This window comes from Lotus japonicus, chromosome 4, assembly GCF_012489685.1.
Source record: "Lotus japonicus ecotype B-129 chromosome 4, LjGifu_v1.2".
NCBI classification, from domain to species: domain Eukaryota; kingdom Viridiplantae; phylum Streptophyta; class Magnoliopsida; order Fabales; family Fabaceae; genus Lotus; species Lotus japonicus.
The window spans coordinates 68,266,113-68,409,525 of record NC_080044.1 but is presented as its reverse complement, the minus strand read 5'-3'; the positions used below and the strand labels follow the sequence as shown (position 1 = coordinate 68,409,525).

General features: G+C 36.4%; 9 protein-coding genes and 2 pseudogenes across 16 annotated transcripts; 7 read left to right on the top strand and 4 right to left on the bottom strand.

Moving 5' to 3' along the window:
- The first annotated feature begins 367 nt into the window (after positions 1 to 367).
- LOC130713226 (serpin-ZX-like) lies at positions 368 to 2,508 on the top strand (annotated as a pseudogene).
- Positions 2,509 to 4,028: 1,520 nt separating this feature from the next.
- On the top strand, positions 4,029 to 7,547 carry LOC130712056 (probable serine/threonine-protein kinase PIX13). The gene is made up of 7 exons (XM_057561886.1): positions 4,029 to 4,116; positions 4,263 to 4,394; positions 5,036 to 5,463; positions 5,617 to 5,752; positions 5,877 to 6,019; positions 6,282 to 6,405; positions 6,613 to 7,547. Exons 2-7 carry the CDS (start codon positions 4,310 to 4,312, stop codon positions 6,996 to 6,998), a joined length of 1,302 nt encoding a protein of 433 aa, XP_057417869.1. The 5' UTR covers positions 4,029 to 4,116; positions 4,263 to 4,309; the 3' UTR covers positions 6,999 to 7,547.
- A 4,885-nt stretch (positions 7,548 to 12,432) lies between these two features.
- Positions 12,433 to 19,302, top strand: LOC130713225 (probable serine/threonine-protein kinase PIX13). The gene is made up of 7 exons (XM_057563013.1): positions 12,433 to 12,506; positions 13,632 to 13,948; positions 16,430 to 16,800; positions 17,584 to 17,719; positions 17,861 to 18,003; positions 18,154 to 18,577; positions 18,731 to 19,302. Exons 1-6 carry the CDS (start codon positions 12,433 to 12,435, stop codon positions 18,196 to 18,198), a joined length of 1,086 nt encoding a protein of 361 aa, XP_057418996.1. The 3' UTR covers positions 18,199 to 18,577; positions 18,731 to 19,302.
- Positions 19,303 to 40,376: 21,074 nt separating this feature from the next.
- Positions 40,377 to 41,776, bottom strand: LOC130714140 (WRKY transcription factor WRKY51-like). Its single transcript, XM_057564032.1, has 3 exons — positions 41,068 to 41,776; positions 40,848 to 40,973; positions 40,377 to 40,725 (listed from the first exon to the last, which is right to left on the bottom strand). Exons 1-3 carry the CDS (start codon positions 41,712 to 41,714, stop codon positions 40,575 to 40,577), a joined length of 924 nt encoding a protein of 307 aa, XP_057420015.1. The 5' UTR covers positions 41,715 to 41,776; the 3' UTR covers positions 40,377 to 40,574.
- A 22,516-nt stretch (positions 41,777 to 64,292) lies between these two features.
- On the top strand, positions 64,293 to 65,102 carry LOC130713224 (glycerophosphodiester phosphodiesterase GDPD1, chloroplastic-like; annotated as a pseudogene).
- A 15,887-nt stretch (positions 65,103 to 80,989) lies between these two features.
- On the top strand, positions 80,990 to 84,828 carry LOC130714226 (auxin efflux carrier component 2). Its single transcript, XM_057564123.1, has 6 exons — positions 80,990 to 82,398; positions 82,831 to 83,113; positions 83,454 to 83,539; positions 83,721 to 83,878; positions 84,294 to 84,370; positions 84,487 to 84,828. Exons 1-6 carry the CDS (start codon positions 81,141 to 81,143, stop codon positions 84,551 to 84,553), a joined length of 1,929 nt encoding a protein of 642 aa, XP_057420106.1. The 5' UTR covers positions 80,990 to 81,140; the 3' UTR covers positions 84,554 to 84,828.
- A 4,116-nt stretch (positions 84,829 to 88,944) lies between these two features.
- On the bottom strand, positions 88,945 to 94,472 carry LOC130711101 (nucleotide-sugar uncharacterized transporter 1-like). The gene is made up of 7 exons (XM_057560565.1): positions 94,125 to 94,472; positions 93,152 to 93,303; positions 92,830 to 93,035; positions 92,649 to 92,742; positions 91,557 to 91,723; positions 91,125 to 91,295; positions 88,945 to 89,736 (listed from the first exon to the last, which is right to left on the bottom strand). Exons 1-7 carry the CDS (start codon positions 94,195 to 94,197, stop codon positions 89,463 to 89,465), a joined length of 1,137 nt encoding a protein of 378 aa, XP_057416548.1. The 5' UTR covers positions 94,198 to 94,472; the 3' UTR covers positions 88,945 to 89,462.
- A 433-nt stretch (positions 94,473 to 94,905) lies between these two features.
- Positions 94,906 to 97,496, top strand: LOC130711102 (aldehyde dehydrogenase family 7 member A1-like). Of its 4 annotated transcripts, none has more exons than XM_057560567.1 (7): positions 94,906 to 95,056; positions 95,169 to 95,263; positions 95,412 to 95,491; positions 95,917 to 96,147; positions 96,646 to 96,732; positions 96,898 to 97,027; positions 97,144 to 97,496. In XM_057560567.1, the coding sequence occupies exons 4-7, from the start codon at positions 96,122 to 96,124 to the stop codon at positions 97,285 to 97,287; spliced, it is 387 nt and encodes a 128-aa protein (XP_057416550.1). In that variant the 5' UTR covers positions 94,906 to 95,056; positions 95,169 to 95,263; positions 95,412 to 95,491; positions 95,917 to 96,121; the 3' UTR covers positions 97,288 to 97,496. The 4 variants fall into 4 exon arrangements, with proteins under 4 accessions (XP_057416550.1, XP_057416551.1, XP_057416552.1 ...); XM_057560568.1 differs by having other exon boundaries at positions 94,932 to 95,056; positions 95,172 to 95,263; XM_057560569.1 differs by lacking the exon at positions 94,906 to 95,056 and having other exon boundaries at positions 95,090 to 95,263; positions 97,144 to 97,216; positions 97,306 to 97,496.
- A 15,800-nt stretch (positions 97,497 to 113,296) lies between these two features.
- LOC130714409 (plant intracellular Ras-group-related LRR protein 6-like) lies at positions 113,297 to 118,537 on the bottom strand. Its single transcript, XM_057564309.1, has 3 exons — positions 118,128 to 118,537; positions 115,955 to 116,124; positions 113,297 to 114,324 (listed from the first exon to the last, which is right to left on the bottom strand). Exons 1-3 carry the CDS (start codon positions 118,326 to 118,328, stop codon positions 113,643 to 113,645), a joined length of 1,053 nt encoding a protein of 350 aa, XP_057420292.1. The 5' UTR covers positions 118,329 to 118,537; the 3' UTR covers positions 113,297 to 113,642.
- A 5,496-nt stretch (positions 118,538 to 124,033) lies between these two features.
- LOC130716225 (choline monooxygenase, chloroplastic) lies at positions 124,034 to 127,837 on the top strand. 3 transcript variants are annotated; one of them, XM_057566429.1, is made up of 10 exons: positions 124,034 to 124,390; positions 124,939 to 124,984; positions 125,220 to 125,355; positions 125,492 to 125,566; positions 125,651 to 125,863; positions 126,369 to 126,464; positions 126,640 to 126,761; positions 126,903 to 126,996; positions 127,344 to 127,397; positions 127,489 to 127,837. In XM_057566429.1, the coding sequence occupies exons 1-10, from the start codon at positions 124,123 to 124,125 to the stop codon at positions 127,624 to 127,626; spliced, it is 1,242 nt and encodes a 413-aa protein (XP_057422412.1). In that variant the 5' UTR covers positions 124,034 to 124,122; the 3' UTR covers positions 127,627 to 127,837. The 3 variants fall into 3 exon arrangements, with proteins under 3 accessions (XP_057422412.1, XP_057422414.1, XP_057422413.1); XM_057566430.1 differs by having other exon boundaries at positions 124,035 to 124,390; positions 127,347 to 127,397; XM_057566431.1 differs by lacking the exon at positions 126,369 to 126,464.
- Positions 127,838 to 127,885: 48 nt separating this feature from the next.
- Positions 127,886 to 142,935, bottom strand: LOC130716224 (calcium-transporting ATPase 10, plasma membrane-type-like). Of its 3 annotated transcripts, none has more exons than XM_057566426.1 (34): positions 142,756 to 142,935; positions 140,032 to 140,153; positions 139,228 to 139,344; positions 139,106 to 139,145; positions 138,466 to 138,581; positions 138,245 to 138,376; positions 138,067 to 138,156; positions 137,646 to 137,715; positions 137,350 to 137,420; positions 137,166 to 137,249; positions 136,997 to 137,074; positions 136,654 to 136,725; positions 136,205 to 136,288; positions 135,746 to 135,828; positions 135,237 to 135,345; positions 135,056 to 135,111; positions 134,625 to 134,667; positions 134,461 to 134,544; positions 134,025 to 134,159; positions 133,866 to 133,931; positions 133,680 to 133,778; positions 133,415 to 133,525; positions 132,972 to 133,142; positions 132,623 to 132,682; positions 131,430 to 131,594; positions 131,223 to 131,339; positions 130,823 to 130,921; positions 130,437 to 130,574; positions 130,242 to 130,342; positions 129,900 to 129,945; positions 129,609 to 129,737; positions 128,824 to 128,931; positions 128,637 to 128,728; positions 127,886 to 128,322 (listed from the first exon to the last, which is right to left on the bottom strand). In XM_057566426.1, exons 2-34 carry the CDS (start codon positions 140,149 to 140,151, stop codon positions 128,202 to 128,204), a joined length of 3,207 nt encoding a protein of 1,068 aa, XP_057422409.1. In that variant the 5' UTR covers positions 140,152 to 140,153; positions 142,756 to 142,935; the 3' UTR covers positions 127,886 to 128,201. The 3 variants fall into 3 exon arrangements, with proteins under 3 accessions (XP_057422409.1, XP_057422411.1, XP_057422410.1); XM_057566428.1 differs by lacking the exon at positions 142,756 to 142,935 and adding an exon at positions 142,629 to 142,742; XM_057566427.1 differs by lacking the exon at positions 142,756 to 142,935 and adding an exon at positions 140,316 to 140,464.
- Between the last annotated feature and the right edge of the window lie 478 nt (positions 142,936 to 143,413).

Genomic DNA, 143,413 nt, shown 5'->3' with positions numbered 1-143,413 from the left:
TTAAGTAAATATGACACTTTTTATATGTTAAATTTTATTTTATCTCATCTCTTCAAGTGTGATTACTCAATTAGTCCATAACATAATCCATACACTCTAGAGTAAAAAAGGGTTTCTCATAATTTGAATTTATGAATTAAATCGTGAATGTGATATGTCAAAATATTTTTCAACTAATTGACTTTTAGGATTAGATCGTACAAGTTAAAAATCTTAATTTTTTTGGTGTAACAAAAAGAAATCTATTCTTCTTTTAAATTATTTTCAGGTAATAAAAAACATTAACATCCACTTATTTTCTCTCTCTTTTTTTTTATACATCGGAAAAGATTTTCTCTTATTTTATAACTTACATAGTTATTTTTTAAATAATTTTTTTTTTAAAATGTTTGTTACAATAAACAAATTTTAATTTTAATTCATTTATAAATATGAATATTTACCTTTTATTTAAGTTTGGATTTTAATTTGATATCACAAAAGTAAAATATTAAGAAGATTTGGAAGTTGGTTACGCTAAGATTTGTTTCGCGCCTCATCTCTGCCCTACTAATTGTTTATTGTTTAGGATTTTGAATCATTGAATTGAAGTAAATGGACCTCAGAAAATCAATGAGGTGCCAAACAGATGTTGCCCTCACCATCACAAAGCATTTATTCTCAAAACAAGAATATCAGGACAAGAACCTCATGTTTTCACCTTTGTCCCTCCATGCTGTTCTTAGCATCATGGCCGCTGGTTCCGCAGGCAGCACACTCGATGAGCTTCTTTCCTTCCTCCGATCTGACTCCATCGACCATCTCACCACCTTCTTCTCTCATCTTGTCTCCGCTGCTGCTCCTTCTTCACATCTCCTGTCTTTTGTTAATGGAATGTGGGTTGATAAATCGGTTTCGCTTTCCCATTCTTTTAAACAACTTCTGGCCACTCATTACAAGGCATCTCTGTCTTCAGTTGATTTTCAAACCAAGGTACTATACCCTTAATTTTCAGGAACTTCTTAACTTTTTTTTTAACTTCTATTAAAATGTTAATGAAAAAAAATATTAAGTTTGATTTTGGTGTGGATTTAAAGGGTGGTCAAGTGTGCCATGAGGTGAATTCATGGGTTGAAAGAGAAACCAAGGGCCTTATCACAGAGCTTTTTCCTCCCAAAGCAGTAGATAAGTTAACCAGGCTTGTCTATGCAAATGCACTCTCCTTCAAGGGTGTGTGGAAATACAAGTTTGATACTTCACGTACATTCGATTATGATTTTCACCTCCTTAATGGTATACCTCAATCAAGGTTCCCTTCATGAGCAGTGAGAAGGAGACGCAGTATATTAGAACTTTTGATGGTTTTAAAGTCCTCCGTCTTTCGTATAATCAAGGTAGGGATAAAAAGCGCCGATTCTCTATGTGCATTTTTCTTCCCAATGCAAAAGATGGACTGCCAGCTTTAGTTGAAAAGTTGGCTTCAGAATCTGGTTTCTTGAAAGGCAAGCTTCCTCGCAGAAAAGTGCGAGTATGTAGGTTCAACATTCCAAAATTCAAGATTTCTCTTACACTTGAAGCTTCTAATTTGCTGAAAGAGCTTGGAGTGGTTTGGCCTTTCTCTCAATGGGATGCAGATTTTACAAAAATGGTGGAATCTCCTTCGAAACGAGTATACGTTAAAAGCATGTTTCACAAAGCTTCCATTGAGGTAGATGAACAAGGCACTAAAGCTACAGCAGCGTCCGATTCACGATTTGAGGAAACACTTTGTTTTCCAACTGGTATAGATTTTGTAGCAGACCACCCTTTCCTCTTCTTGATCCGAGAAGATTTGAGTGGAACAATCCTTTTTGTTGGGCAGGTGCTCAATCCTCTTGATGGAGCAGCCCCGCCGGAGAAGAAGGTTAGCAATTTCAATATCTGATTGAATTTTATGATTAGGATTGTTCTTGTTGTCCTATTAATGCCAACCATAATATGGGGAAAAGTTACAATTCTTTTTACTTGGGATGTGCATTATATAATAGACCAGGTCCTTCATTGGCATAGTATCTGTTACTTGAATTTTCAGCGATTCAGGCTTATGATGTGTGGAGTACTGGAGTTTTTGAATCAATAGCACACAATCAAGTTTAAAGTTTCCTCTAAAAGAATTCAATAATATGTCTTACATTACATAGTACCTTCTTTAAGTGAGAATGAAAATAAAGACAGTTGCCATTAAATTTTAGTCATCTACACCTAGTGTGATGTTGCATTGTTGTATCGTCAAAGTATACTGCAAGTATAATTTCATTTTGTTATGTTTTAAGCATTTGAGTTACTCTTATACATGAAATGTTTTAGGAGGATTTGAGAAAATACTGTTTCATTTCTGAGGAGGAGCTTGAGTACTGCCTTTTTGAGGAGGAGGAAGAATCTGGTGATTTTGGACGGGAGGCGAGTGGGGAGGAGGAACATGAAGGTAACCACGGCGATGATGATTTGCTTGAGGTTCCACCAAAGAGGAAGAGGTCAAGAAAGGATTAGTAGCTCCATTAAATTGTTTCATGCTGTCATGTATTATTATGTTGCAACATTATTAGGTTTACTAATTTTGTCTTGTTGGTGCATACTGCATAGTCAATATTAGTGGATTAAAACCTGTGATAAACAAATATCTTATGCATTATTACTATTTCTGATGCCCTTAAATTGTTGGTAGATTTCTTCTGGTTATATAAATGGTTTTTTTATAATAATCTGGCTCATTTATTGTAATTACATGTTGATTGGGTTATATGCTAGATTCTGTCTAGCAACAGAGTTAACTAAATGTTGGGGAACAATTATTAAGTTGAAAGGTCAATCTAGTGGATGATGAATGTTTTTCAACTAGTATGGATTCTGGATCTTTACTTCTAAGTGCTGATTCATTCTTTTCCATTATCAAAACTTGAACCTCAGGTCAAGAAGAAAATTTAACCGTTCAATTCAACAAGAATGAACTAAAAAATTAAGTTCATATTTTCTGTCAAACCTGATTTGATAGACCATTCGTTTCATACAATATCAATATCTGAGTCTCTCCATGTCCTGGAAAATATAGGGTGAAGAATTTAATATTTTAAAAGGAATAGAATGAGCCAAGTTTATACAGCAAGTGCGAAATCGAAAGAGGAAAATGATAGTAAGATTTTACAACTGTATTTATATATATAGTTCTATGGTCTAATGTAAAAGAAGCACCAATAATCCTAAAGTAAAATCGACTATAAGAACAATGGATTCTCAGCTAATAAATAGAGCATAGTTTCAGCTGGATCATTCTGTACCATGTGTGTAAAAAGAATTTTGAAATGTGTAATTCATGTATACGATATAGGGTGAATGAATCCATATCTCATATTTCAATGGAAGTTTTTCTTGAAAAGTATTCCAAATGGAAGTTAATAATAAGAATGACAGATTATTTACAGTTAATAAGCTGTCTTTGTTGCTAAGATTAATAATTAATGGCTGATTGCAGATGATTTTAATTTTATCTAGAAGAGTGATGCATGGATAATATAATTGACAAAATGAATCAAGCTACCGTAAGATATGATGTAATGCAACTCACATACGTGAACATTTTTACTTCATTTTGCTAATTATCAATTCCATTCATTTTCTGTGAACTTGCTATCATGCACCAGAACTTAGCAGTCAGCATCATGCCATCTCAATTTTTTTCCACACCCTATTTTTTAATCACATCTTACATATTAAAATAATAGGTAATTTTTTAAGTCCTGTGGTGTTTCTGCATTTTCAATTTTCCATCATCAGGTTATCTAATTGATAATGATACTTATAATAATAATGATTAATTGATAAATGGAACAGTCACCACCAAAAGAAAATTTTCTTTAACATAATAGTATTTAAATGTTGGATTTACCTCTTTGAAATTTCCAATTACTATTGTTAATTACTTCCTTACTCGTTTTTTTCTGGTTTACTTTCCCTTTGGCTTAGCCATTAACCTTTTGTAATTATTGTTAAATTCTCCAATTTAATGTTTGAGGGCCCCTATATGTAGAATTGTATTAATCAATAAGCGGCCAAAGTCATTGGCCTAATCTTGGAAGCTTCCTTTGTCACAGGGACATACATGTACGTGTTGATAGCCATTTTTTGTGTTCCCACTGTGTCCACTTCAATATTGTACATACAGAAAGTACTTTTCTTTTTTTGTAGCTACTTTGTTCACTGTCATTAGCATCTCAAAGCTTTCTTTCTCTGTTTTCTTTTTCTGCTAGTCTATGTTGCTAGCTTTGTTTAAGGAAAGAGCAGAAGAAACAGCTCAATGGGGAACTGTTGGAGTCTTCAGTCAGGTTCTCCAAGTGGTATTCCCAATTCCAATAATGCCCATGACCCCAACAATCAATCAGGTAAACCAACATGTCAACAACTTTTTTTTTGTTTTTTCATCTATAGAATGATAGAAACTCTTCATGATGATATGTTATGTGTTGTGCTTTAGAAATCACATATGGTAGTTGTTTCTTTGATTGCTATGCATAACCATTTTCTTCTTTTTTTTCTTTCTGCTTAGATCTTGATCTTCCATGTGGTATAGAATCAAGTAATTGACTTTGTGAATTTGACTTTCTTTATTTCATCAATTTTTATATAACTCAACCAGTCAAACAAACAAGCCAAAGGAATTGTTTGCAGACGCAAGTGTGAACGAATCAAACCGGTTAAAGATCATCAGATCACAGCAAAGAATACCCAATTTCTTCGCCGGGTAATTTAGAACATAGAACACACTCCTTGCTATTTGCAAGAGTTCATCCTGAAATGTTTGGTCCTGTAAAATCTGTATTTAAGACTTTAGCATCATTTGATGATTAAACTGAACATGACAAATAGCATGTTTGGATAACCTTATTTTTCGTCAGAATCAACTCTGGCACCCAGATACTACTCATAGAAGCTTCTCATTGGAATTTTTGGCTCTAGAATCAATTGTACAATGATTTTCATGCATGCTAATAGTCTTTCTTTTTTTCCTGTTGCAATGTCTCAGGGAGCATTCAGTTTTCTTCTGGTTTCAGCAACGCGAAATTGATACAGAATGGCAATTCGACTTCTCTTGGACGTAGCAGCCACTCTGGAGGAACAAGCAGACTCTTTAGTAATAAGTTCTCAACAGGGAACAATACAAGTTCATCCCTTTGGAGCTCTGATAATAGCCAAGCCTCTAGATTAAGAGATGAAGAAGAGTTTCCTAATGGACAGATCTTGGATGCTGCAAACTTGAGAGTTTTTACTTTTGCAGAACTGAGAGCAGCCACTAAAAATTTCAGAACTGACAGTGTGTTGGGAGAGGGAGGGTTTGGTACAGTATTCCAGGGTTTGATTAAGGACACAGCAGCATCTGCAAGAGGTAAGGAGTTGACTATTGCCATCAAGAAATTGAATTCTGAAAGCAAGCAAGGAATTGCAGAATGGCAGGTATTGTCTTCACTGCATTAGTAACATTTTAGCACTATATCACTCACATTTTATACTGGTGTGCGGCTTCTATTTCTGTTTTATGCTTTTCTTGTCCAGAGTAGCCGACCTCACTTGGCGGAATAAAGCTTTTGTTGTTGTTGTTTTGTGCAGTCAGAGGTGAATTTCTTAGGAAGGCTTTCTCATCCCAACCTTGTAAAGCTTTTGGGATTCGGGCGAGAGGATAGTGAGCTATTTCTTGTGTATGAATTTATGCACCGGGGAAGCTTGGATAACCACTTATTTGGAAGTGAGAACTGATAACACTTGAATCCAAGAGCTTAAAACTAAAAAATTTACCTGTATTTGTACCAATTTGGAGAAGTTGATTTATCATTTTCCCTGATCTGTGTTACATGTTTTTTCTGATGTAGGAGGTTCAACTGTTAGGCCACTTTCATGGGACACAAGGCTAAAGGTTATGATTGGAGCAGCTAGGGGACTGAATTTCCTTCACTCCTTGGAAAAGAAAATTATATACAGAGACTTCAAGCCGTCAAATATATTACTTGACGAGGTAAATTTCATTTTTTGCCCATTGAATTTCCCTGGCCAGTTTCACGTTGGCTGCGGAAGGCCTGCCTAACACAACCTTTCTCATTTACCCGGGCATAAGACCGGCTATGCAAGTATAGGCAGAGCATACCCGGGCATTGAATTTCCCATGATCACATTTTCCTTATTAAAAAATGAAAGACACGTCATTGATCAATTTATGGCTATTGAAGAACTCATTAGAATGCAAGATAAACTCACTCAAATTGTGTGCTTGTCCACAGGCATATACAGCCAAGTTATCAGACTTTGGCTTAGCCAAGACTGGGCCTTCTTATGATCACTCTCACGTATCAACACAGGTTGTTGGAACACATGGCTATGCTGCTCCTGAGTACATTGCCACAGGTAATGTCTGCAGGTTTCCTCTTCATCCTTTCTTAAACCTGTCATGAAAACGTGGCAGAAACACTAATGCAAATGAACCTTAACACTCACTTCGAGTTAAAAAGTGGACGGAACTCTTCTTATCGAATGGGATGAAAGTCCATTAACATTTCACTCAACTGGTATCCAAACTTACACTGAATATTTAATCTTATGACATTCAAACAGGTCATTTGTATGTGAAAAGTGATGTGTATGGATTTGGGATTGTTTTGATGGAGATGCTAACCGGGAAGCGGATAGGTGATATAAAGCACCTTTGTGAGAAAAAGTCCCTACAGGATTGGCTTAAATTAAATCTACTGAATAGAGGGAAAATGAGAATGAACATGGATGTAAAGTTGGAAGGGAAATATCCACCCAACTTAGCTTCAAAAGTAGCTCAACTCACTCTCAAATGCATCCAGGTAGAACCCAAAGTTAGGCCATCAATGAAAGAAGTTGTTGAAACACTGGAACAGATTGAAGCAGCTAATGAAAAACCAGCTGATAACAGAAAAAAGACTAATCATTCCAGGGCAGTTCAACTACATGGCCAGCCAGATGGTGGCTAATTCAACTTTGAACCGTCAACATTATATTCTCTAGCAGCTGATGATTGTGGACTCAGAGCTCATGGCTAAAAAGGCGCCTCCACCAGTGGCCTAATGATATTGAGCTTGTACAATATATATATGATCCACATATATTCCAACAGGACCTGAGAACATGTTTGGATCAGCTTATTTTTCCTCATAATCATTTCCAACACAGGAAGCTACTCACTGAAGCTTCTCCCTATAATTGATTTTGGCTTTAGAATCAATTGTAGAAGGATTACCAAACATACCATGAGGGTGAGGATGACATTTAGCTTTAAGTACACCCAAATGCAGGATTAAGATATAGAATTCTCCCATCATTTAAGCAAGCAGGTCCCTTGTTCATCTCCAATTTCCCAATTATTTTCCCACTTATTCTTGGATTTTGTACTGTATCAATCTTTGAAAATAGATGTTCTTTACATTTTTTTATGTAAAAAATAAAAATAGAATACTGATTGATCATGTGCTCAAGTTGTGTCATCTAAACTACGAGGATAGTAATGTATTGTTTTTCAAGTAGCAGCAGGCAAGTAAATTTACTATTTCTACAAGCCTCCTGGATGTTACTTCTATGATATGATGTGGTGATCTTCAATAGCCAGTGGAGAATTCAATAACTACCCTCCAACTCTAAGACTATAAAAATAGCACTCATGCTTTGTTTGACCAGTTTGGAGTGACACATTGGCAAATTTCAGTTTTGATTTCTAACAAAAAAAAGTATGCCGCAAAAGAGAAAAATCAGGGGAAGGAAATTGGAGTTAATGCAATGTTTTTGTATAAATTTGGGTTGTATGTCAATGTAATAGGGATTGATATCTCTCAACAAATTATTTTCCTTACACAACTAAAGTTCGAATCCTTAATTATAAACATATTTAAGGGACCGTACTATCTATTAACTGTGTCAAACTTTATTTTGTTTGGTTTTTCCCATTTGATTTGCATACTTAATTGATTCATTTAAGGAAGTGGACCAGCATTTCTACCTTCTCTTACCCCAAACACTCTTAGACCTTCCAAAGAATTTCCTGGAAGTAGGAAAGATCCTGCCCACCAGCTCTTCCTTTTGAAAAACCAAATTAAGTAACTGGTTTTAATAATTGTGGAATAGAAACTAACATATTCCACAACCAAAAACTAAGTGCACGGATGGGCAACTGTTGGAGTTTTCTATCATCTTCTTCATTCAACTCCAACACTGCCGGCAGCAAGCAACTTGGTAAACTAACAATGCTTACTTTATTCTCTCTTTCTCTCTCTAATTTTGCCACAGAAACACTTCAACCTGAATCTTGTGACATATCATGCATTTGAAGTCAAATACTTTTTGTTATAATTTTAGATGAACATATATAGTGTACGACTGTATCATGCCATGGATTTTTAGTTTTTGCCCGTTCATCTTGCTATGTTTATTTTAATAAACAAATAGATAAGATTTTAGTCCCTGAAATATTTAGCATGTTTATGTATATCCTTCTAACATTGTTATGTAAGTGTTCTTACACGGTCATCAACCCCTCTGATCTACGGATTTGAGTCTCAGATCTAGGGATTTAAGCCTCAGATCTAGGGTTATGTGTCAAAGTGTTTCTAGCTGTCAAGACAATAAATGTAAGAGTAAATGAGAATGTCTTATTCAATGAGGGGTCTTGTCTTTTATAGTAGGGCTAAACCCTAAACCTAAAATTATTACATTTGAGCCTCATCTAGGCGTCTTGGGCCCTTGCTCTCTATAGGCTCAATCCGCTTTCGGCTTTAAGCTGCTAGAATCAATGCGCCAGAGTTTCGAAGTCTTGACTAGAGGTCGAGTCGCCCTAAAGGGGCGAGACCAGTCCAATAAGAATGGTAGAAAATTGCATGAGAGTTCCATTTTGAATGCCTTTTATTTTTCATAACGGTCCTTAATTATAATCGTCACTTGCCACTTGCTAAAGTAGAAATCTTGACTAAAACACAAATAAATAAAAGAAAAAAAATTTGATATACAATTAGAAAAGCTACAAGAGAAAAATTCAATTTAATAAAACAAATTGGGATCAAATTCTTATTTAAAACTCCCCCCTTGATTTTCTATCTTCTTAGTGTAGAATATGTATATACTAGAAATTAAACCCGTGCGGTGCATGTGTTTGTTTTTAAGTTATTATGTGTTTATTTTTTGTAGAAATAATATATGTCATATGAAAAGTTATTGAATGGTAGATAATTAAGAATATGATAAACATATATAGTGTGATTACATTAATAAAGTCCAACAAAAATCTACTGTAAAATAATTTTTTTACTATATTAAAGCACATATTTTATGTTTCTTTAATAGTAAAAATTATTTTCAATTCATTTGGTGACCATATGTTTTAATAGTAATGCACTCTTAATGTTAAGTAAAACAATGAAAATATATAACTAGAGCTGAATAATTTAGTATGTGTTTGTGTAAAATCTTGTATGAAAGTAAAAAAAATTTTATAAAGTGGTATTTATCTCTTGCTTTCATGTTTTGGCCATGAAGGTTGTGTTTTCAGTTGAAACTTTATGGAAAGTGTGCTAATTAAAGTTTAATGTCGAAACATTTTCTTAGTGACACATATAAAAATTATATTATTAATTGCATAATGAGTATTGAGATTCGGTCTTTAAGGACTCCACTTTATAATATACCTTTAACTTTCACTACACTTGAGTAGAACATGGTTCACTCAGTAAAGGATACATATGGTTAACACAAGTAAATTATAAGGGCTTAGTTAAAAAAATCATTACACTCGTGTACCATGATTATAGCGATAATAATGTGCAAAAGTTGAAGTTGGTCAAGAATGATTGTTAGCTTTTATCAATGAAGAAACATTGTAGCTATATAAATATAATTGCATTTAGGAAGTTTATTAAATACTTTATTGTATACTACATTTTTGATCTATTATATGTGAGTGGAACAATGATAAATCTCATCGGAGGTTATAAACTCATATTAAATATTATTAAAAAGCATATTTTAAATCAAAATTGTAACTATTATCAGCCAAATTTTTTTCAATTAAGCTATTTTGACAAATAAATTTAATTAAATTATTCCATTAATTTTTTATCATTAACATGATGTAAATAACATATTTTATATATATCTCTTAATTTTTTTTTGAACTTATATATCACTTAATTTAATTGACTTAGTTTTTAATCTATTTAATTTATTTATCATCATATATGTATTTAAATAGAAAAATATTCTATGATATTTTTAACTATCAATAATTATTTAATAACAAATATTGATTAATTTTAAACCTAAGTTATTCATTAGTAAATATTATTTATAATTAATTAATTTTACTTCTCAATATTTATCAACTCAAGTTAATTTTTTAAAATTATAAATATTATTATTTAATATAAATTTTTGTGTGAATATTTAATGCTGAGAGTTGAATAGCTTTTGACAATACAATTTTTTTTTCAGTTTTTTTATTTTTTATTTAATATATTTATTACAAAGATAATTTGTTATTACTTAATATATTTTAATACCAAGGTATTTAAGTTTTTATGTTAATGTATTTAATGCATTTAATGTAAAGGAGTGCAACAAAACTCAAGTCTCCTTTATATATATACTAGAAATTAAACCCGTGCGTTGCACGGGTTTTTTTTAAAGTTATATATTAAATTTATCTTTGTATATGTAATAATATAGTAAATGTATTGTGTAGTAGATAATTAAAAATAAGATAAATATATGAAATGTAATTACATTGATAAAGTTTCATAAAATATTTATTGTAAACTAATTTTTTAGTATATTAAAAAAAATTTATGTTGCTTACTAAAATTAATTTTCAATTCATTTCGTGATCATATGTTTTTATAATAGTACACTCACTATAATAAGTAAAAGGAGGGAAATATATAATTAGAGTTGAATAACTTAGTTTGTGTTTTGTGCAAAATGATGTTTCTCTCTTACTTTTATGCATGTTTTCACCTTGAAAGCAATGTTTGCAATTGAATTTTTATGGGAACAATGGTATAGAAAATTTTTAATTATGAAAAATATTTTTAGTGATGCATATAAAAAGTTATATTATTTATTGTTTAATAAGAATTTAATTAGTTAATATGTAGTTTGTAAGAAATTATATTTTTTAATTTAATTAGTTGATAAATGAATTAAGATAATAGTTTATCTATTTGGTACATCAGAAAGATATATTGCACCCTTTATGGATTGATATTTTGACCTCCCACACCCTACCCACATGTCCTCTAGCTCTTGCCACTTGAGCTATCATTCGATGACAGATAATAATTTATCTTATTCAATATAAACTTTTTACAATTTTGAAGATATATAGTAAAAAATTGAAAAAACTTTATAAGTGCAATTTACAAACACAAATCGTTCTATCTGATGTATATCTATCATAGTGGTTAAAATTAACTCTTTAATCCCTAAGGTTCGATCATTAAGAACTGTACTCTATGGGAGACCTTTGACTTTAATCACGCTCGAGTAGAACATGGTTTCCTCAGTAGATGATACATGTGGCTAAAAAACTAACAAAAATTGTAAAGACTTAGTTAAAAAACTTCATAAGCTCGTCTACTATGAATATAAAGATAAAAATAAGTGGAAGTTGGTTAAGAATAATTTTTATTTTTTATCAATTAAGAAAATTGTTAAGTATACCAAATATAATTGCATTTAGGAAGTTCATTAAACACTTTATTGTGTACTACTTTTTTTTTCCTATTATAGGTGAGTACAATAATAATAAACCTCAGGGAAAGTTAGTGCAATATGTCCATATTTATTTATGTAAAAATCATATTAAATATTATTACCAAAAACATATTTTTAATATAAATTATAATTATTATCAACCAAAAATTTCAAAATTAAAATATTTTGAAAAATGAATTTATTTGAGTTATTCTTTTTTTTATATTAAATATGATATGCATAATATTTTAAATATACCTTCTAATTTTATTAATTTATTTTTAATATATTTAATTTATTTATTATCATATATGTATTTAATTAGGAAAATTACTCTATTATAATCAATAATTACTTGATAAAAAAATATAAAAGTAGCAATATTAAGAAGAATCATTAAATGATAACCACAATATGTAATTAATGTAAAAACTCAAGTGAGTTTTATATATATATATATATATATAGATAAATAAGGCTCCAACTCATTGTTTAGTGCTTTTTCCACCTCTTCATGTCAGGGAAGTTTCATTTCATCAGTTCCTAATATATACAATTCATTTTAAAAATATATATATATATACAATTCAATGAGTAAAAAAAAGGAAGATAAACAGAATTGCTTGCAGAAGGAAGAGAGTGAACCAATCAAACTGATTTGCAGCCAATCTTAGGATGATAGCAGCTTTAAGTTTGGTATCCCCTGCATTTCTTGTTCCTCGTGAAGTTATTAGGAAATGTTATGTGCTGTCATTTCCATTCAGATACAGTAAAAATTTAACATCTTAGGAATGCTAGGAAAAATTCCTTAAATACTCCCCTCATTCATTTTGTATAAGAATCAAATTAGAAGTGTTTTTAGTTATTTTTATACTTTTTATAAGAACCAACTTGAAACTTGTTAAGCATTAATCATTTTTGGATAAGAATGCCCTTATTTCATTGGGCTTTCTCTCTCTCTTTCCACTCTTCATAGAATTAATGATGCATAGAAATTAAGAATAATGGATTAACGGTAATTTTGGAAAGTTGATATAAATTATGAACAAATTTAATGCAATTTCCTAAATTTACGAAATTTCTTAAGGGATGTAAAATAGTGACTTGGTTCTTATAATTAAGGAACGAAAGGAGTACAATTTAAATGTTGAGTGCTATATATAGCACTATGCTCTTTAGGCATCACCACTCATGATTTGTTATTTAATATTTATACATTGTTATGTTCCTGCGGGTTAGTTCAAGTGGTAAGAGTTAGAGGACATAAGGGTTGGGGAGAATGAAGGGTCAAGGGTCAAGGGTTCGAACACTTAGAAGTGACTAATTTACTAACAACTAACATTTGCCTAAAAAAAATAAAATAAAAATACATTATTCCCTCTTTCAAAATAGCTAATCACACATTTAATTAATACTCCCTTTGTTCCTATATATAAGTCATTTTTACCTAATTCTTTTAGATTAAGAAAAATAGTTAAAAGTAATAAATTTGTAAAAAAAAATTATTTAACTTTCATAGACTACCCTTATTTAATTTTCTATGAATTTCTCTTTCCAAGTTAATATTTTATCATCTCACAATCTCTTTCGTATTAAATAAAGGCTTAATACATCAGAAGGCCCCTATAATTGTAAAGGGAATCAGTTCCAGGACCTGTAAAAATTTTGCATCAAATTGGGTCCCTAAGAATTTTTTTTTAATTCAATTAAGGCCAAAGTGTGCCAGCCGCTGATGTGTCTTAATTTTTTTTTCCACATGGCTTTTATAATTTTTTTTAAATAACAATTAATATTTTCATTTTATTTTATTTCCAACTCATTTCCTAAAAAATAAAACCTAAATCTAATTACCCTTCAATTCACCAAAATTGTAGAAAACCTGCAACCCAGTTTCAACCTCTGCCTGGTTCAACCCTTCCATTCTCCTCTCCAGAACCTTCATTGCTTCGCTCCTCAACCCGTCGCCGCTCTCCCTCACCCACCGAGCTCCTCGTCTACGGCGTCGATGCCAGCGAGGTCGTACTCGTCGCAGAGGCTCAGGATCTCGGAGTGGAACTGCGCGGCCTTGGCGAGGTCGAGCTTATCCGGATCGGCGGCTGCCATGAGGTCTTGGAGCTTCTTGGAGAGGCGGAGGGCGCGGACGAAGTGCTGGAGAAGCTCAGTGGTTCGGTGGAGGTTGGAGAGCTGGGAGGTTTTTGTAGTGATTGAGCGGTGAGGCTCGGAGAGTTCGGATCTGAGGAGGCGGAGGGGGGATTGGAGGGAGGAGATGTAGGATCGGAGGGTGGAGAGCGCTGCAAGATCGAGTTGTTTTTGTGTGGAGGGCGCTGCAAGATCGAGTCCAAACGCGAATGAATCTGCTCATAAGACAGGTGATCAGGTCTGTGGAGGATAGCGTCTGTCCCCTTTGTTCTCAAGCAGAGGAATCGGGTACTCACCTATTTTTCTCCTGCTCCTTTGCGTGGCACATCTGGATGGCAATTTATCAATGGCTGGGAGTGTCAATTGCAATACCAGAGGATGCAAAAATGCATTTTCTCCAACATATTCTTCCTTGCTGGACCAAGAATCAGAGGAAGGGGATGCGGGCCGTGTGGGCAGCAACTATTTGGACAGTTAGGAATGCATGTATCTTCAAAGGGGAGACTCCAATGGCTGATAACGTGTTGGACCTGATTCAATTTAGAGCATGGTGTTGGTTAAAGGAAAAGATGAAAAGGGTTTCAGTGTTCAATGTATGAATGGCAGCTCCACCCTTCAATTTTCATATCCCTCCTCTAGCTGGTATGAGCCTGGGATCTGCAAAGGAACCTTGAGGACACGGTTTTTTTCGAGGCATTGGATGTGTTAACCAGTGATATCTCACTTTTTGGTGGTTTGGGGCTGAAGATGATGGGTGATGTTGAATTTGTGGTTGTTTCTGGGTTTATTTCTAGATTTTTTTAGTTTTTTTTTGTGGGGTTGATTTCTTGGTAAAGGGAATAGATTTTTGGTGGTTTGAGGATGAAGATGAAGATGGTGGTTGATGTTAGATTTGTTGTTGATTCTTAGTATTTTTTCTTTCTGAATTTGTTGTTGTTGATTCCATGGAGATGGAGGGAGATAAGGATTAAGGATATAATTAGGATCAAAGTTAAATAAATTGTAATTTTTTAATATTTTTATTTTTTATTTTTCTCCTTAAATAAATGAGATGAGTTGGAATTAAAAAATATTTTTTTAATTAAAAAAAATTATATAAGCCACGTGTAATTGATGACTAGGACAAAATTGAGGTCTGACAGTATTTGACCTTAATTGAATTAAAAAAAATATTCTTAGGGACCCAATTTGATGAAAAATTTTTTCAGGCCCTAGAACTCATTCCCTTTACAATTTCAGAGGCCTTATGATGTATTAAGCCTTAAATAAATGAGGGTAAATTTGAAAAATATCATTTAATACTTCATCGGTATTCCTTAGAAAGTGACTTTTATTTAGGAACAATTTTTTTCTTATAATAAGGAATAGAGGGAGCCCTCTAGGGATGCACTTGTCGTGCCGGTCATGCGTCAAAATGGGTCGTTCCACATAACATTATCCTTAAATGATGTAAACCTTTAAAATACTATTGATATTGTTTAATACTACCTTCGTTCCAGTAAGGTTGTTGTTTAAGGTTGTAGTACAAAAAGTAAGATGATAATTATTGATATTCCCTCCGTTTCTATTTAACTGTCCATTTTGGTAGAGACACACATATTAAGGGTGTAATTAATTTTATTGATTTTTAGAAAAAGTGGGGATTGTTTTCCTAGTTTACCCTTTAAAGTGTGTTATCTCTCCTCATTTATTGTTTTGTTAAGGGCATTATATGTAAAAACATCATTTAATGCTCTATTGAAATGTTAAGTGAACAGTTAAATAGGAACAAAAAAATTTCTTAAAGTTGGACAATTAAATAAGAACGAAGGGAGTAGTATAATATTACTAAAACACCTCTATTTAATTTTACTAGTAACATGTGCAACTATTAAATTCTACCTTTGATAGAGAAGAATGTAGTTGATAGAAAAGAATTATGATTGGTTTATATAAAAGGTAGTAAGTGGGAGAAAATTCAATAAATAGATAGAAGGAAAAATATAGGAACAATGCATCAGCATTCTAAAACAATAAGTATTTTGGAATATGCGAACAGTACCAAAAACTACAATCTTTCTTGAATGAGGGAGTATGTGTTAAATTTTCCCTCTCTTAGAGCATCTCCAATGCAAGGTTCTTAGTTCTTATTTTGGAGTTAAGAACTAAGAACTAGGAACTTTACCATTGGAGGTGCTGACATGGACTTCTTAGTTCTTAAAAATAAGAACTCAGTTCTTATATAAGAAGTTTTGCTTTTTGAGTTCTTAGCTTAAAATATTAATTATTTCTCTCTCATCGAAATTACTTTATGAGTTTTGTTTTATTACTTTATGAAAATAAAAAGTATAAATAATGTGGTTAGTGGGAAAATGAATAGTGGTAAGAACTAAGAACTAAGAACTCATGGTTGGAGCAAAATTGATTGAGAGTTGCTTAAACACATGTGGCAATACGGACTCACATGAATAATGCTAAGAACTAAGAAATAAGAATTAGCATTGGAGATGCTCTTAGAGAGTTTTTCCTGATCAATCATTACTTGACAAGACAGGTCAGTCCTGCCATATCAATGCCTCAGGGAGCAATCAGTTTCGTTCTGATCTCAGCAACACTACAACAAGCAACAATACTAATACCAGCTCATCCCTTTGGGACTCTGAGAATAGCCAGATTATAAGAGATCAAGATGAGTTTCCTTGTGGGCGGATATTGGATGTTGCAAACTTGAGAGTGTTTACCTTGGCAGAAATGAAGGCAGCCACTAAGAATTTCAGTTCTAACACTGTGTTAGGAGAGGGAGGTTTTGGTACAGTGTACAAGGGTTATATTAAGGACAAAACAACTACAAACAGAGGTCATGGATTGACTATTGCTGTCAAGAAATTGAATCCTAAAAGTTCTCAAGGACTTAAAGAATGGCAGGTATTTGCATCAATTCACTACTTCTATTGGTATAGCATCCAACATTCAGCATTCAAAGTTTTTTTCCACTATGTGAGGTCAGATATATGAATCTCATATTAAAGATATCGGCCAATTTTACATTGGGCCGCCGGAGGCCTAAATGTATATCGCTTCTATTTATGTTGATGCTTTTTTGTGCAGTCAGAGGTGAATTTCTAAGGAAGATGGTGGTATATACTATATAGTCAACTGGTTAACTAATAAATTCATGAAAATTTTGTGCAACTAAATATGCTGAAGTAAAAATAATATTCACATTGATATCAGAAACACAATTCATATGTATGTATGTATCTATGCAGGAGAAATATATCTCTCTTCTTGCAATTGTAAACTTCCAAGCCCTCTTTTGGCTTTAAATCTTGAATGCTTTGAACTTCAAAATCAAAACTATTGTTTATCAAAATCCACTTATTTTCTAGTAAGGTAGTCGAGATTTATGTTATTTTTAGTAGTTTATGATAGTCTTCTTAGAGATTTGATCAAGGTTCATCATCAGTCCAGATTCTATGATTCTTAAAATGTTTTCAATTTTGATAGAATAGAATATTCTTGTATTTATTCTTATGTAATTATGCCTATAATTAGGGTTTAGATTTTATTATTAGTCCATGATGTATTTGTATAAATAGGGTGTTTACCCATTAATATCATTCACTGAATTAATTTCCTTCAAATTTCATAAAAATATTTGAAATATCCAATCTTGTGCAAATTATGATATTGATTTTTCTGATGCAGACAGAGGTGAATTTCTTAGGAAGGCTTTCTCATCCCTACCTTGTGAAGTTGTTGGGTTTCGGGGGAGAGGACAGTGAGTTGTTCCTGGTGTATGAATTCTTGCACCGGGGTAGCTTGGATAACCACCTATTTGGAAGTAAGAGTTGATCATATTGTTGAATCAAACCACAATCTCATAACATAATTGCATAAAACTTTTTCAGCATGTATACCATTTTGGAGAAATTAGTTTGTGATTTTCCCTCATTCAAACGACATGAGTTTGCTTCTATTATAGGAAGTGCAAATGTTCGTCAACTTTCATGGGACACAAGGCTAAAAGTTATGCTTGAAGCAGCCAGAGGTCTTGCTTTTCTGCACTCCTTAGAGAAGAATATTATACACAGAGACCTCAAGACTTCAAATATATTACTTGATAAGGTAAGTTTCATTTAGTATGAGTTGAGAGATACTAGCTATAGGAAAAGTTTCATTTATATTGTGTCGAAGTGAGAACTAACCTCTCTGTATACATTGGTGCCAACTGAGGAATTACATGAAAACTCAATCTCATTTTCATTTTTGCCACAGAAATATACTGTTAGAAGTCCCACATTGGCTAGAGATAGAGCATAGATAGCCTTTATAAGGGTTGTGCAAACCTCAACTCTTGAGCTAGCTTTTGTGGTTGAGTATAGGCCTCCCAATTTCTAATATGGTATCAGAGCCTATCCTAGATCCATTTGTTGTTTGTTGTGGAGACCTCCCGTATATGGGGCACCAGTTGTTGTTGATCCCACGTTTCAGGTTGTTCAGTCCTGGACGTGAGGGGGTGTGTTAGAAGTCTCACATTGGCAACTCTTGAGCTAGCTATAGGCCTCCCAATTTCTAATATATACAGCCAAGTTATCAGACTTTGGCTTAGCCAAATACGGTCCTCCTTCAGATCAAAGTCACGTAACAACCCAGGTTACGGGAACACAAGGCCGTGCTGCTCCAGAGTACATTGCAACAGGTAATACAAACAAGTTTCCTCCTTCAACTTGATCGATCCTTTCTTAACTCTTAAGCCTTTTTTGTGAAAACAAGGCGTGACACTAATCATGATCTCATGACAATCAAATTAAACAAGTCACTTGTATGTAAAATCTGATGTTTATGCATTTAGGATTCTTTTGACGGAGAATCGGAGATGCTAACTAGTGAGCGGATACGTGACATATTGCACCTTTGTCAGCATAAGTCCTTATTGGATTGGCTCAAACCAAATCTACTAAATAGAAGGAAAATGAGAATCACTATGGATGCAACGTTGAGAGGTAAGTATCCACCCAACATAGCTTCACAAGTAGCCCAATTAACTCTCAAGTGCATCCAAACAGACCCCAAAATCAGACCATCAATGAAAGAAGTTGTTGAAACATTGGAAAAAATTGAAGGAGGCAATGAGAAACCAGCTGATAACAGAAACCATGCCACTCATTCTCAGGCTAAAGCTGCTTGTTCTAGTGCACTAGTTGATTACAGTACCACGGAACATGTTTAGAGTGATATCTGCCTGTATCATATGTCTGATATCTGAACCTGTGACATGCAACTTTTATATACAGCACATTCTTAAATAATGTGGATTTGGATTGGTAATATAATAGCAAAAATTGTTTGCTTGGATCACACCTAAAAGAGCAGTATAAATTGAAATTACGGCTGCATTGCGAGATTGCAGACAATGCAGGTTGATGTGAGTTGTGATATACTCACACCTCTCTTTCTCTTACATATTATTTCCACTCCGCTTTCTTCATTTCTCTCTCTGCATTTTATGTCACATCACCTGTCATATCACTCATTTATCTCTCTTTTTCTTCATAATTTGGTAAGGTGGAGGTGGAATTGGTATGTGAAAATATTATTATTCGGTTGATGTGGTCGTAATGCCGTTGCAGAGACTAAAAAATCCTTTGCATTGAGGCCACAGTTGTGGATACGCATCGCAATTAAAATACTGCTAGACAGGGACGGATCTAGGTTATAGACTATGAGGGCAAGTGCCCTCACTTGATTTTGAGAACAATCTTTAGTAAAAAAATTGAGTGGTAAAAGTATGTGGTTTTTTATGGTCCCTTTGGTAAAAAATGCCCTCACTTATGTTCCACATTACTAAATGTCCTCACTTAGCAGTAAAAGTATGTGGTTTTTGATGAACCCTTTGGTAAAAAATGTCATCATTTGTGTCTTCTTTGGTAAAAAAAAATGCCCTCACTTCTAATTGTATATATTAATTCTTTTTTATGAATTTATATGTATATATTGCCCTCACAACAATAAATTTCTGGATCCGTCACTGCTGCTAGATACATTTTTTCTTCCATTTTTCTTCTCCTGAAAATTACACGTAAAGGATGATGAAATATATGAAATAAAAGTCCCACAAGTAAGCTGAACAGTTGCATTTACAACAGCCTTAAGGCATTTTCGGCTATATTTCTCCTCCTCCAGCACCTATAAGCTACTATTCTAGACCATCAACGATATTTTGGGCCCGTGCACATTCAGCCCAACAAATGGTATCAAAGTCCACTTGCCTAAACGGCCCTATAGCAAGTCAAAAAAAGAAAAAAAAAATAGGAGCCCAAAAAAGAGTGTTATGAAAAAATAAATGGACTAAATAACGGGCTCAATAAAAAAGTCAACTAATAGCATGGGACATCTGGCTTGAGTACAAGTCAAACTCAACTACTCTACTTAGACTTCAGGGGAGTTATGAAATATATGAAACAAAAGTCTCACATGTGTGGGTTGAATAGAGAGTCTAGTGCATATAAGATGGAGAGTTATAATTTCAATATAGTACACACGTGAACCATGAAAAAGTATCAGGACACTCAGCGGTTCACAAAGTGCAAAGTTTGATACAACACATTTTGTGGTGATTTAAAACCGTCTCAAACATAAGTGTCGCGAGTGATTTACACTTTAAAGGGGTTCATGCAACATTTTTGTTCTCAATAGCCTCAAGACACTTTGGGCTAGGCTTCTCTTCTAACACCTTCAAACCACATGGCACAACCAGCTACATTTGAGCAACATATTCCAATTTATTAACACGGCCGATAGTTAAATCCGATTTATCCGAGCATAACAAAATGAACATACTAAATTGGTTTAATTGCAATTTTAGTTCTTATCTAATATGATTGTGCAAGAGTAGTCCTACATTTTTAAAACGAGCAGTCAAGGTCTGGATCGTTTGTTCCGTGAGCTAAACAGGTCCTTCTGTCTCATTAATTGGGGTGCTTAGTGACAATGGTATGCAGATAGAAGACATTGAAAGTGAGTACTGCAATGAAAAGGAAAGAAAAAACACCGGTGGCACTGGTGATCAAAGAAATCAACACCGGTAGAAGGTAGTTAAAGAATCCATCGACAGCAGTGGTTTCAGAAACATCAATGACAAACAGTAATCACAGGTCACATTTGTGACAGTAGTTGAAGGTGAGTGCCAACAACTTTGGTTGCAAGTGTGCAACATTTCTTAAGTACGTATGCCAGTGATAATGGTTTCCAAAGTATGTAAGTGACAATAATAACAAAGAATAAAACATAAACATTAATTTCGCTTTTGATTTTTGGTATCTAAATTAATACTTGAATATGACGCATGACATTTTTTTTGAAATTGACGCATGAGGGAAAGAATAAGAGAGAGATATCATTGAAAAAAGAAGAGTTGAAAAAGGAAATTCGATATATAGATACACAGTGAGTATGTTTCGTTGTAGAAGAGAGAATATAAGATGAGAGAAATAAATGATAAAAAGAATAGTTTATAAAATTGTTTAGTTAGAGAAAAATGAAAAGAAAAATAAAAGAAGTATGAAAGATAATTACTATCTTACCCTTATACATAAATTTGTTTACAATTAATTTATATTTGACTTTTAAAATATATGATAATTATGATAGTTACACCCTCCGGTCACTATTATGAGCAAAAAACAACATTTTAGATTCATTGAATAAATGATGTATCTAGTCATTAATTATTATAGACTAGATGCATCATTTATTGAATGAATTTAAAAATTTATTTTTTGCTAATAATAGTGACCGGAGGGTATATGTCCGTAAAGAATAGCTCACGTGATAAGAGATGAAGGACACATAAGTTAGGGATGGAAATGTGCAATGATCAATCCTTGGAAATTAAAATTTTGGGTGGGACTCACAAATAGTTTTCTTTCTCACCACTTCTCTCACACAATTGCAAGAGAAATTTCTTCGCTTTTTGTGTTTTCTCTTTACATAGATTTTTTCTCCTCCTTTTCTCCACAACCAAACAAACCCAAAGTGTAGGGGACAACATAATGTCAAGAGATTGGACACTACATTATATTGAGTGTTGTTCTTTGGGTGTTTTAATATTTTGGGTTTAAGGTATCATTTTTTGGGTTTTTGTTTGATAAAGATGAAGGTGAGCATGAGGATGAAGATAAAGATTCAAAGACTTATGGCTTTATGGGTTTTGAGGAAATTAAAGAGGTCATGTCAAATCCGTTAGTCAACTAAACGAGATGAACCCAAGGCCTGAAACACTCACGACAACAAGATCTAGCTAGGGTACTGACTGCTTGTTTTGAATATTAAGGACCACTTGTGTTAGATTAAGGACCAATAGTGCAATTAAGCATAAAATAAAATATGATAATTATTTTTAATATTTTCTAGTATTTTTATAATTATTTTATAAACTATAAATTGAGGGGTTATTTTGGTTAGATCAAACAAAATACCCCTCTTCTCATAATTTCTCATCATATCACAGGATAAAATATTTTATAACTATTCTATTTTCTCTACGTTTTCTCTTGAACCAAAATAGGGGGTGGGGACATTGGAATTTGTGTTTTCTCTAATACATTTTATTTTCTCTTCTTTATCATGTGTTTCTAGCAAAGTGCATATCATTATCTAAAACCTAAAGATACTGGATTTATGAGTTTCCTTTTTTAGTTTTGACATAACTCATTCTTAACCAATGTGAGACTCTAACTCAAAATATTCAACATTCTCTTCCTCACGAGACATGCACCTAGTGCATAACCACACGACCAGGAAGACTTTTGATTCATGAGTCGTCACCATAGTTATACCAATTATCGGCTTTGATACCACTTGTTGGGGAGTCGGCGGAGCCCAAAGTATGTACATCAATGAACCAACTCCGAAGACTATCAAAAGATTTAGACAACACATGTTTATCCAAAATCGTAAGGTATCGCTATATGAATTACAGTTCTTATGAAGTCGTCACATAATTCATTCTTAACCAATACGAGATTCAAACTCATACTTAGATTCTCAATAGAGAGAGTAACAACATTTGATATACACTCAATTTTTACCATGATTATCCTAGGAGATGTATGTGTGGTTTGACCACTACTTATCACATCATATATCATATTTGTTGTTACTTTTGGTTGTCTTGCATTTTGTCCAAAACAACCTGATGTCGAAGCAGATGTTGTGACATCTGCATTCGTGTAGCACAGGACATCAGTCCTTGACTTCGAGTGCTTATGTGTTCCCTGGAAATCTGCTGAAGAGTTTATTATGATTACTTACGTCTTAAAAAACTATTTATGGGCTGGTTTTATTGTTGGAATAATCTCTGATTAAGGGATTGATTCCTATTGTGTTTATGATGATTGACTTGTGAATGCAATCAACATTTATGGAAGACTGCGTTTTGATTTACTGTTGTTGGACTGCTTGCTTCAGCCTCTGGAAACCCTAGTGTGGCTGCTGAAGCATATAAATATGAAGACCTAAAACGTGAAGACTTACTGAAGAACAAAGAGAAAAGATCAAGTATTTTAGGGTTGTTATTTGTCTCAGTCCTTGTGTTTGTTGTGAACAAACCTTGCTCACTGATTCTATAAAGCAAGGTTGTGTTCTGTGTTTGTTGAGTGTTAAAACTCTGATTGTTGTTGTTTTTACCTATCACTGTGGCAGTGATTGAGAGAAAGTGAGAGGGACTCTCATACTTAGGGGAAAATACTAAGTAGAAATACACTAGGGTAGATTAGGAAGAGAAATATGAGTTGTGGTGTTCATGAGTGTTTGCAGTTCCTATATCTTGAGATAGTGAATTTCCTTTCTTTGGGTGAAAAACCTCCAGACGTAGGTGAAGGTTGATGAACTCATTGGGTCTCTACAAACATTTGAGATGTCTCTCAATGACAGATCTGATAAGAAGAAGAAGTGTGTAGCGTTTGTGTCCAGCACTGAAGAGAAATCTAGCAAAGACAGAGAGGTCCAGTGTTTTGAATGTGAAGGGTATAGTCATATCAAAGCAGAATATCCAACATTTTTGAAGAAACAAAGAAAGGGGATGATGATCGCTTGGTCTGATGAAGATTCTGAAGAAGAATAAACAGGAAACCATGTAATGTGATTAACTGGAAGATGTAAATCTGATAGTGAGTCTAGCAATGAAGACATCTCAGATGAAGAGATAGTTGAAACATACAAGCTGATGTATATCAAGTGGGAAAAAGCATGCAAGCATGAGGTAAAGCTGAAGAAAACTGTCAATGAGTTGCTGGTTGATAAAGAGAAACTTCAGATCACTAATGTCAAGCTGCAGGAGGAGGTAACTTTTCTGAACTCAAAGCTAGAAGGTATGACAAAATCTATTCGTATGTTAAATAATAGCTCTAATGTGTTGGATGAGATTCTGGAAGTGGGAAAGACATCTAAGGATATGAAAGGAATAGGATTTGATTATGGAACTACAACAAAAGAAATCAAAGCTGCCACACAAAAATTTGTTCCTCCAAAAAGGCAAACTGAATTTCAGATGTCGAACCACAAGTCCCAACATGTTAATCAACATGTGTGCCCCCAATTCAGAAACTCCAAGAACTCAACCTGGAGATGTCATTATTGTGGGAAATATGGTCATATAAGGCCCTACTGTTACAGACTGTATGGATTTCCTCAACAACATGATCAACCAAGAATCAATTCACAGGTTGTTCAAGCAAGGAAAGAGTGGAAACCAAAAGGGCTTAAAGAGAAAAAGAAGAAAAAGAATGTGAAGACTCCTTGTCATTTCTCCAAGACCAACAAGGAAGTTGCTGCTGTAGTGGATTAGAGGAAAGAAAAGAAGGAGAGTCTGTGTACCAAGACAAGATCTCTGAAATGGAAGAAAGTTCATGTTAGTGATTCAGAGACGAATGTCGAAAATGATGTCCAGGACATTGTGCCCTCTGCTAGAAAGAAGGTAGATGGCAAGAGAGTTCCTGTGAATGTTCCCCCTGCTCCTCTGGACAATGTGTCATTCCATCCTGAAGCAAGTGTTCAGAAGTGGAAATGTGTTTGCCAGGGAAATATTGGTTGCGAGAGAGAGTGTAGTCAAGAAGCTCTGGAGTGCAAGGAGATCATGGACTTTCTTGCTGATGTTGGGCTGCAATAACTCTATGATCATCTGTTCTGTGTACTGTTCTAAGTACTGATTTTGCTACTGTTTTGGGCTATCTTCTGGGTTTGTCTTCTTCATGTGTTCTTCTATGCACACTTTGCCAAATTTGTGTTAAAAAGGGGGAGTAGTAGTAGCATTTGTGTGTTTGTTGTTGTTGTGATTTGTGTGTAGTACTCCAAGTTGCTACTGGTTCCCAAGTCTTAGTTAACTTGGTGTTAACTTGGTGTTTGTTGTTGGTCACATTGATGTGACATGTGTGCATCAGAAAGCTGTTAAGGATGTGCTATTTGTTTATGTGTTGTGGGCTGCACTATTTGAGGGGGAGTTCCGCTGCTAAGGGGGAGGTATGTGCATCTTCTCAGTACTCAAGTTGTTTTAGACAAAATTTGACAAAGGGGGAGATTGTTGTTACTTTTAGTTGTCTTGCATTTTGTCCAAAACAACCTGATGTCTGTAAGGCCCAAGTTTTTAAGCTTAGAATAAGTGGAAGAGATTTCCATTTACAATCAGGCTTGACGTATCGCGAAGGAAAAACCTGAACAAGAGTTTATCGGATGAAATAAATTTATGAAGGAGAAAGTTCAGGAAAAGTCTAAGGATTGTATCATAATCGATAAAAGTTATAGCACGATCGATATTCGCATCAAACCTAGGACAAGAACCTTAGGAAAAGATTTAAAGTTCCACCCTTGGAACACTATAGGAATAAGTTTCAAAAATCTTCTAGAGGAATATAAGACTTTCTCTTATTCCTTTCCGTAACAAGCGTTTCAAGACGAAACCCTAGGATCTACGAACGTCCGATTCCAATCATCGGAAGTTTGCCGAAACTAAAACCCTGATAGTTCAAGAACCCTAGAATCAACCGACGATGAAGACTTTTTCTATTCGGAGCTTCAAATGAAGATTCCACACGCGTACACCCATTTCTCTTGATGATTTCAATCTTTCTTCAGAAGGAAGTTTTCTCTTCCGACATTCGATGCAAAAAGTAATTTATCGGGTAAAATAGTTTTACACCGACTTTGCATTAGTCGCCAAAAATACAAGGAAACCTCTTTTTAGTTTTGGAATTCTTTCGCCAAAACCTATCTTAGAATTCACGGAGAATGAAGTCGGAAAAATCAGATTCGCGAAACTTTCATTTTCCCGCGTTTTTCTAACCTCTATATATAGCCAAGAAATGAGAAAAAACACAAAAATCTTACCCATTTTCTTCACCAAGGCCGCGAGTTTCACAAGAGGAGGAGGAGAAGAGATTTTCTTCATTTCTTGCTTGATCGTTGATTCGACAGTTGCTGCTTGAAGGTATCGAGGTATAGTCGCTAATCCTTACCTCTGATCGTCTTTTCCATAGCTTTTCTCTATGTCTTTATGTGCTCATAGTTTTGAGGTTTTTGCAAAACTATCCTGATAATTCCATTTTTTATTCTAAACATCTTCCCTACGTTCTCCTGAGTATGTTTAGCTAATAATACTGCGCCGATTCTCGAAAAACTACCGTCGAGTTTCAATTCTGCTTAAAATACCCATTTTGGGGCAAAGCTTCGTCCTTTGGACTGAAAACTATCGCCTTAGCTTAGTGCTAGTAGGATTAGTCGTCATAAACGTCGTTTGTGACGTCTCCATCCAATTTGCTTTTCGAAATTCCAATTTTGAATTTCTGAGCTAAAAATATTGACCAAAATACCCCTGCGACAGTTTTTGATCCGATAATTTTTCCGAGTTTAGAATCCTCTTAGTTACGACTAATGATAACCTAGGAACCAAGTTTGATCGAAGAAAAATCGACCCTCCTATTTGTGAATAGTGGCCGAGAGCTATAGAGGGGGAGGAGGAAAATTTCTTTTTCAAAAACTTGTCCTTTCGCGCTAGATTATCGTACCTCGGAGTATGTATTACTTCGGGTAACCTTAGTGAGCATTGATAGCTTAGTTTCCGATAGATTCTGATGGAGTTCTGTGGTTTTACTCAAAAGGTGCTTTTGAGGAATTTCCTGAAGAGCAAGGCATTGATTGTGAAGGAACGCTAGACGGGAACCCTGGAGAATCTTCAGGTGAGGGCTTCTCACTGAATCCTTAGTTAATGCTTTCGACATTGATTTACTGATTATGCACTTGTTTGTGTTTGATTGAAAAAATGTTTTCTGAGGCTTCAGCTGACAATGTAGATGATTCATCTACTGAATGTTTTTGAGATTGAATTTCATGGTACGTGCTAAGTGGGTAATCTAGGATGTGTGATGCATGCTTTATATGCTAAGTGCTACGTGGTTATTTTAGAATATGTTGATATATGACATGTTGGTTGATTGTACTGATTTAATTATGCCTTTTCAATGATATCTGTGATTCTGAGTAGTGAGAATAGCGGGCAGGTCATGCCGATTTTATTTTGAGATTTTGGGGAAAGTTTGATAGGACGAATGAGATTCGGGCCTTGTTATGGTTATGATGGATCGAGACATTCTCGGGGAATTAATTGGGATTTTTGGATGTTGAAAACTCATAAGATTTGCGATAAGACTAAAAGGATATTATTTTGTAAAGAAAATTCATAAGACATTAAACAACCTCTAATTCTTCAAATAATGATAATAAACTCGAAAGGAAGCTTAGAAGTCAAATCTTAGTTTTGGAAAACGAGAAGTGTCGTCGGATCCAAGTGTTGAGAAGAATTGTAAGTTCTGAGTATGTTGATACTCCTTCGCTCTTTGAGCAGTTTGTTTAGCCATCCAAGGGATGAGCCGAGAAGCTTCACTGAGGCGTGAGACCTTGTGAATGCGTGATACTTCACTGATGCGTGAGACCTTGTGGAAAGCATGGATCTTCACTGAGGCGTGAGACCTCGTGAACAGCATGAAACTTCACTGAAGCGTGAGACTTCGTGCAAGTGTGTAAATTCACTGAGGCGTGAGACCTCGTGAAAGCATAAAACTTCACTGGAGCGTGAGACTTCGTGATTGCATAAGACTCCACTGAAGCGTGAGACTTCGTGAGAGCATTGATGACTCGAAGAGTTATCGTGAGTGATTGCACTCATTTTACGATTAATTGTATTTTGTCGCAGAATCGACTTTTACCTTAGGGTATTCTTTTTAGAGACAAATAAGTTAGTTAGAACACGTGGCGACGTGTCGAGTGAGGTCGGAGACGTTGTTTGGCTAATCACTTTGCATTCATGCACTCATTTTGAGGTATTAACACGAGACGGACTTCGGACCTCGGTGGATTCCAAAATAGTCATAAGACCCGGATTTCCATATAAGAACACTGCGGTGATTCTTAGTAGCAGACGGAAATGGCAGACCTTCGGGTTCACTGCTGATCTGACTACACTTTGTGTGGTGTAAGAGACACCCGAGTGGAAATGGTCCCACCGTTGCTGGTGCTAGGATTGACTCGTTGATGCCCATCCGTTCCGGAATGCATTTGTTAACCGGCATTGCATTTCATGCAACATGCATACTGACTTAGTTGTTAAGTGTGATTGATAATTGTTAATCTTATCTGATGCATGCTATTTGTTATTACTGTCTTTTATATTCATTGTGGTATATGCAACCCTAGGATGTTATCCCTAACTTATAAGCCTAAGTAGCTATCACTTAACCTGTATCTATTGAAGTGTATTACTTATGTAATTCCTTGGAGTTGACCCTCGCGTCTTCTGTGTGTGCTTTGGCGGACTACGCCCTTGTCAGATGTCCATGGCGGACTGATCCACGATGGTTCACCCTTCGGGGGGAACTAGGTTTGAGATGCCGGAACAGGAGCGCATCGCGGTTGCGAGAGGAGGACGGGTAGTGTACATAGACTTGGTCGTTCTGGATTCTGATTCAGACGACGATCACGCTAGCATGTAGGTTTTAGTGCTGGTGTGAGCTCCTCGAGATAGGATTAGTGTAGGAGTAGAGTCTTAGCTCTGAACATCATTTGTTTCTTTGGGGACAGGGTAGTTTCCCACCGATAGCTTTTTGTGTGATTTCTTTACGGGAATCACAGAGAGTTGGTTGGACTTAGGAGGTCTTGTTTTTAGGCCGATGGGCCAGCTTATTCTCAGTTTTGAAGGTTTGTGTTGCGGACACTTTACCTTTTTATTTTGTCTGTACATTTTGCCTACGGGCGTTACACTTTTCTTTCCGTCACTGGAGGTTACTCGTGACGAGGTTGCTACTTACAGCGGGGGCTGTATTTTATATTGTATATTAGCTCTGTTTATCTTTTATTGTTGAGTTTCTTTTCTTTCAGTTTATGATTCTATTATCAAAAAAAAATATTCATGTTTTTCCGCATTAGTTTTTTTTGGTTACTAAAGTGACGTCACCGAAATCGGGGTGTTACAATGTCGAAGCAGATGTTGTGACATCTGCATTCGTGTAGCACAGGACATCAGTTCTTGACTTCGAGTGCTTATGTGTGCCCTGGAAATCTGCTGCATAGTTTATTGTGATTACTTACGTCTTAAGTAGCTATTTATGGGTTGGTTTTATTGTTGGAATAATCTCTGATTAAGGGATTGATTCCTATTGTGTTTATGATGATTGACTTGTGAATGCAATCAACATTTATGGAAGATTGCATTTTGATTAGCTGTTGTTGGACTGCTTGCTTCAGCCTCTGGAAACCTTAGTGTGGCTGCTGAAGCATATAAATATGAAGACCTAGAACGTGAAGACTTACTGAAGAACAGAGAGAAAAGATCAAGTTTTTTAGGGTTGTTATTTGTCTCAGTCCTTGTGTTTGTTGTGTACAAACCTTGCTCACTGATTCTATAAAGCAAGGTTGTGTTCTGTGTTTGTTGAGTGTTAAAACTCTGATTGTTGTTGTTTTTACCAATCACTGTGGCAGTGATTGAGAGAAAGTGAGAGAGGCTCTCATACTTAAGGGAAAATACTAAGTAGAAATACACTGGGTAGATTAGGAAGAGAAATATGAGTTGTGGTGTTCATGAGTGTTTGTAGTTCCTATATCTTGAGATAGTGGATTTCCTTTCTTTGGGTGAAAACCCTCCAGACGTATGTGAAGTTTCACCGAACTGGATTAACAACTTTTGTGTTGAGTTTTGTTTCTTTATGCTTTTGTTGTTTACTGTTGTGCATTTGTCGAAGCTATTGTTCCAGCATCGCGTAGAACATCTGCCATACGGGAACCAGAATTTCAATATTCATTAAAAAAAATTCTGCTCTCTTCCTTCTTCCTTTAGATATCTAACACCTTGGTGATCTACCAAAAAAATTTCCTTGTATGCAATTATTATTTTTATTGAAAAGGAGATCTAGGAGAAGACATCAAACCTTACTAGGAAAACTACCTAATACACATCTTAGGAAAACTACCTAATACACATCTTATAAGTGGTCAAATCACACATACATCTCTTTTTATCATAATTCATTAACACTTCACTTTTTACTTCTCTATCATTTTCACTCGCTTTTCATTCATTTTTTTTCTCAAGTAGCACTCACTTTTTCTTCATATTTTCTTCTTTTCACATCAGACCAACTATCATATTTTTAATTTTCTTTCCTTGTACGGAATACATGCCATAATTCTCTCAACAAATCAACATGGAAATCAGCTTCCTTTTGTTTCTTTCGACGTTGTATCCTATGAGCGGAAGGTTAAGCTAGATTAGAAAAACAGCTACGGAGTATAAAGTAGTAACAGGTAATGCTGTTAGAAACTTGGGATATATAGCAAAAGGCCAAAGCACAGCCTTTTGGAGCGATTGATGTAGGTCCCAATCACTTTCACTGTGATGGAGTTATCTTAAATGGACAAAACTGGACATCGGATCCATCACTATTCACTCACACCATCACCCATCCACCGCTCCATAAATGGCAAAACCTCTAATAACTCTGAATTAAAGTTTCTTGATGCATGATCCTAGCTAACCCATTCAATTCAGGCAACCTCTAGATCCATCTACCATACATTTATCCTTGTCATGAAAGAAGGAGAGTATTAACAGAACAATTGATGGTTCAATGCATGATTGGAAATTCTGTACGTTGTACAGCTGATTGTTGTAAAATCAAAATCAATTTTAGTTAGAAGTTGAGTAACTTTCTTAATTAGTGTTAAAATTGATTCTAAGAAATGCAGAAACTTAGAATCCAAAATGTTATATTTTTTTCATGCTCTAGATCCATGCATCTACCATATATATGTTCTTCTTATGAAGAGAGTGAATTAACACAATAATTAATCAATGATGTAGTACATGTTTGGAAATTTTTCAAAGTTTATTTGATTATAAAACTAAAATTAATTCTGGAAAGAAGTTGAGAAGTTTCTGAATGTCAAAATTGATTCTGATTTTGGAAAATTAAAAAAACTGACACAAGCATTCTATTAATCCCTTCATATATTCTATAGTCATCAACTTGAGAATAAGATAGGTACATGAATTCATGATTAAACCAGCAAGGCCTATAATGTAACATGCACCATTTACCAGAACTACTCAATTAAGTTCTACACTTAAACATTAAAACTAACATAACAGTTTATATATTGGAGGTAGCTATAGCTAGGGCTTTGATTGATTTATGTAACATTGAGATATATACCAGCAGCATTGAAATGAATCCTCTTCTCTTGTGATCAAGAAGAGAATGTGGGGTGCAGAGAGGCTCCAGTGCTGATGTTGGTGGAAGCAGGTGGGGTGACGCGCAGCAGAAAGACAGAAGCGACATCATCAGGAACAAGAATGAAGGGATGAGCAGCAGAGATGTTTGTCCTTCTGGGACCTCGAGGTTTCTTGGGAGCTGGTGGACAAACCAAGGGTGTCTTCAGAATCTGAGATGGTGATGTTGGTGTGTGGCACTCCTTTGGATCTGCAGATACAGCTTCTTCTGGATTTTGTTGGGTGGTGCAGGTAATTCTCAAAGTGAGTGGAGGCGTAATTGGACGAAATTCGTCTGCGATTTCAAGACCCATTTCGCAGAGATAGAGAGAATGAGAGAGGAACAGAGAGGGAAGAGAGAATGAATGATTGTGTTTGGTTCAGAGAAAGAGAAATGGTGTTTTTGTGTGAGAGACAGGGGAATTGGGAGGCGTGCTGAGAGAAACTGAGAGAGTGATGATGGCTACGAGTGCTGAATGAGAGACAGATATATGACAGACAAACTGAAATTGAGGGAAGGTGGGGTACAGTAACAGATCCATCCATCACAGATAAACTACTATTTGTAATAAATATAAATAAAATAGTATAATATAATTTTATTTTATTTTTGCTACTTGGGAGGGCAAACGCCCCTTATATTTTTTCAATATATAAATTACTTTTGATCATATATATATATTATAATCGGCTGCAATGAGTTATCGAATAATAGTTTAAGTGGTAAGACTACTGATAATATTATTATATACATCATTTTTTTTATATCTTTTCATTTAATTTCAGATATATACAACAACCCCATAAAGAAAAGTTTGTGGAAATTAATATATTTTCGATACATAGCATCAGCGTGTGGTGGCAGTGGTACGTGTGTGAAAGGGAAAGTGACAAAAGTTAGAAACACATGCACATACATACAGCAGCACAGCTTCATCTGACACACGGATCAACATCTTGTGTTCTGCGCCCAAACTTGTTCCAACTTTCTGAGAGGACGGGCGGGAAGTCGGGTTTTACTCTCTAGCTCCATCTATATGTTGGTTACTGTTTGTTTAATTTGATGGAAAAGAAAAAGAGAGAAGAGATGATGAACAAAGAAAAATGAGGTGAAAATTAAAAAGAGATGATGCACTCCCATTTCATAGCTGCAACGAGGGGACATAGAAAACTTCTCTATGTTGTAGCAACCAAATGCGAATGACCTGATGACCATATTTCCTCCTTGCAACTCTCTCACAGCTTGTTCGATCTTTCTTCGGTAGCTTGTCACGAATAATAATATAATAATACTAAGGCTTTGTTTGGTTTTAGAGAAATCGATATTTTCATTCCTTTCTTGTTAGGTAACTAAACAAGGAAATACATATCGATTTTCATGTCAATGTGTAGGCTATTTTAGTAAACTTGAAATACATGTTGGGTTTGGATTCCGGTTAATTAGGAGTCGCGCAGGTATGAGAGTTCGAATTTAAATTTTGATTTAGGGAAGGCAAAACCCGAACTCATCAACACAACTCGCAGGGGCGTAGCCAGCATTTTGATATAAGGGGGACCGATATTAAACGGTGTGTGTTTTGATATGTTGGAACAAAAAATCATTGTAAACAAAAGCAAAATTTAAGGAAAATTAATTACTTCTATTCACTATAATTTTGTCTTATTATGACTTCCTTCTAGTGTGTATCAAACATGCATTATGATTTATAAGAAAAAAAAATTCACAAATACTACGTATACCAAAGAAATGTGTAAGTGTTATTTTATGAACTAATTGAGTGCATTTTGGTTTTTGTATCATGGTAGTAGGTTGAATGCTCTAATTGCATTTGAGATGACTACAACAGAGCACCACAAGGAATGACAATGTATACTTGCAAAAGGCATTGTGATGCTCTAGTTAGTTTCGACCTAGATCAGAGAGAGAACTTCATTATCTAAAAAGAATTAAGAATAAACAAGGAGAATTTGAGTATGTACGTACACTCAACTGTAATATTTATCGACACTATGATTATAATTCATGTGACTTTGTGATCTTGGCAATACTGATGAAGGTTTTTCAAGACAATAATTATATTTTAGATAACGTTGTAATGTTTCATCAAATTTTTCAGCCACTATTGGTGGGAATGTATCAGACTGTTTGTAGGGGTTTATTGCCTAGCCAACGTTAGGCTCAAACCAAGCCAAAATAATAAACAAACAAGGATTGTGTCTTTTTAAAAAGTTTATTTAGTTAAAATGACTAGACTCAGGTCATTCAAAAAAGACTTTAAAGCTTAAAATTAACAATTTATTTTTAACTAGGCCAGACCATATATTTTACACAAAGTTTCTAGCTTGGTCCAATCTATTACTAGTCTTATCGACTGCATTTGTTCGTCGGTATTTGGACGAGATGTTCCTTAATATAATAACTTACTCTGTGCTCACTTAATTGTAGGGCATTTGAACTTACTAAGATGTTATTATATTGGTTCATATGACCATTTGGACCCCTGAAAGTCTGAAACACACAAAAAGTCGATGATTAATTATGCATGTATAAATAGTCAAATAAGGCATTGATGTCTTCTTCATTTTTCTTCTGGAATCAAAGAAAGCACATTAAGAAAACCATATTGTTTGACTTGTTTCTAACTCTCGTTGACATCTATCAACAACCCATTTAAACTTCTTTGGTAGCTAGGTAGCACCACCATCGTGCATGAAACTCTTCTCAGGACGACACGTAAATTCCATACATGAACAAATGAATCCAAAAGTGGTATACATGGCGGTTTTCAAGTCCATGTCGTTGGTGCGTCACGGATTAGCATCCTATGTGAGGAAGAATATATAGACCAGATATTAGTCACTCTAGTGTCTATACTGTTACTGTACTGGTAGGCCACACATCGTAGTCTATCAAACTCATAATTAACAGAGTCCTGAGCCTCTAATTAATCAACAAGATAGATGGATGAGGAATTGGTTAAGTTGAAAAAGATGATAATTTATAAGAGGAACAAGTCTAAGGAACAAGGTATCCAATGACATTTGTCGTTACGTGCATGCTATTAATATTAAATAAATATGCTTTCATTTGCTTGGATATTAGATTCTTGTGTGTGTGTGATTCAATTCGTCGTGTATTTAAACACATCACATGCATTTCACACTTATGAGTTCCTTTAATCTATAATCAAATAGTATAAATAACATTCATTTTGGTGGGCCACAAGGCACGGCCACCTTCTTCTAAGTGCCTGTTTGGGATTCCGTTGAAAACGTGGTGTTTGAATTAACGTGATTTCAGACAACGTGATTTTAGTATAATTGTGTTTGACTAAACGTGATTTATGTTTGGATGATTTGTAACAAACGTGATTGTAAAAAAATGAATATTGTTTGGGTGATATTGATCAAACTCAAGTTTTGGTGATATTCTATAATTTTTTAAGAAAGAATGCAATTTGGTGAGGAAAATAAATAAAAAAAAAATCTAAAACTCATGTTTTTTTTTATAAGTCATATTAATTATATTAAGGGTGCCACCTAGCAAAAGTTAAACAGATACAAAGAAGAAAAACGAAAACAACGAGAAACAGTGGAACAAGGAAAGAATATACATAGGAGAAGAAAAACAGTGGATAAAGACACAAAACAGTAGACGCACAAAATAAGATGAAAAATGAACAAAGAAAAAGGGCAAGCGAACAGATCTGCAACCGTCTAACGCAAACGTCAAACGCCACCGCTCCAAATTCAACGCCGTTTTGGAGTCAAAATGCGTTGATGCGTTTTAAAAAACGCCAAACCAAACACGAAAAAAGCAGAGGTGAATCACGTTAAGGCAAAAGCAACGCGCGTTTTCAGTCTTCAACGCTATGCCAAACAGAGCCTAAGATAATGCTTTCAGACATTGATTTTCATGTTTCAAAAGAAATCAATATGTTAGATGTTAAATTTAACGCCACAGAAGTAGAAATTTTAGTTTAATAATGAAGTTATATATAGTATGTTTTCTGTTTTTCTAAACCGAAGTTATATATGTTGATCATAAAGAAAATTACATACTTTTTAATATAAGAATCAAGCAACCACTTCACACCCTTAAGAAATTTAGCTAATTTAGATAATTGCATTAAATTTGTTTTCAATTTATATCAACTTTTCAAAGTTACCCTCCACCCATTATTCTTAATTTTTATGGGTGGGTACTAGGGTGGGGAACTTTCAAACTGGTCCACCTGTGGACCAGAGGGCAATTTTGACTTTTCCCCTTCCTTTACCTTTACCTTTACCTTTTCCTCTTCCTCTCACTTCTTCCCATCACCATTGCTACTGTTGGAGATAACATGTAATTTTCCATGGTTCTCAACCACCATTTCTTGACCAAAATCTTCAGTATCAAATCCACACTCAACATTCAATTTTTTCAAAGAATGACAAACCCCCCCCCAATAATGAATAACCAACGGACCCTAAATGGAAATGGGATGAATTCGAAAACTCTACATTCAATTCATTCATCAGGCATTGGCGGGTTTGGGGATGAGGGGAACGGAAGCACAGGGAGGGTTTGTTTGGATTGTTCGCGGATCTTCTTCATCTGAAGCATCCTAGGGTTCCCTAGCTCTGTCACGGTGTGAAGAAGTATGGTAAAGGGGATTGGAGAAACATCTCTAGGAATTTTGTGACCACAAGAACACCCACTCAGGTTGCGAGTCATGCTCGAAAGTATTTCATCAGGCAGCTTATAGGAGGAAAGGATAAGAGAAGATCCAGTATCCATGATATCACAGTGGTCAATCTCCCCGAAACAAAATCCCCTCCGTCGTCTACCAGATCTCTCAGTGAAGGTTTCAAATCCACAACAGAATCGGAGTATGGGCTGAGCTCCGGTGGAAGGTGGTGGTTGTGGCGGAGAGAAGAACCAGTGAGAAAGGGAGAAGAAGAGGGAGAGGTGTCTATTTACTCTATTGCCCTTTTATCATCTATCAAATCCTAACCATTCAATAAAAGAATATTCCAAGATTCTGAGATCCAACGACATATGATGATGGTCCACCGGTGGACCAGTTTGAAAGTTCTCCACCCTAGTCCCCACCATTTTTATGCATCATTAATGCTATAGCAAGTGGAAAGAGAGAAATTCAAATAAATAAAGGCATTATTGTCCAAAAATAATTAATTCTCCACAAACTCCAAGTTGGTTCTTATAAAATAAAAAGGACCAATGAGACTTTTTATTTGGTTCTTATAAATAGGAACGGAGGGAGTAATAAGTAAATTATTATGGAACCCCCATGCTATGCAGTGATTTAATGTTATAGTTTTGTTCTTGTTTTGTTCTGTTACTTTTCCTGATGTAACAAAAAAAAATTATTATGGGAACCCGGAAGGACGGTAAACCACCCCTTCAGACCGAACTGTCACCTACTAAGGACGACCATGCACCTTGGTAGAACGTCCTTCCCGACCAGACAACCTGTACGGGTAGGCACTAGCTTCGCTTGGGAGAAATGGGGGCCAGTTAATGAAAAGATGCTTTTCACCTCCACCATCTTATCGCTGACCCTATGACACTTACTGCTTAAGGCTAGGACCGATACTCGAGGAATAGCCACGAGTTACTAGGAGTCCTACACCGTGAGACGACTTAAACTCATAGAGACGTCAGAGATCCAACGGTGGAGACGATCCTAGGACCTAGGCACTCGTAGCCCCGCTAGGAGATAACTCTAGCCTTTAGACAGGTATAAAAGGGGAGACTCCCTCCCATATAACAGGTAACTTAACTCTTCTCTCACTCTTACAACACTTACTCTTCTTCTCTCATTTGAACCTCCTCTGAATTTGGCATCAGAGTACTTCTGCAGAACCCACTCCTAGGACCTCGATGATGAGACGAACACCCTTCTTTCACTGTGTCTCCTCCCTCTTCCTTTCTTGTTGATCCCCCGATCATAAATGTATTTATTAAGGGGGTGACAACTAAAAAGTTTGGAAGGAGAGAGTTCTTCTCCATTTGAACCGGGTTAACTGTACTTAATTAATACTAAAACCAACACTTCAGACATGCATGGTCAGGGCCGGCCCTGGGTCTGTGCAGGCAGGCCCACAACCCAGGGCCTCCAAAAAGAAGGGGACCCAATTTATTTTTTGTTTGGCACTTTGGCAGACCCACAAACGAATTTTTTTTTTGTTTGGCACTTTGGCCCAATATCTCAAGAGTTTATTTTTGGACCACTAATTTTTTTTAGTCACATATTTTTTAAGTTGTTGATACTATTTACAATTTAAATAGATAATGTTTTTTTAAAAAATTATTAGGGGTTCGCTTTTATTATTTGCCCAGGGCCTCCAAAATGTCGGGACCGGCCTGCGCATGGTTAACCTGTGTGAATAAATTGATTGTATTATTTTTGTGTAAGTGTGGACAGGGCTCAGATCAGCGTAGCCACCCTAACCAAAATCCGCAGCCCAAATAATAGAATTCAGCCAAACAAATACATTTGGTCGGCAATGGGTTTGGCCCGAAAATAAAACCGAGTTTCACAGTTTTGCCTTAACCCAGATTTAATTTTCATAGTAAAAGGGGCTAGGGAGTGATTGACTTGACCCATTAATTATGAATGTGCTGAATACTTCAAACTTGGAGCTGCGGCAGCGTCAAGTGAATAATGTTGATGTTCCACACGATGATAAGATTCATTGACGTCATTATTAGACTAACGAATGTATTTATAATTAGTCAAACACAATTTCCATCAAAAGTTAATGTTTCAATGACTGCATTTAAAAACAGAAAGGAGTAAAAATAAGATAAAAGAAAAATTAGTATGAATGAATGTCAACTCTGTATTAGACAAGTAGTAAAAATGCTTGATGTGTTTGACTAAGTACATCAATGCCTTTATAATTATCTTGTGATAAATTTGTATTTTTTTTTTGTTAAAGGTCATATTAGTTCCTATGTTTGTAAACGTGTTTAAATTTGGTCCCTTAGTCAAAAAATGACGTTTAGTTGCGGTTTTCTTTACAGTTACTGGCGGTTTTTTGACTGAGGGACCAAAATCAAACGCTTTTACAAACACATGGACTAATGTGACCTTTAACCCTTTTTTCTTTCTTTTTTCCTTTTTATTTACCTTATTTATTTACTACCTTACATTTATTCCTTAATAAGGTATTAAAAAATATATATGAGGAAATACAATTAAGTAATAAAATATATTTGTACTTATTTGAATGTTTCTGCAAATATAGTAAAACATTTAGGCGTTTACCGTTTTACCATGTGAGTAATATCATGATGGTGGAGTTTTCATTGATATTGAAGAAAAGTGTTTATGGTAGTTACATATCCGTAGTCTTGTGTTTAATTCACATTTTGTCTTCTAATACCTTCAAAATTCATGTTAAAGACTAAGCTAGTTTAGTGTCTTGTGTAAGTTTTATTAGACCGACAAGTTTTTTTAGTGTTTTATCTTTACTTATACGCTTTATGTAAAAACTTTCCGCGTCATTTATCCTAAATTTCTCTAAAACATTCACACTTAAACTTAAAGTTTTTATTGACTAACTTTCCCAAAAGAACTATATCTTATTATTTTGAATAGTGCATATCAAATATTATGGACCCTCATCATCTATATAGTTCGTGCGTCCGTTGATCCAACTTGTATTGATTTCTTTCTTTCTATTTTATCTTGTATTTCGGAAGCACGAAACAATTTGTTTTTTCGCAAAGTCAAGTTCTTTTTAGAGTAGATTAGTTGTACAAGTGGGCTTCGTCCCTCTTTAGTAGTGTCTTGGCCTATTCAACAATCTCAACAATTTTTTCATCATCCTGGTATTGTAATGTTGGGGAGGTTGTTAAGCTTTAATTTTGATGTAAATGTCTCTTCTTTGAGAGCTTGACAAGTTTTAGTTTTGTTTTTAGGGAGAAGCATAAGGGGGTGTTTTTAACAATGACAACGACACTGGGGGAGGTTTTGCCCCGGTTGTCACAAAGGCCCTTAGTTTCAAGTGGACTCTTTTTATGACTTGAGAGACCTTTGTTTTAAGAAGATGTGCATTAAAACTAATTGCCTTCAACTGTTTGAGGCCTAAAAACCCTTTTATGGGTGGTCAAATGCGTGTTGGACCTACACTGTTACTATTACTGAGAGAGGAAAGCTAAGCTGGGAGATCAAATATGATAAGCGAAGGATACTAGGCAACGTACGAGTGATGGAGCATATGTGGTTTAATTTGATGTAAGGCGAAGAAACGGATAAAAGCTTGACATGTAATTAACGAATCATCTTGGAAGAAAGGGGAATTGTATTGCTGATTACTCCTAACAAGACTTTATTTTCGTTTGAATAATGTTATGTGGTTTAATTAGGACTCTCTTCTCTTGTCCGGATTTATTAGCATATAGATTCTTCTTAATGAATAAGACATTTTCTTAAAATAAATTAAAGGTAAAGATATGTTCTTGTTTAGTTATTGCTGTCACGAATCATGATAGGGCGAACAAGAGCAAAGATTTGGAATAAGGTGGCAAATCCGGCCTTTGACTTTTCCCTTCAAACCTATCCTACCCTAGTACCCTCCCTACCCTGTCCATCGAATCTATACTTTTCCTTTAAAAACAACCCAACACAATAAATAAATAAATAAATAAATAAATATATAAAAATTCCAATTCCAATTTCCAACCACAAAAACAAAACTTGTATATTTCATTCTAATTTTTTTGGTCAAAATTTACATTAAAGTCCTTGATTAATTTCTTATCATCAACTTGTAGACGACTATTCCTCTTTCCTTTTGTCCACAAAAGTCACATCTCACAAAGCAAAAGTTGACTTTGCCTATACTTGTCTTCCTCGGAATCTCCGATCTATTCTCAGGCCATAAAACCAACGGCGGCGGTGGTGGTTATCAGGTGCCGGTGCTCTCCCTCATAGGTAACGATGAGCATGTTAGGATCATCCTGCGCTCTCTCCACATGCTTCCTCGCCGGACACCCTTTCTCACTGCTACATTTGTAGTATCCCCTGCAACAAAAACCAAATCAAATCAATAAACTACTACTCATTTCCATTCAATTAGTATTATTCAAAATGCTTTGAGATTGATGTTTGACTTTGACCAATTCATCAAGATTGAAAATATTTACCGTGGATAGGGTGATCCCTTGATCGGTTTCTGACCATATTTTCTCCATTGGAAATCATCTGTTGGAATATCAGCAGTCTTTGAACTTATCGCCGGGACTCGAATCGTTCGTTTCACACGCAATTTCCTGAAAAATAACCAGAAAAATTCAATCATCAATTTTCTATTCTTTTTATTTTTTGTTGAAGGAATGGATCTGAAAAATTATTTGATTAAATTACTTTTTCTTGGAGCAATGGCAGCGGCTACCGGAGGATGAGGTTTTTCCGGTGAGGGTGGCGTCGTGACACCTTTTCCGGTGAGAAGACGAGAGAGGTGGCCTGCCGGCGGCGACGATGGCGAGGCCGATCTTGCCGTTGGAAACGCTGCCTTCTCCGGTGATGGAGGACATGAAGGAGGAGTTGGTGGTGGTGGTGGAGTATTGAGAAACCGACAAATCAGTGGACAGTTTTGGCTTAGAAATTAGATCTGGTTTTAGATTTGACTTGACCATTACAGGTTTAGCAAAATCAAGAGTCGTTGACCGATGGTGGTTGTTGAATTGGTGGCTGTTGAATTTCTCAGGTTGAGGCTGAGACAGAGGAGGAGGAGGAGCAGGGGAAGGCGACGGCGCTTGACGGAAGCGCGCGTGGCCGGTACGGTTCAACAGATTGATGACTTGCTTGAACTTTGAGACAGTGAAGTCAGTGATTTCGGTGCAGTCAAGGTTATTGAGATCAAGACGGTGGCGGTTATGGGAGGAAGAAGAAGAAGAAGAAGAAGAAGAAGAAGAAGGGGTTTGAGAAGAGAGAATCCGAATGAGATGCTCCATGCTTTTCAAACCAACAGAAGCAGCTTCTTGAATAGCGATTTGCTCTTCCATCTTCATGGTTGAAGAAGAAGAACAAGAACAAGAAGTTTTGGTTTTGGTTTGTGTTTGTTTGTGTTGAGGAAGTGGTTTATAAAAGAGAGTGGGAGAAGAGAAAAGTCAAATCAATTAAATGGTAGATAATTAATTGGTTGGACTTTATTTATTAATTTAATTATTTGCATGCAAATTCAGGAAAATTAATTAATGTTATTAAAAAAAAGTCCAATGCGACAAAAACAATGTTTACTTATTGTGAAAGTCCAAAAGAGGAGTTGGTGGTGGGTCCTATCCACTTCTTTCTCCGAAACTGCAAACCAGACCAAAAAAAAACAAAAAATATATATACACCGCCAAGACTAAGCATAATTTAATTAATATAATCTCTTGTCTACAGGCATTGTGATCTCTAATCTTTTTTATCCACCAACCCAAGCAACCGAGTGAGTCAACGCAGTTTCATGTTTAGTACTAGTTTCCTTAACGGATCAACTACGTTTCCTTTTCTAGTTTCTACCACTTGACCCACTTTCTCTTCTTTCTTTATTTATAATTTTAAATACATTAATCATCTTTTTTGAAAAGGAAATACATATATCATATACTATACTATAATAGATTATTTTCAAAACTAAATAGTGACAACTTTAATAAGTGCTACCTTATTATTTTATGTCTTCATTTATAAGTTTTCTCTCACATATTATAATTAATAGGTAGATGATGTTATAATTTTTTTTAGTAATTTAAGTATTAAATAATTTCATATTTTTGAAAATAATTAATTTATTAATTAATATTTCATTTAATGAATATTAATGATTTTAGAATAATTAACAAAAGTCAATTGTGGTTTTATTCTAAAATAACTACTGTATTAATATTTCATTTAATGGTTATTAATAATATTAAAATAATTAACGAAAGTCAATTGTGACTTTTTTCAAAAATAACTATTGTATTAATATTTCATTTAATGGTTATTAATAATATTAGAATAATTAACGAAAGTCAATTATGACGTTTTTCAAAAATAACTACTGTATTAATATTTCATTTAATGGTTATTAAAAATATTCGAATAATTAACGAAAGTCAATTGTGATTTTTTTCAAAAATAACTATTGTATTAATATTTTATTTAATGGTTATTAATAATATTAGAATAATTTAGCGAAAGTCAATTGTGACTTTTTTCTAAAAATAAAATATTGTATTAATTTGACATTTAATTATTTTTAATGACATTAAAATAATTAATGAAAGCCAATTGTGATTTTTCTACTATTAGGATATATGCTGAGAAAGTCCTTTTTTTTAATGATTTGGTTATTTTTTTATTTACAAAATAAAAAAATTAATGTAATTAGTACATCAAAAAGATAAATTGCATCTGCTAGGAATCGATCCCGGGCCTCCCCCTACCCAACTCATATGTCCCCCCAGCTCATACCACTTGAGCTATCCTACAATAACTTAATGTAATATCTTACGTTCAAAATGATATCCAATATATATGTCATAAAAAATTGACATCAAATAGTTTTAAAAGATTAATTTGGAAACTAACTCAAAAAATTTGTATTTTATGTTTTTGTATATACATCTGAAAGATTAAAATGATTTTTGCATATTGATTCAAAGCATAACAATTTTTTTAACAAAAAGCATAACAAATTATAAGAATAAAAAAAAATTAGAATGTAATTAGGATTAGAAAAAAAAAAACCTTAAATAACTGATATACGTATTTAAAAAAGAAGAACGAGAGAAGAAATTAATATGAAAATTTATGATATATATCGACAAAGTACTCTTATTTTTTTCGTGCATGATGCGAGATTAATACTAGTATTTTTTATTTGTTTGAAATCTCATTATTTTCAAAACGCATTTCATGCAGGTTTTGTTTGATGATGACACCCCGAACTGCTTGATTTAGGTTCATATTGTTAATGGGGACTATAGTGTTCGAAATGGGTATCAATGGTTGGTGGGTCGTATCCTTGTTTCTCCCGTTGTTCCTTTCTGGCATGTGTTATGGAAGCTGAAGGTTCCTCATAATATCCAGTTCTTTGTTTGGAAAATTGCTCATAATGCTCTCCATACCTTCGCCTTATTGTTTCTCGTCGCATGGCTAATTCAGGTATGTGCCTTCATTGTGGCGTTGTGTCGGAAACAGTGGTTCATTTCCTGTGTGATTGCCCTGCCTCTTTGGAGGTTTGGCGACGAATTAGGTTTGTACTCCCGGCCACGTTCTTCGCTCAACAGTCTTTTCAAGTGGTGCTACAAGGGTTTGATGGTTTCGGCTTTCTCGTGATTTTGTCGACGACTTGGACTATTTGGAAAGCTACGTGTAGAGCTTTGTTTGCTGGTTTGAACCAGAAGCATTTCCAGGTGGCGCAAGCTTTTTTGTGCTGGTTGCTCGAGTTCTTCATTGTTCGGTTCCTCCTGCTGATGGAGCGTTGGGTGAGATGGATCCCGCCACGACCAGGATTTGTTGCTCTTAACACTGATGGTAATTCTATTGGTAACCCGGGTCCTTCGGGGTTTGGGGGTGTTGCTCATTCACCATAGGGAAATTGGACCTTTGGTGTTGTTGTGCATGCAGGTGTGTGTGACAGTCTTCGTGCAGAGCTATTGGCCATTCTCCGTGGTTTTAATTTGTGTTGGGAGCATGGGCATAGATGTGTGGAGCTTTTCACAGACTCGATGCTCGCTCTAGGCCTGATCACTTTCGGTCATCCTCCGCTTCATCAGTATGCATGATGAATAATTAGTAGCATTAAGAGTCTTCTTCGTCGACATTGCATTGTGCATTATCGTCACTTGCTTCGCGAAGGAAACACTATCGCAGATCATTTGACCAAGCTTGGTTCGACTAATGCGAATGTTTGCAGTGTTTGGAGCTCTTCGATAGCTGGGGCGATGCTCCTTTTGCAGGCTGATGCACTTAGTGTGACCTTCCTAAAATCGTAGTTCTTTCTGTCTTTTCTTTTTCTTTATGTTTTTTTGTTATAAAAAAATACACATTTCATGCATGTGCGTCACTGTATTAATAAGTTGAAAAATGCTTATTAGCAACCACTTCATTTTCATGAATAAGTGTTATGTTATGACTTTGGCGCTCTGTTTATACACCGAAAGTAAAATTAATGGTAATTTGTCATTTTAATTTGTTGGTTACTAATACTACTATAATTTCCTTCTGAACTTTGGCGTTTCAAGTTTTAGAAAAACAAAATTGTTCCTTCACGAGTAAAAAGGTTAATAATGTATACCCAAAAAAGTTAAAGAGGTGGTAAATTCTTATCAATATACTCTAAGAAAAGAATACCCTGGTTGGACAGGTGTCACTTTCTCCTAATTTTGCTTATTATAAATATTTTCTTTTCTTTGGTGTTCCCGCTCCAACTTTCAGCTTCTTATTTTGCTTAAAAAATTTCCTTTTCTTTTATGTTCCCGCTCCAATTTTCATGGTTTGCTACAAATTAGTTGCTTTTGAGTTTTGAATCATTTCAAATTCAAATTGAAATTATTGACATGAAAGTAGCCTAAAATTGTCAGACCCTTCTCTCTCTTGGTTCTCTACACAGGTTTCTTTCTCTCTGTTTGTTGGTGTTTCTTTCTTCCCAAACCCTCCTTTCTCTTTTCCAGTCCCTTTCTGTTCTTCTCCCTCTTCCTCTCTAAGCATCCGATACTTGACCTAAACTTCCTCCAAGGTTTGATTTTTATTTTGTATGTTGTCTATATAATTTTTCTTCTCTGTTTTTTCTTTTTCTATTTCCCTTTCTCTTTGCTACGATCTGGCTCCCACTCTCCTCCCTCTTCCACTTACCCATCATCCTTCTCCAATCACACCTCATTTACCTCTTTCCTTCTGGGTTCGAGTGCGTCATTTCTTTTTCAAAGTAAATTTTTCTTTCATAAATTTCTTTGTTTTTAATTTTAATTTTGCTGGAGGATTTTGGTTCATATTTTCTTTTGGTTTTGGGTCTTCCTTTGTTTTTTATGTTCATTTTCATTACTATGTTTGAGCTTGATTTTGTTTAAAGGGTTTCTACTTTTGGATTCTGTTATGGCCATGTGTTATTTTCTACATCAAATTGTTTACCTTGTGCTCAAACTGGATCTTTTATTTGTTTGTTATGATCTTATGATCCTAATTTATACCATTTTAAACTTAAATTGCAGGGTTTGTTGCAACAACAGGGAAGCACAATTTGTGAGTTTAGTGACTTAATTTGATGGCTTCCTTGGTTTCAGGATAATGACGAAGATGCACATCTTCTTAGTCCTAAAGCTTTGTCCCCCCTATCTCCATCTGGTACTGGACAGACGGATTTGCATATGAGGTAGCCAGATCATGTAAGGTACACTTCATGTCTTTGTAACCTTGATGGATATTGCTTTGAAGTGTCTACTCATTACTCAATCTCATTAGAAATTCTGTTGTTTCAAAGCTTTTGGTTGCTAAATCGCTTTGTATTTCTCTGATGTTGTCTTTGTTCATATAAATTTGTCTGACCTTCTTTTCATTATTTTAGTGAATACAATCTTAATATGTGTTGTTGTTTGTTTCAGGAAGAGCCGTACCTTCTTCTGAAATCATATTTTCTATTCAATATGAGAAAAAATGAGTTTTTTAAGATGATTAGCATGGTCTTGGTGAGTGCATGAAGGAGGAAGCAAGTTAAGTTAGAAAGTAGAATCTAATTGTGGTGAGTACTCCTAATGACCACAAGCTATTTGAGTAGGTGTGTAAGTTTCTTATGAAAGTTCTGTTATAGTTGCATTTTTGCCTATTTGTATCCAGGTTGCTTCCTTAAGTTGAGGTGTGATTCTCTTTTTTGTTGCTTAATTATGGTGAAGTATTTTTCCTGTTACCATTTTTCTTTAAATTTCTTCCAGTTCATGATTATTTGTTCTTAAACTAGATGAAGAAACACAAGCTGTTACAAGAGCTTTAGTTTGTAAGTAAGCTCCTTGGTTTTCTTTGATATCTTTTTTCTATTATTGTTTTCTCAATTCTTTTTATCAACCAAATAGTTATATTTTGTAAGCCCCCTAATGATATAAACACTGTAAGATCAAGTTTTGATCTAGTAGTACAACTCTATGTTTTGATGATTACAAGTTAACCTTTTGATATGAACAATTGTGGTACTCTAACGTGTTTTTCTGAGTGTGCTATTTACAGGCTCTGACCTCAACTCAATCTCACACAAATCAGAAGCACTGTGTATAAAGGGTAACCCAAGCAACGCTTTCGCATTCACCATGTTCAGTATGAACAGTGGAAAAGCTTCAGAAGTTCTGAAGCTATACAAACTCTGATGAGGACTCAGTCGCTAGAAGCTCTGAAGATCCAGAAGTTCTGATAACCAAGAAACACTGAAGGTTCAGATGTTCTGATGGTGTAGAAGACTCTGAAGATCCAGAAGCTGAATAGTGGAAACTCTGAAGTCCAGAAGCAAGAAACTCTGAAGGCCATGTTCTTCCCTCTGAGTTCAGAATCAGAAGATACAATGGTCAGAGGATCTGTGCTTTCCCTCTGACTCTGATCAACCGGCTTCACAAGTTCCAATATGAAGTATTCCCCTGATCAGAAGTCTCCTAGGTTAAAAGGTCAAGTCGCTATCCAAGTACAAAAGCAAGTGTACCTTCCTGACGACCTACCTAACGTTCTCAGCCACAGCAGAAGCTGGATTTTCCAGAACTGCCCTCCAACGGTAGCATTTCCCATGCAACGCTCAACCCTAATCCTTGGAGTATATATAGAGGCTGAAGATTGAAAGAAGCGGCTAGAAAAATAGCAAGAAGCAATACACACGCGCAAGACATATTCAAAAATATTCTAAGCTTTCTTTCATCTTGTAATTTATTTAGTTTACACTCAGCTTATTTAGAAGCAAACTCTTGTAAACACCAACCTCAAACAGTTGTTTGATTTTCCTTAAGGGACCGGGTAGGTCAGTATCCTTAAGAAGACTAAGAGAGTGAATCTTAGTGGTAGTTCCTTTAGGAGATCAAGGTTGATCGGATCCTAGAGAAGACTAAGAGAGTGAATCTTAGTGTGAGCTAAGTCAGTGTAATTGTTAGTCACTTGTAGGTTTCAAGTGCAGTTGTAACTCTTACCTGATTAGTGGATTGCCTTCATTCTAAGAAGGAAGAAATCACCTTAACGGGTGGACTGGAGTAGCTTGAGTGATTTATCAAGTGAACCAGGATAAAATCCTTGTGTGCTTTTCTATCTCTTATCTTTAGCATTTAAGTTCTCGAAAGATTTGTCAAAATCTTTAAGGTGGTAGTTTTGTACTGAAAACGTTATTCAAACCCCCCCTTTCTACCGTTTTTCATACCTTCAATTGGTATCAGAGCGCAAGTTCTGATTACCACACCTAACAGTGTTCAGTGATCCGGGCCGGTGTGAAAAACAATGGCTGCCACCACCAGTGAAACTCAAGGAGATGGTTACAACGCAAAGCCTCCTATGTTCGATGGTCAAAGGTTCGAATATTGGAAAGATAGACGGGAGAGTTTCTTTCTGGGTTTCGATGCAGATCTCTGGGATATTATTGTGGATGGCTACGAGCGTCCAGTTGATGCAGATGGCAAGAAGATCCCAAGGTCAGAGATGACTGCAGATCAAAAGAAGCTGTACTCACAACATCACAAAGCAAGAGCAATTCTTCTAAGTGCTATTTCCTATGAGGAGTACCAGAAGATTACAGATCGTGAGTTTGCTAAAGGCATTTTTGATTCTCTGAAGATGTCTCATGAAGGAAACAAGAAAGTCAAAGAATCAAAGGCATTGTCTTTGATCCAAAAGTATGAATCCTTCATCATGGAGCCAAATGAGTCCATTGAAGAAATGTTCTCCAGATTTCAACTGCTTGTAGCTGGCATACGTCCTCTCAACAAGAGCTACACAACAAAAGATCATGTCATAAGGGTCATCAGGTGTCTTCCTGAAAGTTGGATGCCTTTGGTGACTTCAATAGAGCTCACGAGAGACGTTGAGAATATGAGTTTAGAAGAACTCATCAGCATTTTGAAATGCCATGAGCTGAAGCGCTCAGAGATGCAAGATCTGAGGAAAAAGTCCATAGCCTTGAAATCCAAATCTGAAAAGGCTAAGGTTGAGAAGTCAAAGGCTCTTCAAGCTGAAGAAGAAGAATCTGAAGAAGCATCAGAAGATTCTGGTGAAGATGAGCTGACTCTGATCTCCAAGAGACTCAACCGCATCTGGAAGCACAGGCAGAGCAAGTTCAAAGGCTCTGGAAAGGCAAAAGGCAAGTATGAGTCCTCAGGCCAGAAGAAGTCTTCAATCAGGGAAGTCACATGCTTTGAGTGCAAAGAATCTGGGCACTACAAAAGTGATTGTCCAAAGTTGAAGAAAGACAAGAAGCCAAAGAAGCACTTCAAGACCAAGAAGAGTCTGATGGTGACATTCGATGAATCAGAGTCAGAGGATGTTGACTCTGATGGTGAAGTCCAAGGACTCATGGCCATTGTCAAAGACAAAGGAGCAGAGTCAAAGGAAACTGTTGACTCTGACTCAGAATCAGAAGGAGATCCAGACTCTGACGATGAAAATGAGGTATTTGCTTCTTTCTCTACCTCTGAACTGAAACATGCTTTGTCTGATATCATGGATAAGTATAACTCTTTATTGTCTAAGCATAAAAAGTTGAAAAAGAACTTATCTACTGTCTCCAAGACTCCTTCTGAACATGAGAAAATCATTTCTGATTTGAAAAATGAAAATCATGCTTTGGTAAATTCTAACTCTGTGCTTAAGAACCAGATTGCTAAGTTAGAAGAAATTGTTGCATGTGATGCCTCTGATTGTAGAAATGAATCTAAGTATGAAAAGTCTTTTCAAAGATTCCTAGCTAAAAGCGTGGATAGAAGCTTAATGGCTTCAATGATCTATGGCGTAAGCAGAAATGGAATGCATGGCATTGGCTATTCTAAACCAATTAGAAATGAGCCTTCTGTGTCTAAAGCTAAATCTTTATATGAATGCTTTGTTCCCTCTGGTACCATATTGCCTGATCCTGTACCTGCTAAAGTTGCTAAAAACCCTCTTAAAAAGGGATCTTTCTCTATGACTAAATATCATGCAAATATTCCTTTAAAATATTATGTTGAGACACCCAAGGTGATCAGAACCTCTGGGGTAACTAACAAAAGAGGACCCAGAAAGTGGGTACCTAAGGACAAGATTATCTATGTTGCAGATATCCTTGATAGCTCCACTGAAACACCAATCATGGTATCTGGACAGTGGATGCTCGCGTCACATGACGGGAGAAAAGCGTATGTTCCGAGAGCTGAAACTTAAGCCTGGAGGCGAAGTTGGCTTCGGAGGAAATGAAAAGGGTAAAATTATTGGTACTGGTACTATTTGTGTAGATAGTAGTCCATGCATTGATAATGTTTTATTGGTAGACGGCTTAACACATAACTTATTGTCTATAAGTCAATTAGCTGACAAGGGTTATGATGTTATATTCAATCAAAAGTCCTGCCGGGCTGTAAGTCAGATCGATGGCTCTGTTCTGTTTAACAGCAAGAGGAAGAACAACATTTATAAGATCAGACTATCTGAGTTGGAGGCTCAGAATGTGAAGTGCCTTCTGTCTGTTAATGAAGAGCAGTGGGTATGGCATAGACGGTTAGGGCATGCCAGTATGAGAAAGATTTCTCAGCTGAGCAAGCTAAACCTTGTCAGGGGCTTACCCAATCTGAAGTTCGCTTCAGACGCTCTTTGTGAAGCATGTCAGAAAGGCAAATTCACAAAAGTCTCCTTCAAGGCAAAGAATGTTGTCTCAACCTCAAGGCCGTTAGAACTTCTGCATATCGACCTGTTTGGACCAGTGAAAACTGAGTCTATAGGTGGCAAGAGATATGGGATGGTTATCGTTGATGACTATAGCCGCTGGACATGGGTAAAGTTTCTAACCCGCAAGGATGAGTCTCATGCTGTGTTCTCTACCTTCATTGCTCAAGTGCAAAACGAGAAGGCTTGTAGAATTGTGCGTGTCAGAAGTGACCATGGTGGAGAGTTTGAGAATGACAAGTTTGAGAGTCTGTTTGATTCCTATGGAATTGCACATGATTTCTCTTGTCCCAGAACTCCTCAACAAAATGGTGTTGTTGAGAGGAAGAACAGAACTTTTCAGGAGATGGCTAGAACCATGCTCCAAGAAACTGGCATGGCTAAGCACTTTTGGGCAGAGGCAGTAAATACAGCATGTTACATTCAGAACAGAATCTCTGTGAGACCAATTCTGAATAAGACTCCTTATGAATTGTGGAAGAACATAAAACCCAACATTTCTTATTTTCATCCTTTTGGCTGTGTTTGTTATGTTCTCAATACTAAGGATAGATTGCATAAATTTGATGCTAAGTCTTCTAAGTGTCTATTACTTGGTTATTCTGATAGATCTAAAGGTTTTAGATTTTATAATACTGATGCTAAGACTATTGAAGAATCTATTCATGTTAGATTTGATGATAAGCTTGACTCTGACCAGTCAAAGCTAGTTGAAAAGTTTGCAGATTTAAGCATTAATGTTTCTGACAAAGGCAAAGCTCCAGAGGAAGTTGAGCCAGAGGAAGATGAACCAGAGGAAGAAGCTGGTCCCTCTAACTCACAAACTCTGAAGAAGAGCAGAATCACTGCAGCTCATCCTAAGGAATTGATTCTGGGCAACAAAGATGAACCAGTCAGAACCAGATCTGCCTTCAGACCCTCTGAAGAGACCTTGCTGAGTCTGAAAGGATTGGTGTCCTTAATTGAACCCAAGTCCATAGATGAAGCTCTTCAGGACAAGGATTGGATTCTGGCCATGGAAGAAGAATTGAATCAATTCTCCAAGAACGATGTTTGGAGCTTAGTGAAGAAGCCTGAGAATGTCCATGTTATTGGAACGAAATGGGTATTCAGAAACAAGCTAAATGAGAAAGGAGATGTAGTCAGAAACAAGGCAAGGCTAGTTGCTCAAGGCTACAGCCAGCAGGAAGGAATAGACTACACTGAAACATTTGCTCCAGTAGCAAGACTGGAGGCAATCAGACTATTGATTTCTTTCTCAGTAAATCACAACATAATTCTACATCAGATGGACGTAAAGAGTGCCTTCCTAAATGGTTATATCTCAGAGGAAGTCTATGTTCATCAACCCCCAGGTTTTGAAGATGAAAAGAAACCAGACCATGTGTTCAAATTGAAGAAATCACTCTACGGTCTGAAGCAAGCTCCCAGAGCATGGTATGAGAGACTTAGCTCATTCCTTCTGGAGAATGAGTTTGTAAGGGGTAAAGTAGATACAACTCTCTTTTGCAAGACTTATAAAGATGATATCTTAATTGTGCAAATTTATGTTGATGATATTATATTTGGTTCTGCTAATCAATCTCTATGCAAAGAATTTTCTGAGATGATGCAGGCTGAATTTGAGATGAGTATGATGGGAGAATTAAAGTACTTTCTGGGAATACAAGTTGATCAAACACCAGAAGGAACATATATCCATCAGAGCAAGTACACTAAAGAACTTCTGAAGAAGTTCAATATGCTGGAATCTACAGTGGCCAAGACTCCAATGCATCCAACATGCATTCTGGAAAAAGAAGATAAAAGTGGTAAAGTATGTCAGAAGCTCTATCGTGGCATGATAGGTTCACTTCTATACTTAACTGCATCTAGGCCAGACATATTATTTAGTGTTCATTTATGTGCTCGTTTCCAATCAGATCCAAGGGAAACTCACTTAACTGCTGTTAAGAGGATCCTAAGGTATCTGAAAGGCACCACTAACCTTGGCTTGATGTATAAGAAAACATCAGAGTATAAGCTTTCAGGTTATTGTGATGCTGATTATGCTGGAGATAGAACAGAGAGAAAAAGTACTTCTGGAAATTGTCAATTTCTGGGAAGCAATCTAGTCTCATGGGCAAGCAAGAGGCAATCAACCATTGCACTATCAACTGCAGAGGCAGAATATATCTCAGCAGCAATATGCAGCACTCAGATGCTCTGGATGAAACATCAGCTGGAGGATTATCAGATCCTTGAGAGCAATATCCCAATCTATTGTGATAACACTGCTGCAATCTCATTGAGTAAGAATCCTATCTTGCATTCAAGGGCAAAGCACATTGAGGTAAAGTATCATTTTATTAGAGATTATGTACAGAAGGGCGTACTTCTTCTGAAGTTTGTTGATACTGACCATCAATGGGCAGATATCTTTACAAAGCCCTTAGCTGAAGATAGATTTAATTTTATTCTGAAAAATCTAAACATGGACTTTTGTCCAGAGTGAAGATGGATCAGAACCTCTGACTATGATACTTCTTGATCAGAAGATGTCTAGTCCAGAAGGTAACTCAATCAGAGTGTGTGTGCCCACTGGTACTGACTCTGAAGCTGAGACAACAACACGTGCGTCAGAATTTCTGATGCATAGTTCCTTGTGCCCGTGTGACAGTCTGTTATGATTGCGTGTAGATATGCTTATCTCCTGTGTGTGATTGTGTATTTTACTGTTACTATCTATCTTTAATTTTCAACCGTTGATCTTAAAGTGCTTTTTGAATCAACAACGGTTATTTGATAAAACCCACTATACACACACGTTCTCTCTCACTTCCGGTTTTCACTCTCGCACTCTCTGCTTTTCAAAACCGCCTCCTTCTTGATTTCTCTCTCGATCTCTCTTCATCCTTCAAACTTCATCTTCTACCTCAAACCTTCAACCTCTTCAAAATGGTGAGACAAACCAGAAGATCTACTGCAGATGCACCTCAGTTCCCTCACATGGTAGTCGGTTTGGCAACGGGTCAACGAGGCTCTGAGAACCCGGCACAAGAACAAGTTCAAGCTCAAGAGCAGGTTGTTCCTATTGCAGAACGGGGCTGTGCCGTTCACTGTGTATTTCCTCCTGAGGAACTCCAAGTCCTGGCAGAATGGAGATTCAACCTCGACAACTTGGCTGCAAATGGGTTTGATCTTCGTCCTGAAGTCCAAGCTGAAGGTTGGGGAAACTACTTCAATCGACTTCGAGGACCGGTGTATGAGAAATTGGTAAAGGAATTCTGGAAGCACGCAGACTGCGATGACACTCAGGTGGTCTCTCACATTCTTGGCAGGAAGATCATCATCACTGAGAAGTCATTCGTGAATCTGCTAGGAGCAGAAACTGCTTATGGGTATCGGTTCCAACTGACGGAATCCAAGCTGAAACCCAGCACCAAGGACATCGTCAACAAGGCCCTGTACACCACCTTCAAACCGGGCAAGACGAGTTACAAGGTGATGGACCTTCACCCCAAACTGAGAATCTGGCACAAGATCCTACTCAACTGCATCAATCAGAGACCGAAGGGTAGTTCTCCAGATTACATCAACTTCAACCAGAAGGCGATGCTGTTTTTCATTCAAGACAAGGAGAAGATTTGCCTTCCCTACTTCCTGTTCTCCTATTTGAAGGAATGCATCCGGAAGTCTCGCACCACCGCCTCCATCAAGTCTGCAATCAAATATATCCCTTTTGGGAGACTGCTCTCAGACTTTCTCATTGAAAGCAACTTGGTGCAAGATTTGATCAATGCTGGTTGCACAGAGGACTTGAGCACAATTGTCAGTGATGTCTTCACTGCCAACTCTCTGAAGAAAATGGGCTTAATCCAGAAGAAGATTGCTCCTGCTCATGAAGACACATCTTCTGAGATCAGAGGAAGAAGAATGCCTCTGAATGACTACCCTCTGTGGACTCAAGCAGACCATCCTGACGCCATCAGATGCTATGTTGAAGACCTCAGGGCTCAAGGATTCGAGATTGACCTTGATGATTTTGTCAGCAGACTTCCACCAGCACCAGAGTTTCCTTCTCCTCCCAAGAAGAAAACCAAGAGGAAGATGGTTCTGGAAGAATCCTCAGAGGAATCTGATGTCCCTCTGGTCAAGAAACCGAAGAGCAAGCCTGATGATGATGATGGTGATGATAGTGAGGATGGTCCTCCAAAAAAGAAGCAGAAGAAAGTCAGAATCGTGGTGAGGCCTACTCGGGTGGAACCAGCTGCTGCAGAGGTCAGAAGGACTGAAGCTCCTGCCAGAGTGACTCGATCATCAGCACATACAAGTAAGCCTGCACTTGCTTCTGATGATGATTTGAACTTATTTGATGCACTTCCTATTTCTGCCTTACTTCAACACTCCTCAAATCCCCTCACTCCTATTCTTGAATCCCAGCCAGCCGCACAAACCACCACTCCACCACATTCCCCAAGATCTTCCTTCTTTCAACCTTCTCCTACTGAAGCACCTCTCTGGAATTTGCTTCAGAACCAACCCTCTAGGTCAGAAGATCCAACCTCTCTCCTTACCATTCCATATGACCCATTACTTTCTGCACCAATCATCCATGACCAACCAGAACCAAACCAACCAGAACCCAAAACAACAGAACCACAACCCAGAACGTCTGATCACTCTGCTCCCAGAGCATCAGCACGTCCTGCTGCCAGAACCACGGATACAGACTCTTCCACAGCCTTCACCCCTGTATCATTCCCAATCAATGTCATTGACTCTCCTCCCTCCAATACCTCTGAATCAATTAGAAAATTCATGGAGGTTAGGAAAGAAAAGGTATCTGCCTTGGAAGAATATTACCTTACCTGTCCAAGCCCTAGGCAATATCCTGGCCCTAGACCTGAACGTCTAGTTGACCCAGATGAACCTATCTTGGCCAATCCTATCCAAGAGGCAGACCCCTTAGTTCAACAAGCTCATCCTGTCCCTGACCAACAAGAGCCCATTCAACCAGACCCTGAACCTGAACAATCAGTGTCTAACCAATCCTCGGTTAGATCACCTCACCCTCTGGTTGAAACTTCAGACCCTCACCGTGGAACCTCTGAACCCAATGCTCCCATAATTAACATTGGTTCCCCACAAGGGGCCTCTGAAGCTCATAGCAGCAATCACCCAGCCTCTCCTGAAACCAACCTCTCCATCATTCCCTATACTCACCTCCAACCCACATCTCTCTCTGAGTGCATCAATATTTTCTATCATGAAGCCTCCTTGAGGCTCCGCAATGTGCACGGTCAGACTGATCTCAGTGAGAATGCTGAACATGTGGCTGATGAGTGGAACAATTTGAGCACTTGGCTAGTGGCTCAGTTTCCAATCATGTTGCAGCTCCTGCATGCAGAGGGAAGTCAGAGGATTGAGGCTGCCAAGCAAAGGTTTGCTAGACGGGTGGCTCTTCACGAACTAGAACAGAGAACTAAGCTTCTTGAAGCTATTGAAGAAGCCAAGCGAAAGAAAGAGCAAGCAGCAGAAGCTGCACGTCAAGCAGCAGCTCAGGCTGAACAAGCCAGACTTGAGGCAGAGCGTCTTGAAGCTGAGGCTGAGGCAGAGCGACTTGCACCAGTTATGTTTACTCCTGCTGCTTCTGCTTCCATTCCAGAACCTCAAGCTGCTCAGAAAGTTCCTTCCAGCTCTACTCAGACAAGCTCATCCAGACTCGACATCATGGAACAACGTCTTGACACTCATGAATCCATGCTGATTGAGATGAAGCAAATGATGATGGAACTTCTGCGACGCACTGACAAACCTTAGTCTTAGGATCTCTTCTTTTTCTTCTTTCGTTTACTTTGTTTTCCTTTTTGTTAAACTCTGTTTCCTTTTTTATTTACTTATTTTCATTTGTTCGTTTGTGATTCTATATGCATATATCTATATATATTTGTGTCACATATGTTTGCAAAACTCGTTTTATTCATAATTGTTCTATGTTTACATCATAATTCTTTCCATCATACATTATTCCCTACATCTAGAATGGAGGATCCTTCCTCATTCTTCTGCATTCTTGGCGCTGCTCCACTCTTTCCTTCTCCAGACGATCCAGTGTATACTCTATGTTGCCGAGTTTGATGCTCAAGTCATCTCTCTCTAGACTATCTTCTGTCGTCTTGAGTCTCTTTTCCACAGTCTCCTTCTCTTCCAGCAGATTCAGCTCCCGCTGGCAAAGCTCCTGAATCTCCTCCACGAAGCAGAGGAACTCCTTCAGATCTTTCTCCATCTCTGGACCAAGATCTTCTTCCAGCAGTGTCTTCGTCAGCTCTTGTATGGTCTTTGTACCATCGGGATGCCTAATATTGAGGAACATATCTTCCTCAAAAGCCTTCCTTCTGAGCTCTTCTAATGCCGTTCTGTATGATGCCATTTTTTTCTTACTGAAAATTATTCGAGGTGTGAAGCTTACCTTTCTCTCCAACGCTTTTTATAGGCTTCACTTTCTCTCTGAAAGTTAATGCTATTACAGTTTCTCGAGGTTAAGTTCTTGGTAACTGACCCTTCTACTTACTCACTTGACCGGTGGTAAACGTTCATCCCTTGCATTAACTCTTCTATTTCTTTTCGCCTAACTCTGATTCTTACATCGTTTTCATTTTCTTTAAACTTAGACCTTCTCTAAGGGGGAGTACCTTGTACTTCAAGCTGAGTTTTTCACACCCCACGCTTTTTGCTTATGACAAAAAGGGGGAGTACACCCAGTTTTTGATGTGTAAGATGTGTTAGTGTGACTTATTTTTCTTTTGGAGATTTTAAGAGTTCCACCTTCATGACCATAGATGTGTCACTGGGCAAATACAAGGAATACATTTCACTTCTTCTGAAGTGATTCTAAGTTGACTCTGATACCCAAGACTCTGATACCTTGTCCATGACTCTGATCACTTATGCGCTCTGATTATTCGTTTTTCATCTATGTCATAAACTTTTCACTCTGAACTCTTATATGTTTTAGCTCAGAATCTAGACTTTACTAACGTTTTCATCAAGTATTAGATTCAGGGGGAGCTAAGCTCAGAATCAAGCAGTGACTTGAATTCAGAATGAGCAAGATAAACTATTCACATCAGGATAAGTCTTATTCTATATCTCTAAACTCTGAGTGAATTCAGTTTAATGTTTAAGAATTGTTCATCAAAAATCTTAGTTTTGTCATCATCAAAAAGGGGGAGATTGTAAGATCAAGTTTTAATCTAGTAGTACAACTCTATGTTTTGATGATTACAAGTTAACCTTTTGATATGAACAATTGTGGTACTCTAACGTGTTTTTCTGAGTGTGCTATTTACAGGCTCTGACCTCAACTCAATCTCACACAAATCAGAAGCACTGTGTATAAAGGGTAACCCAAGCAACGCTTTCGCATTCACCATGTTCAGTATGAACAGTGGAAAAGCTTCAGAAGTTCTGAAGCTATACAAACTCTGATGAGGACTCAGTCGCTAGAAGCTCTGAAGATCCAGAAGTTCTGATAACCAAGAAACACTGAAGGTTCAGATGTTCTGATGGTGTAGAAGACTCTGAAGATCCAGAAGCTGAATAGTGGAAACTCTGAAGTCCAGAAGCAAGAAACTCTGAAGGCCATGTTCTTCCCTCTGAGTTCAGAATCAGAAGATACAATGGTCAGAGGATCTGTGCTTTCCCTCTGACTCTGATCAACCGGCTTCACAAGTTCCAATATGAAGTATTCCCCTGATCAGAAGTCTCCTAGGTTAAAAGGTCAAGTCGCTATCCAAGTACAAAAGCAAGTGTACCTTCCTGACGACCTACCTAACGTTCTCAGCCACAGCAGAAGCTGGATTTTCCAGAACTGCCCTCCAACGGTAGCATTTCCCATGCAACGCTCAACCCTAATCCTTGGAGTATATATAGAGGCTGAAGATTGAAAGAAGCGGCTAGAAAAATAGCAAGAAGCAATACACACGCGCAAGACATATTCAAAAATATTCTAAGCTTTCTTTCATCTTGTAATTTATTTAGTTTACACTCAGCTTATTTAGAAGCAAACCCTTGTAAACACCAACCTCAAACAGTTGTTTGATTTTCCTTAAGGGACCGGGTAGGTCAGTATCCTTAAGAAGACTAAGAGAGTGAATCTTAGTGGTAGTTCCTTTAGGAGATCAAGGTTGATCGGATCCTAGAGAAGACTAAGAGAGTGAATCTTAGTGTGAGCTAAGTCAGTGTAATTGTTAGTCACTTGTAGGTTTCAAGTGCAGTTGTAACTCTTACCTGATTAGTGGATTGCCTTCATTCTAAGAAGGAAGAAATCACCTTAACGGGTGGACTGGAGTAGCTTGAGTGATTTATCAAGTGAACCAGGATAAAATCCTTGTGTGCTTTTCTATCTCTTATCTTTAGCATTTAAGTTCTCGAAAGATTTGTCAAAATCTTTAAGGTGGTAGTTTTGTACTGAAAACGTTATTCAAACCCCCCCTTTCTACCGTTTTTCATACCTTCAAACACCAGCTCAAGAACATTTTATACTTAATGCCTCTTTAAGTTATAACTTGCTATTGTCAGCTCTTTTTCAAGCTTCAATTTGTATTCTGAATTCTGAAAATTGATATGCTTGCCCCTATCACACCTAGAAAAGTCACTGATTTTAATCCCTTGATTATAGAAAGGTCCGATGAAACTCCTTGCTGTGCTTTGATTATGCAGACTACACATTGTAATTATATTTATTGGACTTAATTCCCCTTTATTGTATGACCTGTTAAGTTTAAGAGAAACCCAAAGAAAGTGTAGGTGTTGGTGAAAAATTAGAGCCTTTGCAATTTATATTACCCATGAATTGAAATTCTTAAGGACTTGATTCACATGCTTTGCAAAATCATGAACAATGGATTTTTTTCTTCTTATTTTTCTGAACATCCAAACAAAAGAATTTCTTACACCTTTAGATTTACTTGAGTTGAGCTTTAAGACTATAATACTTTCAACTTACATTACATTACAATGATAGTAAAGCAATCTAGCAGCGTGTGCTCTGTATACAAAGTGAGTACATTTTTCGCTCATCATTAACCAATTATTTTTGGACTTGAAGCAGAACTTGCAATACATCACTTGCTTTGTTTCCTCCATATTTACTTGCAGGCAAAATGGTTTAACCACCATATACCTGAACCTTTAGCAGTGATACAAGGAATGTTGAAGATAATGAAATTTCTAATATTTATCTAAGATAACACAACAAGAACTGCTTGCTGCAGAGATAGAGATGGGTAGTAAGTCAAGACGAGAGGCGATAACTAAGAAAATGCTTATCCTCTAATTGCAGTCTTTTGTACATGGGGTGCCTAATATATAATTTAGAATGAGATTTTCAGTGTATTGTTTTTGCTGTAATGGAATGTGTTTTTGGAATTGTAAAATGTTGTACTACAGATCTAAATTTAAATGAATTGGGATTTACTTGAATGTTTGTCTCCTAAAAGAATTACACTTTGATTTGTTATTCAATTTTTTTTTTCTGTAAAGATTGTTTGATGGTCTGTTTAGCACATAAATCAAAGCCTGAGCTACATATTTTGTGGATTGATTTGTCATTGAATGACGAATGTTGTGGGGGGTTCTTGCTGATGGTCGGTGCAAGGGGAATCACTATAAATAAATTAATAAATTAATTCAATTTTTAATGAAAAAGAGTCTATTATTTTCCTTTTAATATGAATGTGTTTTTTTTTTCATCATATAATAGTGCTTTAAATTTGATTTTATTTGTAGTACTACACATGGATTCAAATTTTATACGACTAAATTTATATGAAACTTTATTAAAGCATAAAGCACAGGGAAAGTTATTTTTTATATTGTTTAGAAATGAGAATTTTACTTAAATTATATATATATATATGTGAGCGTATTGATACATTGTTCAGTCGGGAAAATATCTATGTTATCTAAATAGTAAATTTTGAGTTCCTTTGATAGTTTAAGTGGTAAGAGGTGGGTGACATATGAATTGGGGGTGGGAAGGTCCATGGATCAATCCTTTGCGAGTGCAATATAGCTTTCTGATGTATAAAAAAAAAATAGTAAATTTTGAATGAAATTCAAATAAAGTTCTTAGCAAATGAAATTTGATAGTTGAAAATTTATATTTTCATCTACAGGACTGTAAAAATTAAGAAAATATTCAATGATAATCTTTTTTTTTTTAAACTGAATAACATATTATTAAAAAGCCTCCAAAAATAGGCAAGCATCAAGGTACATGTTTAAGACACCTACAAAAAAAAACCCCACCCAATGACCACATGGGGACTTTGAGAGAGGGCCTTATTAAAATCTTACTAGGGGCGGTACATGGATCGATTTCTGGCGGGTGCAATTTATCTTTCCGATGTACCAAAAAAAATTTACATTAACTGAAGTATAAAATTATTTTTCATTGTTTAAATAAATAATTTCATTAGTCACCGGGGAAAATCTCTATGCTCACAAAAATATAGATTTTAAATTTTTACATAAAAAATTAATTATTAATTATTTTTTCAATGTTTAAATAAATCATTATATTAATCGACGGGGGAAATGTCTTTGCTATCTATATTTATAATTTTTATAGAGATTAGTGATATATCTTTATTTATACATAATTAATTTACATTAACTTGAAGAATAAACTTAATGTTCAATGTTTACATTAATAATCTCATTATAATTTATTTTAACTAATAAATTACGTTTCAATATTTAAATAAATAATTTCATTAATCAACAGGGAAAAATTTATGCTATCTAAAATAACAACTTATTTAAATTCTTACACAATAAATTTTTATATAGATATTAGTTATATCTTCATTTATACATAATTAATTTACATTAAGTTTAAAAATAAAGTTATTTTTCAATGTTTAAATAAATAATTTCAATCATCAACGGGGAAAACTTCTATGCTAACAACAGTAATAATTTCTTTTTAAAATTCTTCCGTAAAAAATTCTTATATTATATAGAGATTAATAATGAAAAGAAACTCTAAAAAATATTGACACGTCATAAATTTCTCATCAACTTTTTTTTGAACTTAATCCAACTTTTACCAAGAACTTATATTAGAAATAAACTCAAATATCAATGTATTTTTTAAGACACATGTTTATATATATACACATGTTTTAAATTGATTTATATCTAATTTAATTTATGTTAAATTATAAATAATTAAAAAATATTGTTAAGTAAAATTGATCGCGGTCGACCGACCGCGACCCGTGCAACTGCACGGGTAACTTACTAGTTGACTTTAAAAAACTTTGCTATTGGTTACCGAATATATACCACACAGTGCATCCCACTGATAAAAGGAATATAGTATAAAAAAATGTAGTAGTGATCTCCTAGGAAGTTTCTCCCTTCAACTTTTTTAATTTTGTCCTCTTGTTTATGGTTGACCACGCATCTATCTATGGTGGTGATGGCAAGCAACTAAATATACAACTTTAATTTTGAATTTTATCGTGGATTCCCAATACGATGAAAAAAGTAATGCATAAAATTTGAATAGATATGAAACCGAGTAATAAAGAAAGCTCAGGTCGATTCCTTTTGTTAGGTCAATGCCTAATTTCGCCGGACACCACACCCTGGAAGTGAGACATTATCATTACCATGGTCCATGGGGTGTCACAGAAAAGTAAAAGATATTATCAGAGTTAATTCAATTTGAAAGGTAGCTCAAAAATTAAAGTTATTCTACTATATATGAAGAAGAAGAAGAAGAAGGATATTTATGTTATATTTTTAGTTAGGCTAAAAAGCTTTTTTGGCCTCTCATGTTTTAAGTTTGTGCAAATTCTGTCCCTACTCTATTTTTTTCGACGTTCTATCCCTCATGTTTTTAAACAGTGCACTGTCTACCCTTCCGTCAGTCAGGCTTTCTCAGGAGATGTTCCTTAGTGAATTGGAGAGATGAAGAAGAATATATGAAGTTGATGATGATCAAGGAAATGATATAAATTAAATTTGCTTGATGTATATATCAATTATGTGTGTAACTGAACTGGTTAAATGCATGTTTTGCTACTTACAGGCCTTGAGTTTGAATCTCCTATACCCTTTTTTCAATTTCACTTGTAATGTCCATGTAGTAGGTCCAAAAAAATTAAAAAAAAAAATCAAATCAACTAATTCCGTTAATTTTTTAACGTATGACTGACGGAGGGGTAGACAGCGCACTGTTTGAAAACATGAGGGGTAGAAACATCGACAAAAATATAGTAGGGGCAAAATTTGCACAAACTTAAAACATCAGGGGCCAAAAGTGCTTTTTAGCCTTTTAGTTAAAGTGAGACTTATAACACACTCTCACACACTCAAGGCTGAACATCTACAACATGAAATTTGCAGCACTTAACATTGTATGGTGACCAAAATATGGTGGTTTCCACCAACAAATGTAACTATAATAGGCTCTGATAACATATTAGAATTTATGAGACATAACTCAACTCAAAAGGTAGCTCAAGAGTTACACGCCTTTATAAAGGCTATATATGTCATATATCTAGCCTTTGTGAGTCCTCTAACAAGTATCACTAAGGTACATCATGACAAAAATGTATGAAATTCTCAATTTTAAATAGGTACTTGAGAAATCATCTATTCATGTGTTTTCATGCATGTAACTAGTTACTGGGCTATAGTGGTGAGCTGGTGAGGCCCAACAGAATTTCATCAAACAAAAAGAACGAAAGTTCGGTTTGACATTTATGGTGCTTGCTTTGACATCAAAAAACAACACGTTAACAACAATAAATAAAATGTGTTTCACGTTTCAGTGCAGTTGACCAGTTCATAGAAACGTTGAGACTTGATGAGAGCCTCAGTGTTTTGTGGTTTCCTCATTTCATGTGGTGGTTGACCTAAGATACAAGATTCAAATAGAAGCAAAACAAATGAACAAGAATACAAGATGCGCAATTGAAGTTATATTTTTCAATTCAAGCACGTGGGATGAGTATTCAACGCTCCAGCCTCATATGCCCCAAAGTTTACCATAGGTAGTTCTTTAGTCAACTGGATTTGATTATTTTTCTTCAGGGCCTCAAACTCAAAATAGCTAGAAGCTGAAGCTCGCCTAGAATCTGGTCTACCAACACCACCCTCAGCAAGATCAGCCTTGTCCTCAAGGCTGGAAATGAGCTTAAATGTGTGTTCGGTGAGTTTGAGCCAGCCCAAGAAGGGGGAGGACTTAGTGATTGATCGCCGCGCCTAGGAAAGGAAGGATACCAGTTTTCCTTCAATGGACCAAACAAATGTGGAGAGAGATTCGTGGCCCGTGTGTGGAAGATCAATGGTGAAGGGATTAGCTCGCAAAAGCAGGACACATACTTTTAGGGTAAATAGCCAACTTGGTCCCTGAAAGTATATGCCGTCTTCAACTTCGTCCCTAAACTTTTAAAATGACTCTCGTGGTCCCTGAATGTGCCAAATCTCCTTCATAAGTAGCCCCTAGGTTAAAAAAAGCTAACGTCGTTAATAAAAGTGACTTGAATTTTTTTTTTGTCAAAGTTGAAGTTTGTGTGACATTTGACTGTTGGAAAAGTTTTGAAAGCTTCAATTTAGTCCCTGAATTTGAAAAAAAATTCTTTCTCTCCCCATCTTCCTCTACCTCTCCCCACCACCATCACCTTCTCTCCATCTCCATCTTCTTCATCCTTCTCCTTCTTCTTCCCAACCTCATCCCCTCCCTCTAACGCTCTCCCTCACCCCACCATTACAAGGTCCTCACATCACTAATAATTTCGTTCTATGATTCCACCCTTTGTACCTCCAAATTCAGCCAATTTGACCAACCTGGAAAACACCTTGTAAGTTCTTTTCTTGTGAAGAAATTGCAGAGCATTTACCCTGTAAGTTCTTTTCTTTTCCCAGTTAAAGAAATTTGTTGGGGTTTGTTTGTTTGTTTTTTAACTTGAGATTCTAAGTTCTAACATGTGGTTTTGGATACAGGTGTTCTTTTTTACTAATGGATGGTGTGAGCTCTATGAAGATGCGAGAAGGAACTCTTTGGATGAGGCTAAGAAACTCAGTTTGGAGAATGGGTTGGACGAGATTGTCTCGGGGATTAAAGGGGTATTTAGAAGTCCTGAAGCAATTACCAAAATCAAGGAGTCCTAACTTTGTCTTCTTACATATGGAAAATTGAAGTATGTGATTTTTTCACTCATGATGATTTTTCTATTCAACCTTTTCATTGTTGATATTTTTAAGAAATTGCTGGACAATGTAGTAATTTGGTGCTGACTTTTGTTTTTTTAATTGCCAATTGCAGCAATGTTCCTGAAGCAGTTCACATGCAGCACATGATGGGAATCGATGGGTTGATTGTGGATTTTGTTCAGGAAATAACAGAGGCAGTTGGGGATATGGTGAAGCCAGCAAAGGGTGGTGATGATGAAGAGGGTTTGATGAAGGGTTTGGGTTTAACAGAGGCAGTTGGGGATTTTTGTTTTAGGAAGGGAAAAAGGATTAAGGTGAGGGAGAGCGTGAAAGGGAGGGGATGAGGGTGGGAAGGAGGATGAAGAAGATGGAGATGGAGAGAGGGTGATGGTGGTGGGGAGAGGTAGAGGAAGATGGGGGAGAGAAAGAATTTTTTTTAAGATTCTCGGACTAAATTGAAGCTTTTAAAACTTTCCCAACAGTCAAATGTCACACAAGCTTCAACTTTGACAAAAAAAAAAATTCAAGTCACACTTCCGTTAACGGCGTTAGCTTTTTTTTAACCCAAGGACTGCTGATGAAGGAGATTTGACACATCCAGGGACCACGGGAGTCATTTTGAAAGTTTAGGGACGAAGTTGAAGGCGGCGTACACTTTCAGGGACAAAGTTGGCTATTTACCCCATACTTTTATTAAAAACTATGCTAAATTTGAAAGTTTTGATGTCAAATTAATTGACGTTGGGTTATAAACAACATAATATCTTCAAAATACATATTTTTATACTTCTTTTATTACATTGCCCTTGTGCTTATATCATCACTAGTATTTTTACCCGTGCGATGCACGGGGGTTATTTATTTGTGTTTATCATGAATATTTTTTTCTTTTAAAATATGTGTTCTTTTTTTTATGTTTATTGAAGAAAAATTTATTATGAATTAAAATAACAAAATTAATTTTAGATATAAGTTGTTCCGTACTAGGGAGTTCTGACGTCGGAAACTGACAGAAAGTAAACCCTAGCAGAGTGCTAAAAATATCACAAAAGGAATATTCTCATTAAATGTTTGAAAGATACTTTTTACAAGGGGTTGACCTCTCCTTTTATAGAGGGAATGATCATAACATGGACTGTCACTGTACTTGGGCCTGACAACCGGGGCCCAAGCCTCTATACATATAAGACAAAGCTAAAGGAATCTTCCAGCTGGCGCGTGGACCCATCCAGAAGACGGGCGGGCTTCGACGTTGTTCCATAACCCCGCCATGGCTGCTTTCGTTCATCTAAATGCTCGATTTGGGCGGGAATAAGGGATACTTATATCCCGCCCAGTCCACATGCCCCCAAGACATGAGGCTTAAGTAAGTTGAGTCGAAATGTCTTTATACGTTGCTTCGTCGCCTACCTTTATCATTTACTTCGTTCTTCTGATAATTGTGTCGCCGTTCTTTCATTTGTGTAGGTGCCCCGCCCAGTCCACATGCCCCCAAGACATGAGACTTAGGTTCCTTGAGACGAGACGTCTTTACAGTATATCGCCATTCTTTGTAGTCATGGGCCTGTCGTCACATTCTTGCTTATGAATTCTCGCCATTTTCATGCTCCTTTATATGTCGCCATTTTTATCTTTGTCGATATCTCGCCGTTATCACACCTGTCAAACACGTCTTTTCAACTGACGCACGTATCCTTCTTTTCCGGGATTTTGCTATCATTTGCCATAAATGCAGTTGTGCGTCTCGAGGAGTTACGTCTTTTCGTTTCATACCTTTTCAAATTTCAAACCCACGATCCCACGATCCTTCGCAATCTTTCCCACTCATTCTCTCTCTTCCTTTTTCCTTTATAAATACCCTTTTTACCTTTCACTTTTCACTTTTCTGAAAACCTTTGCTCTGAAAACTTGTTCATCGCAGCTTTCCCTCTCTTCTTTGTTCTCCGGTGAACCTTGCTCACTCCGGCCGTCATCATTGTGCGGTGCTCCCCCATCGCCGACGTTCTCTTTACTCAATCCTCCGCTTCTTCCTCCGGTGAGTCCTTTCCCTTTCTCTCTTCTTGACACTGTGTCTTCTTCTTTCTTTGTGTTTGGACCTGTTCATCTTCTTTTTTATTTTTATGAAATTACCCAGCTTGTCGACACAAAATTTTAGTATTTCCTCCTTAGAGCTCACTTCCCCTTCTATGGAGGGGGAAGTTTCTGCCCCCACCGTTATCGAAATACAATCCTCGCCCTCCACTCACGAGGATTCCGGTCCCGCCGGCTCCGTTGATTCTATTCTCTCCTCTAATGGAGATTTGTCTTCGCCCGAATGACGTTCCAATGCGCATTTAGTTGAAGATAAGTGTCTTTGACGCTCCATCTGGGGTAGCCTTGGGAGCATCAGTTCGCTTCGAATATCTTCTCAAGGGTTTACAAAGATAAATCCCGCCACCTCTAATAACGAAGATCACCTGTTAAATGTTCTTCCTTGTGGCGAGGATGATTGCGTTCTTTTACGCAAGGAACCTACTGATGATTCGCCCGATTTCTTTTTTGTTTATGGTTATTTTTTCTTGGATTTGAATATCAAACTCCCTTTCTCGCCCTTTATATGTCACGTTCTTACCTTTTTGAACGTGGCGCCTTGTCAACTTCAACCCAACGCCTGGGGCTTTATACGCTGTTTTGAAATTCTCTGTGAACATTTGAGTTGCACCCCCACCTATCCCTTGTTTTTCATTTTCTATAAGACAGTCACCACAAAACCTACATCTGTCAAGTGGGTTCCTCTTTTGGCTCGCAAGAACATGAGCCGATTCACCGCCCTTAAAAGCCATTACAAAGTGTGGCAGAAAAAATATTTCAAAGTCATGGAGTCGCCTGAAATGAATAACTTGTTTCGAGATTCCAATAACAACCCTCTCTTCCCCTTTTACTGGACAAAAAACCCTCGCCGAAAAATATCCGTTTCATACGACGCCTTGGATGAATCCGAGCAGGCCATCGCCGATTACCTCCGCACATTACCAGTAATCTCTGGTCATGACTTGATTGAAGCGTCGAAGTCCGGCACTTTAAATCAACTTTTTAGTAAGTTTATAATTTTTGCACAACTTGTTTTTCTTTTTGTTTATGTACCTCGCCTAATTGATGTTGGATTTATTAATCCAGCGTCACCCTTAGGATTCGATGGGCTTAACATCCCACCCCATGGCGCTTAACATCGCAGCCCCTTGAGGACTCTGTGCTATAAGGAAATAAAGTTGCGCCCTCACTAACAGCAATTGCTTTTGGCGTAGTGGTAAGCGCTTGATCCAATAAGTGGTATCAGAGCAAGGTCATGGGTTCGAATCCCCCGGCTAACACTGGGGGGAGATTGTTGGATTTATTAATCCAGCGTCACCCTTAGGATTCGATGGGCTTAACATCCCACCCCATGGCGCTTAACATCGCAGCCCCTTGAGGACTCTGTGCTATAAGGAAATAAAGTTGCGCCCTCACTAACAGCAATTGCTTTTGGCGTAATGGTAAGCGCTTGATCCAATAATTGATGTTTTCCATGCAGCCACGATGGGAAAAAGCAAGGTTGATGCCAACCCCATCAAGATGAAGGAATACCTCGCCCAGTCTGCTGCGGCGGCGAAGAAAAGGGCCGCCGAGACTGAGCAAAAGAAAAAGAATGAAGGTACTTCGGGCTCTGATAACGTCAGGGACCCAAAGCGCCAAAAAACTTCGAACGCTGCTGGTGTTAAACCTCTTCACCAATCAACTCTTGATCCAAAAGGTCGTCCAACTGAGAAAAAGAAGGGGCATGACAATGTCCCGCCACATCAACCGGATTCAGGCGCACTGATCAACCGCCCTTCAACTCCATTCATCCAAGCTGGCCCTAGCTTAGCTATTGGTGGCGAGGCTCTTCCCCCTTTGCTGAACCTATCTGATCCTCGCTTCAACGGATTGGATTTTATGAATCGTACCTTTGACAACCGGATTCACAAAGATGTTTCCGGTCAAGGACCTCCTAACATTGCTTCTGTGGCGATCCATCATGCGCTCTCTGCCGCCAGTACTGTGGCGGGAATGGCTCAGTGCGTGAAGGAGTTGATAGCAACCAAGAACCGTTATGAAAAGAAGGCGGCTGACTATAAGACTGCCTATGAGCAAGCAAAAGCCGATGCTGAGACCGCCAACAAAAACCTGAAGGCTGCTGAGGAGAGGTGTGCTAAGTTAACTGATGACTTGGCGGCTTCTGACTTGCTTCTTCAAAAGACCAAGTCTCTGAAAGAAACTATCAACGACAAACACACTGCTGTTCAGGCCAAGTGCCAAAAACTGGAAAAGAAGTACGAACGCCTAAATGCTTCCATCTTGGGGCGTGCTTCTCTCCAGTTTGCTCAAGGCTTTCTGGCGGCCAAAGAGCAGATTAGTGTGGTTGAGCCGGGCTTTGATCTTTCCCGTATTGGGTGGCTGAAGGAGATCAAGGATGGTCAAGTAGTTGGTGATGATGACATTAGCCTCGACCTCCTTCCCCAATTCGATGATGAAAGTGAGCTTGAAGAAGATGGCGAGGATGGGAATGAGCAGCACGAGAATGAGGATCGCGAGAAGGAAGACCCTCAAGCTGGGACAAGCCAGGGCAACAACGCCAACAATGAGAACCTGGCTTGAATTTCTTCTTTTTATTTTATGAAGTTAAAATTTTGCTTTGGGCATTGCCCTGTCTTTTATCATCATTCCAAATCATGTACGGGCGTCGCCCCCTTTGCCTTACTTTTAATGAATACCATTTTAAGTTCATTCGTTGTTACCTTGAGTTGTTACTAACTTTTGTTGTTACTTTGGTTTGCATACCTTAGCCGATTTTTCGACGAGGCTTGGTTTCTAGTGGCCACTAGAATTGCCAAGGCTTTTAACGTTTGATGGCGACACTTTCTTATTCCGAAAGGTTTATTCGCAGTATTGCATACTTTGATACGATTTGCATTGCATGAACTCGTAATATAAATTATATTGAATTAAAAAAAATACAAGCGATTTTGTTGAAATAACCTTTTCATTAATTTTCTTTCACATGAGAACAATTGTCCCATTCTTTTTACATGCCGCCTCATTAAAAACCTCTCCAAAGAAAGGAAAAAAAAGTGCGACTTCATTCACCTTTGGTTGTTTCTATTAACTAAAATACTGCTTTAGATGAGAGGCGTTCCATGTTCGTGGAACCTTTTGACCATTTAGTTGTTCCAACTTATAAGCTCCTCCTCCAACATCGCCTATAATCCTGTAAGGCCCGCCCCAGTTGGGTGAAAGTTTGTTGTGTTTATCGGGTATTGTATTTTTTCGGAGCACTAAGTCTCCTACCCTCATTTTTCTAGGCACTACTTTCGTTGAGAATTTTCTTGCAACCTTCACTTTTCCCGCCTCATTCCTTATGTGAGCCTCACGTTGTTCCTCGGGCAGCATGATTAGATTTGCTATTAAATTTTCCCCGTTGTCATTCTCATTAAACCGAACCACTCGCCAATTTTGGTTTTCAATTTCAACTGGGAGCATGGCGTCAGTCCCATAAGTTAAACGATACGGGGTTTCCTTTGTGCTTGACTGTTCAGTGGTGTTGTATGCCCAAAGAACGCCTGGTAGTTCCTCCGCCCAAAGCCCTTTTGCTTCATCCAGTTTCTTCTTTAAACCTTTCAGGATAACCTTGTTAGCCGATTCAGCCTGCCCATTGGTTTGTGGATGTTTTACAGAGGCAAATCGCATCTCGATTCCCATTTCCGCACAAAATTCCCGGGTAACATTACTTGTGAATTGTGTTCCATTATCCATTACTAACGCCCTGGGGACCCCAAATCTACAAACAATCCTTCGCCACAAGAAGCTCCTGACCTTGGCAGCCGTGATAGTTGCCACCGCCTCGGCTTCTATCCATTTAGTGAAGTAATCAACCGCCACGATGATATACTTCATTTGTGCCTTCGCTATTGGGAATGGTCCCAAAATGTCAACCCCCCACATAGCAAATGGCCAAGGCGCCATCATGGTTGTTAACTCTTCTGGCGGAGCCTTGTGCAAGTCAGAGAAGACTTGGAATTTTTCACATTTCTTAACATACTCAAGACAGTCCTTCTTCATTGTCGGCCAATAAAATCCAGCTCTCACGATTTTCACCGCCAAGGATTTCCCGCCTATATGGCTTGAACAAACACCTTCATGGACTTCCGCCATTATTCCATGGGCGTTCTTGGTGTCAACGCATTTGAGCATAGGGGACATAATTCCCCGCCGATACAACTCACCATCCACCACTGTGTAAAAACTGGCTTCCCTTCGTTTCGCTCTTGTGTTCACATCGTCACCCTTTGGAGGATTTTCTAGGAAGATCTTGATTGACTCCATCCAAGAAGGCTCGCCTTCAATTACTGACTTGACTGCATTCAACTTTATTTCTACCAAATCAATGCTCGGGCGAGGCAGGGTTTCCTGAATGACTGTTTGGTAATTGCCCAATCTCCCTGTGCTCGCCAATTTTGCTAACACATCTGCCCTCTCATTTTGGCCCCTCGGGACATGTTCTATCTTAATTTCTTTGACCTCCATCATCAATCTGTGTACCACTTCCAAGTATTTGGAAAGTTGCGGATCCTTTACTTGGTACTCGCCTTTCACCTGTTTAACCACTAACTGCGAATCTCCCTTGATAAACAACTTTTGGACCCCCAGCTCAATGGCTAGCCTTAAGCCGGCAATCAAAGCCTCATACTCAGATTGATTGTTGCTCGCCTTGAACTCGAACTTTAGAGACTGTTCAATGATCATTTTGTCTGGACTTTCAATTGTTATCCCAGCCCCACTTCCAGTCTTATTAGAGGATCCATCCACAGATAGGACCCATTCTCCTCGAGTCTTCTCGCCTTCCGTGGGTGTTAATTCCGCCACGAAGTCGATCAAACTTTGAACTGTGACTTGGCCCCTTGGCTCATATTGTATATCATATTCTGACAATTCCACTGACCAGCTAACCAATCGCCCTAACAAATCGGGCTTCTGAAGTACTTGTCTTAAGGGGACATCAGTTTTAACTTTAACTTGGAAACTTTGGAAATAAGGCCTAAGGCGCCTCGCAGTTTTCAAAATCGCCAATGCAGCCTTTTCAATTTTTTGGTACCGCAACTCTGCCCCCTGTAAAGTATGGCTCACGAAATATATAACTTTCTGCTTTTTTCCCTCTTCCTGGAGCAACACTGTACTCACCGCCTTGTCAGTAACTGCTAGATAGAGCACTAATGGAAAGCCTGGTGTTGGCTTGGAAAGTACTGGCAATGTGGCCAATGATTCCTTTAATTTGGTAAAAGCTTGTTCGCATTCCTCTGTCCACTGAAACTTTGAATTCTTTTTTAAGCATGTGAAGAATGGGGCCGCTTTGTCACCCGCCATTGGCAAGAAACGTGACAAGGCGGCCATTCGTCCTGTCAAACGCTGAACTTCTTTGACACTTGTTGGGCTTTTCATCTCAAAGATCGCCCTTCCCTTATCAGGATTTACTTCTATTCCTCTCGATGTCAACATGAATCCCAAGAACTTTCCTCCCTGGATCCCGAAAGAACACTTCTCAGGGTTCAACTTCATTTGATATGTTCTTAATTGAGTAAATGCTTCCTTAAGATCGCCGCCATGATCACTAGCCCTGGCGGACTTTACGATCATGTCGTCCACATATACCTCCATATTCCTGCCCACTTGTTTTGAAAAGATTTTATCCATGAGTCGTTGGTACGTAGCTCCTGCGTTCTTCAATCCAAAAGGCATTGTCTTGTAACAGTAATTCGCCTGATTGGTCATAAATGCTGTACTTTCTTCATCCGATGGATGCATCATGATTTGATTGTAGCCCGAGTAAGCATCCATGAGACTTAAAAGTTCATTCCCCGACGCTCCATCCACAAGCTTATCGACATTGGGAAGTGGATATGAATCTTTAGGACACACTTTGTTCAAGCTTGTGTAGTCCGTGCACATTCGCCATTTCCCATTGGATTTTTTGACCATCACAACATTGGCGAGCCATGTCGGGTACTGCACCTCACGGATGAAGCGAGCCTTGATTAGTTTCTCAGTCTCTAATTGTACTGCCTTATTCTTTTCATCACTCATTCTCCGCCTTGGCTGGATGACTGGGGTCGCCCCTGGTCGAATAGCCAATTTGTGAGTGATCACATTGGGGTCAATCCCTGGTACATCATTGATGGTCCATGCAAAGAGATCCAAATTATCACCCAGCAACGCGATCAACCTTTCCTCTTGTTCCTTTGTCAAACTGCTGCCAATCTTTAAAATTTTATCCTTAATTTGCACTTGCTTGGTTTCTTCCAGAGGTTGTGGGCGGAAATCATCAGCATCGTCTCTTGGGTCCAAACTGAATCCCTCTTGCGGAAAGATTTCTATGATTCTGTGACTTTCTTTGGCGGCCTTACGCCCATAAAGCGCCACACTTCTTAGATAACATTCTCTTGCTGCATTTTGTTCCACATGTAATACCCCAACCTTTCCATTGCAGGCTGGATATTTAACAGTCAAATGAGCTGTTGAAACGACCGCACATAGCTTGTTGAGGGTGTCTCGTCCCAAGAGTACATTGTAGTTGGCTCTGCACGCCAGAACTAAGTACTTCACTTGAAATTTCTTTACAAACTCTCCTTCGCCAAAAGCAGTTGGTATTTCCACATATCCTCGAACAGTGACACGGTCCCCTGTAAACCCTACCAAGGTTCCTTTATACGGCCTCAAGTCTGACTCTTTTAGCCCCAGGCGATCAAAGGCATCTCCATAAATGATATCCGCCGAAGACCCCTGGTCTAAAAATACTTTCTTCGTGACATAATTGTTAACCCTGATTGTTACCACAATTGGGTCGTTGTCATGCGGAATCACGTGCGCGAAATCCTGAGGAGTGAATATGATAGGGGAGTGATTCACCCAACACTCGCTTTCGCTTGCCTCATGTACTGAGTGTACTGCCGCCACATAGCGCTTTCTAGCCTTACTTGAAATTGCACCCCCGCCAAATCCTCCTGCGATAGATGAACATTCCCCAACAGGATCGCCCAACTCTTCCACTATCTCCTTGCCTTTGCCTTTGTCTCCTTGGGTGATCCTAGCGACTTCTGGCGTTGCTGTGTCTTTAACGAAGTTTGCCAGATGACCAGCTTTAATCAATCGATCAATTTCCCGCCTCAAATTCCAACAATTATCCGTCGTATGCCCCAACGCTTTGTGGTACTCGCACCACCTATTGGTATCTACATTAGCTGGCGGTCGCCGCAGGGGTGGCGGGTACTGCACAACATTCGTTTGCCCAACGGCCCTTAAAATGGTGCTTAAGGGCGCATTTAACTTTGTAAGTGGAACTGGAGCTGGCGTAGTACCATGCTGAACAGTTGTGGCTGCAGCGGGACCTTGAGAATTACGGTGCCATGTATTTTGAAATCCTGGTTTGGAGTTTTGATATGGTCCCGGTCTTGGTACACGGGGGGTTTGTGCTACCCTGGTTTCCTTCTCTGCCTTAGGTTTATCCTGCGAAACCCCGTCGGAATGGGCTTGCTTGCGTCCTTCCTCTCTTTCTTGTTTTTTCTGATCATCCTGCTCAATTAATATGAATTCCTGAACACGAGCACGAAGGTCCATCATGTCTTTTGCTGGTCGCCTCGTCAAGTCCCGATTCAAGTCACCCGCCCGAAGACCATTTTTGAAAGACGCAAGGCAAACATCCGGATTGCCCTCCTCCAGTTGAACCGCCATTTTACTAAATCGCGCCATGTAGTTCTTGAGCTTCTCCCATGGCTGTTGATGTATGCTGATAAGATCAAACATGGTTGCCTTGGTAGTTTTATTGGCGGAGAATTGAGTTAAGAACTTTGTGGACAAATCAGTAAAATTGTCAATGGAGAAGGGCGGTTGACGGATGAACCATTGCATCGCCATCCCCTTGAATGTTGATGGTAACAATCTACACTTCACCTCATCTGTTGCTCCTCCAATAACCATTTTCGTGTACTTATATTCCGCCCAGTCCACAAGTAAACATAAATTTGTTTTTTTTTCAAGTGATGAATGTATTTGTTTTTTATTTTGCAGAAGCAGTATAATTTCTTTTTTTGTGATTTTTGTCATGACTTTTTTATGAACTTTGATTAAAAATGTACTCACCACTGCTTTTTATAATAAGTCTTCGTATACGTAAAATACCATCACTTAAATTCTCTCAGATTTCTTTCCAAACAAATTATGCCCTTAAAAGCATATATGATAATAGTAAAGTAGCAAAAATTCTTCTAAGATTGGTTGCAGTACCGAGATGCAAAGCTTCTATTACTTCATCGATGTATATATTCTTTATCATATTCAAGTAAGCTCATCGTATAGCACGCGTCCTTGAATGTGTCATATGTAATTTCATATACTTTTCTTATGTTTCGAAAGGAATGAGCCACTTTGTAAGATTTAGCAACAACCTCACTTTTGTAGAGCCTATAATTTCTCAAAATCTATGTTACTTTTGTTACGTTTATCAAAAAAAAATTATGCATTAAAAGCTTAAAATTAAATTTAGATATAAGAAATCATAAATTTGAAATTTTCTTTTACCGTGAAAAAAAAAACATGAAAAAAAACCTATTTGTACACCATGAAAAAACCTATTAGTAAACCATGGAAACTGTCCAATATAAAGTAGGATGGAGTCAAGAGGAAATCATTACAAAATCAAAGAGCAAGCTATAGCACATTTAGATATTCTAAACTAAAACATCAATATCTAACCTCTGGGATAAACTAAAATGACTTAAAGTTCAAGCCTTAATTTAATGTAAATACGTCAACACAGACTATACGAAGTGCACGTTTTGAATGAGCGGTGTTTCTAATTTATATATTTGTAGGGACGATGGAAATTTTATTTTTTAGAGTGATGTCATAGTTAGTATTAAAAACACCCCCTTTAAATTTTACGTATTAATATCAATATTAATTAAGAATTCTCTAGATCAAAACATATTAATTGTGCCCTACGAAATTCTCTAAATTATATGAACTAAATAGTAATGAGCTAAATAATAATAACCTCATTACAAAAATTTCGAGGTAAATAATTAAAATTTTAATATACTTAAAAATCATTTAATTTAATACTTATATACTTCCAGGAAAAAGGGATAATAGGAAGGTTATTTTCTGTATTGATATAATATTAAACCCACAATCTTTACCTTTTTAAATTTCTAAAGATTAATAATAATATTAATGTTAATATTAATTAATATATTATATAAATACAAAATATTTTATCATGTTCTATGAAATTTTGTCAGATATTCACTTTTCAAGATTAACATTAACTAATATATATAAAAAAAGTGATATTTTTATTTTGGTGAGTAATTTTTTAATTCATATAAAATTTAATGTTAAACATCCAACATTATGTTTTACATAAATATTTGAATATTTTAAATAATAAACTAATTGATCATGTAAACTAATGAGTTTTTTTTATATAACCCCTAAAGTATACTAATGAGTTTTCTTTATATTCACATGTGTTTTTCTCCCCTGTGCTTTAGATTTTACTTTTGATTGTTTTATTGAATAATAGTTGCTGATAGACTAAGCATGCATATCAATGAATTATTTTTCAATTCTAAAAACATTTATTTAATTCTGTTTTTATTTGTAAATATAAGAATTTGGCCATGAAAATAAAATTAGACTAATATCCTTTAATTTTTGGTCTAGAAAATGTCATTAATAAAAAAAATTGATAAATCACTTATTATGAAAATCTAATTTGAAGGTTATAAATTCTTTTGTCATATAGTCATTCAAACAAAATATCTTCATGATAGATCTACATTCTAAGTGAGCTTTTTCCAAAAGCATAAACTTTTATTCATTAAGAAGATAAAAATTGAGAAACAATCTTTCTTAATTTGACAAAGAGCCAAAATATGACATAAAAATATATCTATCGCACTCAACGAAGCATACCTTCAAAATTGACATAGAAAGCCAATTAAATGGGCTTCCAACCTACAAAACAATCTTAAAAAAATTATTCAATGGTAATTCAGATGTTAAATGATATGAAAGAATATTGTTCTCAAGAAAAAATGATATGAATGAATGTTGCAAATCCCTTGAGGATGTTCAAAAAAACTTCTCAGTGCCACATACCAAATTTTTCAAGGATGATAAATAGGTAATGGAAAGATTGAATCAAACTAAGAAGAAAGATATAAAGAAACTATATAAAATATGAGAGTTCATAAAGTTTAATTAGTTGGTTACCTTGATATGTACAACTTTTTAATGGCTAACACCAAGCCTAGCATGAGAAATGTCACATCAGTTACATTATACCTTAGAGAGTAAATCTACAACAAAAATAAATCACACAAAAGTAAATTGATAAACATGAAGTCAGTGTTCCAAAAATCCTAATCTTACATCCTTATAGAAAATCTAAAGAAAATAATAAAGAACAAAACATAATATGTACACTATCTAAAAATCGCATTGATTTTTTGTGCAGGATTTATAAAACTTGAAATCTAAAATAAAAGCTAGTAGCTCACCAATTTCACGACAACAAAACAAACCCTGCATAGAATTATGATTTGTCGTTACTGACAACTCTGCAACTCAGAAGTGTAGATGGAGTGAAAGGAAAGATGAGGATAAATCAAACAGTTGAAGAGTATTTATACCTAGAGACTAAACCATGAAGGATATGGAAAGTCTTAACAATTATCTTCCTCATTCCATTCATTAAATAGTATTCATTTTAGAATCAATTGAAATTGGAAGAGGAGTTTTGGAAAATGAAAAGTCATGAATCATTAATTTAGAAAAGTTGAAACAATAAGAAAATATTAAAAGATCAATAATTTTTTTAAAGTCATAAAATCATTAAAGTGTTATCAAATTTTAAAATCAATTTCATAAGAGATAAATTAAAAATATGTTTTTTTTTTGGAAAATGTATAAATATTTGATTGGACAATGGAAACAAAACTACATAAATTCGAAAAATTTAGAATAAATGAAAAACTATGTGCTAATAAAATAACATATTTGTATCACTCACAAAAGTCACATAGAAAATAAAAAATATTGTTTAAAAATAAGTATGCTTCTTAAATAATTGTTGATTTTTCTTTTGAAGCTGAATTGTTGATTAAACTAATGGAATACAAAAAATCAATGTTATAAAAATCACACATTAACTAATATTTAAATTTAAAACGTTAATTTTTTTGGGAATATAAACATGTATTACCATCTAGGTTGCATAAACTTCTTTTTAATTATAGATATTAATTAAGTTTGAATTAATAATTCAATAAATGAAAACTAATTATGCTTGCCCTATGGAATTCCATAACTTATATGATTTAAATATTAATAAATATATTTAAATAAATTGTAAGGACGGTCAAGATCAAAACTAATCAACGGTCAAGATTGATTTCCTAGAAAATATTCTACAAAATTACATAAAGACCCAAGGTAAAATATTCATTCATATGCCATAGTTAATTGCATGACTATTTTACCCTCCTTGTTGCCAAACTTTACTTTTATATAATATATAGATAGATAGATAAATATAGATATAGATATAGATAGATAGATATAGATAGATATAAATATCCAAGATTTAAATATGAGACCTTTAATTTTATTTGAGAGAGAATTTCATTCAGTGAGTGATGTTTTTGAAAATGGAGCTTCATTCACAGAAATAAAAGGAGGGCGTGTGTTTTGGGAGTCGACAATGCGACTTAATCACCTACGGACTAAAGACGGACGATCATATCGTTAATTCACGCTCCACTACCTTAGTGGACCAGAATTAGGGGACTATTGTTATGGGGGTCGGGAAATCACTCTACCACCCCCTTATATCTGAAAGGACGACCACCCTCGGCGTCCCAAATTCCATCACCTCCATAAACCTGAACCAAGAAGCCACCCTGGTATGGCCCGACCATAGGGATACCCCATTTCAGGTACCCCTTGCTCGATCACGACTCAGGGCAGGTACGCAAAATACTCTCTACCCGACCGCCATCCCGGACGGAGACATAGGGTACTCAATACCCGACCGACACTTAGGACGGGTACGTAGGAAGCCACAGCCCGACCACCATATCAGGACGAGTGGCCACTGAGTGGACCAGAGAGGCTACCAACCACACAAAACGAGTAGGGAAGAGGTAAGCTCAACTATCACATCACTGACCCTACCCCCTACTGCTAAGGATTAGGGTCAAGGCTCGAAGCTTAGCTTCCGGTCACTAGAAACCCTAGGCCTCTAGGACCTGCAGAGGTTGCAGGCAGATCCAACGATAGGGAACCTCCTAGATCGTAGGCTCTCATAACCCCTCCTGGGAACTATCATGGCTACGAGATCTCATATAAAAGGCCCCTTACGACAGGGGGGCAAGGTAACTCTCTCTAAACTCTAACTTCTACACTTAAGTTTTACTACAGTGGGAACCTGAACTGACTTAAGCATCAGAGTGACTTGCAGGATCCCCTCTCGGACTCACACCTTCATCACGAGACCACCACTCTACTGCCGATCGTCTGAGCTCATACCTCTCCCTCATCGTCTCCACCCGGCTTCTTCCGCTCCCCTTCTCTCCTACCCCTTACTGGGTAGACTTTTTTGGATCCTCCCCGATCAGCGTGTTTATAAGCCAAATTATAGCAAGGAACAACGTTTTGAAGTTTTTGGTGCCAAATTAGTAAGATCATTCACAGAATAGTCTGGCGCGCACACTGAAGTGTAGCAAGACCCCTTTATGTTAAATTGAAAAAAAAAAATAGAAGAAGAGTCTTGAAGCAAAGTTTGCATCATTTGTGTGGGATTCATACCTTGTAAATATCTCTTGATGACATCTTCCCCAAAGGTGTTGAAACTTCTCTTATATTCCTGATTTTCATTCTTAGAGATTTGTAAATTGAGAACTATATATAATATAAGAAAAGGTTCTCATACATTTAAATTTTTTATGTTGATACCTGAGACTGGTAATTTGAGAACTATATAAAATCATATAGAAAAAGATCATCAATAAGCCCACTGTGTTCTGCTTATTGACTTGTATTTTCTCCGGCCTAGCATCCTCTGTGTTAATGTTAATTTCATTTTGACTTAAAAAAAATGTAGAAAAAGATCATATGCATTAGTGCTCCTCTTTTCTTATTGTTCAATGGCACAGCAAGATGATGCTTCTCGTACTGAGGTTTTCACACGGGTGATTGATTGAACCGTTTGCGTTCTTGCAACATTATGCATGAACGGATCAGCTAGCTCATTCATACATGTCTGAATCTTTACATTACTTTAAACCATTAAAAATCATTTTCTCACAGGACAATCTTTGCTGCTACCGCAGATCACTGAACACTGCCTAACTTACATGTGCATCAACGATTACAATGGCGCCGAGTTAGGCATGGCTTTTATTCAATTTCACACACACTTCATGGAAAATCCAACCCCATTCTATTCACATTAATACAACCCCCAGTTGAACTATTTTCTTTCCATTTTTTAATCTTCAAACTATTTTCTTTATCTGGTGAGCTCTGTTTAGTAATTGTTCTAGCCGGTCTAAATAGCCAATATCGTTTCCGACGGCTTGGAGATTTCACAATGAAGTGAATACCATATTTGTCAATTGGACTCCCAAAACAAAGATTTATATCCAACAATTAGTTAAGCAAGAACAAATATGTCACATTAATTAAACAATTAAAGGTTACTCAAGAGTAGTCATCATTTCAAACGTGTTACACAAGAATTTCATTAAGGCCCAAAACCTCAATTGCAAGTCTTATTATGATGATCATTCATTTACCTAAACGTTACTCATTTTGCTACTTGAATATTCTTTTAAGACTTATATATTTTATTTATGATTTAAAAGCTGATTTGAGCGTCAGAGTGCCTTTTACATGTACACTTTCACTGTACTATGCCAAGCTCCGACATAGACATTACTATGACCACGCGAGTGTTTAGCCCGCATCCACCGTACAAAGATCAGCATGCTTAAAGTTTTATTTTGAGGAATAACATTAAGCAAGCTAGAAACCCCACCCAATTTTTAACTTAAGTAACACTCTCTCACTTGTTTAATTCTTAAATAAGAATCAATACATGTCTATAAGAGAGGACCTATGATAAAGGTTTCAACCTCTTTGGCCTCTCTCCTTTCTCATAGTCATGTTTCCTTCTTTTCCAGCTTAAAAACTACATTATCAACCTTCTCACAACTTTTTTCTTCCCTGTCTCTTTCAGTCTACCTTAAACCTACAACAACCTTGGTTTAGCCATGATTACTGGTAAGGACATCTATGATGTTTTTGCAGCTATTGTACCCCTATATGTGGCTATGATACTAGCATATGGTTCAGTTAGATGGTGGAAAATCTTCACACCAGACCAATGCTCTGGCATAAACCGTTTTGTTGCAGTATTTGCAGTTCCACTTCTTTCCTTCCACTTCATCTCCTCCAATGACCCTTATGCTATGAACTACCACTTCATAGCAGCTGATTCCCTTCAAAAAGTTGTGATCCTGACTGCTCTGTTTCTTTGGAACACCTTCACCAAACGTGGTAGCCTTGACTGGACAATCACTCTGTTCTCACTTTCCACTCTCCCAAACACTCTAGTTATGGGAATCCCTCTGCTCAAAGCCATGTATGGAGATTTCTCAGGATCTCTCATGGTTCAGATTGTGGTTTTGCAGAGTGTAATTTGGTACACTCTCATGCTATTCATGTTTGAATACAGAGGAGCTAAGCTTCTCATAACAGAGCAGTTCCCTGAAACTGCAGGGTCAATCACCTCCTTCAGGGTTGATTCTGATGTTGTCTCACTCAATGGAAGAGAGCCATTGCAAACAGATGCAGAGATTGGAGAAGATGGGAAGCTTCATGTTGTGGTGAAGAGATCAGCAGCTTCATCTATGATATCTTCATTCAACAAGTCCCATTTAACTTCCATGACACCAAGAGCTTCAAATCTCACTGGTGTTGAGATTTACTCTGTTCAGTCATCAAGAGAACCAACCCCAAGAGCTTCAAGTTTCAACCAAACAGATTTTTACGCCATGTTTGCAAGCAAAGCACCAAGTCCTAAACATGGTTACACGAATAGTTTCCAGAGCAATGGTGGCATTGGTGATATTTACTCGGTGCAATCTTCGAAAGGGGTAACACCAAGGACCTCGAATTTTGAAGAGGATATGTTGAAGATGCATAAGAAGAGGGGAGGGAGGAGCATGAGTGGTGAGCTTTTCAATGGCTCTTCTTACCCTCCTCCAAACCCCATGCTTTCAGGGTCTACTAGTGCTGGCCTAAAGAAGAAAGATAGCGGTGGTGGTGGCGGCGGCGGCGGCGGCGGCGGTAGTGGTGGTGGTGGTGCTCCTAATAACAAGGAGTTACACATGTTTGTTTGGAGTTCAACTGCATCCCCTGTTTCTGAAGGGAATATGAAACATGTTGCTAATAGAGCTGCCTCTACTGATTTTGGGACCATTGATCCTTCCAAGGCTGTTCCACATGAAACCAGTGTTGCCTCAAAAGGTAAAATTCAAAATCATATATCTATCATAAGTATGTCATGCACTCATCAAATAGGGTAAGGTTTTTAACTTGTGTTTGGATTTGATTTTAGTAATTGTTAATTGAATTGAAAGTTGAAGTGATTTATGTTTGAATACGTAAGAAAAAGTGATTTTTGTAGGCTAATGTTCTAAAATCTCACAATTGATTATGCTCAGCGCAAAATCCGCTGTCTATCCAAATATGCACTATATTAACTTCCAAAATTGAATTTTACTCAAACATAGTTAATTCTGAGTTTTCCAACAGTAAACCAAGCACACAATTTTTAGGTCCTTAAATTTTCCCTCCATCCGGTACTTTCATTTTGAAGTAGAATTCAATTGGGAACCCCTTAATTTTCTTATAGAATCATTGACATTACTTTTAAATGTTTGATTTTGCATGATGCAGCTGTTCATGAATTGATTGAGAACATGAGCCCTGGTCGTAGAGGGAGTGGAGATCAAAGGGAGTTTGAGATTGAGGAAGGAACCAAATTTCCCCCAAACGGGTCTCCATACACTTGCCAAAAGAAGGTGGACATGGAAGAAGGCGATGCAAACAAGAAGCAAAACATGCCACCTGCAAGTGTCATGACAAGGCTCATCCTCATCATGGTTTGGAGGAAGCTTATTAGAAATCCCAACACCTACTCAAGTCTTTTGGGGCTCGTGTGGTCTCTCGTTTCATATAGGTACATAGCACAGATTGTATTTCTTGTTTCAACATGAAGTTTTATTGGTGGGACAGAGAATAAGACATAATTTATTTTGTTTTGATGACAAAAGATTTCAATCCCTAAACATTGAACAAATTACAGGCAATAAATCTATGTGAAGATCCTGCCTAATTAAATCTACATCAGGGTTTGGCTCTTTCATGATAATGCATTTTTTTTTGCTATTGGTCCTTTGGTTGATTGGCCAAACTCTTAAATCTATTTTTTTCTCTTGTTAAACTATTTTTATATTCTCTTCTCTTTATCGTCTAGCTTGTACCCTTCATCAATCATTTTGTTGTGTGCATGCATGCAGGTGGCACATTGAAATGCCCACTATTGTAAAAGGTTCCATCTCCATACTGTCTGATGCTGGTCTGGGAATGGCTATGTTCAGTCTAGGTACTTGTCATAAGCTTTTCAATTTTTTTTCCTCCCTCTGCTATGCCAAAATAAATTATGCGAAGAAGCATATGTGAGTAGCTTCAGAGTATTACAATTGATTCTGATGAGCGGATTCATACATGCTATTAGTCAATTATATGGGAATCATTTGTAACATTATGCTGTTTACTTTAAGCAGGTCTGTTCATGGCATTGCAACCCAGGCTCATTGCATGTGGAAAATCTGTAGCAACATTTTCTATGGCTGTTAGGTTCTTGACAGGTCCAGCTGTGATTGCAGCCACCTCAATAGGAATAGGGCTCCGAGGAGTTCTTTTACATGTTGCCATTGTTCAGGTAAAATCAAGGAAAATATTTTTTAGAAACCTCAATTAGAGTCTACACCCAAATTAAAATGAGAAAGAAAAAAAAGTTATATATGAGGGTGTCAGTTAAGGTGTTTCAAAATCGGGACTGTAAACTGAAATCTACCTTAGTCTCATGTTTTTATCGAACTTAAATTCCATACATTTAAGAAAATCTTAAATTTACACGGTCAACTAGTCCGAGTCATTTAAATGACTCAAATTTTAAATTTCTCTATCGTCTAATCTTTGATAAAACATAAAAGAAATGTTTGATCTAGGTAGAAAAACTTAAAATCCTTGATTGCGTGAATGTAGGATTACAATTATTGCGTAGAGGCCAAATTCGTCATTATCTATGTATATATATATTTGTTTATGAATTAGGCTTTAATTTATTTTTGCAGGCTGCTCTTCCCCAGGGTATCGTTCCCTTTGTTTTTGCCAAAGAATACAATCTCCATCCAGATATACTCAGTACAGCGTGAGTGTCTTTTTTATATATATTATATAAACCGTTACATGCGAGTGTTCTTATATATAACATGTGAGTTTAAGGCATCAAAAAATATATTCTAAAGGAGTTTGCAAATTGTGCAGGGTTATATTTGGAATGCTTGTTGCATTGCCCATAACAATACTTTACTACGTGCTTCTTGGAGTATAATCTATCTTGGGAGGCAAAAGCAGAGAAAAGAAGTAAGATGAAATCCAAGTAACCCCCAAGACAAGAGTGGGATGGACGGAAAGAAATGTAGAAGATATTGGATTTTAGAAAAGGAGAGAAAAGGAAATTATTTAATTACATGTAGTATATAGTGTGTAATACTATATATTAGTTTTGATTCATATGAAAGTTAGGTTTGATTAATTGTTCCAATTTTCCAGCTCACTCTACATTCTCTATTCTTGTTAATGAAAATCTTTTAGTTAGGTGAGAAAGCAAGATATTACAGCCTATGGTGTGTAGCGTGAGAGAACTAGAGAGATCAAAATATTAATTTATTTTATTTTTGTTGAGACTAATATCAAGATGAAAAATTGCTGCCGCTAATGAACTGACTCTAATTATAATGCCGTTTATGTGTATGTTAAATTGGATATTGACAAAAAAGTCATATATTTACAATTTTACATATAATCACTCTAATATAAATTGGTTTTTCTAGCAGGGTAGTTAAATATCGACATAATCTATGGTATATTGGCATTATGGCTGTTCATGGTTTAGGTAAAAATCAAATCAAAACTGAACCGAACCGAAAAATCGGTGTGGATGAGCCGAACCGAATTGGTTTATTTTCACTAGAACCGATTTGGCATTAACCAATGTACGTTAAATATATAAATACCATTTCTAGCATGTTAATATTGGCTTTCCTGATAAAGTTTAGTTATGTTTTGTACATAAATGTTGAGTAGAAGAGGCTAAAAGCCGGTGTATATATTCCAGTGTTAGCCTTTTCAAAAGAGTTTGGCTAGTACTCTCCTTGGGATCTTGTTCAACATATATAAATAAATACTGAATGCTTCAGTCTTCAGCCATGTGACTTACAGACGATAAACAAATCTAATAGGAGTAAAATTATTAATTCATGTTACCTTACTGTTATAGATGTAGGTGTTTGGGATGTTCCAAAAGTTCCATTTCTTAAAGTTTCAAGGAATTGTCTGCTTCTGACTCAGCCAATTTATGTCATACTTAATGATATCCAATGAAAGTATTTTTTTTATAGTTAATGATATCCGCCGTCGACTGTGATGACTAATTTTTTCGCTAGGGGCTCATATTAAACGATAAATGACTTGTTACAAAATATGTTACATTCTCATTTGCAAAAATCAAACCACCAACCTAATAATTAAAGGCTTAATCCAGTTTTTGGTCCCCATCCTTTGTCATAAATATGGCTTTAGTCCCTCGCCGGAGCAAAGGTGGGGGTAGGTCCCCAGTTTTTGGTAAAATAGTTGGCTTTGGTCCTTCCGGCCGATTGGGTCAACGCCGGAGCTCCGGGAATCTCATGTGGCATTGCTACGTCATTTAATGAGTCCACGTGGATTTTTTTTTTCTTTTTCATTTAAAAAAAATTAAAACACAAATTATTAAATTAGTTAACAACATCATCAACTTTATTTTTTTTTTTGAGGTTAGCAGCCAACATTTCAAAAAAAAAAAGGTTAGCAGCCAAGAGAAATTAACATATTGCACAATGAGAACTAAAACAACAAAGATGAAACACGAGATCAAATAAAGTTCACATTGCAATTACTCAGAATACAAGGAAGCAAAACTTGCTTAAAAAATTCCCTTATAAATGTTGGTACCAAATTGCATTCTCTATATGAGATCCTAGATTATTTCTAAACAATCCACAATTAGCATTTCCCTGTATGCACAAACCCGATCTCAAGCACCCAAAATTCCCAGAATATCCTCATCCCTGAACAAAAGAAACTCTTTGTCATCGAGCTTGATTTGGGAGCCCCCGTACGCCGGCAAGAGCACCTGATCGCCGGGAGGCCGTTCCTGTTGTCGACGTCGTGGTGAATAAACCGCTTCGCCCGAAGTTTCTGTCAAGGAGCTGCTGGATCTCATGCCGGAGCTTCGCCTCGCCGCCAAATCTGAATCCAAATAAGAAAAACCCAGATCTGGTCAATTCCGGGCCATCCATCGTAGCCACGCGCGGAGTAGAGGCCGGCGGCGCAGGAGAGGTGGCTAGGGTTTCAGAGGAAAAAAGAAGAAGAAGAAGCAGAGAAACCTAGTAACAGAAGCAGAGAGAGAGCGTGAAAAAGAAAGAAAGAAAGGGAAGATGGGTTTGGGGGTCGTGGTGTGGTTGGTGTTGTGTGAAGAATCAGTGGCGAAGATGAGGTTGGGGTTGGGGATGGAGTGTCCATAAATTTCTGGGTTTGAGAGTGAAAAGAAGAAGATGAGTAAGGATGATGGTGATGATGATGAAGAAGAATCTGGGTGAGGATTTTAATTAATTAAAAAGGAGGTTAATTGGTGAGAGTTAATTAATGTTTAATTTTTGTGATTTGATTTAATTTTAATTTAATGAAAAAAGAAAAAAAAATCCAGCGAGGTTCACTAATTGACGTGGCAAGGGCCACGTCAGCTGGCGGAGCTCCGGCGTTGACCCAACCGGCCAGAAGGACTAAAGCCAACTATTTTGCCAAAAACTGGGGACCTGCCCCCACCTTTGCTCCGGCGAGGGACCAAAGCCATATTTATGACAAAAGATGGGGACCAAAAACTGGATTAAGCCATAATTAAATGAAGATGTGAGCAACTATCATGCTACAACAATAAAAATCATTTGTAATTCAAAGATTCATGAATTTTCTTTATTCATTTGTAGTATTTGAGTATAGACGTTGAAGGTGGAAAAGTTAAATTTGACTACCTATGCTTAAATGCTAGTACTACTAAAAATTAATCTAAATATAAGTTTCTTTATATGCATGCACCTAAGTATCTAACATAATTATTTTTCTATTACATGTATCGAAAACTCATGTATTGAACGATTTATTCAACATTAATTGGAAAAGACAACTAATAGAAAGCCTGTGGGCTTAAATTTGAGCATTATATGCTCTGGTTGACCAATGAAAGTTTCTTGGAAATGATAGAAAGCTCTTAAAGCCATGTCAACTGAGACAGTTTGATTAAATCATAATCCCAAGTAGATACTGATGAATTATGAAATATGAGGAGAATCATTTGTACTACTGGAACATGACCAGGAAAATTAAAAATTCAATTAACCTAGCTAATGAGATTAGATCAGAAACATAACATGTGCTTAGGTTCCTTATAAATTTATCAAGATGATCAAGAACTTAAGAAACATACAAGCACCAAAGAATAATTGGTTTGTATATTAATTTCTCATGAGATTAACATGTTGCATAATCACGTGGAAAGTCCAAAAGGGTGTGTTGTCTCATTTTTTTATGTCCAATTCAGAGGCTAAGAGATTGGGATTGGCAGCATTGCACATGAGGATTGTCCCAGTTTTTGGTATCTTTCAGACATTTCTTCAATAAAAAAAGAGGTTAACAGTTTATGTAAACACCAGGGTGGACAGAAAACAGAGGAGCTATGTCATAAATGTGAAACGCTTCTCTGTTTCTTTGTTGTTCTGTGGGTGTTTATGTGCTTGTTTGCGTGTGAATTAATCTAATTAAGGTAAGACTTTGAGTTTGCTTATGCTTGTAGTTGTACTTGTGCATGAACTGGCACAGCTGCAAATTTGCAATGTCCAAGATTGAGTTATATCAAATACAGATACTTTACTTCTTAAGTTGCTATATGCCAGCCATCATATCCAAGATATATTTTGATTATACGGATAAAATTCAGTCAACAGATTCATTTTGCAGCTCCACGCGGTACATATCTAGTCATGGATACTTTCATCTCTTAATAAAATTTCTTTTGTTGTCAAAAAAAAAAATCTAGTCATGGATACTCTTGTGTGTTTAGATATTAGTTACCATATTTAGCAATCAACTAAGCATGAAGTGAACCGAGTTTCATCCTAATATTTTTTTTCTTGAAGTATGTACTAACATATGTTGCCAACGGATATCCAAACACTGCTTTAGTGCATGTTTGGGTTTACGGTAGAAACTCATGGTGAAGCCAAAATCATTGTGAAAAGCCAAAAATGTCACAAACAAGTTATATGCACATTACACTAACATTATTTACTATACATTTTTGTTATAGTGTTTCAAACATGAAAACTCATGTTTAGTGTCTATTGAGACTAGCTGTTAAGGATTTGTTTGATGTAGGAGATTTAATAATAGCACTTAATTGGGTAGTACCAAATGTGAAGGACTCCTTAATGATGGTGTAGGCCTCAGATTTAATCTGTAGCAGAAAAGTTCAATTTTTTTTCTCTGAAACAGCCACCAATGTGAGGAAAATATCTCTTACCAGAATATGTAGGCTCATGAGTAGTAGCTCAGATATTATCATGGATCAAATCAATGCATGAGTAGAAGGAAAAAAACTATTAGTAGAGAAAGTTAATCTTTAAAGAAACATCTGAAAGTTCATATCTATTATTCAAGATATCAAAGTTTTCAATGATATATCCTAATATATGGTGACAAAGACATTGAAAATTGTGTCACAATTGAACATCAATATACTTGAATTTCAATAGAAGACAGCTGAACTTCCACATTGTCCACACTTCAAGCCAACAATTCTATTCATACAACAAATAAAATTGAAATCAACCCTATTTCCCCAAGATAAAAGTATGTTTCTATTGAAACTACAAAATGCAAAAGCAGCTCCTGCTCTAAGTCTAAAAGTCAGAGAAAACCATAACTCTCGAGAAGAATCCACCAAATCATTCATTTACAGATGGGATTCCAACTCGAGCAGCAGTTACCTCGAGTAAGAGAATCATGTAAGCCCTAGTAAAAGTTAAACAATACATCATAATTGACAAATTCACTATTAACACCCGAAATGATAAGTTATATCAGAATCTAGAAACCACAGAAAGCATGGATAAAAAATGCTTCATGTAATGCACTGCTAAGTTAATTTGTTAGACGGATTCTGCACCGTAATGTCCATTTTGGGAACTGCCATTTTCTTTGCTAAGTTTAGATTTTGCTACATGGGAGACCTGTTGAGGAAATATCTTGTTTGATTGCTGCTTCAGATTAAGACAAGTATAAACAGACATGCCGGTAATGGCTGTAACTGCTCCACAGATACTGATTATGCCGGGATTCGACCCAAAAAGATAATAGTTTCCCAGGAGGAGTACACACGTCTTAAATTGCCCAAGAACAGCATGCGAGATGGCGGACGTAGCACTGTAAATTTCATGACCAAGAAAATATAAGAAGAAACCAGGTAGAAACAATGCATTATACTGCATGTTTAAAACAGTAATATAGAAACAGCAACGAAAAAAAAACAATTAATGAACATCAGTGAATATCTGGCATTGGCAAACAATATGTTAGAACAGTCTTTAAAAGATCTGTCATTAATGTCACAAACATGTCACACTTATTCACTAGTGCGTCTGAAGTCTGGACATAGAGAGCACCATCAGTATTAGCACATAACCATTACACTATGCAATATATACAAACTGTTTTCGAAATTCTCATACAAGGAGGATCACTCTTTTAGTATTTTTTAAGAGGATTGGTTAGTTGGGTGGTTTGTCACTAAAAAATACAACTTCAGAATTTTGAAGTTCATGGATATCATTGATGTTGGAAGGAAATTAGAATAATATGTGACTTCTACAAAAATATCTAGCCAAATCTGAATTTATCAAGTCTTTACAGGAATACGGATAAATAAGCCAAAGGCGCAAAAAAACATATGTAATTGTTTAAAACAAAGCATATAAGTAGCCCATAATTCATAATAAGAGTGATCTGGACCCTCCTTGAAATTGAAATGCTACTACCTCCATTCCTCATCTTTTGTTGTTTGAGGTCATGCACATAGTTTAAGAGCTTTTTAATTGATATGAACTTGACTAAAACACACTTATTTAAGTGAAATATGTTAAAAAGAGAATGATAGTATTAGCGCTTATGCAAGTGTTTGGGATAGCTTATGGCCTACCTATAAGATGGTTTGAGCTAATTTTCATAAGTTGGTCAGAATAGCTTATGGAGAAGAGCTTATGCTTACTTATAACCTATTTTCAACTAATTTCAATAAATTTCTTAAACTAGTAAATGAGGGTATACACTATCATTGAAATAAAAAGTGATAAATGGTCTTAGATTTCTAAAACAACAAAAAATTTGGAAAAATAGAGAAAAACTAAAATAATAAAAGATCAGGAACTATGAGAACAAAAGAAACAAAGATGGAATCAAATGCGGCCACAGGCTTCTCGGTCCACCTTTGTCAACTGAAATAAAGCATATTCCTCTTCAACAGTGAACCACTGATTCACCATTAAGGAAGCAGAAAATGTGACTTACATTTTTCGCACTCGTCATTAAGTACTATCATAAAGCAAGCGGGAAAAAAAACAAGTGACCTCGTTCATGTTTGGCACATTGGAAGTCAAGCCATCGTTGAATCAACACTAAATTTGATTATGTGTTTAAAACAACCTAGAAATATTAAACAAGTGGTTCCTACACCATTCTACCAGAAACTGAAATTGGAATTATTTTTACAGAAAAATCATTCAATAATTAAAAGAAGAATAATGCATGTAACTCACCCCAGTGCTAAAGCACCAGACCATTGAAGCAAAAATCCAAGAATAGCAGATATAAGAATCACCAGTGTGTTGTTGAAGTTCCAATCAAAGGATAGTACACCTGGAGGGTCTAAGTAGGGTAACATAGCAACCAGGAAAATTAAAGTAATAGGTGTTGTTTTCCACATCAACCTGTTGATCAATCAAAAAATTAGGCAAGAAAGAGAAAGCAACTTTGTATGCGAATCACCGCTGAAAATTGAGAGGGGAGGCCAGGGTTAACAGTATTATAAACAATAACAACTTTTATCTCACTAAGTCAGTTCGGCTATATGGATCACTTGATCCATATTAAAAATAAGGCTAGTTTTATGTCTGTTGCCATAGACTAACACACAATCTTCCTCCTTTAACCCTAAACTGGCCTAAAGAATAAATGAATGAATTACTTACGCCAAAGCTGTCCAGTTCTCTTGCTGCTGCAGTCGGGACCAGAGGATTTTGTTAGCAGCACTAGGTACAATCCACGCCAGTGCTACAAAGGCACCAAACACATGGAACTGCAGGTCAGTCACTGTAGCCACAGCAACACCAATAGATACGACCGTTAATGCAATAGCCTGTAGAGTTGCCATTCCTATAGTAAGCATTTCAATCTAAAATTGGATAAGCATATCTATAATGCTCTAAAAGTTGGGACTTTATTAATTGATGTTTTTAAGATAACATATCCATAGCTATATTAACTGACTGAAATCCATCTCTTATGAACAATTTTAGAAATTCCTACAGAAAATAACTGAAATTCATATATGAAATACAGAACACACAACTCATTGTGTCCAGAGAAAGAAGGCTGACTAATTCAAACAATGATATTTGACTGGCATAAATCACTAAATTAATACACAATCATAAATAGTTAAATACTAAAATTATAGTCCTAGACACAAAGTGACTAGAGCCTTTTGGTTAACTAGAATTTTGAGTTTGAACTAATTTATTGGTCTAATCACTTTAAGTCTACCAAGGCATTCAGTGAGCTTCCGCAAACATAAAGGAGTAATTGAGGTATCTTGACTCACGAGGGTGTTCAAGAGACATGCTTACTTCATAATTTGGTCATGCACTTAACCTCATAATACAAATCTGGGATTAATTATTCCATGCATACTGTTTGAGGTCAAAACAATGTATGCTCACAGGAGTTCATAGATGATAGAACAAAATGTGCACGTTTTTCAGATTAGCTCATTCTAAAACCCCTTATGTAAAGAGGAGTAGTAATAAGGATTAGTTAGGGTAGTTATTCAGTTAGAGGAGACTTAACTAGGTAAATAAGGACACATAGTAGAGAGGACTCATTGTGTGAATTTGGAAAGTTCAAATGAAAGGGTAAATCCTTTGTTGAAGGGGAAACCCTAGGAGTAGACACTTCTCCTATTCTCTATCATTCAATAAAATTCTTCTTTTCTTCATTTATTTCAATCAATTTTTCAATTTTCTTCTGAGGGTTTGCGAGACAGTCAAAGTGAATGCATTTACCTTCGGCCAAGAAACTTTCTTCCGGTACAAAACAAATTCTGCCATAACTATTGAAGGTGTTACTGCAATCTTTGCCATCTGATAGAAACCAATGCTGCAGATATAGATATTGAATTAATATTGAATTAAGAGTATTAAAAGAATACTTCAAAATAAAAATATTGATAGTTGAATTACCTACCTATTATACTTCAAGCTGACATTAGCAAGGCCAGTAGATAGAGACATAACAAATCCAAGAGTAAATAAAGCAGACAGCGGAGTTTTTGAGGAAGGAGATGCAGGGAGGAAAGAAAATGCATTTAGTAGAGCCATTAAGAACCAGCTCACAACATAGTGAATTAGTGAGAGAAATATCGGGAATTTGAATTTGACAGTTTGAAGCACCTGAAAGAAACAACGAAAAAGATGAAGTCAATTAAATCTGCATAAAAACCATAGTACTTTGAAATTTCAACACAAAACATAGCTACACCAGATAGAAAGAAAGAGAGTGAACGAACCATTTTGTTCATGAAAATAATACCAACTGCAACCAGAAAATTGAAGGAAAGTGCTGCAGCTGGACCACACGTACGCTGTTGTTGACGTTTTGCACCTTCAACGGTACGAAATTCATTGAACAGAGAGCCTCTCAAGTCTTCCAATGCTTTTCCTGTGCAGTGAAAGGTAATGGAAGATATTAGTGAATTTTTCTTATAGAAATATAGTCTATTCACTATAGAAAAACGTCAATATGCCCTAGATTGACATTCTTATATCAATCATTGCAAAGGACAAATTCCAATTCAGAGGTGAATCAATAAGAAATGAATATGAATAAAGATTGCCAAGTTTATGGTAAGCAATTAAGCATATAAAATACAGGCCCAAATTCTAGAATACATAAGAAACCAGCTCTATAGTAAAAATTTGAAATTCAACAATAACAACCGCAGTTTGTTTCCACTATTGGGTTTGCAACATGATTTAAACAATGTATCATCAATCATGTCTAAAAATAGATCATTAAAATGCAAATCCTTCTTAATGATTTGACACCCCTGCCCTAACTGGTGCTATAACCAATTTTCCCTATTGGACAGGCCTTCATCTGATTCACATTCCTAACTGGTGCTATAACCAAATTTCTCCGCATGTGCCTTAAATGGCTTGATAAACAAACTCTCCAAATAGTAAAAGAATAAATAAATCATGAACACTAAGAGTCAAATACAAATGAATTGAAAAAATATCAAAACTGCAAGGCATTGATAGAAGTTTGCAATAAAGACTGACAGACACAAATACATAGGTATATTAAGGAGCTGCGGATAATAGAAACCTAAAAAAGGATAAAATTGTTTGGGAAATCCTAAATTGATTTCACATGTGTTCACTCCCAATCATCACAGAAAATAAAGTTGCAGTAGACAATGTAATAAGGATGATGAGGAATATTGGAAGCCACATTGTGGAAATCTAACATTGCATTACCTGTTTGACCAGCATCACTGTCTTTGCGCTTGAGAATCTTTCGGACCTGTTTACTCATTAAGAAATTAAACATTTTGGGAAGAAATGAAGAGGGTGTGCTCTATCTAACTAACAAAGGAGGAGGAGGAGGCTGAGTAAGAAGAGCTAGCTAGCACCACTGGTGTCTGGTGGCACTGGGTGGGTTTGTGTTGTGTCATGTGTGAGTGAAATTGAGAGAGAAAAGGGAAAGGGTGGGACATCATCAGATTGGACACGTGGATTATGCCGCTGATTTCGGAAAATCAAACATCATTCATTGCGACACACCGCTCCCAAACAAAACCTCGTTTCTTCTGTCGTCTTATGATTGCCACTCAAACGATGTCGTATTCATAAACTATCGTCTTATGATTGCCACACATAGACGATTCATACAATAGTTGAAAGATTATGAAACTTGACATTATTATATAATAATATGGTTTAATATTTTGCTCTCGTGGTCGTGGTAGTATAGTATTAGTATGTAGAATATTGAAAATGAACATGTCTTAATTCCTTGCTCAGGAGTTACAAACTTAAAATAATTAAGGACGGCGGTGGAAGTCGTGATTCGTGAACCATTGCATCTTTTTATTTTTCCTAATTCTGGATCGTCTCTAATTTATGAAGGATTGAAGGAAAATTCATGTGAAGCAAGTTTTTCCTTATCAACTTCATTAATTCCACACCAACTAGCAGAGACGGATCGCTGCATGTGAAGCTTAGGGTAGCTGCCGCACATCTATCTATCTATCTATAATAATAATAATATATATAAAAGCAAAGTTTTGCAGCCTTGGGGGCAAAAAGGTCCTTCAGCAATTTATTCCAATATCTATAAGAGTTGGGTATGGGTATTTTTGTAAAAAAGTCATTTTATTTCACTCAGGTTTAATCTCAGCTCCGTTTGGGTATGTATTTCATCTCTGTTAGTCTCTAGGATTCAGAACTGATATAGTTCCCCTTTTTTCCTGATCTGATATCGTTACCCTTCTGTTTTTTTCTTCCCTGATCCTGATGTAGAAGATGGCTGAGGTTTGGCACCGGACATTGTTCCTTAAATGGTGGCTGCTGGCTGGGTGCTCATACTCGATTTGGGTTTTCCTGCAAATTTTCAGGTTTGTTTCTCTTTCTCACGACTGTGATTCGTTCTTCCTCCAAGCATCCATTCGTTCCCTTTGTTTTTTTTTTCCCACTTCGTGATGGAGATGATTTTTGGCTAAGCAAGTTTGATTCAAATTGTTCACTGTGATTCCTGTTCTGCAGATTTGGTGCACCTATGCTCTGGGATTATGGGGTTCCAGTTTGTGCATTGGTGTCGTTCTTCTACGTTGTTCTTGATTGTGGTATTGAATTTCATTTCCCTCTCTCTCTCTCTCTGTTGTCCTTGAAAGGCCCAATTTTTTTTGTCTCTGATGTTTTATTCCCTTAGTTTGTAGGCTACTGTTATCTGGCTGATAGTGGAGTTAGGACTATCTAGGCCCAAATCTATGAATTGCAGAAAATTTGATAACATGTCATTGATATTTTTGGAATCAATGACATGATTTAGCCAAATAAGTGTGACAAGTGTCTATAAGCAAGGTAAAGGAGTAGGAAGAAAGAAATGATTTAGCCAAATAAGACCTGACTTGAAGGTTATCAGTCCCAGGTACCAATTGCCATGTATAGAAATAGAGATGAGGTGGCAGGAGTAGTGACTACATTGGCTAAGTAGCATATGAAAGTGAATGTAGCCCAGCTTAATTTTGTTTTGGCTGCTTTTTTCTAGCATAAGAGGGGAAGGTAAGCAACACATCAAGGAAAATGACGCCCTTGCCGAGAACCGCGACAGGATCAATGAGCAAGCTGATTCTCCACCTCTGGTGGCTTCTCTGCCTTCGATACCAGCATGGATTCAGGGTGAAGAGGAGCACAGCGGTGTATCCGACAAGTCGTCCTTTTCCTCCTCTGATTCTCGCCATTGATGGGAACGTATGAGATCCAAACTTTACTTCTCCAGGTTCTCCCATTAACAACCACTTCTTGAAATCACCATTTGATTGATTCCCCTGTTTTTTCTTAATTGCAATTTTCCTGTTTTGGGTATTTCAGCTGTAGCTAACAGAACCCTCTTGCTCTGTCCATTCTGCCGTTCATTGTGGGGTTTTTTAATCCTTTTACATTAACATGCTTATTCAATATTTAGCATCGTATTGCGTTTAATATGTACCTGAACTTCTTAATTCATAGATGAAAAATATCCAAATTTTATATCAAGTTCTTTTATTGATTCATTAGGTTGGCCTTATTACCTCCATTTTTTTCACTCTTTTCTGTTTTATCACTTTTATGAACTTCTACATAATTTAGTGTGGCGGAAAAGAGAGATTTTTTATTTTTCCAATCCTAGGTGATGGAAGTAGAACAGATTTGAGTTTGAGTTTGATTGCTGATATAATTGTTTCTTGGTATTTTGGCTTTCATTGTCATAGTCTAATTATTGGTGATTTAAGATTAGACTATTGCTATGGTTTCCGACGGAAGTATGCAAGATTATACAGAGAGGTTGCAGGCTTGCATTGAAGCAGCTAAGATGTGCATGGCAGTGAGTGTTCTCTTTTTTAATTTCTCTTGATTTGTATAATTTTTAGAGAATTTTGCTTGGTCAGTTTTATCGTCTAAAATGATAGAACTTCCATAGCCGGTACTGCATTTAGGTACTATTTGAAACTAAATTAGGATTTGCTCTACTCATGTGATGTTCTTGCAGATTCTGGCACCCAAAGGCCAAAAGAGGTGAGATTGCAAGACAGATTGGTGAGGCACTAAGGGCCAAATTCGATCTCGGGGAAGGCTGGTGTCTCTTGAGATGCCTTCCAGATGGAATTAGGGAGGTGCAGGTGTGGCAATTCTCATGATTCTGCAATGTTGTAACATATAGCAGATGAAAAGATTTAGTATTTGCACATAACATTTGTATACGAAGTTTTTTAACCTTTCACTCTGTCCATCACAGGAAATTATTCATATGTGTGATTATGCGGTTGGGCTAAGCCGACAATTGAATGGATCGATTACACCATCAGAATGTAATTTATTTATCTATATCCATGATCACTCCCTTTGCAAAGATTGGTTATGTGGTGAATTCTGGTGCTGAATTGCTGCTTCTCCTCAGTTTTCTAGAGCAAGAGTCATCCAATTTTGTAGCGCTGGGAGTTACCATTGATGAGAGTAAATGGATGATGGCATTGAAGGTAGTTTTTCGGATTTGATTCTCCGCACTTGAATTCTCAACAAAATCCATATATATGCTATTTTATTTTCATGATTCCATGTTGTGCGTGTGTAAATTAGCTTCTTGAAATCTCTTCCTTGGTTAGTGACTGTTTTATATTAATGGTTAGCTGATGATAACTAAACTTTTTTAATCTTGAGATTAGAAGTGTTGAATTGGAAAATCTAAGAAAAAAACTTGCAAGGGAGACATGACAAACTCTTAATCTAATACCAACGAAGCAATGAATCCAAACAAAAACTATCTCATGAACGAAGCTACATGAAAAGTGAATGAAAAAGAAAAATGGCAACAGCAGAAAGTACTACAAAAGGAGTCATTGTGGTATTTAAAGATTTGGGCACAACAAAGAAGAAAACTGAAAAGAAAAAAAAAAGAACCAATTCATGGCCTTACTCTCCCTTCCACTCTACAAGGAATTTTAAAAAAATCAACAAAAGCATCTACCATGACTAGATGAATAATTGAATACCAATAGCTTATCAATGTTCGCCGGAACACTATCTTTTTTTTTATAAGCAATATAAATTATATTGAAATTAAGCACAAGGGGTACTTTAACCCAACACAAGCCGGACTCTATTCAATTTTCTACATTCAATGTTAAACCACCCAATACCCTAGGTCATTCCCAGTGGGAAGTGGCTCCACTTCATACCATGGAGGCCAATAAAGAATTGAAAACCCTTAATTAATGGAAAAACCCTTTGCGCTACAACTATCTATTTCTATTCCATGTGGTTAATTTGTGTTCATGACAAAATTAGTGGTTAATATTAGTTAGGAACTCCAAAGAACATGATTAATTTTTTTTTTTGGTGAATGGGAAAAAAAAGAACATGATTAATTAGTTAGAATTTATAGAATATATTAATCCTTAAAAAAAAGGTGGAAGTTGATAGTTTTAACATAAATTTGATATCAATGCAAAAAAAAAAAACTTAATGTTAGTTTTATAATTTAAAAACCACACAACACATTCATGCTCATAATGGCAATACAAAAAAAATATCTTCCTTAATAATTAATTAATGGAAAAAAAAATCTTTGCACTACAATTACTCCCTCCGTTCCACAAAGTTTGTTGTTTTGGACCATTTTTCAATATCGCAAAATGTTTGTTGTTTTAGAAAATCAATGCATTTTTTGCTAATTTTTTTCCAACTATACCCTCATTTAATAAATTTTCTCTCACTTATCACCTCTCATATCAACCAACTACAACTCTTCTCTATCCGAGTAAAATTTAATTGTTGCACTTAGTAGTAAAATTAAATAAGGGTACAATAATAACATTATACTATTAATAATTGTCATCTTAGTCTTTGTGCCACAACCTTAAACAACAAACTTTGTGGAATGGAGGGAGTATTTCATTTACACGTGATTAATACGTGTTTATTGCAAAATTTAGTGGTTAATATGTGATTGATATCAGTTAGGAATTTCAAATATTAATCCTAAAAAGTGGAAGTTGATAGTTTTAACATAATTTGTTTTTTGAAAAGAGTTTTAACATAAATTTGATATCAATGCAAAATAATTTTTTATGTTGGTTTTATAATTTAAAAACCACACAACACATTCACATTCATGCTCATAATGGAAATACAAAAAAATACCTTCCTTAATAATTAATTAATTAATTAATGGGAAAAAAACTTTGCACTACAATTATTTCACTTACATGTGATTAATATGTGTTTATTGCCCGTCAAAAAAATATGTGTTTATTGAAAATTTTAGTGGTTAATATGTGATTAATATCAGTTAGGAATTTCAAAAGATATGATTAATTAGTTAGAATTTATAAAATATATTAATCCAAAAAAATGAAATTTGATTATTTTAAAATTAAATTTATATCAATGCTGGAAATTTACTATTGTTTTTTTTTGAAACTAAAATTTACTATTGTTGAATTCCAAATTAAAAAAGGTGTAGTATTTCTAAATGTTTAAATAAAAAGCTTAAACCAGAAAATGAAAAATAAAAAATAAAAAATATCACGAAGGCAAGGCGTTATTTTTTTTATTTTTGTCCATTTTTAAATTGCTATAATTTCAAATAAAAAGGAAAGTTAAATACACTTTAATATGAGAATTTGAAAGATTGATATTATGGTATGAAGAAGTCTTTCGCAATGTGGAAGAAGATTTCTTACAAGAAATGTGAACGATACACTTTCTATTCTACTATCAATGTAATTATTCCAATTAAAAAAAATATTCAATGACTATTTTTAGCACATATTTTATAAATATCGAAAAACTATCAGTCAAGCATTTAGGAAAATAAGTACAAAAGTAAAAACAAAATAGCAACTCAAAAAACAAAATCAAACTTTCAATACAAAAATAAAACATACAAATTTATGATTTCATATATATAAAATAAATTTAATTCTTTTAATCTATAAAATATCTTTTAAAAGAACACATAAATTTGGAAAAAGTACACACAAAAAAACAAAAATGAATATCCCCGTGCATCGCACGGGTAAAAGTACTAGTGTTTTTCATAAAATGGAAGCATAGTAGAGTATTAATTAGGATAATAATTGTGTTATATCTTGCTCAATAATTAGAATGTGCCCCCACAAAGTATTCATTAATTTCACTCATTTTTATTCTTAAGTGTGTTTTTTTAAGAACCTTCCACACTAAATAATCAGCTTAAAAATTATTTCATAAATATATGTTGTGACAGTAACTCTCAGACTATGTCGCGACAAGATTCAGTTATGGGGGTTGTGTGGCGCGCCGTGACCCATGGAGGGGTAGTAAAGATAAATTTTGATGTGTCATTCAAGTCTCGGTGGTCTCGATAGGTATTGGTATGGTGGCCAGGGATCATAAGAGTCTAGTTCTTGCTTCGGCAGCTACGTACCTTCCCGGTGTCGGCTTCCTCTCCGATGTTGGCGGAGGCGTGTGCGTTGCGGTGGGCTATTGTCTTAGCCTCACAACTTGGTTTTCGTCATATTTGCTTCGAAACGAAATATTGTCTAAAATTGTTTGAGATGGAAGAAGCCCCCAGATGGTCATTCTATCTAGTTTCTATTATTCGAGAATGTAATTTTCTTTGTCGTTCTTTTGATGTAATGACTATTTAGTTTGTGCACCGTTTTGGCAATTATGTGGCGGATTTGCTTGCCAGGAAAACTTACTCATTCGCCGGTTTAATATGGATTGAGGAGGTTCGTTATGAAGTAACCACATTTATTTCTGTGGATATTTCGACCTTTATGCCGGTCCAAGTTAAACGAGTTTCAGTCATATCGAAAGAAAAAAAAAACTCTCAGAATTAGAATTGCTTATATACTTGCTGTAAAATTTATGAAGAACATATTGTATATTCAATGATATACATAGTATATATGTTTGCTTTTAGAGTTAGCATTATACTATCAGTAATGAGTACTGACAATAAGATAGTTAGATGAGGGTTGGTTTAATTTTCATGGCATACTTTGCAATTAATTTCCTTGACATGACCAATAGAATATCTTTATTCGCAAATGTTCTCGATCTTTGCTCTATATATTATTATGCAGGCAGGCATATATATTTACGGCATGCAATGCAACACATAAGCCACATTTTATTTACAGAGCAGAGCAAGGTTATATATAGCTACATCTTATATGCCTATATCGTATCACACTTGTTGGAACTATCTAGCTAACAGATCCTATCAATCCATGAAGCAAAATATCTGCTTCAGGGCCGGCCCAAGGGTCAAGCGACCCAAGCTAGGGCTTTAGGCCTCAAAAAAAATTTTTTTTTTTCAAAGTAAAAAAGGCCTCATATTTTTACAAATAAGACCTCAAATATTAAAAAAAAAATCTATTACTCACCATTACCTGCCACTTTGTTAGTTGTTTCTTCCCTAATTTTTCTCAAAAAATCTTAATTGACAATTACTAGAAATTAACAATCTTAATTGACAATTAATTGATGTTACCTATTCTTTTTCTTCACCTTTTATGTAACACCCCGATTTCGGTGGCGTCACTTTAGTAACCAAAAGTAAACTTAATGCGGAAAAACGTGAATATTTTTTTTTTGATAATAATATAGACAAGACTGAATTAAATAAAACTCAAAAGCGAAAAGCAATAAAACTAATATACAATATATATAACAGCCCCCGCTGTAAGTAGCAACCTCGTCACGAGTAAGCCTCCAGTGACGGGTAATAGAAGAGTAGCGCCCGTAGGCAATATGTACAAACCAAATGAAAAGGGTGAAGTGTCCGCAACACCATCCCTCAAAACTGAGAATGAGCTGGCCCATCGGCCTGAAACAAGACCTCTTAAGTCCAACCAACTCTCTGTGATTCCCGTAAGGAAACCACACAAAAAGCTATAGGCGGAACTACCCTGTCCCCAAAGAAACAAATGAAGCAAAGACTGTCAGAGCTAAAACTCTACTCCTACACTAATCCTAACTCGAGGAGCTCACACCAGCACTAAACCTACGTGCTAGCATGATCGTCGTCTGAATCAGAATCCAGAACGACTAAGTCTACCAACCCTATCCGTCCTCCCCTCGCAACCGCAATACGCTCCGATGCTGGACTCACGGGCTTAGGGCCCGAACCCTGATCATCAATGATCGCAACGCTGGGTGTGCTGGACTCTGATGAATGCACTCCCACAGGCTCCTCCTCGGAGGGGTCCTCCTCATCCGAAGACGAAGGTGGCGGCGGTGCTCCTCCAAATCCTGGTCCACAGTGAACGCCCGGTGGCAAGTTGAAGCTGACAGAGCATCTCCGCAGCACTCCTGACCTCAAGAATCCTCCACTATCTACATGGTCCTCCATGATCCTCCCGGAGTACGTCGCGCGATGGCTAGCGGGGTCTACCACCCACGAACCGGGGTCATCCTGGTCAATCATCTCATATCTGATCCCCCCCGAAGGGTGGACCATTGTGAACCAGTCCGCAATGGACATCTGACAAAAGGCGTTGTCCGCCAAAGCACACACAGAAGACGCGAGGGTCAACTCCAAAGAATTACGTAATTAATAGCACCGATAGATACAGATAATATAATAGCCACTTAGGCTTATAGCTAGGGATAACATCCTAGGGTTGCATATTCCATAATGAACATAACAGCAATAATAACAATTAACATGTTCCAAATAGGATTAACAAATAACAATCACATTCGACAACTAAATTAGTATGCATGTTGCATGATATGCAATGCAGGTTAACCCAGTCAACCAATATGCATTCCGGAACGGATGGACATCAACGGATCAGCCCTAGCACCAGCCACGGTGGGACCATTTCGGCCCGCGTGCCTCTTACTCCAACAACAACGGTAGTCAGATCAGCCGTAACCCGTAGGTCTGCCATTTCGGTCTGCTACAAGAGACGTCTACAAACGCTCTTACACGGCATTCCGAGTCTTATGACCATTTTGGAAACCGACGAGGTCCAGAGTACGTCTTGTGTTAATACCTCATTAATGTTGCATGAATGCAGGATGATTAGTCAAACAACGTCTCCGAATCTCACTCGACACGTCGCCACGTGTTCTAGTTAAATTAAAGTCTCTAAAAGCTTACCCTAAGGTAACAGTCGATTCTGCGACAAAAGACACTTCTTCACAACAACACATAACCCACGATGATCTCCAAATCATCCGACTCATCTCAATCCGATGGTCACAACTGCTCAACGAGCACAGAGTATCACACTCTCGGAAACTAACGGTTTCCCGGACTTATCCCCAGGATAGCCCAACAACACATAGCTGCTCCAACAGCACAAGAGCATCAACATACTCAACACAGCTGCTCCAACAGCACAAGAACATCAACATACTCAACACTTCTCAACTTCCTCAACGATTGGATCCGACGACACTTCTCGTTTTCCAAAAACTAAGATTTGCATCCGAAGCTTCCTTTCGAGTTTATTATCATTAATTGAAGATTTAGAGGTTGTTTAATGTCTTATGAGTTTTCTTTTCAAAATAATATCCTTTTAGTCTTATCGCAAAATCTTATAAGTTCTCGGGATCACCTAATCCCCAAATGATACCAGAGAATGTCTCGATCCCTGAAACACCATAACAAGGTCCGAATCTCATTCGTCCTATCAAACTTTCTCAAAACTCTCAAAATAAAATCGGCATGACCAGCCCGCTATTCTCACTATTCAGAAACTCAGATTTCATTGCAAAAGCATAATTAACTCAGCACAATCAATCAACACGTCATATATCAACATATTAAGCATTAACCACATAGCACTTAGCATATAAGGCATGCATCACACATCCTAAATTACCCAATTAGCACTTAGCATGTAATTCACTCTCAAAAACATTCAGTAGATGAATCATCTACATTGTCAGCCGAAGCCTCAGAAAACATTTTCCCAATCAAACACAAACAAGTGCATAAACAGTAAACAATGTCGAAAGCATCGACCCTAAGCATTATCTAGAGATTCAGTGAGAAGCCCTCACCTGTAGGTTCTCCAGAGTGATCTTCGAACTCTTCCTCACAAGCAAAGCGTTGCTCCTCAGGAAATTCCTCAAAAGCACCTTTAAAGTAAAACCACAGAATACTATCAGAATCTATCGGAAACTAAGCTATCGATACTCACTAAGGTTACACGAAGTAATACATACTCCGAGGTACGATAATCTAGCGCGAAAGGACAAGTTTTCGAAAAAGGAATTTTCCTCCTCCTCCCCTATAGGGCTCGGCCACTTTTGGTAATTGTAGGGTTCGATTTTTCTTCGATCAAACTTGGTTCCTATGCTTTCATTAGCCGTAACTAAGGGTATTCTAAACTCGGAAAAATTATCGGATCAAAAACTGTCGCAGGGGTATTTTGGTCATGATTTTTAACTTAGAATTTCAAAACTGAAATCCCAAAAAGCAAATTTGACAGGGACATTACTAACGACGTTTATGACAACTAATCCTACTAGCACTAAGCTAAGGCGATAGTTTTCAGCCTAACGGTTGAAGCTTTACTCCAAAAATGGGTATTTAAGGCATAAATTGATTCCGGCGGAAATCCGGCGACATTACGGAAAATCTAATCCGGCAGAAGTGATCTTGGGCAAGTAAGGAAGATGTTTAGAATCAAAAATGAAATATTCAGGATAGTTTTGCAAAAACCTCAAAACTATCAGCTCAGAAAAGTCTATAGAAAAGCTATGGAAAAAGCGATCAGAGGTAAGAATTATCGACTATACCTCGACACCTTGAAGTAGCAACTGATTGATCGACGATCAAGCAAGAATTGAACAAAAGCTCTTCTTCCTCCTCTCCTCTCAAACTCGCGGCCTCTTGGAAGAAAATGGGTAAGATTTTGTGATTTTTCTCTTCTTTCTTGCTATATATAGAGGTTGGCAAAACGCGGTAAAATGAAAGTTTCGCGAATCTGATTTTTCTGGCTTCATTCTCCGTGAATTATAAGATAGGTTTTGGCAAAAGAAATCCAAAACTATAAAAAAGTCTCCTTGTATTTTTTTCGACTAATGCATAATCGGTATAAAACTATTTTACCCGATAAGTTGCTTTTTGCATCGGATGTCGGAATAGAAAACTTCCTTCTGAAGAAAGATTGAAATCATCAAGAGAAATGGGTGTACGCGTGTAGAATCTTCATTTGATGTTCTGAATAGAAAAAGTCTTCATCGTCGGGTGATTCTAGGGTTTTGAAATACCAGGGTTTCGGTTTCGGCAAACTTCCGATGATTGGATTCGGACGTTCGTAGATCCTAGAGTTTCACCTCGAAACGATTGTGATATATGGAAAAAGAGAAGTTCTAACATTTCTCTGAAGATTTTTGGAATTAACTTCCATCATGCCTATAAGTGAAAACTAGCTATTTACTAGGGTTTCTGACCTAGGTTTAAGCGTATAACGATCGTGCTATAACTTTTATCGACTTCGATACGATCCTCAGACTTTTCCTGAACTTTCTCCTTCATATATTTATTTCATTTGGTAAACTCTAGTTCAGGTTTCCCTTCACGATACATCAACCCTAATCGTGAATAGGATTCTATTTACTTGACATAAGTTTAAAAACTTGGGCCTTACATTACTACCCTCCAAAAAGTAAGTTTCGACCTCGAAACTTAGGGTTCAGTAAAAAGTTCTGGATACTGTTCTTGAATCTTCTCCTCCAACTCCCATGTCGCATCACCGGTGTCTTTATTCCAAATGACTTTCACTAACTCGATCTCTTTTCCTCTCAACTGTTTTATCCTGGTGTCACCAATGCTAATTGGCGGTGTCTCGAAAGACAGATCATCCTTCAACTCAATGTCATCCAGCTCGATAACATGTGTCGGATCCGCAATATATTTCCTCAGTTGTGACACGTGGAATACGTCATGAATGTTCGATAGAAATGGAGGTAGTGCAATCTGATATGCGACTGGTCCTATTCGACGAGTGATCTGATAAGGTCCAATAAACTTCGGCGTAAGCTTCTTTGACTTGATTGCTCGACCAACTCCCGCCGTTTGAGTAACTCGCAGAAACACATGATCTCCCTCTTCGAATTCCAGAGTTCTGCGTCTTTGATCTGCATAACTCTTCTGTCTACTCTGAGAAGTCTTCATCTTCTTTCTGATCTGCTTGATCTTCTCAGTCGTCTGTTGCAGAAGTTCCGGTCCTACTAACAGATTTTCTCCATTTTGATACCAACATAGAGGTGTCCTACACTTGCGGCCATACAAAGCCTCATACGGTGCCATACCAATGCTCGTATGAAAACTGTTGTTGTATGTGAACTCAATCAATGGTAGTAAGGTATCCCAACTGCCCTTGTTGTCTAACACGCAAGCGCGTAGCAAATCCTCCAACGACTGGATTGTTCTCTCAGTCTGTCCATCAATCTGCGGATGATAAGCAGAACTTAGTCTCAGCCCCGTTCCCAAAGCCTCTTGTAGAGCTCCCCAAAAATGTGATGTAAACTTTGGGTCTCGATCGGAAACAATACCGGTCGGTACTCCATGGAGTCGTACAATCTCAGCTATATAAATCTCTGATAGTTTCTCCACGTTGTACGTAGTTCTCACAGGTACGAAATGAGCCGACTTAGTCAATCGATCCACTATTACCCAAATAGAATCGTATCCCTTCTGAGTTCTTGGCAAGGCCACGACGAAATCCATTGATATGCTATCCCATTTCCATTCTGGTACATCCAAGCTTTGTAGCATACCTGAAGATTTCTGATGTTCCACCTTTGCCTTCTGACATGTCAAACATGCAGCTACATACTCAGCCACTTGTCTTTTCATTCCTGGCCACCAAAAATTCACCTTCAAGTCCTGATACATCTTTTTCATTCCAGGATGAATGCTTAACTTGCTCTTGTGACCCTCATCCATAATCAATCTTCTCAAGTCAGGGTTGTTAGGCACACAAACCCTATCCTTGCACCGTAGGATATTGTCACGTCCTACCTTGAATTCTGGGTCTTTACCTTGACTTACCAAATTCCTTTTCCCGAGCAGAAACTCATCTTGTAACTGTTGGTCTCGGATTTCTTCCATCAATCCATTTGTGATTCTGATCATTCCGAACTTCAGTTCTCCTTCGGACAATCTCACATCCAAGCTCAAATCTCTAAATTGTTCCAGCAATTGCAGCTCTTTCACCATCATCGACGAGATGTGCATCTTCCTGCTCAAGGCATCAGCAACAACGTTCGCCTTTCCAGGATGATCAGAGTGAACTCATAATCCTTGAGAAATTCCATCCACCGACGTTGTCTCATGTTCAGCTCCTTCTGCTCAAACAAGTACTTCAAGCTCTTATGATCACTGAATATGGTGAAATTGCATCCATATAAGTGATGTCTTCAAATCTTCAGCGCAAATACGATGGCAGCTAGCTCTAAGTCATGAGTTGGATAATTCTTCTCATGAACCTTCAGTTGTCTTGAAGCATAAGCAACTACCTTCCGATGTTGCATCAGCACACATCCCAAACCTTGATGCGAAGCATCACAGTATACCTCATAAGGTTCCTCTGGTTGCGGTAAGACGAGTACAGGTGATGTCGTCAACCGTTCCTTCATAGTCTGAAAACTAGTTTCGCACGCTTCAGTCCATGCAAAAGGTTGGTCCTTCCTCGTAAGTTGATTCAACGGTCCAACAATCTTCGCGAAATTCTCGATAAAGCGACGATAGTATCCCGCTAAACTGACAAAACTTCTGATCTCAGTCACTGTCTTTGGCCGTTCCCATGACAATACGGTCTCTACCTTTGCTGGGTCCACAGCTATCCCCTCCTTAGAAATCACATGGCCTAAGAATTTTACCTCTTCGAGCCAAAATTCGCACTTAGAAGGATTGGCATACAACTCCTTCTCCCTCAGCACTTGTAAAACTTGGCGCAGGTGCCCTTCATGATCCTCAGCATTCTTTGAGTAGATCAGAATGTCGTCGATAAACACCACGACGAATCGATCCAAGAATGTATGGAACGTCCTATTCATGTAATCCATGAATATCGCAGGTGTGTTTGTCACCCCAAATGGCATCACTAAATACTCATAGTGTCCATAACGGGTTTTGAATGCCGTCTTCTGAATATCCTCGGTCTTGACTCTGATTTGATGATAACCCGACTTCAGATCGATCTTTGAGAATATCGCAGCTCCTCGCAGTTGATCCATCAAATCATCAATTCTAGGTAACGGATACCTATTCTTGACGGTTACTTTGTTCAGTTGTCGGTAGTCGACACATAATCTCGATTTCCCGTCCTTCTTCTTCACCAATAAAACTGGCGCTCCCCAAGGTGAAACGCTTGGTCGGATAAATCCCTTTGACAAGAGATCTTCTAGTTGGGACTTCAATTCCACTAGTTCCGCAGGTGCCATACGATATGGTGCAATCGAAATCGGCCCTGTTCCCGGTACGATGTCAATAGCAAACTCAATGTCGCGTACAGGCGGCAATCCCGGTACATCGCCAGGAAAAACATCCGTGAATTCTTTCACCACTGGAATACTATAAACTTCCGGATTCCCTTTACTCTCCAAACTCAGCAGAACGGAATATTCTTGAGATCCCTCGTTCAAAGAGACGCTAATGTGATTGGCAGATAAATACTTGGAAAGATCCGAATAAGGAAATACCACTCTCTTTCGGTTGCAGTCCAAAAGACAATGATAGCGGGACAACCAATCCATTCCTAGGATAACATCTAGGTTCTGTTAAGTCAATCAAACAGTTAGTACTCATCATAAAATAGCATCTAACATGCTATACAATATGATTAAGCCATAACTTCAATCAATTCTAAGCGAAAAATCGCTGGCAGACAATCAATTTTCACTCTTTGCAGAGTCACACAACCTAGCACAGAAGACCTATTCCCCAACAACTCCCGAAAGACTCGACCGTGCTCTGATACCACAATGTAACACCCCGATTTCGGTGGCGTCACTTTAGTAACCAAAAGTAAACTTAATGCGGAAAAACGTGAATATTTTTTTTTTTTGATAATAATATAGACAAGACTGAATTAAATAAAACCCAAAAGCGAAAAGCAATAAAACTAATATACAATATATATAACAGCCCCCGCTGTAAGTAGCAACCTCGTCACGAGTAAGCCTCCAGTGACGGGTAATAGAAGAGTAGCGCCTGTAGGCAATATGTACAAACCAAATGAAAATGGTGAAGTGTCCGCAACACCATCCATCAAAACTGAGAATGAGCTGGCCCATCGGCCTGAAACAAGACCTCCTAAGTCCAACCAACTCTCTGTGATTCCCGTAAGGAAACCACACAAAAAGCTATAGGCGGAACTACCCTGTCCCCAAAGAAACAAATGAAGCAAAGACTGTCAGAGCTAAAACTCTACTCCTACACTAATCCTAACTCGAGGAGCTCACACCAGCACTAAACCTACGTGCTAGCATGATCGTCGTCTGAATCAGAATCCAGAACGACTAAGTCTACCAACCCTATCCGTCCTCCCCTCGCAACCGCAATACGCTCCGATGCTGGACTCACGGGCTTAGGGCCCGAAACCTGATCATCAATGATCGCAACGCTGGGTGTGCTGGACTCTGATGAATGCACTCCCACAGGCTCCTCCTCGGAGGGGTCCTCCTCATCCGAAGACGAAGGTGGCGGCGGTGCTCCTCCAAATCCTGGTCCACAGTGAACGCTCGGTGGCAAGTTGAAGCTGACAGAGCATCTCCGCAGCACTCCTGACCTCAAGAGTCCTCCACTATCTACATGGTCCTCCATGATCCTCCCGGAGTACGTCGCGCGATGGCTAGCGGGGTCTACCACCCACGAACCGGGGTCATCCTGGTCAATCATCTCATATCTGATCTCCCCCGAAGGGTGGACCATTGTGAACCAGTCCGCAATGGACATCTAACAAAAGGCGTTGTCCGCCAAAGCACACACAGAAGACGCGAGGGTCAACTCCAAAGAATTACGTAATTAATAGCACCGATAGATACAGATAATATAATAGCCACTTAGGCTTATAGCTAGGGATAACATCCTAGGGTTGCATATTGCATAATGAACATAACAGCAATAATAACAATTAACATGTTCCAAATAGGATTAACAAATAACAATCACATTCGACAACTAAATTAGTATGCATGTTGCATGATATGCAATGCAGGTTAACCCAGTCAACCAATATGCATTCCGGAACGGATGGACATCAACGGATCAGCCCTAGCACCAGCCACAGTGGGACCATTTCGGCCCGCGTGCCTCTTACTCCAACAACAACGGTAGTCAGATCAGCCGTAACCCGTAGGTCTGCCATTTCGGTCTGCTACAAGAGACGTCTACAAACGCTCTTACACGGCATTCCGAGTCTTATGACCATTTTGGAAACCGACGAGGTCCAGAGTACGTCTTGTGTTAATACCTCATTAATGTTGCATGAATGCAGGATGATTAGTCAAACAACGTCTCCGAATCTCACTCGACACGTCGCCACGTGTTCTAGTTAAATTAAAGTCTCTAAAAGCTTACTCTAAGGTAACAGTCGATTCTGCGACAAAAGACACTTCTTCACAACAACACATAACCCACGATGATCTCCAAATCATCCGACTCATCTCAATCCGATGGTCACAACTGCTCAACGAGCACAGAGTATCACACTCTCGGAAACTAACGGTTTCCCGGACTTATCCCCAGGATAGCCCAACAACACATAGCTGCTCCAACAGCACAAGAGCATCAACATACTCAACACAGCTGCTCCAACAGCACAAGAACATCAACATACTCAAGACTTCTCAACTTCCTCAACGATTGGATCCGACGACACTTCTCGTTTTCCAAAAACTAAGATTTGCATCCGAAGCTTCCTTTCGAGTTTATTATCATTAATTGAAGATTTAGAGGTTGTTTAATGTCTTATGAGTTTTCTTTTCAAAATAATATCCTTTTAGTCTTATCGCAAAATCTTATAAGTTCTCGGGATCACCTAATCCCCAAATGATACCAGAGAATGTCTCGATCCCTGAAACACCATAACAAGGTCCGAATCTCATTCGTCCTATCAAACTTTCTCAAAACTCTCAAAATAAAATCGGCATGACCAGCCCGCTATTCTCACTATTCAGAAACTCAGATTTCATTGCAAAAGCATAATTAACTCAGCACAATCAATCAACACGTCATATATCAACATATTAAGCATTAACCACATAGCACTTAGCATATAAGGCATGCATCACACATCCTAAATTACCCAATTAGCACTTAGCATGTAATTCACTCTCAAAAACATTCAGTAGATGAATCATCTACATTGTCAGCCGAAGCCTCAGAAAACATTTTCCCAATCAAACACAAACAAGTGCATAAACAGTAAACAATGTCGAAAGCATCGACCCTAAGCATTATCTAGAGATTCAGTGAGAAGCCCTCACCTGTAGGTTCTCCAGAGTGATCTTCGAACTCTTCCTCACAAGCAAAGCGTTGCTCCTCAGGAAATTCCTCAAAAGCACCTTTAAAGTAAAACCACAGAATACTATCAGAATCTATCGGAAACTAAGCTATCGATACTCACTAAGGTTACACGAAGTAATACATACTTCGAGGTACGATAATCTAGCGCGAAAGGACAAGTTTTCGAAAAAGGAATTTTCCTCCTCCTCCCCTATAGGGCTCGGCCACTTTTGGTAATTGTAGGGTTCGATTTTTCTTCGATCAAACTTGGTTCCTATGCTTTCATTAGCCGTAACTAAGGGTATTCTAAACTCGGAAAAATTATCGGATCAAAAACTGTCGCAGGGGTATTTTGGTCATGATTTTTAACTTAGAATTTCAAAACTGAAATCCCAAAAAGCAAATTTGACAGGGACATTACTAACGACGTTTATGACAACTAATCCTACTAGCACTAAGCTAAGGCGATAGTTTTCAGCCTAACGGTTGAAGCTTTACTCCAAAAATGGGTATTTAAGGCATAAATTGATTCCGACGGAAATCCGGCGACATTACGGGAAATCTAATCCGGCAGAAGTGATCTTGGGCACGTAAGGAAGATGTTTAGAATCAAAAATGAAATATTCAGGATAGTTTTGCAAAAACCTCAAAACTATCAGCTCAGAAAAGTCTATAGAAAAGCTATGGAAAAAGCGATCAGAGGTAAGAATTAGCGACTATACCTCGACACCTTGAAGTAGCAACTGATTGATCGACGATCAAGCAAGAATTGAACAAAAGCTCTTCTTCCTCCTCTCCTCTCAAACTCGCGGCCTCTTGGAAGAAAATGGGTAAGATTTTGTGATTTTTCTCTTCTTTCTTGCTATATATAGAGGTTGGCAAAACGCGGTAAAATGAAAGTTTCGCGAATCTGATTTTTCTGGCTTCATTCTCCGTGAATTATAAGATAGGTTTTGGCAAAAGAAATCCAAAACTATAAAAAAGTCTCCTTGTATTTTTTTCGACTAATGCATAATCGGTATAAAACTATTTTACCCGATAAGTTGCTTTTTGCATCGGATGTCGGAATAGAAAACTTCCTTCTGAAGAAAGATTGAAATCATCAAGAGAAATGGGTGTACGCGTGTAGAATTTTCATTTGAAGTTCTGAATAGAAAAAGTCTTCATCGTCGGGTGATTCTAGGGTTTTGAAATACCAGGGTTTCGGTTTCGGCAAACTTCCGATGATTGGATTCGGACGTTCGTAGATCCTAGAGTTTCACCTCGAAACGATTGTGATATATGGAAAAAGAGAAGTTCTAACATTTCTCTGAAGATTTTTGGAATTAACTTCCATCATGCCTATAAGTGAAAACTAGCTATTTACTAGGGTTTCTGACCTAGGTTTAAGCGTATAACGATCGTGCTATAACTTTTATCGACTTCGATACGATCCTCAGACTTTTCCTGAACTTTCTCCTTCATATATTTATTTCATTTGGTAAACTCTAGTTCAGGTTTCCCTTCACGATACATCAACCCTAATCGTGAATAGGATTCTATTTACTTGGCATAAGTTTAAAAACTTGGGCCTTACATTTTATTCTCTGACCTCTCGTTTTCTCTCAATTAAATCCTGATAACGGTTCTACTCTCCCTGCCACTCTCTCAGTCTCTCAAAGCCTCAAAGGGGGAAAAATAGAGTCTTTGTCTCTCAAACTCTCATATCCTTTGTAAAAGAATCCTCCTCCATATTTTTTTTCTTTGATTAGCCATTGAGAAGAACCGAAGAAGATCAATAGGAAGTCAAAACTTCATTTACTGTAAGTAGTTAGCTCTAGCCTCTTTGCTGTGATGGCATGGTTATGTTGAGTTTTGATACAATAAAAATTTCTTTTTTCTACAATATAAAAGGACCTTAAAGTACTAACTAATTGGAATTGGATGCAATACAAATTGATTAGGATAATTTAATAAATGATTTTACATCTCAAAAAGCTCGAAAAATAAAATTTAAATAAAAATTAATAAAGAAATTTTTTAAACAAAAATGCATCACTTAGGCATCACTTTAAAGTTTGCTTTAGGCCTCAATTGCAGTTGGGCCGGCCCTGATCTGCTTCTAAAGAAGCCTACCACCATTTCCACGATGCATTCATTAATCTAGCTACTTCAGCTCACCAAAAAAGAACAAAAACAAAGCAGATATGACCAAACAAAAAACACTTCATCACTGAAGCAAGCAAGCAAGCACACCATGCATGTATAACTATTCGCACCACCCTCCTTCCTCAATTGCTAAAGTAACTACGAGGCGAGAACAACCGACGAGGAGAAAACATTCCCATGTATCGCGGCGAAGCGAGTCCATCAATGGACCTGTACTCATGATCCACAATAAAAGCCTCACGCTCCTCACGCGGACCACTCCGCGCGTGTCCATTAAAAGTCCCATACTTCACCAACTTCCCCACCCACGACTTCTTCTTCGTTGGGCTTTGATGTGCCGAGTTCATCTTATTACACAAGTACTCCTTCACCGCGTGCAGCCCTTGCTCCACCACCTCCGGCGGCGGCGAAACGAGCGGGTTCCCTTCAACGCTGAGCTTCTGCAGCTTCTTGAGGCAGCCGATGGAGTCAGGTAAGGACTTGACTCTGTTGTAACTGACGTCGAGTTCCACGAGGGACAAGAGGAGGCCTATGGAGTAAGGGAGGGTGTCCAAGTACTGGAAGTTTTGGCTGACATTGAGGGTTTCGAGGTTGATGAGATTCTCGAGATCATCTGGGAGGGATCTAAGGCAGTTCAAACGTGCGTCGAGGATTTTGAGTGAGGTGAGGTGTGAGGTGGAGCGTGGGAGGAAGACGAGCTTGTTGGAGTTTACTGAGAGCTTCTTTAGGTTTAGGAGTTCAAACCCCATTGTGTCTGGTAGCTGGCTCAGCTTGTTGAAGTTTGCATTCAATTCTTCTAATGCTCTGCATTGTCAAAGTTCATGTTCAAAATTAGTTGATTATATTTTTCAAAATTAATCACAAAGTTATATTTAAAATTCAGCTTCTAAATTTGGAGTAAACAATTAAATTTGTCTCCAAAAGCGTTGAACGCATTGTCAAATTCGTTCATAGAAGAATAAAATACTTTCAAGATTTGTCTAGTCACAAGGACGAGTTTGTTAATGCAACACTTTCGACGATAATTTTGACCATTCACTCAAAAATTATTGATTAGGGCGTAAATTCAGTGATTATGTATAAGGCAAATCAATTTATATTTTCAGTCAAGATGTAACTCGTCATCACAACAAAAAAATGCTAAGTAATTCAAAGATATAAGTAAAACAACCTATTTTATAAGGTTATACTTAATAGCTAGCTAAGGGTATATATCTAGGATTATTCGTTGTGACACATTATGACATGTTTATTAATTTATGATTTATAAAGCTTTCGAATCTAATGATGACACAAGACTTGTGATTTTGTTGTCGTTTTCTTGAGGCCCCAAATGTCAAGTGAAAGAATGATAAAGAAACAAGGAGGAAAAAAAACGGTCCACATATCATAAAGTGGAAATCCTACTTATATATGATCAAGTGCCGAGGACTGTTTGGGGCACTTTGTGTGGTTTGTCTAAGAGGTGATGAACTCGTAAGAATGTTTTAGGTCTAGTGAACTTAATAGTCAATTTTGTCCTTGAAAAAATTTGTCACCAGGAAATCATTAAAAGGATGAAATACATTTAAAAATTTATGAAAAAATTATGTATGTTAGTTTTTACTGTCAGATTTGATAAATTAAAAAAAAACACAACCTTTAACTGTTCCCAATCAATTAAAATTTGGAATACTGGTATGAATAGCCTAAATGGTACTTGACGAATTAAAATTTCTCAAATTTTAAGTTTAAATCCTACTAGTACCTAGATACCAAAAAAAAAATTTAAAATTTGGAATGAGAAAACGGGTTTGGCCCATCGCGGTGAACTCATCAAAATAGGTGAGCCGGATTTCAAAATCCATCAACCCATTTTGACCCCCATCCGCTTGGCGTACCAAGAAGTGGGTTGATAGTCGAGTAGATTGACCATCGAGATGATTATTTCTTTTTATTTCTTTAACATTTTTGGGAAGCATGAAAAAATGAAGATAATACAAGACTTGATGATAGAGAGATTTTAAGATAAGAACTTAAATTTAATATGTAGTAGAAATATAGATTGCTTCTATTACAAACTTAGTTGAAACTTGAAAGATGTGCTATTTGAATTCAAAAAACTTAATTAATCAATTCATGGACCGACCAATATATAATTTAATCCAATTTTAAAATGTTCACTACTTGAACCAAAAAGATAGAGGTGATGATGAGGAAAAGAAGCCATTTGTATCAAAATAATCTTGTATTGTTAATTTTTAATCCTTGACTAATATTGATAAGGTGGTACACGAGAAAGTTAAATTATCTTTATACTCTTGTTCAAGCTCTTATAATGAAAAAGGAAATTTCAAGTTTTATGAAGGAATCAACATCGCACATAAGTTTTAATTGTTTTTAACAAAAGTAGAAAGAAAAATTAAAGGATATAAAAAAGGTGAATTATATGAACCTGCAATTCTCAATTGATTTGGGAAGGTACTCGATGAGGTTGCCAGAGACGTTGAGAACCTTGAGCTTTGAGAGGCACCCAACAGAGTTTGGGAGGGACCTGAGCTGGTTAGAGTGCACGTCCAACACCACCATGTTCAGCAGTCTCGCCGTTAACGACTCTGGAATATTCTGTAAATTAAACATTATAATTTAAATTTCATTTAATTAATTATTTCCTCAAACAGTAAAATTCAACATAGTCATGCAATTTGTCAAAAAAAAAAACATAGTCATGCAAGTTATGGAGTTATCCAACTTTAATTTTGTTTCATCATTTATTTGTTAGTAGATAAAAAAAGTTCAATTTGGAGAGTAAGTATATACTATATAATGTGCCGAAAAAGTGACGTATCAAACGGTGGAAGACAAAGAAAGATGCAATATTGAACAGCTGCTAGTTTGAATTTTTTTTTTTTTTTATAAATATTAACATTAGACAGCTGCTAGCTAACTAAGGTATAACCTAACTGGCTAACCACATAAACTTACACGTACATAATGCATGCGTTCAGGTAGCAGAAAAAGAGACATGTGCAAAATATTACTATCTTATACTAATTACCAAATATATTCAATATATGTGCATCTGATAAGTAGCTTGCCGTTCTATATCCGTAGTTTGTGTATAAACGAAAATATATAAGTACAAAGGAAAAGCACTTGCTACTGGACTTATCATCTCTTAATAACATAAGAGATAGCTTTTTTACAAATAGTAGTGATGTGTGCATACACCTTGCACAACTGAGCTCTACTATTTGATTCATTTCATTTTTGTTCATTTTCTCTTTATATCTCCCATATTTGTTATTCATATTTTTTTATACTTACTCTCTCTTCTTTTCTTATATTTCACTGAAAAATGTGCTTACATATGTGAACGCATTTTTGGACACACTCCTTCTAATTAGTTTATTTTTTTCAAAGTTAATAAAATTCTAATTAGAGAGAAAATACATTGGCTATATTGAAAATGAACTAATTATATGTTTAAAAGAATGTGTTGGTCCTCTTTTTAAAAAAAGTGTGTTGATAGCACCCATCAAATATATATACTTATATAACTATATGTTTGACTTTCTTCCGATCACATCACATATTACATCTATCATTTATCTTTTTCTCTCTTCATACTCCCTCCGTTCCTATTTAACTGTCAACTTTGGGTGAAGTCACACATATTAAAGGTGTAATTAATTTTGTTGATTTTGTTGATTTTTGTTGATAACACCCATCAAATATATATACTACTTACATAACTATATGCTTTACTTTCTTCCGATCACATCACATATTACATCTATCATTTATCTTTTTCTCTCTTCATACTCCATCTGTTCCTATTTAACTGTCAACTTTGGGTGGAGACACACATATTAAGGGTTAATTAATTTTGTTGATTTTTAGAAAAAGTGAAGATTATTTTCCTAATTTACCCTTTAAAGTGTGTGTTATCTCTCCTCATTTATTGTTCTGTTAAGGACATTATATGTAAAAACATCATTTAATACTCTTGAAATGCTAAGTGGACAGTTAAATAGGAAAAAAAAAATTCTTCAAGCACAGTTAAATAGGAACGGAGGGAATAACCGTCTATATTAATTAGGTGTACATTTCTACAACTCCTCAATTATTTTTGTTTTACCTCATCTTTCTGTCTTTTTTTTTTATTTTGTTTCTCCAACACCAGCTATCATATAATCATAATATTTTTCAGTGTCCTTCTCTTCATTGACTTTTTTTATTTCTCTCATAGCTAGATATACCTTTTTTTCATTAAAAAAATTATGTTGAATGTCTTTTGGTAATCAAAATATAGAGCAAATCAACAGCAATGTTGGCAAGAAGATGACTTTCATTTATAATTTTTTCCCATAACAAATTGATACGGGTGGAATTTGAAAACTATTTAATTACTCATTAATACTATTAAATAACAATTAATATATAATAAAAAAAGACTAAAAAGATCAAACAGATGACTCTTCATTTCTAAAGTTTGGTCTGAAAACTAAACCCAGAATATATCAGGTTAATTTATTCTACTAAAATAATGGAGAAAAAGGTATTGAGATTGAAGTTGCGATCATATGAATATGAACAGTGAGTGTATACAATACATATATAGGTACCTGGAGATTGTTATTGGAGAGGTCCAATTTGCAAATGATGGCTAAATTAAGAGAAGGATTGGGAAGAGATTCCAAGGACATGCCACTCAAATCCACAATTTCTAGCTTCTCCTCTTCTATGCCCGATCTGCAGCTCCTCTCAGTGGATTTCTTCTTCACCGGCGGCTGCTGAATCTGAAACCGTTGCTGTTCATACATCATCTTTTTCCAAAACCACGATATATATTACAGTTTTACATGTACAAGAGATTGATCATCAAGAGATCGTTGTTATAATTAACGAACAGAATTGAAAAAAAGGGAACAATATTGCGAATGCAATGAGAGAAAACTAAAATGAAGCAAAATTAGATGAGAGAGAGAGGAATGATGAAAATGAAGTGCATGTGTTGATGAGAGGTTGAAGAGAAAAGAGAGAGAGGTGGTTGGTATATATGGAGAAAGAGAAGGTGGTACGGATGAGAAGGAAACAAAGGGAAGGGCAGGAGAAGGTAGCGGGGCCCGCCAGGGTGAGTGAGTGAGTGTGACGTGGTGATCCAAGTACAATAGCCGTATACTTGCGTGCCCACGTTACCCATTTTGATAAAGTCAACACCCCCGGCCCATACATATTCCATACCACTATTTTCATTTTTAAAACTTCTGATATTTTTAAAATCAATTTTATTAACATCACACTTCTTTTTTGGTGTGCTTGCTATTTCAATAAAAGAAATATTTCCTCAAGTGTTTAGGTTTTGTTGGGATGGTTTTGATTTTATGTTTTGAAATTTAAAAAAAAACGAATTTTAATTTTGTAAATCTTGAAATATTTAGTTTTGAAAAAGTTGTTGACAATTTGGTAAATCCATAATGATTACAACAATTGTCAATTTTGTGAATTCACGATAATGAGTGGTAACAACGAAATTATAATAGAGGGCTCAAGTAGAAGTGGTGTTAGTGTTTCAATGTTACCTAATGACAGTTGTGGTACAAGAGGGTGGCAGTGATGGTGGAGGTGATGGTGTGGGTGGTGGTGCCAATGCTGATGGCGGCGATGGAGGTGGTTGTGGGGCGATGAAGGGATGGTGGTGGAGGGGAGGATTTTACCTGGTGGTCGTGGCGATGGTGATGGTGGTTGTGGCGAGGGCGATTGTGGTGGTGGTGGAAGTGGAAGTGGTGAAGGGTGGTGGTAGTGTGGTAGGTAAAAGCTACTGGACATCCGAGTTGGATGACTTAAGTGGTAAGGGCTATGAGACATATGAGTTGGATGATAACTTTAGTTGTAAGAGTTAGAACATCGCCATCCTTAATTAAGTTCTTAATTTTTAGTTCTTAGCACTATTCATGTGAACTCATACTGACACATATACTCTAAGTAACTTTTGCATATTTTGCTCCAACCACAAGATTTTAACTTTAAGTTCTTAGCAGTTAGCACTATTTATCTGATCTCATCACACCTTATTATTTATATTTTTTATTTTCATAAAGCAATAAAACGAAAATTATAAAGTAATAAAGCAATTTTAATTAGAGAAAAAAAAATTTATGCTAAGAACTCCCAAAGTAATTCTACTTATATAAGAACTGACTCTTATTTTTAAAAATTAAGAACTCTACGTCAACCATCTTCAATACTTAAGAACTCGATTCTTAGTTCTTAATTTAAGAACTCACCTCTAAAAATTAGCATTGAATATATTACTTAGGGACATGTGAATTGGATGAGAGAGGTCCAAATATCAATCTCTGGATGGTTCAATTTATCTTTATAATATAAAAAAATTATATTAATTTTTTATTACTAAATAATATATTATATCTCTTGCTTCTTATTCTGCTGAATGTACAATGAAGATTTATTGTATAAACAATCATAGTTGGGTTGAATTTTTAAAGTCTTTCTTCTTTGTATAACGTGGCTTCGGGGCTACCCGACAGTCACGGGCAGCTTTTGCTACTGTGAGGTCAAAGTATCAATGTCGTGACAAAAATCAAGGGAGAACCTAATATGTACCATTTTTAAGAGGTGTAATTTTACACCACCTACTTTAACTGGGTATAGCAGGTCGACACATTATTTTTTTTAAGAAAAAATATCATTAAAAATTTGTCATATATTAAATTTCTTTAAAAAAAGATGTGTTAACCTGTTATATCAAGTTAAAAAAAGTTGTCTAAAATTAGACCACTTTAAAAGTGGTCCACACATTAGGGGTCACTAAAAATCAAATCCAACTTGAAATAATACCATTTCTCAAGTTTATCCTGTATTTTGAAAAAGAAAAATTGAGTTTTGATATATTCATACCTCTTTTTTCTTACACATCATTTTCATTTTGTTTTCTTTCTTTCTCTCTTTGTATTTCCTGTCAATCATCTATCATATCACTCATTTACTTATCTTTTCTTCATAATTTAATGAGGTGAAGGTGGAATTGGTTTGTGAAAATATTATTTGAAAAATTCCAATGTTTACGGATATACATGTACTTGAGACTTGTGAGTCTCGATTTTGTCTCTCAAAAGATATCTCCTAGTTTCAGACTTGTGGTAACTTTCTTTCAACTGTGATTATATCAATGTTCTAAAAACAGGATTGGATCGGCTGGGAACCAATCTATTTATCTATTCAGTTAGTTGAAAAAAATTTGGTGGATTGTATCGGTTTTCTACCATTTACTAATACTCACTATTTTTACTACAAATAACAACACAATGATCGGTTATTCAATTTTATTTAGATTAGTTTAGTTATGAACACCCTATTACATATTATAGTAAATAATATGAAAATTATTATTTAATTATTACGGTTCAACTTGAACTAGTGTCTCAACTGATTTAACCGATCTAGTTTTAAACATATTGAATTATGTTCACACATCTCACTCTCGGATAGATTTTTTGGAAGGAGGTTTTAAGAGGAAAAGGAAGACATATTTGTTTTAAAGAATTTATATAATTTTTTTAATTTAAAAATAAAAAATAAGTTTTTCACATATTTATTTTCTGGTCGCCAGAAATGTTTACTCTTATTATCTAGTTATACTATAAAAATTGTAACAAAAAAAGCTTTGAAGTTCATTATAACCGGACATAACTTTCCATATGTGGTACTAATAAGCATATCAAAGAGACAATAAGTTATCTCACCCCACCAAAATGACTTCAAACAGTTAAGCCTTAAAAATATCTTGTTTGTGTGGTTTGACAATTGACAGAACCCCCCACTTCTAAAATGATATGAGGTGAAGAAAATGGGATACACATTATAGTTGTTAGGAAAATAGGATCATGATCACTATCAGAATTTAAAAACTATTCCCATTGATGAACTCCTACACAACAAAAGATATTTGTAATTGATCGCAGCCCTATCATGAAAGGACGACCTTAGTTTATATACTGGAGGGTCCCTGTCGACTAACATCACAACAATTCACTAAATTTATGTGCCCCAATTGTTTATAGGGGAGGGAAATACAAAATAGTATTGAAATAGCTGGAAACAACGACCTCGTTTTATTTAATTCTTATGATCAGTGGGTAGGTGTTATAATTAAAATTTGGATAATCTTAGGCTGATCATGAGATGGCGATTATTTAATAAATTGAACCACAAATTGCGCATTTTTTCCTTCTTGTAGTCTGCATACCATACAGCTCCAACTTGGAAATCTCCTTTAAATTTACTTAATTCTTATTATCAGTGGGCAGGTGTTATAATTAAAATTTCTCTATTTTATTTATTAATTTATTTTAAAAAAATCATATTAGTCCATTAAATTATTAATTAGTAACCCACGTGTGTCATTTAGACACCATTTTTCAGGTATAACCAAACTTTGAGCTAATTGCCATCACATTAATTTACATTTTCTCTATTTTTTAACAACCGTCTAATTTATTTGTGTTTAGCGTATGTTTAATTTGAATAAAGGAATATTCTTTTATTTTTCCTCTATTGATTTAGATAATGATCACAACAAGCATTAGTACAATTATTGTTTAGAATTCATGGGTGAGTAAAAAAAAAAATCATTGAATGAAAAAGAAAATGTTAAATAAGTGAAAAGATTCATACACATAAAGTCGCAATGTTATTTTTTTAATGAAAAATATGGTTATGATAAGAAAACACAGCTATATAGACGATCAAATACTGTTGACCGTCGATAATCACACCATTGATTTAATTGATACCAACAATTATTTCTAATCAATAATAGGTTTGTTGTACATTATCGAAGGTCAAAACCGTCATTACATATTGTGCATTTAGCTGGTAGTTTTCCAATGATTTAAGCCATTGATCTTAGCGCGAAGTTATTGACAGGTCAGACTGTCGATAACTTTGTATTATATTTTTAAAAAAACCATTAAGACGAAATTAATATACGCAATAGCCCCACTCCCTATACATTATTATTATCATCATTTTTTAGTCTCGTTCATAAGTATGATATGTTGAATTCTAACTAAGCAACAACATCAAGTCTAGAAGTAAACCTAGCAGCAGGTGCAATATGATGAAGATAACCAACATGAGCACCACTGAGATGCGTGGTGCACAACATCTTGAAAAGCTTTAGAACTATGAAGGCACTATTGTTCATCATGCTATGCCTTAATCTCCTCGATATTTGTCCGCCTCCAGGCTCCTGCTTCATCCACTCTTGTAGTGCGTCATTCACAAGTCATATGCGAACCCGAGACAACTACTAGGCTTGTGACTCGATGAATGTTAGGCATGTGACTCTTATATCAAGGACGACACACGACCATTGAATCTGTAACTACAAAAATGTCCCGGTGCCATATATTTGACTCTTCCGCTTTCCCTTAGTTGTGTTTATCTATATTTGGGTGTGGGGTGGAAAAGTCAACCTTTAATTGATCCCCCACTTGAAGATTGAGACATCTTCTCCTACAAAACTCTCTCCTCAAACTGAGGGTGTCAATAGTGGTAAGGGGCGCTAAAGGGGTGGAGCTCCAACAGCTCTGACCGACGAAATTGAATGTGAAAGGATGAAAGGCCTTGTTCAAGCTAAGAGTAAAGACCAATCAAATAGAAGAGGAAAATACATTTTAACAATAAATAAGATGAAGAGAGGAGGTGATGAAAATGAGTTTTTGGTCCCACAAAAATTAATAAAATTTGGTTTTAACCCCCCTCCATTGGCACGTCACCCGTCACGTGGGCATGTAACATTAGCTCTAGTCGGACAAATAAACAAGTCACCAAAGCTCTTAGCTCCGACAATAACTAACCCCAACATTTTCCTAAATGTAGAGCATAAATCAAAACGATTTCCGGTTATAGATGAAAATCAAATCACTCTACTAAGTGCCATAGTTAACCCAAAATTAGGCCCAGTTTGGAAGAGCTTATTTGAGCTTATCTGACAGCATAAGCTCTTATGCCAGTGTTTGGGAGAGCTTATGCAAACAGCTTATGGTCTGCCATAAGCTATTTTCAGCTTATTTTCATAAGCTACTCAGGATAGCTTATGAAAAACAGCTTATGCTTATACACAACTTATTTTTAATTTATTTCAATAAATTTTTAAAAATAGCTTATGAATAAGCGCTTATGTCATAAGCGCTTATGACCAGGTCATAAGCGCTTAATTAAGCTGTTTATCCAAACGGGGCCTTAATAACCAATAGAAAAGCATTAATCATAGTATGAAACCAAATTTACTCTTTTGCAAGGGATAAAGTTTCATACACACCTCTCCTTTGAGGTGGAGAGGTGGAATGAGGAGAGAGATAGAAAGAAAAGAAAAAGTAAGAGAGAGAAAGTATGAGATGTGATAGATGATAAGAAGAGAGAGATAGAAATAAAAAGAGGTGGAAATGAAGTGTTTTAAAAAAAGAGGTGTGTATATATCATTACTCTTTTGCAAGTATTTGCTGCCACTTGCCTGCTAGCAGCCAAGCAAGCACCACGATTTACAAGTAAACAGCAGGAACAGTGTATGTATTCATTGGAAGACACGCTTCAATGGCGATGAGTATGCGAGTGGCACCCTTCATCCCCAATCTCCGACAAGGAGAACCCAGAAACCTCAATTTTCCCAACAAACATTCGACACTATCTTGTTGCTCTCTTCGCAGTTCAGACCCCCATGTGTCTCAGAAACTTGTCAAGCACTTCAATCCCAATATTCCCATAGAGGAAGCCGTCACACCCCCAACTTCATGGTACACTGACCCCTCTTTCTTCCAGCTTGAGCTCGATCGCGTCTTCTACAGAGGATGGCAAGCTGTGGGTCAGTTCTATGCTGCTCTTAGTTTCAACCATTTTGCTTATTCTTTCTTGGGTGTTTTTGTTTTGCTTTGGAAGACAGATTGAAGATATGGAGTTTCAATATAATAATTAGTTTCATTGGAATAACAGGAAACAAATATTTATATGTTTTTATGATTTTGGTTGAATGGTGAAATTCCTTTGAAGGAAAGAAAGATGATACCTGATCATATAAATTTGAGTTTATGTGACATGAGGGCATAATGGATCCTATTATTTGGTTTGTGTGAAATTCACTTCATCAACGTTTTAGTGTCAAAATTTTCACTTCTTCTACCTTGTATTTTATATGTAGAGGAATGAAACCATCATATCTGCTTGCACATGCTTATTTGGGATTGAAACTAGTGAGAATTGAGAAACACCATGTTCTAGACATGGCTATGTGACATTCTGCTTTTATTTACACTGAATTCTGATGTCCTCTTTATGATAGATTAACTAGAATTTACCTTATGGGATATTTTGTCAGCTTTAAATTCTCAATCCTTGCTCAATTTTGCTTACCAGGGTCCACGGAGCAGTTAAAGGATCCCCATGACTTTTTCACTGGAAGGTGGATTTATTTAATTTAATTTTTTTTTTATGATCCACCTTCTTCAATAGAAGTATACAGATTCCAGTTCATTTTCTAATTTGTTGTATGTGGTTAACAATGTTGTCTAAGTGCAGAACCATTTGGTTCTTGGAAGGGAAAAAGGATATTTTGTATTGATTCTTAAGTTGTGCACCCTTTTCATTTTCCTTTCTTCGAAGTTTCTGAGAACCAACTGGAGAGTTAAGTATTGCAGACTAGGAGATGTGGAATTCGTGGTATGTCGGGATGATAGTGGGAAGGTCTGCGCCTTTCACAATGTTTGTCGTCATCATGCCTCTCTTCTTGCTTCAGGAAGTGGACAGAAGTCCTGTTTCGTTTGCCCTTACTATGTGAGTTTACCTACAACATTAAATATGCATATGCTCTCTCTCATTTCTAAGTTTCTCTCTCATTTCTAAGTTTTTGATTTCACTTCCTTTTTCCTGTTTCGGAAACTTAGATATGGAAGTACAATGATTTGTGCAGGGTTGGACATATGGATTAAATGGAGCACTTCTTAAGGCAAATAGAATATCCGGAATGCGGGATTTCAATGTGAAAGTATGCATTTCTCTTCTGTGATAAGTTGGTCGTGCAATTTATTTGTCACAAATGCTTGCTGATTTCTCTGACCGTGAAGGGTAGGATTTTGGCCTTATACCAATCAAAGTAGCTACATGGGGGCCTTTCGTTCTTCTCAATTTGGAGAAAGAGAATCTTTCTCAGAAGGAAGCTGATCATCATAATGTGGCAGAGGAATGGCTTGGTAGCTGTTCAGAAATACTGAGTACTAATGGAGTTGATTCTTCATTAAGTTATGTTTGTAGACGTGAATACACCATTGATTGCAATTGGAAGGTAAACTGCTGCACTTTGCCATAAATTTATTTACTTTCCTAGAAGTTTTGTATATTACTTTGCTACCGGGGTGCAATTTCATTTTCTTTATGATCACTTGGAGAAAAGTTTTACCAGTTTTGCGAAACTTCGCTCTCCCTTCTGTTGGAAGCTGTTAGAAACATAATATAAAATTACTGATGTGTGAAGTTACCCAACAACTAAAGCATTTGGGATAGTTGGTTCATGACAAATGACATGGTATTAGAGCCTCCATAGAGTTCGATCATTGTTGCCCCTATTATTCTGATAAAAAGTTGGATTTCAGTTGTTGCTTAAAGCTGTAAGGATAGTTGGTTTATGACATTAGTCTTTTCCTTTTCTTTTTTTATCTCAATGGCGAGTGGGCATCTTCTGCAAAAAATATAAAACAAAATCATTTGTTTATTATTATATACAACTTGTGTGTGTGTGTGATTCACGGAGGTGCTAAGACTTTGGTATTTTTGGGGTCTTGGCTTTGCAGGTATTCTGTGATAACTACTTAGATGGTGGCTATCATGTGCCATATGCACATAAAGGCCTGGCGTCTGGTCTTAAACTCGATTCCTATTCTATCACAGTAGGCTTCTTGACTACATTTTCTTCTATAAAATCTCTCATTTTACCTGCTGCTGTACCGCAGCATGGAAACTTGAGTCATCCAAAGTTAATAGGATATTGTAGAACTTGGATTTTCTAAATGTTCTGTTAACAGGGAGTGATTTTGTACTAAATAATTGTTATAAATGAAACAGATGTTTGAAAGGGCTAGCATCCAAAGTTGTGAAAGTAGCTCAGAGAAAAGCAACGACAATTATGATAGACTTGGAAGAAAAGCTATATATGCTTTCATTTACCCAAATTTCATGATTAATAGGTGCTTGTTTTGTTTTTTGGGAAATTGTTTGATAATTTTCAGTCATTGTCTTACTGATCCTGAAAACGAATTTAGTATCCACTCCTTATTTGTTTTGCAAATTAGCATGTTTTGATAACTTGGAGTGCTTGCTGGCCATAGGTATGGACCTTGGATGGATACCAATCTTGTACTTCCTTTAGGACCCAACAAATGTCAAGTAGTATTTGACTACTATCTGGAACACTCTCTACAGGTAATTTGTAGTTACGTTAGTGTGTGCACCTAATATTTGTATCTAATGTAATGGCTCCCTAGTTCCTTACAAGATTGAATTTGAATTTTCTATTGAGTTTTCACTTCATGAATCATTGATGTTTGAAAATAAATAGATAAATACTTATCAGAAGTCAGAACACTCATAGTCAATTGCTTTCTCTTTGACTTAGCAGGATGACAGATTTCATAGAGAAAAGTTTACAAGTTGAATTTGAATTTTGTATTGAGTTTTCACTTCATGAATCATTGATGTTTGAAAATAAATCGATGAATACTTATAAGAAGTCAGAACACTCATAGTCAATTGCTTTCTCTTTGACTTAGCAGGATGACAAAGATTTCATAGAGAAAAGTTTACAGGACAGTGAGAAAGTGCAGGTACAAAAATCTATGTTGCAGTCCTAATAGAAATTTTCCTCTAGTTGCAATACACCTAGTATAATAACATTTAGCTTCATTCCATGAGCAGGTAGAAGATATTGTGTTGTGTGAAGGTGTCCAGAAAGGTCTCCAATCCCCAGCATATTTTGTGGGAAGATATGTTCCTACAGTGGAGCAGGCCATGCACCATTTCCATTGTTTGCTGTATGAAGACATGATCATATAAACTCCCTTGTACTTGCACTGTGTGTTTGTCTGGATTTCAAATTGAGTCAGGATTTAATGTATCAAAACACCATTTGCCCAAGTTGTAATATATAAAGGCTTGTCTGACTTACAAATTGCAATAGTGTAATTACCTTGCAAAGCTCTCGGAGAGAATTTTGCTAGATTTTCTTGAGCATACAAAATTGGTCTAGTTAATATTTCTTTTGAAAGACATTGTATCTCATTAAAATCCAGATTACATTGAAACAAAAAGAAGCTAAATTGAAATAGTAAATTTGAACTCTCATAATAGTGTTATTGCCATCTATATTTTTGCACTTCTTCAAATACATGGAAATATATACATCAGCCCTTATGAAATTTACAAAAAAACGCTGAAAAAAGAAAGATTGGCTGAAGTTCCACATATGATATCCCTATAAGAACCGAGGTATAAGAATAATCCGACTTTGTTTCCAGATCTGGGCACCGAGAAACGACTATGTGCAACCAGTATACTATAATGGAGATCATCTGTGAGAATAAACCAGACAGAAGGGAGAAAGTGAATCAGCAAGACATCTAAACATGGCTCTATTGAGAAGCATCAGATTCCATCTTTCTTTCTGTTCTTCCACAACGAAATCTTGGAAAATAGTTCTTCACAGGAGTTGCTGGTACTGGTATCAGTTTTCCAACCACAGCAAGAGGCCAGCTGAGAGCATGGAAAGAGAGAAAGGGAGCAGGGGAAGAAATACAATTAGCATGTGTAACAGTGTAAGTTAGAGTAGCCCTATGCTTTGAGGATTAGAATCCTCTCATGTCATATGTCACATAACAATGTCAAGTGAAACATTGTGTCTAATCAATTAATATCTTTCAATTTATACATACAATATAAGCATACAATGAAGGCCCTTCCAATCAAGCTTTCATCAAAGGACAATCTAAAAAATTCTTACTGAAGAGAACAGCGTGCAAGCAAGATGCACCATGCATTCAACAAGTGCTCATGATAAATCAACTGACCTGATAAATCCTATAATGACAGAGATGAGCCACTGCTTCCAATTAAGCTTGACTGATCTAGTGAACTTTCCAAGAAATTCAACGATGACAATCTGAAAAGAAGTAACAAAGTTTACGTCGCATTACAAATATTTCATAAATAAAGACAAACAACTGGGGATGACTTGGATCAAGATTCAAGACTGACCTGAAGCACAATAGTTAATCCCACTATCCCCATAAAGAGGTAGTTTTTGGTAACCCCCTTGAATATGTTGAATTCATCCGGCTTTCGTGCATTAAATTCATTAAAGACCTGCAGTTTGTGGGGAATATTTTCTTTGCCATCATTAGAATGGAAATCAAAGGAAGCAAAGTGCAAATATGAGATGGATACCAAAATAACTATTGATGAAGATGAATTGGGCATCCACTCAAATTCATTAGGATTTAGCAACAATAAAAAACAAATTGAGTCTAACAGTAAAGCTTATCAGATGAGGGACAGAGAAATCTTCAGGAACAATGTGGTAACAATCAATAAAGGAACAAAAGATCTACGCTACTACGGCGGAGGGAGTCTATCAAAATTCTTTTACAAATAGAATTACTTCGCCATCCCTTTTCCTTAGAATAAGCTTACATGTGAATTAGTTGGTTTTCCAGAAAAAAAATGCAGTAAGAGAATCACCAAAAGCGATTAAATTTCAAATGATTTCCGCATGTTTAAAATTCTATACACTTAACAATCTTAAACATAAGAGTTAAACACCATAAATAGACCTAAAGTCAATTAGGAAAAATAAAACATTTTCAATTAATCTTGCACCATAAGAATAATCGGACTTTGTTTAGTTGTGGTTGAGCTCTTTTAGTTCCCATGCATTGTGTATCTTGCTCTTTGCAGTCATAGTTAATATTTCTCCATGTTTAGAATTCTATACACTTAAGCTCAGAGATTTTTAATTTCCAATTAATTGGTGAACGACTTACTTGACAAAGAACAAATGCATTGAATATCAGAGTATTCTTCACTTTGACTGCATTGGGCTTGTGCGTCAGATCCAGTATGCTCGTGCCTCGGAAATTAAGTATAAGCAAAACAGACACTTGGTACATTGCCTGAAAGGTTCAACCATTATTGGTGATTTAATGATAGGAAACCATGACACTATAGTTTCAACATTCATTAATTGACCTTTGGTGGCCTAGCCCATGTAAAAGCAAAATCCCTGGCAACCACAGTGGCAACAGGGGCACTGATAAATGAGAAACGGAATTCACCTGTATCAGCAGATTCCTCCACATAATATTTGTAACAAGAGGTTCTCTGAAAAGCAAACAAGAGACCGCCGATTTTATAACCCAAAATACATCAAAGCACATACACACAGAATCTGATATTATAATGGAGCTTCAAACTGCAGGTCCTTTTTTTACTTGTACCCACACAAGCATAACAAATTCAGGAATCACTGGCATGTTTAAGGCTCTTATCCACTGCATCATTTTCTATCATTTTAAATTTTCAAATTCCATGCAACACTAAAATACCATACCAAATAAAAATTATTACTCACAATGTAAACTATGAACTTCCAAACTAAAAGACTAAAAAAAATTGACCTTCGACCCACTGGAAGCTGATCCATAAGGTGATCTGTTGGTGGTTCAGTTGCCAAGGCTAGTGCTCCAAGAGTATCCATGATAAGATTAACCCAGAGAAGCTGTTCAGAAAGCAATAAAGCGATAATCATAAGGATGGCCTCCTGAAATAAATGACTGAAGCACAAACCAGTGACAGTCAGATAAACAGCAAACCTGCACTGTATTTAGTGGGACATCACCAGATGAAAATGCAGCAACAACATTTATAGCAAGAGCTGCTATATTGACTGTAAGCTGAAACTGGATAAATTTCTGAATATTTGCATATACTGACCGCCCCCATTTAACAACCTGCATTTGTGGAGAAAATTGTGAAAGGCACTAATAGCTGTGCTTCAAAAATCAATTCATTATCAGCTTACATAGAGTAATATCAGAAGCTATGCAATGCGCCTAAAAAACTATACAGACCTCTCAGTACTCATAAACTTATACTTCTGCTTTTCACGTAATTCCATACATAGTTCTTTGAGATGGATGCTAAACATGCTTTATTACAAACAGTTCAAAATCCCTCAAAATAAGAAATGAGGACTAACCTTCACAACTGATGCAAAATTGTCATCCAAAATAATGATATCAGAGCTCTCTTTAGCAACTTCTGTACCTTGAATACCCATTGCAAGACCAATATCGGCCTAAACTCCGAAATATATATAATTAGAAATATAAACATGAAAACAAGAATTAATTTACATAATAATTTGAACCAAAAATGGGCATTGGATGGAACAACGTATTCAAACTTTGAAATTAGGAAACGCCATCATTCATTAATATATACATAACACTGTGATTCTGATTGTATATAGAACTAACATAGCAATAGCAACTTCGGCATCAGTAAAACTGAGTTATTGTCATAATTTAACACGTACTTAATCTAATATTACAAAATTAAGGCACACATCCAAAAAAATATGAAAATGCAATGCAAACCTCATGCAGTGCTGGAGCATCATTTGTTCCATCCCCAGTTACAGCCACAACATGCCCCTTCCTCCTTAATGCTTGCACAAGCAGAAGCTTGTCATTAGGAGATGACCGTCCCATAACCTATTACATAGTATTGAATATTGACACTTAATATCATTTGCGGATTTGCTAATGATTTATATCACCAAGGCTGTTAAAGAAGTTGTATACCGATATCCTTTCAACAATTTCTTCTCTCTCTTTATCAGACAAGGCACGGAATGTTTTTCCTTCAATGATGTTTGGCTCTGTAGCCTCAGCAAATGAACCAAGTATTCCACATTCCACAGCAATTGCTTTTGCAGTTTTAACATTGTCACCAGTGACCATTTTTACCTAGGGTAAGAAATTCAAATAAGACAAAAATCAACACTTTTAATAACTATAAAACTACACATGCTAAGCATATTACAGTCCTTAATCTAAATAGTGCTTATTTTGCAGGATATTTAAGATCAGATGATGCTATAATAAAAAATTAGCCTTCACAATCTTCAGCATATTGAAAGCAATCACACAACATTTGAAAAAAAATAGAAATGGTGCTGCAACGCAAAGTACTAACCAGTATCTTAAAACCGTTATTGTATACCTAACAGTTAAGAAATGTTAAACCTCTCGGTGCTCAAGTTTACCTTCTATAAGGAAAATAAAAACTATGTCAAATAAACTTTTAGTTGATTCCTTTTGTTTACTTTTGTACAAGAAGGATATGAGTCAAGTGATCCATGTAGTCAATCTCATCTAATGGGAAAAGGCTTTAGTTGTAGTAACAAGAATACAATCTCATCTAATGGGAAAATTAAGACACTATCTTTATAAATTCTATGGTTATAATGTAGTTAGTGTAAAGCTATATGAAGCTCAGAAGCTTGAGCAGTCAGGCTTTCCTCCATTGATAAGTTTATTGAGATATGTTCAAAGACCTAATAAATTATAAAATTTATATTATTGAAATGTTTTTATAATTAAATAATTTAAATAAAACACACAGAAAAAGTTTCGATTTTCTGAAGAGACTCATAAGGAGTAGCATTGACAAAAAGGATTAAAGAGTTACTGCCACAGTGCCACTGAACTAAGCATAGGTTAATTTCTGGACAAACAATAGTTTTCTCAGAATTTTTTTCGTCTCAAGAAAATTAGAAAATTTGGCAAATAATTCATTTTCTGTATTTTAAAAATATACATATATCTCAATGGAAGTCATCACCAAATAAAACCTCTGCAATTTAGTTTCACAAATGGTGTAAAATAATAAAATGTAACACCTGTACAAAAACATGCTGTACTTGTCTGAATGACCTAAGCAGCTTAATGGGAACAAGATGACTTTCAACATCATAAACATATACTAATAATACCTTAACCCCAGATTTTTGGCAAAGCTGCACTGCATCTTTAACACCTGGTCGACAAGGATCCTGCATTTGAATGCATAATTGTCATCAGACAAATAATAAGAACATACTGAAATGATAGAAATTAACATGTGGAAGTCATTTAACAGAGAGTGGACCCTTCCCGAATGATCTAAGATTGCAAAAAAGACATACGAATATACAATACAAGAGAAAGAGCGAGAATAAGCAAATTATAAATAGTAGTGCTAACAAGTATCAAGATGAAACAAGAACAACATATGAGTATAATACTGGTAAATAGAGATTACATATTAAAATTGACAATATAATTGGTCAAGGAAATACATACCTTCAGACCAAGAATAGCCAGTAAAACGAGATCATCCTCTGGCGGTGACCAGTGAGCAAGATCTTCTTCACTAGCTGGAACATTCTCCATTTCATATAATCTATATGCAATGGCAACACAACGTAGACTATCAGCAGCCATGTCTTCAATACCTTTTTTAAAAACTGTCATCTGCAAGCAATGGAAATTTCACTTAAAAGAACACTATCAAAATCAGTAAAAAAACAACTATCAAATGCCATCCGAGCAGCTCATGATACTTTGTATTTGCTTGTTTCATGAATGTATGTAATGATCAAAGATAGAGAAAAGAAGAGGCAAAATAGGAAAACTCATTGGTGAAGATGCTAAGATGTAGTCAGAGAAGATTGCCAAACAGGAAAATTTTGAGAGTAAAAATGCCTTTAAAGTATTGACCTAACTAAGTAACTATTTTCTCAAACCTTCTCCTCATCCATTTCCACCAACTGATCATTTGCATCCATATAACCTGTACAGCAAGCAAGGATTATCTCAGCAGCACCTTTCCAATGTATGTGGATTTCAGCATCAACCTGCAGAGAAGTATAAAACTCTTAACAAATAGTGTTCTGGTTGACAAGATATAGTACATCATTGCATAATATATTAGCTCTTATAACATATCAGCTAGTTTAGAACGGAAGCAAGACTCTGCATACTTGAGTTGAAATGCCAACAAGGTATTACCGTTTGTATTGCAACTCCACCTCGTTTTTTGTCTGAATTGAATGGAAAGACATGGATAATTGATGATTCTGATCTGGCAGCCTCAAAATCCATCCCAAGCTGAGGTTTGATATAACAGACATAACTAATTGTAAATGAATAAAGCTCCTTGAAATGAAGGAAAAAACTTGAAGTTTCAAAACGGACCTGAATACCCCAATGTAAAATTGCTTTCTCTGTTGGTGATCCAGAAACCTCAATATCATTACCGCTCTGTAAGAACAAAATTAGAGATTGAGTACCAGAACACTCAGTATGTGATTATAGTTTAGGGAGACAGAGTGACGAAAAACAGTTCTAGCATACCTCAGGCACATAAACACTTCCATTAGTGTTCTGTGCAACACCTTCAATCATCAAAGCACAGAGCATAGGTGAGAGCTGTGATTTCTCGTGAGGATCAATCTTTTTCCCACCAATGCAAGCCTCAACAACAGTCATCTGTCTCAAATAATTTAGGTGAAATTAAAAGCTGCTGACACACTATCGAAATCAGCAGAAATGAACTACTTCCTCATAATATTCACCCAAAATACACCTATTAATGAACATTCAGACCATGTTATCACATTGACATGTCGGTTAAAATTATGAACTCCTAAGCTTACAATTGAGATGTTTCCTACTTGACATAAACTCATGATAATTGAAAATATTTGCAACAAATGCCCTCCAACAAGTTCATGTAACTTACTATAAAAATTTAATGTATAAATGCTTTAAATACGGCATCACAGCTAACCTGATTCATAGTCAGAGTTCCAGTCTTATCAGTGCAAATAATTGTGGCCGACCCCATAGTCTCACAGGCAGAAAGCCTCCTCACCTGCAATTCAGTGTGTTATAATAAACAACATTTCTCAAATAGTCGAAATCTAGTGAAAGCACAAACAAAATTTGGCATACCAAAGCTTTATCTGCCATCATTTTTTTCATTGAGAAGGCCAGTCTATAAAATAGGAAAAAGTATGTCAGTAGAGAAAAATAAGATGAAATAATGTCAGAGATCCGAAAGGCTGTCATACTGACAGTCTAATATGGATAGAATAGAGATAATGGTTTCTCTATATAATGATAAAATGCCACATAAAATGGCAGAATCTTATAAATGACCAATCTTGGTTGGAGTACTTACAAACTTCTTACCCAATTTACAGCCAATTTAAGAATTAAAGGGTCAAATACATGAATCATATTGTAGTACAAGGACAATAACAACAGTATCCATAATGTGCAATGGCACCAAAGATACAACTTACAACATATTTATCAAGACTTAAGTAACAAGAAAAAATAAAAATACAACTAGAAGTTCTGATCAAAATTAGCAAACTTACGTTAAGGTAACTGCGAGAGGGAGCCCTTCAGGCACGGCAACCACTACAATCGTGACCTACATATTCAATAAATTACAATCGCCCAATAAGTATTAATTTCAAAGCCTATGAAAATTATGAATATTTATGGATAGACGTATCATGAAAGTACTGGCAGTCCAGTACTTCTCAATGCACATACCGCAACAGTGACTATCTTAATTGTTCCATTAATAGCGTCACCGACCTTGGTCTTGCCTGCTGTAAATTGAACACTTCCATCTGGGTTTCTAGTATGCCCAGAGAAATATCTGTGCTTATATAGGTTACCATTTCAGAGACATGCACAATTAAAAACTTGGTTAAATTGCAAATCACCCATTTCAACTTTGACCCTTTGGCAAATAGTCCTGTTATTTTACTGTTGACAGATAACACACTTATCAATATTTGGCAAATAACTCCCTGTGGTTTCATTTTTGGAACTTGACCCACTTAATCACTCAATAATGGCAAAACTACTTTTGCTTTCAATTTTGAGATCAATCAAATGAGTAAATTGAAACAACAAGAATAATAAGTAATATTTAAAATTTTAAGTGGGTTAACTGATATAAACCACACAGGGCTATTGGATAGAGGATTAGAGTTGAAGATTTGCATTTTAACCTAGAAAATATTATTTGATCATACAAAGAAACAGATGGTAACCTGGCCAGTAGCACAATCAGAACAACGATAGCCACGGAGAGTCCAGTAATACCAATGAAGGTGGCAACACCATTTAAGCGTACCTATGTTGAAAACTCATACAGATGAGCATACTATAAGAAACAAGAAATAGAAAACAAGCCATGTGGAAAAGGGGGACTGATAGGAACTCAAGGTTAGGGGTTAGTTAGTTAGTTAGTCATACTTAGTGAGTTAGTTAGAATGTTATTGAGGCATGTAGCCTATAAATAACAGACATTAGAGAGTTAGGGGTATCTTTGTATTCAGTTAGGAATTGGGTTAGAAAGAGAAGTGGTTCTCTAGAAAGAGAAGTGGTTCTCTTTCTAGGGTTAGAGAGGGTGTTTGGCATCTCTCTCATGTATCTTTCCCCTAATCCCCAATTGGGAATTAGGGTTCTATCAATAAACTACTGCTAATTTTCTGGGTTCTATCAGGGACCTGCAAAGGTGTTTCTTCACCATTGTCCTCTGAAATGCTAGCCATTAGAAGCCCCCACTCAGTATTAATACCAACTGCGGTTACCTGAGGAAAGAAAGCAACCAGCAAAAAGAAAAATCAGAAAAGAGCTGATTAATCAATAAAACAGGTGAATTAGAACAAAGAAAGAATAAATATAATCAATTTTAATATATTCAATAATCAGCATCCTATGCAAAGCATAAAGAACAAATGATATCTTTATAGATCCAGTTAGGTAAATTTCCCTACAAGTGAACATTTCTTTTGAATTTAGGATAATTCACACTAATTGAAGCAAAAAATGGTTTGGGTTTCTGTTATGCATGTTATTAATCACAAAGATATCCCTAAAACTCTTTTCTTTGGGGGGTGTGGAGGGATACTGCACAGTTACAAAATGGAAGGAAAAAGGAAAGTTTAAAATTTACCAACATAGTGCCACTTCCATCTGCAATTTTACATCCAGCAATCAGAAAAGGTTCCTTAGAATGCTTATTGACCTGCAAAAAGGAAAATTATTGCCAAATAAGAAAAAGAGAACAATGTCATTCTTATTTTCTATAAGGCTATGCTAATAGCTCTAAACGAAACACATGAAAGTTATTATAGCCAATCACATTTCGCTGATGTTCTGATGTTAGACAAGGAGGAACTGGTGAACAATCATGGGGGGTTGCTTTTAAATAATAGAGAAGTATGTGTCCTTTGTGTTCGTTTCGTTTCATAATTTTAAGCATTTCTATTCTCCAGATGATAGAAATAAACACTTACAATCTTGCTCTCCCCGGTCATACTTGATTCATCAATTGCAAGAGAGTGACCGGTGATCAAAATTCCATCGGCAGGGACCTAGAAAAAATTCAATCAAGGACTAAATAACAGAAGCAAATGCAAACATCAGGTTTGATACGCAAAAGTGGCAAAAGATAAACTCAAGTACCTGATCACCAATATTAAGGGGTACAACATCACCAACAACAACATCATATATAGAGATCTCAACTCTTCTACCATCTCTAATAACCTTCTCAAGTACAAATCAAAACATAACTTGAAAAAAAAATGATAAGTTGAATAAAAAGAAGTATATCTGAGACAAAAAAAAATTAAAAACACACACACACCTCCAAATGTATGTTTCTTTTATGCTCATTTAGGTCTTGAAATTGAAGAGATTGCTTATAATCACATATTGCTACAAAACAAGGAGAAGAAACATACGAGGGTGATGTGCCTTTCAAAAGAGAGCTAGATAAATAATTATTATGATAACTTCCAAATAAATTACGAAGTTGATCATAGACTTGTGTCTAGACGAAACACACTTTATGTCAAATAGCTAACTGAAAAACAGAATCATGAAAGATGTAATTAAATGATTTAATGCATTATAAACGATACAAAGACAAAACATCAACACCTGTAACAAGAATAACAAGAATAACTGCTACGGCAATGCTTCCTCCATCATACCATCCTTCCTTAATACCCTGAAACAGAATTTTGAACTGAATGAACCTAATTCTTACCATTAACAAAAATATACTTTGATTTTACATTATAATAGGATGAACTGCACATAAAAAGGCTACGGAGCGTTAAAAGCAGTATGTAAAGTTTGGCACAAAAATGAAAAATTAATATTTGTATGCTGGTTTAGTAGGGGAAAAGTGCAGTAAGTAAAGACAAGTGCAGAGTTTGGAGATGAATATTTGTGTGCGGATTTATCAAAAAATATCATGTGAGCTGAGACAAGTCCACAGGGACAGACACCTAAAAATATTTTCCCCCTTCAGTAAAGAAACAAAGGATTACATCATAACTTTCTCAGTGGACCTCACCTCAGATTTTATCCCTAATGCTAATGAAGCTATGGCAGCTACCGTTAAAATAATCAAGGTCAGGTCCTTGCAAGCATCCCAGATAAACATCTATGAAAGGCAACAAAAATATAATATCAGTACAATAGCCTCCAATAAAAAGAGGACCATCAAATGATCAATGTGCACCAAAATTTACCAAAAAACTTCTTCCTTTCTTTCGAGGGTAGTTGTTCGAACCAAATGCATTTCTTCGTTTTACCAATTCAGCAGGATCACATTTAATCCCCTTCTCTAAGTTAGTTTTTAACAATTGTGACAACCCTACAACCTTATAAGGTGATTCAGAAGAAATTCATGAATAGTTAGGACACATTAATACCATTACCAAGTTAAGATAATCGTTCCTGGCGCACTTACCCCTCCATATTCCTGCAGAGCAGTTGTATCGTGATCCCTTGAGACCGAAGACAATTTCTCTTGTCCAATTAAAAATTCTCCAGGGGAGCTTGATGGAGGTATTACGGTTCCTAATCCTAAAGTTTAAAGCACCAATCATCAATATTGGTAAAATGAAAAGACAAAATAATATATGAATTTTTAATATACTCGGACAAGTGGTTTTCACATAGACACCCCCATCTTTGAAACAAATTCCTAGAGAAATTTATAACACTTGACTTCTAAGCTACAGGGTTCCCACACTAATATGCACGTGATAGGACTAATATTAGAGCATAAGCAAAGGTTTCTTTCTTATTTTTATAAGCAAACATGCACCAAAGTAAAGTAACTAACCCTAACTAAAAAAAATTCACAAACTATGAACTGACTTCCTGAATTGCAACACAGACCATTGTGCTGAACTCATAAGCAGAATACAAAAGCAAATAAAAGGAATAAAAGGCGAGACAAGAATTTAAATAGAATAAAAATCAGAGTGCTAAAAGTCTAGTTACAACAAAAGCACTTCTCACAAACCAAGCAGCGGGAGTAAATTTATAAATTGGAGAAATATGGTGATTACTGGTAGAGTAGTGACAAAAATTCAATGACTCACCATCCGTTTTCTCCCCAGCTGCCTTGAAACGATATGCTGCCTAAGAGAGTAAATTAACTAACTAATTAGTTAGTGCACTTATAACAAGCAATAACAAAGAAAGTTGACAGAAGGAACCAAACTTGAATGGCATGTGTATGCACTATAATCAATTTCAATATTTGCTTCCTCTCTTCTTCTTTCTTCAAGTCCAAGGTGTAACGAAACCGACGAGAAGCATTAAGCACAAGCGCGGCTTGCTAAAAACAAAAAGAGTTAGTTGTCCAATCATTGAACAAAACATCATCTCCCCAATATAAAAAAATAAAGTGTCCATAATCAAATAAAACTACATAATGCTGCTGTTAACATAGTAAATTAACAAGCAACACATAGTACATGATCAAGAAAACGCACTGAGTCTTGTCTTTGGCCAGTTTTGGAAAATGTAGATTATATTAGCAGGGGAAAATTGCAACTTCAGAAAAGCCATACTGATACATAGAATTTCAACTTGCTTATTGAAACTACCATTAACAAGCCAATCAATGGGTGTCTAAAAGGAACAAACTCCCGGTGCTGTAGTAGTTCTAGGTTTTTCTTGTCACAACTTCTATTTAACATTTTGCGAGGTGAGAATTTCAAAATTTCATGGTAATTGGATGATTTCTTCTTCTCTTTTCAGAAAAATATTAAGAAAAATTAAACTTCAGAAGTGTCTCACTACAAATTTAATTGGAACCTCTAGTGTGTTTTCTTAAATAAACTCTCTAATCTACTCCAGACTTCATGTTATGAATGCTTAGAATGAAACTACAACCATCTCCTTATCTTGATTTTAGAATTAAAAACAGAGAAACAGTATCAATAAGATCATTTCATTACTAAAAAAACATGTCATTGACAATGGTAGTAATGAATAACACTAGAGCAAGTTAGAAGCATACCCTCCAACGTCTGAGTCGCTGAACAGGAGCATTCTTTGTTCTGGTAACATCAAATGGGTCAGACGAGCAGTCTCCGCCGTCAAAATCAGTGGGAGACCCAGCTTCTAAATCGCAATTCATAGCTGTCGCAGGAAAGATGGCACAGTCAATATGCACGCCTCAGAACTATCTACTACTACTACTGCTTCACCATATTGATCACAAAGACAACCTCACAAATATCATATCATGGTGCATATTACTTGTCTGTTTCAATACAAAAAACACAGCACTGAAAGACTTACCGGGAAAATAACAGACACCTAACTTCCACTTAAAGGGTTGGACAATGTACAATTTCACCTACTATGGGATGAAATCAACTTTTAAGTTGGTGAGGAAGATTCACATAATTGTATACTAGGCTTAATTGCATTTTTTATCCTTTTAATATCGCGATTTTGGTCCCTCTTATTTGTTTGATATTTCGCTTTTAGTCATTTCACTTTTGTGTCTAAAAATGTTTATGCCTCACTAGAGAACCAAATTCACACAATCACCGTAATTGTTTTCTTTATAAACAAATGTTAGTTGTTAGAAATGTTAGTAAATTAGTCATTATCAGGATTTAAACTTTGGACCTTCACCTTTCATCTCACTTAACTCTTAACTCTTATGTCCGCTAACTCTTACCACTTGAGCTAATCCTCGGGGACACAATCACCATACTTGTGACTTGGGGTAGCAATATGGGTTGGTTGGCGAGCCTAGCCCAACCCGCCACTAACCCACCGAAATGCGTGTTGGGTTGGACACTTTTGGCATTTGGGTTCAAAGTCTCAACCCAACCCATATTTTGGTGGGACGGCGAGTTGGAGGGCTAGCCCATTTAGAAAAAGTGGTGAAATAAAAAAAAGATGTGCAATGAGAAATTTTAAGAAATCTTTCACTTTTCGTATGTTGGCACATAAAAAAAATCAGGATTACAGTTATTCTTTATCTTTAAAAGTTATGGGTTCAACTAGAAAGTTTTATCAATAGCAATACCAAAAAAATATTTATCATGTGTTGTTATTAACAGTTGTAACCTCAGTAGCAACTATCAAGTATAAGTGTTAATAACCTTCATCAAATCATTGATAAATGTCATTTTTTCATTTAATACACACTCACTTAATATTACTTAACATCACTAGATGTCTTTTACAATCATCAACAAGAGTTTACTTCAGCCTATAATAGCCAACCAATAATTATAAACGATAATGTCGAGCAGTAATGAAAATTTTAGACAAACATAACCTACAAATAAGAACCGCATCCTATATAGGTGAATCTATGGAAGGTCATCATTAACTAGTTTTCAAAATAGTTTTTTTTAGTTTAAGTCTGTCGTAATATATGTGCGCCTTACAATAATCTACTTAAAAATAAAAAATTGAAAAAAAATTGAAAAAATAATGGGTTGGCGGGCTGACCCAACCCAATCTGTTATTAACCCGCTAAAATACGAGTTGAGTTGGACTGACCCACTTTTAAAACTTGGGTTCAAAGTCTCAATCCAATCCGCCAAAAAAATGGGGTCAAAAGGGCTGGCCTAGCGGGTCAAACTCATTTTGCCACCCCTACTTGTGACTATGATATTAACTCTATGCAGGAAAGGGAAACACCCAAAATATATATAATTTAAATTCGCATTTAATTTTTATTTTTTTCCTCCTATGATAATATTTTTCCTCCTTTCTAAAAATTCAGTATTTAATTTGCGCACAAAGTGAATATTTAATTTACGCATGAAAAATATATTCTCTCTTCACTTTTTTTTATTTCTTTTAATAGTTATTATTATTCATAAAATTGCGATGGCTTTGCTGAAAGGATAAAACACGGATACGAAGTATGACACATGACATTGACAATGGTGTTCGACGTCAATGTGTGAATGATCATTTCTGACTATGACGCACTTAACAAGATTTTTTATAGTTTAATTTTCAACATAACCTCATATCACTGATTAAATAGGAACAAGTTTGTACTACTTCAACCAAGGAATATCACAGTTGAGGATTTGGATCCCCTCGTGTTAATCATAAGTTCATAACTGACACGGTACTAGACTAGCAGTGGAAGAGTTTGGAAAAATTTTAAACTGAGGGACCAAAGTAAAATTTCATCACAAAACTTTTTTATCAGCAAATAGCAATAAATATATAAACATATGCATATACACACATAAAGTAATAAAAAATACACTAATTAATATACATTAACATTGAAAATCAAATTTAAATTTATTGTAAGAACTCATTTCGATCAAAAGGAAAAATTCTATGTTTTATTATGACTTAAACTTTGAGTCGGTGGTTTGAATGGACTTGAGTGACGATGCTAAGACAAATTAGCGTAACGTTATGCTTATCGATTTAGCCGACCAAAACACAAATTAGATTTCATACGGCCAAACCTGTTAGCCCAATGATAGTATCGTTCAAGTTGACACTAATTTTGATTTGACATCAACATCACCAACGTTAAAATTGAATAATAAAAAGATGTTAAGATCCCTTCTAACCTCTCTCACACTACATATGGTAGGTAAATAGATATATACTTACTATAAATTGAACTAAATCAGGAATCTCGTGTTTGGAACTCATTCATAACTAGATGAGGAAATGTAAGCAAGAGGAATGTAAGGAGCATGCAGATCAGATCATTATGTGCGTAGAATTTGAATTTCACCTTATATGAATGAAATGAAATGAAATGCAGCCGAACCACCCACAGATATCAGATACCAAGAACACGTTAACAAGATACTGAACAATGGAAGGAAGAAAGCTATTATTAATAGATAGCTTTCGGAGATGCAAACTGCTCAGTTTACTTGTTAGCAAGTCATGCGAAACTCCTTTTAATTAATACCCACATGCATGTACATGACATATGCGCCTCTTTATTTCCTTGAAACTTCCTATGTTTAATTTCTTTTAATTTGTACATTTATCACTCTTGGTCGCGTGTTAGGTAGGACCTTAATTAGGGGTCAAGTAAGGAATTTTTTTTTTGGATAGGCAGAAAGGAATGGTATAATAGGCAAGCTTAGCCATGAAAAAGGCAGAAAGCAAAGTACTGCTCCCGTGAGATGCCCATGCATGCTCCTTCTAAGGAGTTTAATTTGCAAAATTTAATCATTTAAATTAAAAATAAAAAGCTTTGTGCTAAAAAAGTTTAATCGAAATATGTTTGCCTAAATTCTATGGGATTAATAACCTCATCTTACGTGAGCTAATCTTGTTTAAAGACCGAACACAAAATCTATGTATTTATTTAAAAGATGTGAATACCTTACAATGGACATTAGTTTTAACACCCCTCAATTAATCTCCCACCCTCCTTT

Bases quoted from the DNA above. Each gene is read 5' to 3' on its own strand.
- LOC130711101 (XM_057560565.1), bottom strand. From the start codon at position 94,197: ATGTTTAATTTCTTAATGAGTAAACAGGTCCGAAAGATTCTCAAGCGC. The intron at 93,304-94,124 runs GTAATGCAATGT...TTCACTGCACAG, and splicing joins CAGTGATGCTGGTCAAACAG to GAAAAGCATTGGAAGACTTG. The intron at 89,737-91,124 runs GTGAGTTACATG...TGAAATTTACAG, and splicing joins TCTGGTGCTTTAGCACTGGG to TGCTACGTCCGCCATCTCGC.
- LOC130714226 (XM_057564123.1), top strand. From the start codon at position 81,141: ATGATTACTGGTAAGGACATCTATGATGTTTTTGCAGCTATTGTACCC. The intron at 83,114-83,453 runs GTACATAGCACA...GCATGCATGCAG, and splicing joins TGGTCTCTCGTTTCATATAG to GTGGCACATTGAAATGCCCA. The intron at 84,371-84,486 runs GTGAGTGTCTTT...CAAATTGTGCAG, and splicing joins CCAGATATACTCAGTACAGC to GGTTATATTTGGAATGCTTG.
- LOC130714409 (XM_057564309.1), bottom strand. From the start codon at position 118,328: ATGATGTATGAACAGCAACGGTTTCAGATTCAGCAGCCGCCGGTGAAG. The intron at 116,125-118,127 runs GTACCTATATAT...TTTAATTTACAG, and splicing joins TCTCCAATAACAATCTCCAG to AATATTCCAGAGTCGTTAAC. The intron at 114,325-115,954 runs GTTCATATAATT...TTGACAATGCAG, and splicing joins AAATCAATTGAGAATTGCAG to AGCATTAGAAGAATTGAATG.
- LOC130712056 (XM_057561886.1), top strand. From the start codon at position 4,310: ATGGGGAACTGTTGGAGTCTTCAGTCAGGTTCTCCAAGTGGTATTCCC. The intron at 6,020-6,281 runs GTAAATTTCATT...GCTTGTCCACAG, and splicing joins CAAATATATTACTTGACGAG to GCATATACAGCCAAGTTATC. The intron at 6,406-6,612 runs GTAATGTCTGCA...ACATTCAAACAG, and splicing joins TCCTGAGTACATTGCCACAG to GTCATTTGTATGTGAAAAGT.
- LOC130716224 (XM_057566426.1), bottom strand. From the start codon at position 140,151: ATGAATTGCGATTTAGAAGCTGGGTCTCCCACTGATTTTGACGGCGGA. The intron at 133,526-133,679 runs GTAATACCTTGT...ACTTCTCTGCAG, and splicing joins GTGGAGTTGCAATACAAACG to GTTGATGCTGAAATCCACAT. The intron at 131,595-132,622 runs GTATTATTAGTA...TTCTTACCCTAG, and splicing joins GCCAAAAATCTGGGGTTAAG to GTAAAAATGGTCACTGGTGA.
- LOC130713225 (XM_057563013.1), top strand. From the start codon at position 12,433: ATGATAGCAGCTTTAAGTTTGGTATCCCCTGCATTTCTTGTTCCTCGT. The intron at 13,949-16,429 runs GTTTTTGTAGTG...TTGACAAGACAG, and splicing joins GGAGGTTGGAGAGCTGGGAG to GTCAGTCCTGCCATATCAAT. The intron at 18,004-18,153 runs GTAAGTTTCATT...TTTTTGCCACAG, and splicing joins CAAATATATTACTTGATAAG to AAATATACTGTTAGAAGTCC.
- LOC130711102 (XM_057560567.1), top strand. From the start codon at position 96,122: ATGAGATCCAAACTTTACTTCTCCAG. The intron at 96,148-96,645 runs GTTCTCCCATTA...ATTTAAGATTAG, and splicing joins TCCAAACTTTACTTCTCCAG to ACTATTGCTATGGTTTCCGA. The intron at 96,733-96,897 runs GTGAGTGTTCTC...ATGTTCTTGCAG, and splicing joins CAGCTAAGATGTGCATGGCA to ATTCTGGCACCCAAAGGCCA.
- LOC130714140 (XM_057564032.1), bottom strand. From the start codon at position 41,714: ATGAAGATGGAAGAGCAAATCGCTATTCAAGAAGCTGCTTCTGTTGGT. The intron at 40,974-41,067 runs GTAATTTAATCA...GTTATTTTTCAG, and splicing joins TGCCATTGCTCCAAGAAAAA to GAAATTGCGTGTGAAACGAA. The intron at 40,726-40,847 runs GTAAATATTTTC...TTTTTGTTGCAG, and splicing joins AAGGGATCACCCTATCCACG to GGGATACTACAAATGTAGCA.
- LOC130716225 (XM_057566429.1), top strand. From the start codon at position 124,123: ATGGCGATGAGTATGCGAGTGGCACCCTTCATCCCCAATCTCCGACAA. The intron at 124,391-124,938 runs GTCAGTTCTATG...TTTGCTTACCAG, and splicing joins CAGAGGATGGCAAGCTGTGG to GGTCCACGGAGCAGTTAAAG. The intron at 125,864-126,368 runs GTAAACTGCTGC...TTGGCTTTGCAG, and splicing joins CCATTGATTGCAATTGGAAG to GTATTCTGTGATAACTACTT.